This window comes from Gymnoscopelus microlampas, assembly GCF_963454915.1.
Source record: "Gymnoscopelus microlampas genome assembly, chromosome: 4".
Lineage (NCBI taxonomy): Eukaryota > Metazoa > Chordata > Actinopteri > Myctophiformes > Myctophidae > Gymnoscopelus > Gymnoscopelus microlampas.
The window spans coordinates 41,633,782-41,749,478 of NC_139941.1; the positions used below are offsets into that span (position 1 = coordinate 41,633,782).

The 115,697-nt window shown below is 39.8% G+C and overlaps 5 protein-coding genes across 6 annotated transcripts; 4 read left to right on the top strand and 1 right to left on the bottom strand.

Annotated features, from left to right (window-relative positions):
• Positions 1 to 2,137: 2,137 nt before the first annotated feature.
• On the top strand, positions 2,138 to 25,789 carry lrrc75ba (leucine rich repeat containing 75Ba). The gene is made up of 4 exons (XM_084055662.1): positions 2,138 to 3,099; positions 8,592 to 8,720; positions 11,142 to 11,263; positions 22,810 to 25,789. The coding sequence occupies exons 1-4, from the start codon at positions 2,803 to 2,805 to the stop codon at positions 23,414 to 23,416; spliced, it is 1,155 nt and encodes a 384-aa protein (XP_083911788.1). The 5' UTR covers positions 2,138 to 2,802; the 3' UTR covers positions 23,417 to 25,789.
• A 2,145-nt stretch (positions 25,790 to 27,934) lies between these two features.
• Positions 27,935 to 38,665, bottom strand: ggt5a (gamma-glutamyltransferase 5a). The gene is made up of 12 exons (XM_084053941.1): positions 38,259 to 38,665; positions 37,009 to 37,136; positions 36,809 to 36,895; positions 35,939 to 36,122; positions 34,610 to 34,770; positions 33,746 to 33,892; positions 33,176 to 33,306; positions 31,892 to 32,085; positions 31,469 to 31,560; positions 30,866 to 30,972; positions 30,531 to 30,641; positions 27,935 to 29,813 (listed from the first exon to the last, which is right to left on the bottom strand). The coding sequence occupies exons 1-12, from the start codon at positions 38,423 to 38,425 to the stop codon at positions 29,664 to 29,666; spliced, it is 1,659 nt and encodes a 552-aa protein (XP_083910067.1). The 5' UTR covers positions 38,426 to 38,665; the 3' UTR covers positions 27,935 to 29,663.
• Positions 38,666 to 39,993: 1,328 nt separating this feature from the next.
• On the top strand, positions 39,994 to 50,706 carry asphd2 (aspartate beta-hydroxylase domain containing 2). Its single transcript, XM_084056320.1, has 4 exons — positions 39,994 to 40,333; positions 42,448 to 43,665; positions 44,045 to 44,158; positions 48,186 to 50,706. Exons 2-4 carry the CDS (start codon positions 42,807 to 42,809, stop codon positions 48,293 to 48,295), a joined length of 1,083 nt encoding a protein of 360 aa, XP_083912446.1. The 5' UTR covers positions 39,994 to 40,333; positions 42,448 to 42,806; the 3' UTR covers positions 48,296 to 50,706.
• A 4,418-nt stretch (positions 50,707 to 55,124) lies between these two features.
• On the top strand, positions 55,125 to 69,187 carry cabp1a (calcium binding protein 1a; the record flags this gene model as incomplete). Its single annotated transcript, XM_084055499.1, has 7 exons — positions 55,125 to 55,862; positions 66,329 to 66,359; positions 66,715 to 66,858; positions 67,636 to 67,745; positions 67,840 to 67,914; positions 68,550 to 68,622; positions 68,768 to 69,187. The coding sequence occupies 7 exons, from the start codon at positions 55,125 to 55,127 to the stop codon at positions 68,791 to 68,793; spliced, it is 1,197 nt and encodes a 398-aa protein (XP_083911625.1). The 3' UTR covers positions 68,794 to 69,187.
• Positions 69,188 to 74,798: 5,611 nt separating this feature from the next.
• mlec (malectin) lies at positions 74,799 to 86,920 on the top strand. Of its 2 annotated transcripts, XR_014600664.1 has the most exons (7): positions 74,799 to 74,978; positions 75,761 to 76,062; positions 77,021 to 77,199; positions 77,458 to 77,634; positions 80,061 to 80,118; positions 80,514 to 82,116; positions 82,410 to 86,920. XR_014600664.1 is itself a non-coding variant. In XM_084055654.1 (6 exons), the coding sequence occupies exons 2-6, from the start codon at positions 75,822 to 75,824 to the stop codon at positions 80,756 to 80,758; spliced, it is 900 nt and encodes a 299-aa protein (XP_083911780.1). In that variant the 5' UTR covers positions 74,799 to 74,978; positions 75,761 to 75,821; the 3' UTR covers positions 80,759 to 86,920. The 2 variants fall into 2 exon arrangements, 1 of the variants encoding a protein (XP_083911780.1); XM_084055654.1 differs by having other exon boundaries at positions 80,514 to 86,920.
• Positions 86,921 to 115,697: the final 28,777 nt, after the last annotated feature.

Sequence of the window (115,697 nt, forward strand, 5' to 3'; positions counted from 1 at the left end):
TCTCTCCCTCTCCCTCCCTTCCTCCCTCTTCCTCTCCCTCTCTCTACTTCTCCCCTCCCTCTCTCTGTTTCTCTTGCTGAACTCTGGCCTGGCTGGCGTCACAAAGACCTCACCCACCACCCCCCTTCCTTCCCTCTGTTCCTCCACCTCACCATGTCTGTCTCTCTTTTTCTCTCTCTCCACTTTGTGATCAAGCTGTGGTCTGACGTCACACACAACAGAAACTGTTGCCTAACAACGCTGATTTGCATGACTTCAGTGCTATCTATGACGTCTGGCATATCCTATTTGGGCATAATCCACTAGCCTAGACTAATCTGTCAGAACAAAGTCATCGCAGATAGCACACGTTTGTGTTTTAGTCTGGCCAAGTGTCATCTGCCAGTGCTGTGACGTCAGGCATGTCCATATTTGGGAATAATCCGCCTGCCTGCCATAGACTTAAACTTTACAGAAGTCAATGGATATTCCTCTTTGGTGTCCATATGGAAACAACAGAGTTGTGTGTGTGTGTGTATATTATGCATGTATATTGCAGCGAATAGGCGCAAGCATGCACACACGCACACACACACACACACACACACACACACACACACACACACACACACACACACACACACACACACACACACACACACACATACATACATACATACATACATACATACATACATACATACATACATACATACATACATACATACATACATACATACATACATACATACATACATACATACATACATACATACATATTCACATGGTGCACCACCAGGACATTCAGCCATGTGTCATTACAGCCTTAGCCTTCCCTTGAACACACAACTAAGGAGGTAAATAAAGAACCCATGTAATGAGTCACGACACAAATAGCCTATGCACAACTTTAGGCTTAATAGGCTGTATGTTTTGACCAATTCAGATGACAATTAACCTACTAAAACCATCAAGATCAGGAGAAAGGCTAGCTCGTAGGTTAATGTTGTTGGACATAAAACTATCACATTTATTTACTGTTGTATAGTATTCTGTGCGCAGAAGAGAATAGTGAACCAATGGAGGAGACTCAGGAGAGGCGCAACGGCTCAGAATACTATGATTGGCCGTTTGCTCCACGAGCCGCTGTGCAACCAGTGTTGCCATATCCTTTTATTATAAGCGACTTTGGGCTTGTTTTTCTGTAAAGTTGCTTGTAAATATTGGTGGTTGCGGTTTTGTTCCAGGCAAATTTGTGTTGTTAGAATGTTTCCAAAATATTTCATATTTTTCGCTTTTTCTCCAAGATTTTTTTGAAAATAGCAGATCTCGTTGTGAGCTTGTAGATTGGTTATTTTCAAATAGCTGATGAATATAGATTTAAATTGCTCATGTGGCCCATAAAGCCGCTTCTTTTGGGCTTGTTTTCATGGACCTGGTTGATTATTTCTCTCACACAATCTGGCAACACTGCGTGTTGTTGCACAAACCTAAACATCAGCGTAGAGAAAGGGACGTTCAAATGATGACAACAACAAGAGCACAGCGTTGCCATGTCCGCTTATTAGAGCAACTTCGTGCTTGTTTTTCTCTAAAGTTGCTTGTAAATATTGGTGGTTGCGGTTTTTGGGGTTTCTGAAGTGAACCCCCCCCATCTAAAAGTCATTTGTGACCCCTGTATCAGATTGGTATTTTCTTTGATTTTTTGATTGAATACTTTATTAGCAGTTTGCAAAAAAAGCACAGGAAAGTATAGATCAATACAAGGTCGGCTACGAGGATTTTAAACCCAAGAAGGCCTATGGCTTGTTTCCATTGGGGTCCTTTGTACTCAATTCATCGAGACATTTAATGACAGACAGATATACACTACTATGCAAAACATCATAAAAACAGTTTGAAAGTTTGGTGCTGTTAAAATGTTCAAACATATTCAAAATGTTGGGAAAATTGCAGATCTACAAGCTCACAACGCGTTGCATCGTGACATATTGAGAGCTTGTAGATCGGCTATTTTGAAATATCCGACGCTCATATAGTGGCTTCTTTTGGGCTTGTTTTCATAGGCCTGGTTGCTTATTTCTCTCACAAAATCTGCCAACACTGCAAGACGCAAGAGCAGAGCATCCTCAGTCCACACCACCAGCCAGACGACACACTGACTCGCGCACGTTGCTAATGCTGGAGAATCAAACGGAACACGCGCACTAATACAGAACGATAATCTCAATAATTAGGCTGTCGGGGGATATATTAATATTGTGTGACTCTGCACTGGGGATGCTCGATTCGAAGACAGGGGACAGGGTAACCGGAAGACTCGCCCCAAAACACGCTCACCCCCATTTCTTTCGTGGACCGCTTACCAGTTCTGTGTATTTGTTTTTGACTGAGGATAAGGTTAGAAATAAGTTTAGGGTTACGCATAGTTTTACTGAGGTGAAGGTTAGAAATAAGGTTAGGTGTTGGCACCGTTTTACTGAGGTTACGTTTAAAACCGTTTAGGAATAAAGTTAGGTTTTAGTTATAGTTTACTGGGGTTACGTTTAGGAATACTAGGTGGCGACCGTTCCGAGGTCGCCGGATTTCGCCGGGGTGACTGTGTTTTGGGGCGAGCGTTTTGGCATTCGAAGACAGCGGTGCAGAAAAGGGGTTGTATTGCAGTCAGAGGCACCACAGCATTGTTTTCAGAAATCAATTGAGTCGCATTTGCTGCCTAGCTGCCAGGATCATATAGTTCACCTCACCATGGCTTTGTGCTATTGATACGGTGTGAGCTCAGCTGCAACAGAAAATCAGTCTGCCTTTCTTCTTGAGGAAAACATGGGCTCTAGACTCAGCAGACAGAGTAGCCTGGACAATGAGAATTTTTCTAAAAAGCGACGCAAGCATCTAGATGCCACATCAGGAGAGACCAGCGACAGCAGGGGAAATAACCGGGTCGGCGGCGACTTTCTGTTTGCACTGATGCTGAAATCAGACAAACTGCCCGGGATGCTGCGGAGGAGCAACAACCACAGCCCGTATGTGAGACGAGTTGCCTGGATCAAAGAGATGCAAAAGCTACTTCGTGATCGCAGGATGGAGCAGGCGACCGACGTGCTCAAATTATTAAGGAAGGCAAGCATTTAATACGTTGGGTTGCATTGCATCCTTGGCCTGGGCGAAGTGAGGTCTGATTACCCTTTAGCTGTTATTCAAATCTAGAAAATGTTATATATACTGCCTGGTTTTGTAACATTATATCTCAACCTGTGGGTCGGGACCCACAGGGGGGTCCCCACGTGATTTTTGGGGGGTCCTCAGATGACAGTGAAGTGACAATTTAAGGACTTTTAAGACCAAAAAAAAACAAGAAAAAGACTTACTGCATCAAAAATAATCAGTAATGTCAAATAGTATGAGAAAGAGGCAAAAAATGTGAAAATTGCAGATCTACAAGCTTACAGCACCTCATAACACGAGTCGTTGTGAGCTTGTTGCTATTTTGCTGCTATTTTCACAATTTATCTGAGTCAAACAAAATGTAATGCCTCAACTCCTACAATTCCAAGTGCTTGTCAGAGTGGATTAATTTTAAAGCCCGAGAACCACTGCTGTAGGATATATTATATGTAGCCCGCTATAGGCCAATTTACATCCCATAGCAACAATTTTAAAAAGCAAGAAATTTCAGTCAATGTACAGTATGGAGGACAAGACACAATTTTATGTAGGGCTTGTTTGTTTGCATGGTCTACTTTTTGTGCTTGTGTGGTCTACAGACCAGTAGCCTACTAGTCTGTATCCCCGAATCCCAGCTACAGGTGCCTTTGCTGTAGGCTCTGGGTGCTTATAGGAGCCAGGTGTCACTGACCTAAATCAGGCCCTTGTTCTCGCCTAACTCACCTTGTCCTGCTCATCAGGCCAGACCATTTACCCTTTGGCAACTCCTTTTTAGGCCGCGACCCCCCAAAATAATCATATTTGAACTGACAGCACTTGGAATTGTAGGAGTTGAGGCATTATATGTTGTTTGACTTGGTTCCACAGATAAATTGTGAAAATAGCAAATCTACAAGCTCCTTGCGTGAGCTTGCAGATCGGCCACTTTCAAAATGTTTGCCTTTTATACATTGGCCAATTTGGCCAATGTTTGACCAGTTTTTATTGTATAGTTACTTTTGATGCAGTAATGGTATTTTTTCTTTGTTATTAAAAAGGCCCTACGCGTCATCAGTGCCCATACCCTAGGTGGGGTTGGCGAAAGGGCCTCTGTGTGGAGTTTGCATGTTCTCCCAGTGTTGGGTGCCCTCACAAAAACAGTAATGCAGTAATCCTGGTCACTATACTGCCTCCCCCTGGCCAGCCGGGGCGCCTGATGGAGGGGAAGGGAACTGGTTGGAATAACGTGTTCCTTCCACGCGCTACGTCCAACCAGGGAAACTCTCCCCTGTCAGGTGACAAGAAGGTCAGTTGGCTCTCATGTATTGAAGGAGGCATGAGCTTGGCCCTGGCCTCCCTAGGTTGGCAGAGGGAAGGTAGTGCCCAGGATTACATAGACAATTGGCACTGGGTGTAAGAAATGGGGTTACAAAATCGTGGGATACAAAAATAAAGAAAGGCCTTAAAAGTCCTTAAATGGTCATCTGGGGACCCCTCCAAAATCATGTTTGAGAAGGTTGAGAATCACTGCCCTAATTGCAGCAAAAAATAAATCTCTCACCAAATATAAACTTCTCAGAAAGTATAGGCCATTTACGCCATATTGATCCAACAGCAGACTGTGACAAAGATGAGTTCACTACCTCTGCTTATAAAATCTATTTGATGACATTTAATTCAAATGCTCTCTGTCCACATACAGATTTTGTGTCCTGTGTGTTGTTCACTCTACATCCTTGTGTCCTGTGTGTTGTTCACTCTACATCCTCCCAGTTCAGTCTTTACTAAACTGCTGTGCCCCTCCCTTCTCCATGCAGCCTCCTCTCCTCCTGTCCTTTCATCCTCTGCTATTATGGTCAGGGCCGCATCTCACTCGCCCTTTAATATGTGTGATGCTTAAAGGACGACTTCACCCATTTTTAACCTACCTTCATATAATTGGTCCTCACTGATGCTCATTATAATATGGTACCATTTTTGTCTACCCCTGTCCGTGTCTCAGAGGAGGGCATGGGGACAGTTCAGAAACCCGCCTACCAGTGACATCATTGATTGGGAATCCTCCAAGCTAATTGAAACGGCACGATTTCTATTCCTGGAATGTTAGCATGCTATAATAGAAGCCAATATTCTCACATAAAAAAAGAACAAATAAAATCCTACTTAGTGCTTAATGATGATGTCACTGGTAGGTGGGTTTCTGAAGTGTCCACAGCCCTCATCTGAGACACAGACTGAGTAGAAAAAAATGATACCATTTTATAATGAGCATTAGTGAGGACCAATTATATGAAAGTAGGTTGAAAATGGGTGTAGTCGTCCTTTAAGGGTGATTTATACCTAGTGCGTGACACAACGCGCAACCCATCAGGCATTAGAGCGACCTGTCCACCACCCTTCTTTTAATCTCTTCTGCTAATTATCACCCCTGTGGTTTGTTTCCACCACAAGCTGCTTGTGTTCCTTCCAGCAGCATCAGTGAGACCCAGAACCCACGTAAAAAATATCCAGTTGCAGTGTCACTTTCAGGATTTCAGCAATAGGCAACATCTATAAAAATCGAAATATTAGGCTAGAATTTGATGGTGATATCTACAAAACTGAAAATCTCTGTGCCGTTTGTTTTAATTGTAACAGAACTGTTTTAAGTACTTGTTGTAAATTTGCAGTGTAGATATACAGCTAGCTTTTTGCCCAGATGTAACCACATGTATGTTTGGGCCCCAATTAGCCGACATCAGGGGTGGGCAACCTAATCTACCAGGTGATCAGATTCCTTGAGGTGATCAATTCATTTGATCAAAAACAACTATTCTTAAGCTCTATTTGATGTGCTGTATACAGATTTTCTCAATGTACAAGATCTTACCTTCATTATTCATTTTAAATTATTGACTCATTCTTTGTGAGGTTTTATACATTTATCATTAAATCATTCTTTGTGAGGTTTTATACCTGTATTATTAAATGCTAGTGTCATTCTAATTAGCAGCCTATAATGAGATGTAAAAGCAATGGTGGTTTTCCCTGTCTGGCACTGGGTGATCATGCCAGCCTTGTAAGTGATCATGTGCCTGAAAAGGTTGCCCACCCCTGGCCTACATATCGTCTCAATGTTATGTAATGTAATGTTTTATGTTTTGCTTATTCATCCACTTTGGATTTCAGCCCAAGAGGATTTTATTTTCTAAGCCTTTTCCAAAATATACTGAGATTTTTAAAATAAGAATGTATATTTCTAATTATAACATAAATAATATAGTTAGATTTTAATATTGTTACAGTAAGGTAGCTTAGTAGCGTGGATAACATATATTGAGCTCTATTCCCCCCCAAAAAATCCAGTATTTTATGTCAATTACGGACATTACCCTGATACCCTCTATCCTTTAGGGCGGCAATAGATTATACAGGTGTGTTAAACCTGTGACAGCAGCTGTGGCCCTGTTTGCTTTCTGGTTCTCAAGTTCCATTCCCTCTCCTTCAGCTGTCGGCAAATCCAATGTTAATTACTCTGAAGTCCTGACAGAGGAGGGAGCGGAACCTCCTTAATCAAGCCAAGCAGATAAAGTGGCGAGTCTGGGCCGCATGACAGCCACATCACTGGGGACCCGAGGCTCACTTCTTTTAAACAAGCCTGCTTATATTAAATAAGCCTGCTTATATTAACTAAGCCTAATTTTATCATCACTCTGGGCACTGCAAGTAGTCAGATGTCTGAGAAACTATTCAGGTATCCGTCTCAATTGAAAATAGTTTAGTTAATTTGTAGCCTATATAACAGTTTTGGCAAAGCACCTGAGATATGTAAAGGATTAAGTTAAGAGAGTTGTCACTTTGACATGCAAGCTGATCATGTCTTAACTTAGAAGACTGAGTTATTTTTATTCCTTGCGTCTCAGAAGGAGGGAAGCAGCCTGCCTTTCCCCTCGGCTTGTGTCAAGTCTGTGTTTACCAATGCCCTTGTTAAAATGGTAGCCTGTAATGTGTAGCTGCCAACCTCCCACTCCAACTTGTCTATTACAATCAATGCTGATTGTACTCAGCATGAGTGTGTGCGTGCATGCATATGCTTTTGCACGTTTGTGTCTGGGTCATACTCTCTGTGTGCGTGTATGTGTGAGTATTAAGTGTGTATATGCATGTGCGTGCACCTGCTTATGTACATACAGTACATGCATTTACTATACAGTAGGTTTCTCAAAGACTTGCTCACAGATTGATAGACAATGTGTTATTCAAATTGCCATTGCATAGTTGGCCTCATTGTAGAGACTTGGAGGCCTTTTAGACCAGAATCTCGCACACGCATATTCTTTGCTTAAAGATCCAGCCATATGACACCGGGAAAGGGACTATATTTGCTTCACACACACACAAACACACACTCACGCACGCACGCACGCTTGTATTACTATACTTGTGTCATCAACATTTATTACATTTAATACGGACGGTTATTTTATGAAAGCCATTTCATTTTTTTATTTTTTTTTACCCTGGCCCTGAAGCCAAAAATAGCCGAGCCACAACCTTGTAGAGTGGTTATTTTCGGTGCATGACACCGCCACGCAACTAAGTATGAATCAGGCATATAACTTTAACCCTAACGCCTAACCTCTAAATGTTTTGTAACCATAAAACAACTCTCATGAGGACCAGGACAATTGTCCTCACAATCCTTATCTCATGGACATTTATAAATACTAGTACACACACACACACACACACACACACACACACACACACCCCTACACACCTTAAATCGTTAATTTTCTCATTACATTCTTAAGGTCATTTGAAATCTTCCCTTTTTGCTGTTTGGTTTGATGTACATAGCAGAGCACATATCAACCCATTCCTTGATCTCCTTGTGACAAACTGTCATGTCAGCTGTCTATACTGACCCATTTATAAACATCTTGATTTGGAGTAAAGATGGTCTTAATCCCATTTATGGTAAATGTAACCTTTTTAAATATCACCGTGTGTGTGTGTGTGTGTGTGTGTTCGTTCTCTGCAGTGATCAAAATATCCAATTACGGTTACAGAAATGTTCTTTTGCAAATTGGAATACATCATGCAGCAGTAATGTTGCTGGTGCATAAGCGCTATGGCATTCTGGGTAATACTCCACAGCGCAAAGTAACAGAACTGTCATTATATATGCCAAAAGAGGTAGCCGCCTGGAGCAGTCAGCCTACATTTAGTGTCCCCATAGACATCACTTTCCTAGATAAAAGCCTCTTTGAATGAATATTTTAAACAAAAGTTTATTTTCTTTTTTTTAGCCGCTTCATTATGAGTCTCACTTTTCTAGTCACTGCAGGGACTGATTTTCTGATCTGTATTGTATTTTCTCCCCCTTTTAGAGGCCATTATTTGGTAGCTACATATTTATCGCATACTAGAAGTTGTTGTGGATGTTTCTTCCTACTATGACTAATCATATCTTCTCTGGTTTGCAGGACATGGGTTTGGAAGGTGCCTCTCTCAATGACATCCTGTATAAGAATGCAGCCTTCCTTAACTTGGTGGATCCCATTTCCCACGAGCTACTGCTCAGCCTGGCTCGGGAGATGCAGTGTCCGAAGAAGGTGAGCTCTCTAGTAGAGACGTCATTATCTGTATCTGTATCTGTATCTGTTCAACCAACAAAATGATCAGTCTCTGTATCTGCATCCGGATAGACAAGTGGTCCTGGTCTATAATGGAAGTCACATTAAATACGGCAAATGTATTTTCTAACCTAATATTCATTGGCAATGTAAGTATTGTGCCTTCAAAACATAATAGTGGCATATATATTATGAAATGTATCCTCATACTGTATTTCTATTCTATTTTATTCTCTCGTTTTTCTTTTTTTTCTTTAATTGATTATTTTTAAATTTCATTATTGGTGACAAAGAGGGGGTTGGTTGTGGCTGTACTGTATTAGCCCTTTCTAGGGGGCCTGGGCTAACACAGAATGTTGGAAATGCATATGGTTGTGCATTACATATGTTGATAGGTGTTTGCCTTTCACATCTCGGTCTCTGCTTATTGTGGCCGTGCACAATTTGCACATTACTTTAGTTTTATCAGTTGGGCTGATTGTAAAGTAGCCTGACACTGAATTTCCATTTAATTTCAATTCGTTTTTCAGTCTGAATGTGCTCCCATTGCAGCCGTTTTCTGAGATGGGCGTTGCTGAAGAAGGAGACCTCAACAATAAGCCGCTTTCAGAAAGTATCACAATAGTAAAGTGTTTGACATCATAGTCAAGTGACACTAACTGGTCAGCTAGCTTACAACGGACACAACTGGACCGATCGGTGTGAAACTTTGCATGCACTCTCCCAGTAGCCCAAGGAAGCACACCCCACCACAACATTTTTTAAATTGGCCTCATGGTGGTGCTATACCAGACCGCTTTGCATTTTGGCCATAACTCTTCCCTAGATTCCTTGGATCATGATGCAGTTCCCCAAATAGGCTATGCCCATTTCCGCCAAAACAATGTTGCTACTTCTCCTACAGATCTCAGTCCAGAATTCACACAAATCACATTATCTCTGGAGTCGTGTGATAAACATGTACTATAATTGCCTTCCAAAGTTTCCAGTAGGGGTCCGTTTGTCAGAAAAAGCCATAAATCCTCTGTCCAATCGACTCCAAATTTGAATCACACATTTTTTAATAGCCTCACACTTGGATTTCATTATGTTTCACTTAATTATTACTGGGAGTAATTTCAAAATAGCTTCAATAGCAACATACATTCTAGCAGTTTAATTCCATCATTGCATCCAAAGGACACTGATTGTCTTGGTCCAATAGAGAAAACTTGGGACAACAGCAACACCAGACCCTGAATCGTACTGTGAAGAATCTTTAAATGAACACAAATAGAGGCAGGCAATGGGATGTAGTAAGTGGAGTATGAGTTCATGGCGGGTTCTGGTTTGTGAACGCACAGGTTGGTTGCCTGTCTGGGTGGTATTCCATCAACGTTGCTAATGAAATCTGCGCTTAACTGAAAAAGCCCTTTTTGAATGAACTTGGAGTGAAGAGAAAACTTTATAGACATTTCCCCATATTGTATCTTATCGAATGATAAGTGAATACAGCAATAGTGTAAATGGCCGTCCATAAGATATTCTTTTGAGGCATTTCAGGCAATGCAATCTGATGATGTCATAGGACTGTAGTTTCACCGATTCATCATAACTCAAAAGTTATAAACCGCAGGGCAAAACATCTTGTGTGGAACTGTACTTGTGGAGAATACCAATAGAGGATTAGAAAGGGGCTGTCCTTTTTAAGTAAAGCCTCTGGGAGTGTGAACTAGCACTATTAGAAAAAAGTAATGTGTTATCAGCTGTTGTTTTACTTAATCTGTAATATGATTATGATTTGTTTTTGATGTGGTCACTGATTACAGAAATCAGCAACATACAAAACAAAACATAACTGTTAAAAGGAACCACCTGGATATAAATGTGTGTTAATTATGAGCAGCTATGTTTAACCCTTTAAGGCCGGGAAGGGAACTCATGTGTGTCATTTTAAGATTTCTTTGGCTATTCAAAAATAGCAGATCTACAAGCTCATAGCGCGGCACCGAGTGCCACGCTATGAGCTTGTAGATCTGCTATTTTTAGAAAAATCTTGAAAATTTGTGCAAATCATTTTTAACTCAAATCTTTGCTTCTGGGGGTCCCTGGAACAAAATATTTTTTAGATGGGAGGGAGTCCGCGGACAAATACATATTATTTTGGGGGTCCTTGACATGAATATAGCAACATAAGTAAAAAAAAAAAAAAAAGAACTTTAGGAGAAAAAAAACTGTTAATCTCACCTCTGTTCTTTACTTTTTTTTTAATGCATATGATTGGATTTTATTGCTCCATCAAGGCACCTAAATTGAGTTTTGTTAACCACGTTCAATCTGGCGTCCCTATTTTGGGCATGTCATTATTAGTGAAAATATTGTTTAGTTTCAGTAAATGTCCTTGCTGGATATTTTTCACAGGATACAGACACCATAAAGTCTTCTGACAAGATTTGCCGGCAGCTGATCTACCATCTGACGCCTCACTCCAAGTGGCTGAGACAGAGCATGTCCACATTGTCCAGACGCAAGTCTCAGGTTTGGTAAGTACCCTCTAAATCTGAGTATGAGTAAAATCCTAAGCGATAAAGGTGGTGGAAGTGTTTGTTGTTGTTAAATAAGTGTTAAAATAAATAGCTCTATATTCCAATAACAATCATTGCTATAGCGTGTTTGTTCAGTAACAGGGGCCTCCCTCTCTAGCTCTTTAATTACATAATAGACGGTGCACCGGCCACCTCAGGTACGATGTAAGTCGGGAACAATGCAAGTTGTGAATGCATGGAGTTCTCTGTATATGTCTGCCATTGTCCCTTTTATGCCCATATATGGAGATCCCTTGATGTCATCAGTAAATGGCCATATATGGGCATATCGGACAGATCAGCGGTTCTGGACAACTGGATCTCCATATATGCCTATATATGGATGGGCATATCGGTCGGAACGGCAATGCAAGTCGGGAACAGTGCATGTTGGGAATGCATGCCCCACCCAGTCAGGCAATACCCAACTACCTGTTGTACCCATCTGTCTGTCTGTGTCCCCAACTGGATCTCCATTATGCCTATTTAAGGGCATATCGGTCCGATCAGCGATTTTGGACAACCGCCTATCGGAACAACTCAACGTCGGGAACCGCACTCCGACAAGTATTCGGCGATGTGAGCGCCAAGTTTGAAGTTAGTCGGTCCCATATATGCGCATGACCATATATGGGCAACGTGGTCGGATCTGAGGTTCTGCACAACCGCACCTCCACATATGCCTATATTTGGACATATCAGTCTGATCGGCGGTTCAGGACAACCACCTTTCCGACCGACACGCGTGCCGTCGGTCGGTCGGACGGTTCTCGAGATACGTGCACTATATACGTACAGATATTCCGCGCATTTATTGTGTGATTAGTTAACAGAAATTACATTTTCAAAATGGGATGCATGTACCAATTTTATCCAGTCACATAGAGAACTCATACAGCATACAGGATAGGATAAACCAATTGAAATTGGAAGTGACGAAACAAAAAAGAGTAGACAAACTGGAAATGGAACACTGTAGAATTTAAGCTGATATATTTTGTGGGGTTCTCTCCTCCTGATTTAATAAAATTGATATCCTGATCTTAACATTTATTTTCTGTTCACTAAAGAGATGAGGAGACCCCTGTTACTAAAGAAAACACTATAGCAATGATCGCTTAATTATTTTTATTTATCTTTTACAAAATCATATAATTTGGTTACATTTGAACACTCAGAGTTACACATCGATACTTGTACGTCGCTCGTTGTCTGCTAAATGCCTAAATCGTGAGGCTTTGTCTTTGTGTACACAGCACATAAACACATACAGTACTGAATCAATCGTGACGTTCAGGGTTCAAATCCAGTTCATGACCTGTGTCACATGTCATGTCTCTCCACTGTTCTAATGAACTCAGCACAAATGCTTAAAAATAGTATTTAAAATGGGACGTGTCCTGATCATTTAGCCAGATTATGCGTCAAGGACTTGTCAGGACTTGCTTCGTGTCAATGAAACAATGTGTCTGCACTTTTATATACACACACACACTCACGGACGGGTAGACTTCAGGCCACCGGGATGGGAATGCCATGGTAACCAAAGCTGTCAATCATCTATCTGTCTGGTGCTCAGGTCTAGTGCGATGGATGCACACTGCTAGCTGTACACGTGGCTGTTGTCTTTTAAAAGTGCCAAAGCAACTTAAGCAAGCCGATACAATTTGTCCGTTGGGTGGTTGGTTGTGAGTGATAGAGGCACAATATGTTCATTTCATGTGTAATTCTGTGGGTTTTGATGAGAGCACAGTTGTATTGCTGTAATCATCATGTCTTTGCCGTACGTGAGTAATACAGAAATAGCATGCAAAGACAACAAACAGGCATTTGTGTGCCTGGATGTTGATTTAGTAGTTCTATTCATGAAAAGAAACGGGGTGTAATTATTGTGGTTGTTAATGTAAAAGCTTACTTTTAAATGGCTCTGTAAAATAACGCATGGATTTTGTGAGTATAATGATAACTGCTTGACTTATCTAGGACAATGTGAGCACAGTGAGACAAGACTGACTCACTGTCACTCTCATTAATCCAAACAGAAGGGTTGATACAGTCCAGACACTTTGCCATTTCAGCCACACTCAAGCAAGGCTTCAGCCTACTGAAACTCTTTTTTTCAGTGAGCAACACGGTCATATTCCAAAGTGTAAATTTGGCTTTAGACATGCCCATGTATGATGTTTGAATCAGCACAAAGGAGGAGAGATAAGTCACTGACAATTTCTGAAAATGTGCAGACATCTGCCTTTTAACAAATTCCTAGCTGAAGCCGTTTTCTTTTTACTTAGTCATGCTGTTGGCTCGGTAAAAGCCTGCAGAGACAAGACTGTCTGTCTGACACATTCTGTGACAGAAGGAGCTGCATTAATCACTAAAGCAAAAAAATAGGAAAAAAGAAAAATCCACCCTGAAACCGAATTCACAGTACTCTAGCATGTTCCTTCTACTGTCCAGTACAGCTGTAGTATCTCTGAGCATAGAGACAAAGTTCTGTCTTTCAGTGCCAGGAGCAAGACAGCAAAGCACAAAGATCACCAGCATGCACAAAATGTCCTTCAGGTACTCTTTATTAAGATAGCCACGGGCAGCATATAATGAGGATGTGTTTCGGCAGAGCCTTCCTCAGCCCAAACACACAGTCCACAGACAGACAGCACAAACAGACTGCCCATACTTTATTCTGGAAGGTCACAGTAGCAGTAGGATTTAGTGATCATAATTTGGTTGCATTATCTAGGAGTACTAAACTCCCTAAAGGAGGTAGCAGAGTTATTAACAAGAGATCCTACAAACACTTCAATAAGGAAGTATTTGTTGGTGAGGTAGAACAAGTGGACTGGTCTATAGTGTGCAAAGAGAACAACCCTGAAATAGCACTTAAGGTGTTTATGAATGTGCTCATGGAAATAGTAAATAGACATGCACCATTTAGACAATTTACTTAGGTCCGAAGGTGCGAAGGTGCTCCATGGCTAGATAAAGAAATCCTCGACTTAATGACTGCGAGGGATAATGCAGCAAATAAAGTAGGTTTGAAGATAGATAGACAAATTTACTGTCAATTAAGGAATAAAGTAACAAGGTTAAATAATAAGGGGAAAAAAAGAGTATTATAAACATAAGATTAGTGAAATAAAAAATGATGGAAAAAAACTATGGTCAACACTGAATGAAATAATGGGCAGGAAATCAAATACATCTATTTCATTCGTACAGTCTAAAGGGATCTTCATAACAAAATCTTACGATATTGCAAACTACTTCAATGATTTTTTTTTAAATAAAGTTGATAAATTAAGAGGAGGTCAACAAAGTAGTGATGGCTCACTATCACATACACTAATAAAGAAAGAGATAATGAAAGACAAAAATTGTCTCTTTAACTTTAATCAGATTGATAAAGAAACAGTTCAGAAATTAATTATGTCACAAGCAGATTCCTCTTCCTCTGGTATAGACAACTTAGACAGTAGAATACTCAAATTTGTGGTTAACTCTGTAGCTACTCCCATATGTCATATATTCAATCAGTGTTTAATCAGTGGGGTTCATCCAACAGTATGGAAGGACGCTAAAATCATCCCACTTCCGAAAGACAAAAATAAAACATTTAATGGTCAGTATTTTACCGTTGCTAAGCAAAATAATAGAAAAAATAGTATTTAAACAGGTCATGGACTACTTTTCCAATAACAATCTACTGTCTGACTTTCAGCATGCATACAGGGAAGGCCATTCCACAAGCACTGCACTTCAGCAAATGAGTGATGACTGGTTATCATGCATGGATAATAAAAATGTAGTAGGCGCTGTTATGTTGGACTTCAGTGCAGCATTTGATGTAATTGATCATACCTTGCTTGTAGATAAGTTACAGTGTTATGTTTTTACCTCCAATACATTGGCATGGTTCGTTCATTATCTCTCAGGATGACAACAGAGAGTCTTCTTTAATGGCAGCTATTCAAACTGGAACACTATTAACTGTGGGGTTCCGCAAGGTAGCTGCCTAGAGCCTTTGTTATACTCCATTTTCACAAATGATTTACCGTTGTGTGTAAAGAATGTTAAAACTATTTTGTATGCTGATGACACAACATTATACAGTGCCGCAACATCTGAGCAAGCTGTAACTGACTCTTTAACTCATTCACTGCCAGAATTATTTCTGGCCGCGTTTGCCCACTGCCAAGATTTTTCATTGAAAAAAAAAAGTACTCAGGAGCCGAGATACAGCATTTTTAAGTTAAGTTAAGGAAGTGGATGGGAGTCTAGATCTTCGAAAAATCATATCTCCGTGGTCTTTGGGTCAAAAAAAAAAAAAAAAGTAAAAAAAATATGTTTATTTTTTTATTTTTTAAAAAGTCGTTGTAGTCGTTCTAGGCAGGCATGGCTTATGGACAGAAGTCGTTTTAGTCGTTCTAGGTAGGGAATGAGTTAAGAAGTGCCTTAATAGACATCTATAAATGGATTGAATGCAACAAGATGGTGTTAAATATTTCTAAGACAAAGGCCATTGTGCTTGGATCTAGACACATGTTGGGCAAGAATCCTCTGTTAAAACTGTCAATTGGTAGCCTGGGATCCAGCCTGCTTCGCTACGTTCGGCGGACTTTTTTTTCTCTCTTCGCTTATCAGTCTGGAACGCCTCCTATTGACTCGATTTGCAGAACTACGCTGGAACTACATATGTTACGTTAGGCAACGTCGTTGCTGATTGGATGTTGTTCAAACGAATGACGAATCACAACGATCACACCGTTTTTTTTGTCCGCACCACAGACCAATCAGAAGCCACGGCACGATTCAAGCCGTATGCCATGTCCCGCCTCCCTTGGAGATAGGAGGCATTCCAGACTGAGAAGCGAAGAGAGAAAAAAAAGTCCTCCGAACGTAGCGAAGCAGGCTGGATCCCAGGCTAGTCAATTGGTACCACACAAATTGAACAAGTGAACACAATAAAACTTCTGGGAGTAACTATTGACAGCTCTTTATCTTGGTCTAAACATATAAACAATATTGTCATCAAAATGGGAAGAGGAATAGGGATGACTAGGAAGTGTTCTGGTTTCATCACTCCCTCTATAATGAAATCAGTTATTCATTCTTTAGTTCTGTCCAATTTAGAATATTGGCCTGTAATCTGGTCGTCAGCTACAAAATCTGATTTGAAAAAATTACAGGTTGCTCAGAATAAAGCGGCTCGTCTGGCACTAGGATGTTCATACAGGACAAGTATAAGCTATATGCATGAACATCTGGCATGGCTAATGGTTGAACAGAAATTATCGGTGAGTCTTCTAATGCTACTGCGGAACATTATTAGCACCAATAAGCCGCCTAGCTTGGCTAAACAGTTACACATGACTTCAGAACATGGGTACAACACCAGGGGAGCAGCTTCTGGTAATTTAAGAAAAACACCAAAAACACATTTTCTAAAACTCACTGGTATATACAGGTCAATAGAACTCTGGAATGCTCTGCCCAAAAATATCTTATGTACAATCCATAACAAAATTACTTAAAAAAAACAAATTAAGAGATACCTTGCAAGTAACTTGTCAAGTATGTAACTGTTATTTGTTTAATTTGACTGGATTGTTGGATTTGATTTTAAAATGTTAATTTGTCTTTTTGTATTAATTTTTATTTGTATTTATTTATATTTTTTATTTTACTATTATTTGTATTTTTAGTTATACATTTGTATTGTATTTGCTTTGTTCAGGACCCCAGGAAGACTAGAGACTCATTCATGTGACTCTAATGGGGATCCTTTAATAAACATAAACAAAACAATTCTGGATCTGGATACATGTCTCGTGCTGTGCTCATTAACCACTTAAGCCCTATATCCGTCATTGTATATGTGAGCTTGTAGTTAGGTTCTTTTCTGAGCAATTTGGAAGGTTTGGGAAATTTCGCTTATAATTACATTCTCAAAATAGGGGTGCCAGGGTTAATGTGAAGAAATATGAGAGTGACCTTTGTGGACACTGTGACAGTGCCAAGGAGGATCTTGTAGAGATGTTGATAATGTTCTGGTCCGGTGTTGTTGAACAGTATAAAGCAGTATTTCTCAAAGGGGGTTACTTGTACCCCTAGGGGTACATGGAGGTACTACAGGGGGTACATGAGAGAAAGTGGAAAATCTTTGAGATTGAGAACCACTGTAAAATAATAAAAAGTACATTTTGCAGCTAATGCTCAGTTTGTGCATCCCCATTGTCAACCATATCTATTTAGCCTAATCTCAATGGAGAATCAGATCCTCAAGCACGTTTTTTCTGATTACAGATTACTTGGTCCTGCGGATTAATTCAAAAAGATTAAAGCCATCTCAAATGATGAATTCTAGTTTTTGGGTGGAATTTAGCTTTTAGCCTCCATCCTTGTTCAGCTGATTATAGACTATAAATATGTCACAGTCTTTCGGTCTAAGGTTCCCAGAGTTCAGAGGAAGCTACAGTAAAATATCTGTCTAGTGCCTGTGGGTTAATCCTTGTCCCTTCATTATCCTGCATTAGTACTAACTGTGTCATGGACTGCTCTAAATTCTATACACACATTTTGTACCCAAATGCCTCTCTCTATTAATATCTAAATTGGTATAATCTCTCTAATCTAACTAATTTTCTTTCTTACTTTTCTTTCGGTTAGAATGTCATGGTGGAGCTTGCAGCCAGATATCATGGCTCCCTTCTTCAGAATTAACCAAACTACCATTTCGTAGGCCTTCTCTCAAGTTTTCACAAAAAGTCTCTCATTTATATTTCTGTTTCTTTTGTTAGACACCAGTTAATAGTAATGTAAATTAGAAAGTAATATAGATTCGAAAATAAATGCACTCTTAGCGCTACCTAATTTCACCTATTATGTCATCATCTGTCAGTCAACACATTATAATTGCCTTGTGTGTATGAAATGTGCTGTACATACAATATAGTATACTGTAAGAAACATTGGACATAACAACATTCTACAGAATATGATTGCTAATGTAAGGCTGAGGCCATGATGGCTCTTGTCATAGCACAACAAGACATGTTTGTGCTAAAGAAGAACCAGAACTCTTGAGAAAAAGTTCCCATAATCAATGTTTTTCTTGAGAAACGTCTGAAAAATGTAGGACAACAACACTGTGTTTTGTTCTGTTCCAATAGCAGATAAAAAACAGTAATTCAAACTTGCCACTCTGCTCTCTGCCTCAGTCATTTTGTGTGTTTTAGTTTATTTAGTGTAATTACATACCAACGTTACACAAAACATATTTGTGAATATACACTTCTTCTAAAGGAACATACAGAGGAGTTGGAAACAACAAAATGTACTCATTAACCACTAGGCTCTGAGCTTCTGAGCTAAAGTCTTTTAATTATTTTTTTATTCTTTGGAATGCTGCTATTTCCACTTTCTTGGGGGGGGGGCTTCTACTGATTTGGAAACAACCTCGGACAACAATGGCATAGCCATCATGTGAATGGGCACTCATGTTCAATACAAGGGTTGAATATCCTGGTGACCAAGGCACATAATAAGGATCACAGAGAAAACAATGGAGGTCTTGCCAAGACCGTTCCCATCTAGACAGAAATGTTTCTCCTACAGTTGTTCTTATTGTTGAAAGAGGCCGCTAGAAAGAGACCTCAATGTATTGTATCCCTCTTTTATTACAGTGTTTCCTTTATTTACGTCACGTGTCATTTTTATGTACAGTAATTGTGATAATATAGGTTTAAATTTAGCTTGGGACTATCTATCTGTCTTTCTATCTATTTTTAGTTGACATAGCTTTAAATAATACAACAGGGAGGGGAACTTCACTGACCAGCCTGGTTAGATTTGATATTCACCACCTGTTAATCTAATGCAGTTTTGCTTCACTCATGAGAGAGCTGATATGAATAATAGATCAAAGCTTAAGCATTAATGACTGTGCGAAAACAAAATGAAGCAGTGTGCAATAACCTAACCAAAGGGGGAATCGAGGAGAAAATTGACTCCTTGTGGGAACGTTCATGATATTTAAGTTTCTTAATGCAGGCTTTTTGTGTGCCTCTCTTACACAGACGAGCTATTTGTTGTGGTTCTGCTCAGATATGAATATTGATAATTTCATAGATGACTTGATCCTTAAATTGTTATTTCTGTTCTATTTTTCTTGTATTCATTTTCACTGTAACCTTATTCTCTTTCCTTCTATCTTAGTATCCAGTGTTAATATATTGTGTTATACATTTAACAACGTTTATTCCGTAAATATGTATCTGTACCACAACTCTAAATTACCTTACATTACTTCTCATATACTGTACATATATGGTAATCCAGACCATCAAGAGTCACACTAGTTGTAATAGACCACAGGGGCCACGAGAGAAAAGTCATGTCCGGGAACCACCAGGGATCCAAATGGACCCTATGAGTCTGTAACTCTGAGAGTTAAATAACACTCAGAGTTAAATAAACACTGAGGATTTTACCAATGCACGATTGGTGTCCCAGAGTTAAGAAATTGTATAAAACTAGAACTTCGACACCTACGTGCCATTGCCGGTGTGACAGATATGGCCATATATGGAGATCTGTGTGTGTGTCTGTCAGTCCATGTCCCTTTAATGGCCATATATGGAGAGCTCTGTATTTGTCAGTACTTGTCCCTTTTATTCCCATGTATGGAGATCCTTGATGTCATGAGTATATATGGTCAAAGTATTAACAGACTTGGGGTTATGAACCTGGCACGCACATGCTCAGTGTTGCCATGTCCGCTCATTATATGCAACTTTGGGCCATCAACACCGAAGCCAATTTTCATAGACCTGGTTGCTTGTTTCTCTCGCTAAACCTGGCAACTGTCGGATAACATCACTCACTCAGACAACAGACCGCACAGCGCGAAACATGTCAATTGTAATATAGGATGGAGGTACGTGGCCTATTGCATATCAAATTGGGCGCGCTTGAAATGAAAATGGATGAGAATAGCTGGTTTAGAAAATGGCTCAGCTTTTTCCTGCTTCCTGATCTCTAAAAGTACAGACCTGTCTGATCAAAAACCCATTCGCCCCTGCAGGGGAGCCTGGGATGGCTGTGACATTACAACTTTTGTGATGTCGGGAGAAGTTGAGGTTTTGGTCAAATGAAGGCAAACAGCGACAGATTTGAAGGAGGACAATAAGGAGACTGGCTTCACAAGACATCTATTAGAAAGTACTTTTCAATTTAGCAACACAGCGTTGTTGTGACTCTGCCTTTAGCCTGATGGATTTGGAGCTTTTGCAGCTGGTCTATTTTCTGCCAATCTTGGTTGTGCAATGGAATTGAAGGTCATCTTGTTGTTTTGTTATTATTGCTTTGTATCGTGTACATTTGGGTGGTCTAATATCTTACTTCAATAATCTAACACACATTTATAGTGAACATTTAGAGCAAGGACATTGTAATTCACGCTGACATTTAGCCAAACTTACATTATAGCCCACTAAAAGCAGGGGTGGAAAAGGCACTGGTAAATCACTAGAGAGGGACTAGAAACAACAAAGTAAAGTGCAAATAATAACAGATGATGAGTTGTATTCTAAAACGTGATTTTAGAGGACACTCAGGACAGCAATAAATGAAGTTTTATTGGCCATGTTGTACAATGTAGATACAATTAATGTTTAGATACACTCCAGACTAGGGCTGGGTGATATCAAATATCACAAAATGCTTGACCAAATACCTCAATATCAATATTGTGACGATATTGTGGGACTGAATGTTGGTTCTTTCACAAAATATTAACACAATTAGATATTGTGGACTACAGGACACTGCAGTCAACACACCTGTGACCCTATCTTCGGAAATCACACCAGCAACCTTTCAGCCCAATTAAATCTAGATGATTCCATGCTTTGAAAGTCTTGTTAACCATTTCTGGACTGACTGACAACCAAGGACTTATGCTTAATTTGTAAATGGTGTCGTGTGCTAAAAGTAGATTGTCTATTTTCGTTGCACTGACAACGTGCATCAGTATATCACAAAGTATAAATCAAGTTAATTGATATCAAAGTGCCATCATTTGAGTCAGTTCTGTTAGTATCAGATGAAGTTTGTTCACATTGTAGATATTGCATTTTGAAACAAGTCTTTAAACATGATTTGCATTAATATAAAGCTGCGATGTACTTCTGAATCAATGTGTTAAGCCTAATTTACACTTCACACAAACATGAAGCGACACGCTTTTCATTTGAAAATCTGTTATTTTCAGCGCACGTCAGAGTCGTGCACTGAACTATAAATTAGACTTTATAATCATGTCCATCAGGTACAGCTCATGAATGACAGCATTATGGCTATAATTCCCAGTTACATTCATAGAGATCCTCCGTCAGATGACAGAAATGTTACACCGTGTCACACCGTGAGGCTGTGAGATGAGACAGTTGGATGGACAGACAACACATATAGAATCTTGCTGAGAATCACCTAACCCAGCTGACACACATACATTATTAATGAAGTGCCTTCATAATGTGCCAGACCCAGCTGTTACTCATATCAGAATGTTTTTATTTAGACACCATTTTTTGACATCTTGGATGTCAAAAAACCTTTCTCTCTCCTCCTCTACGCTACTCTCCTCCAAACATCCTATTCAATTATCTTATATTTAATTAATGTATAAATATAAATGATTTACTTTTGATCAAATATTGCATTTGTCTTACCAATGAGGAGCTCAGAGGTTCTAGCCCTCAGAGCTTTATGCTCAAGCTGTGTGTGCTTGCTTGGATGTTTTGGCTCTTCTGTTTACACTAGCAAATCCCTATGCAGGAGGTTCTATGTCAGCCTTCCGCTCCAAGCCTTGCCAAGGCCCCCTCCTTTATGAAGCACAGGAAACAATATGACACCAGGGCCATGTTCCCAGGTCACAGACAGAGGTTACACTAGAACAGTAGAACTGAGACCTCAGAGAGCTTTCATCCCTGCCCCTTTGCATCTAAATCTCTAGCAGTTGTTGTTTGTTGTTTTCATGTTCATGTTTGATATAAGTAATCATATACAGTAGTAAGTAATCCTGGCAAGGCATCATATAGTAGTTAATATAAAAAAGTAAAGTAAATGTAAATGTATTAAATGTAAAATAACTTATAGGTAAATGTATTTCCATCTGAAAAATGCTTTTAGGACCAGTCATCATAGGAAACAACAACATCTTATGCACACCTGATCAGCTCAGAAAAGGGTGCGTAGGCAGGGATCAGACGTATAAAATGCAATGACCCGCACACCGTCTACACTTGCACAATAGGGACAACTTTATTTAAGCAACGTTTCGGGCAATAGACCTTCTTCAGGCATCAGAAGAAGTCATCATAAAATTAATAATAGCATGTGTAACTATACATCTACATGCAAGTTAATTTTCATTTCGAAAATATAAGCGTGGCAGTTTTTTTTAAGTAATCACCTTTTCTGTCCCTCCTCTCTTTACCTAACAGTCTCAAGACAACCCTGCAGAAGAAGTTGTCCAGCGACACGGTCGATCTATCCGGTATACCGCTGTCTGGCCGAGATGTCCGCCAAGTGGCATTCTACCTCCAGAACAACGGTGACACAATAGTGTCTGTGGACGTCAGCTTCACTGAACTCCACGACGAGAACCTGATGCTACTGCTGCCTTTGCTCGGCTCACTGCCTAAACTCGGCACTTTGGCTCTTAATGGCAACCGCCTCACCCTAGGCATCGTCAAGGACCTGACCGAGATGCTGAAAGACCCCAAGAAATTCTCCAACCTGTCATGGATCGACCTTGGCAACAATGTGGACATTTTCACCATGCCTCAGCCGCTGTTAGTCGCCCTGCGGCGACGTTGTAGCCTCAAGAGCAGCCTGCCCACTATCTACGAATACACTGAGGGCCAGCCCTACTGCTACCACATGGAGACCTCTATTGAGGAGCCCAGCCACTACGAGGAAGACGAAGAGGAAGACGAGGATGCGGAAGATGAGGACGACGAAATGGGAAATAAACTCGAGTTAGAGCCGTGGGGCTTAGGTGGGAAGCGTCTCTCCAAGGACTTCACCCTCCACTATTGTGAGAGGTGATGGGGTGATATTTTGTCTTAGCTTGGCCCGGCTGTGGTTGAGATGTTGTCCCACAGCTCTCTGTTACTTCCCTTTAACCCTGTTGCCCTCACACCATGCGTCCAACACCACCCTCTGAGGTACAAGCGGAGTTCAGCACCCACATTCTGAGCAAACAACAGCTATTATTCACCATCTATGAGTTAGCCCACAGAATATGATAGCAAAGTTGATAATCGCGATGGTGTGACTTACTGTGTTGGCAGATGGTGCTCCTGGGTACAAGGTGCGGTTTCATTGGAGGGGGACTGGAAGAATTTATGAACAGGTGCGCGCTCTCTCTCTCTGTGTCTCTCCCACCCCCCCCTCTCTCTCTCTGTCTTACTGTGGCAACTGAGGAGCCAAGTCCCAAGGAGCTAAGATCAGTTGGTTTGATGGAGGAGCGACATACCAACGGACGATGAAGTGGACGTGAAGTTTGGAAACAGTAGATCCCTCTGGTTTCTCTACCAGAACTGAGACTATCTCTGGCAGGCAGGGCCTAGCTCTACATTGTGTGTTCTCTGTTAATCTCTCAACAAAAGCTATGACACAAGTTCAACAGACTATACAGCCGACGACCCGTCACGTGATGCAAGCAAAACTGCTAGGTCAAGACTTTTTGCGTTTTCCCCCCCTTTCGAAATGTCCACTTGTGAATACCCACACATCACTTGTTGTAGATGTAAATGATGACACAAAACATGGCTCTGTTGTATTCCACAGGCTATTTCTGTGGACTATTGGTGAACAAAGCAATCTTAGAAGACAACAGGTAGGAGTCAACAATGGGAAGCTGTTCAATGTGTGTTTATTTATTTTTTACTTGTCTAGATTCTGAAACTCGCCTCTTCGTATATATGTTTGACTGCTTTAATCAGTATTATGTCAAGTACAATAAAATGCATATATGAAACTACGACCAACCCTCTGAGTCTGAGTAGCAAGGGTACCACTGATTGAAATCAGAGACGGGTCTTCCCTACTGCCAAACCTCTCTACAAATGCATTTATTTATACTCCTTTAAGCCTTTTTTGTTCTTGTACATTTTAAGGCACAGCCTTGACTGTTATGTATTTATTGTAATCAGACCTACAGACCGACTGAAGTGAAATGCTGGATGGTCATGTCCTTTGCAGTAGCACATAACTATTAAGTTACACTGACCAACACACTGCAGTGCACTTTAGCAGCTATTTCTTTGTATAATCATCACCTCATTATATTTACATCTCAGTAAACATATACACTGTTCTCAACAAATATTCAAAATGAACTCCCTCAAAGATAAGCAGAAAGTGTTGAGGTGCTAGGTAAAATGATCACCTAGAGGCTTATGGTTGTTAGAGGAGTAATGGAAAATCATCATTGTATAAAATCTATATATTATAAATGTGTAATGTCTGTTATGTGTCTTTGTAACTGTAAAACGTCCGCTCTCTGTTGTAATTATTTGTATCATCATTTTGGTGTTCTGTCTCTTGTTCGTTCAGATAATGATAATAATTACTCTAATCCGTAGGATACTGAGCGGCGCAATGACCTCATAAGTGGAAACAATCTGGGTTATTCCAATGGGATGTGTTTCATATTTATAACACCACCAGAAATTGTTCACCAACTGTACTGAGAATATTTAGCTGTTGTAGTCGACCATGTTCACATGGTGGCCATTTTGCTGTTACTTTATACTCAGGGATGGGGTAAGCAATATTTTTTCCCCTAGGATGGCAGGGGAAGACTTATGAATAATGAATGAGTCAAGTATCCTCGTGTTTGTAGTTATCCAATCATGTTCCTTTTGATTTTGCCCTTGTGTTTTGAGTCAACCATTCACGTTCCTTTTCATTTTAATGGAAGACGGAAACATTGACATGTTATGTTTCTGCAAACCATGGATATATTGAATGTCGACATTTCTGAACTTTTGTCAAGTACTATGTTCAATTTCGATATAGATTATAGCTGAAATTTACCACCTATTGGTATGCAATTTGGATGGCACGGACGCCACAGGGATCATTTGAGCTTCTGTCGGCGCGCCTACGTTGTTTGGGACGTGATTGGATTAGTCCTAACACAAGGACACTCATTCATTATTTATAATTCTTCCCCTGCCATCCTAGGGAAAATAATATATAAAGTTGAGTATAAAGTAAGAACAAAAAAGCTCAAACAGTGCAGACGAGTTTACGATACAAACTTCACATGAATGAGGGAGAACACTGTATACTTAATTCATGCTTCATGTTTTGTGTGTTCTCATCATGCTAATTATACTCTGTTGTTGTTGCCTCTGTGTATTTGTCTCATGCCATACACAGAGAATTGACTGCCAAAACAATTAAATAAAAATAAACAATCACACTAAACTTGGGAGTTTTGTTGTTTGTCTGTTTTTTGTCTGAAACACTCAAGTGAGAAAGAGTGCAACAAAGTGCCATTTGTTGCACACATCTGGGTCACTGAGTAGAACCTGCAGCTGCTCACTGGATTGGACAGGGACTTTATTAAACTGTAATTTATTATACATTCTACTGTAAAAAAAAAAAAAAAAAAAGGCAATTAAAGAAAGCAGCTCAGTGTGGTCTGGTTGAGTTCAGTTAGACTGACTGTAATGCCTCTGTGCCAGGAGGAGATCCTCTCACATCATCCCATCAGAAACAACAACGGAAAACGGAGTAGCCACTGAATGCCAGGGTGGCCAACAAAAGCCAGATTCATGCTTTGTCATATGACGGTGTCCTGTGCTGAAAATAGCCCATTTAGAAGCCCACACCGCTTCAAATCATGACACTGTCGCACAGCGGAGCATATATTAATTGAAATGCGGCCTCAACCCTTGGTATTCCTCCCCAGGCAACATTTTGTCCCTGGTGCCAGAGATGGTAATGTGGCATTTGCAACACGTGGCCCCAATAAGGTCATAGCTCAGTTTGATTGCCCCCCCCACCCCACCTCACAACACACCTAAGGTCCAAATAGGGGGCCTGCAGAGCCATAGAGGCAATCATGTGGACATTATTATCTGACCTTTTGTTACATCGACTCCCATGCCATCTACTTATTGCTACTCTGTGTGTGATTGGATGACTAGAGACAGGTGTGTGGAGACTAGTTTGGAGCCTCATCAGCTGCACAATCGAGTAGCCTCTATATAAACTCTGCCCTGCTCGTCTCTCTTTGTCACATCCTTGTAATGTGCTGTGCATTTTGAACCCAGAACCTGCGTGATTCCAGTCTTATTCGTCTGCTCTGTGTTTGATGGTTCACTGGACCTTTCCTCGCCTCGCCTGCCTAGCCAGTCTAAACCTCGGCCTTAAGTTTGAAAATAAATTTGAAATGTAAACGAGGTTTACATTTCAAATTTTGTTCTGCTTGGCTGGCATTAAAGACTTGGATTTTTTTTACTTATTCTTGCCTCTGTGTTTGAGTCTGCACTTGGGTTCCAGACTATTCAGCGTAAACAATACATCACAAACCTTTGACTCAGGGAAACGGTTCCATGTTTGTGTGAGTCATTTTCTGATCTGAATCATCAGTATCTTGCTCCAGCTGCTGCAAGCTCGAGCAAGAAATATTATGAAAAAAAGAACATAAGAAAAATCTGACACAGAACAAAATGCAGGTGCAGATTTACAGAGCTGATTGTAAAGAAAATAACCTTGGCCTGAAGGGATGGTTTAGGATTTGATAAGCCTATCTGATTTATTGCGAAATGGCAGTAATTGTGCTGTATCTTAAAATAACACTGTTGCACTGTTACTGCAGGTCAATTTTGTAAACATTTGTTAGCTGTGCCAGTGGGACTAAAAACTATTACTTTGAAAAATCACATACTGTATAGTACATTCCAAACCATTCTGCACAATATACTGTAGTTTACTATAGAGAAGCTAGAATACATTTTTGGAATGGTATATCATAAACAAATTTCCCAGGGGAGACAATAGTCTTGGAAAATCCAGCAGTGTTTATATGAAACAACATGTACAAACAGATAATGGACACAATATGAGACACAGCATATAAAATTACAATTATACAAGGAATGGGTGCATGAGTAATCAAAAACAAAGGTTTGCCATGTCCTCTGCTGGGAAATGTGCTTGTTTCCATGGAAATATACACATTTACTGGTCTATTGGGAAGTGTTTCCCGTGTTTCTATATTATGCATAACATATTGTACATACCAAAGATTCATCCATTCAGACATAAGTAGTTAAATTGGCTGTGGTTAATAGTCTGATTGTAGGGTTTTGTGTAGCTATCTGTAACAATTTTATCTGACATTGCTCTTCAACACAGTGTTTTTGGAGTTATGAATAAATAAACTACAAGTTTAAGTGAATTATGAAAAAAAGATAATAAACATTAAAAGGTGATTTATCACTCTAAAGAATATGTTCTCATCATATTTCACGCAGAGATTCATCACAGGTCTATGTAAGTGTTTTCATTCCAAGCAGTTCCAAAATAGCAGTCATTTACAATATGCAAGTTGAAAGATTGTATATTTAATTGTTGAGTATTAAAAATAGTAAAAACACATTTTGGAATACCAAATATATATTACAAAAATCTGTGTAAAGAAAAAAACATCACGTATGCAGCTATGCACTTCATTCCCTCCTGGTACAGGACTCATCTTGCAAGTGTCCAAAAACCAATAAAACACAAAAAAATACATTCTGCCATTTATAAAAAATACCATGTAAAAGTCTCAAATGGATTATAATACATTTGATATAACATAACGATGAATGTCAAAAATGCATGTGTGGAAAATGAAAGCTAAATGAATGCTTATATCACTGTCATCAACACAACCTGCTAAGCTACAGCAATAGTAAGGAAGACAATCAAAGTGATGAAGACATGAGACACTGAACTACAATAAACAATGGACAGTGAATAAAGAGGTAGGATAAAAACAGGTAAAACAAGGAGTTCTTTTTCTTCAGGAATGCTTGAAGGGGAGTGTCTTGCAACGTGTCATGTGACAATAATAACGTAGCTGAAAATAGTGTAGCTCAATGACACTTTGAGGCTGAAGCATAAATTTGCTTAATTTATAGGCTACTCCATCGCTACTCTTATCTCTTCCACAATCTTTGAATGTGCCAGAGACAGTCTGTAAGTCAGCCCTGTAAAATATAAGCAGAGGAAACTGACATTTTCTGGTGGAAGACAGTTTTTCCTTTTTTCTCCTCTGTAAATATAGCTATGTGTATTTTTGTATTGTATTGTATAATGTATTAATGTGTTAATATTTTATGCTCTCAATTAAATACATAGACCACAATGGGAACAGGTCCCCAGGACTTTTTTGTGTTATCCTTTTAGCCCAAGTGTACTTCCATGCTGTTTACATCTTTGACTAATAAAGTATTCAATCAATCCAAGTTACCCGTTAATGAATTTTGCAAAGTTCAGAAGGAGTATCTTTTGGAATGATGTGCCTTTCTGCTAAGCAGCAACCTAGTTTGGCTTTGACTAATTTGCAACTGCAATGATCTGATGTCCCGCCTTCAGAGAATTGCAGATAGGGAGGCGGAAGAATTTGAATATTATGGGAACTAACACATCTATCTTGAGAGACTAGGCAAAATGTAAACAAATGCTAAGTCTAAAAAAATATACATGAAAGGGAAAAGAGTTTATGCTTATGTATGATGATATATGATATGGTTGAAGTTGTGAACAGACAATTACATGTATTGACATTTATGTCTTAAAGGACCACTTCACCATTTTCAACTTTACTCGTCGTTAAAAACGTTTTTTTTTTGTAATGCAACAACAATGGCTTCTATTTCAGCAAGCAAATTTTCCAGGAAGACGAAGGCTGTAGTTTCTATCAGCTTGGAATCCCCATCGATGATCATCATAGGTAGACGGAAATTGTGCCATCTTATAATGAGCATTATTGAGGACCAATTCTAATGAAGATAAGGTTCAAATTGGTGAATTGCTCCTTTAAGTCATTATTGTTACATTCTGTTGACGGTCTATGCAGTTTACATTTTCACATTTTAGGACTTTTATCTGACACCCTTTTCAAAAGCAACGTACAAATCCGGATTCTCCATTGGACACACATCTTACAGACATAAGCTTTGACACATCTTGAAGGTATTGTATGTTGCAGGTATTGTACCTGTGACCTTCCAGTTACTGTACATGTCAGTCTCTCTTAAACGTCTACTGTCAGAGGCTATTCCTCTCAGTAACCAGCTGCTTGTCCTAGTTTCCTGACATCTGACACAGCATGGATGCAACCATCATCGTCTTTCTCCACAGCGTTAACTACATTGTAGAAGTATGTTGCATTTTTCTGTGTGTGTCCCAAGGCGTTCAACGCCTTTATCACAGACTTTGGGACAGAGAAAGATGCCAGTTACGTGTTAATTGTTTGTTTTAAACATTGTTGAAACTGTATAGATGCCATGTGCTAACTTATAGGCCCTGACACACTTAAAGCACCAAAACACGGTTGTAGCCACACTGGAGGCGGCAAGTGGGTGCGTTTGATACATCTTTCAGAGCTTGGTTCTGTTTTGGCACAGACCACACGAAATGAGTTCACAGAAACCCAGTAACACAGTAACCTCTTTATGTAAAACTTGTCTTGCAGCGTATTGTACTGCAGAGTATGTTTTTAACCCATTGAGACCTGAAGCCGATTCTACATGTCTCCTAAATCTCAACAGTATTCTGAAAAACTATGTTTCCCCCATGAAGACCCCCAGAAGCAAATATTTGAGTTAAAAATGTTCGCTTTAAGAATATATATATTAAAAGATTTGCACACATTTTCACAATTTTTCAAAAATAGCAGATCTACAAGCTCGTAGCGCGGCACTCGGTGCCGCGCTATGAGCTTGTATATCTGCTATTTTTGAATAGCCCAAAGTGTAAAATAATGCTTTTTAGCTCAAATATAAAAATGACACAGTTCCAGGTCTTAATGGGTTAAATGAAATAGACAACATGAACAGATGGACTCACGTGACGCGTGTCAGTAATGCTCACGTCAATGATGCTTTCAGTGTGTCAGGGCCTTATTGAATGAGTGTGTGCGGTGTGGTACCTTGTCAAATTTGGGCTCAAACTTCAGTGCATTTCCAGAGTCTACGAAAACAATAGGGGCAGCAATAGACTCCTCAAGAGTCTTTCCGAACCAGATATGATTCATTAGCGTCTAGAGAGGAAGAGAGGCAGAGAGGCAGAGAGATTAACCAAGAGTGAAGAAATGTTATTACCAGGAACAGGAAAGTGGAAATGGTGAACAGATGTGTAACACATATAGAGAAGAGAGTGCGAGGATTGCATTGGCTATTGCATTGAGAATTGCAATGGTGAGTTGTATTTATATTTAAATGTTTTTTGTTAAAATAATTCAGTGTGATTGTCATGGACACCTACCGAGGCCATGCCAGTCGTGATCATACTGCCACCTGAAGCCCCTATCACCAGCGTATCATATCTGGATTGCAACAGCGCAGGAGACATGGAGGAGGGAGGCTGCTCACCTAAAGTAAGATCACAGAAAATCCACAACTGACCAGTGCAACAACAATGCCACAGAATGTTCACAGAAAATCATTTGTAAGTATCAACACGTTCACTGAATGTGAAAAGCCAAGAGCTACTGTATGCAAAGATTGTTTGTATGAGGACAGAAGGAATCATGCTAAAAGAAATGAAGTGTTGGTTTGAATCACTCAACCAGTTAGGGACGTGAATGAGCCCCCCTCCCCTCTTTCAACAGCTGCCATCAAGGTGTTCTTGAGCAAGGCATTTGGTCCCCATCTACTAAGTGGACCTGCTCATCAGTCAATAGGCTAGTTGTACAGTGCATCCCAAGGCTTAATGTGCATAAACCAAAACCTGTATGCTTCCTTCACCCCTTACAACTACTCATCCTAGGCTGCTGCAAATACTTGACAGATTAGATAGAAATAAGCAGTTACAGCATGAATCTCAGACACAAGCAAAACATGACACTGCATGTATTCATCAGATTACCGGCAACAATGCGATCTGCTTTTCCACAGAAATCCGACAGTTGATTGTTGAGGATGACACCGGTGCGCGGAGAGAACACCTTCGAGCCAAATCTGGGAGGGAAAATACATTTGACACTCTTGATTCTATTGCATAGCGGACGTAACAGCTTATCAAAGTAGCCCCTATAAGCCCAGCACACTTGGAATCTTCCTACTGTCCACCACTCACCAAAGTGTTCCGCAATCATTTTATAAACTATTATGAGCAATAAATTAGTGATATATTTACGCACGCACGCACGCACGCACGCACGCACGCACGCACGCACGCACGCACGCACGCACACACGCACACACGCACACACGCACACACACACACACACACACACACACACACACACTGTATGTATACGTATAAATAATTTGTGGGGACAATATTCACATGTAATTGATGCTGCTTGTGGCAGAGACAGCAGATCCATCCTCAGCCAGCACAGACACATGCGTGGTACCCATGCTGTCTCGATGTGGTGTGATGTTATAATACTGGGCATCATGGCTCTTGTCATCGTTGATCAGACTCCTGATGTGATCAGCAAAGCTCTGCTCGGTGAAACTCTTCGCCTTTGAGAAAAGCTGAAATAAAATGGGGGGGGGGGGGGGGGGGGGCGCAATGGTGACACTTTACTTTAAAATCTCCTTATTCTAGTGTATTATCCTGTTTATTGATTGAATAAAATATCCTCAGATCAAACTACCTCACACTAAACGTACATATAAAAGTATTGACTCCAAGTCTATACTATTCAAAACCTGAATTCTAGGGAGCTCAACAGGCCACCATGACGTGCCCTGAATAATGATGGGCCCCACGGAAACAACAAACTAATTAGAATTCAAATATACAATTCTAACTAATAACACTAATAGAGTATGGCATTCAATCATGTAAGAAGTAATTCAATCAATTATATGTTTTCCCTTTTCTAAGATGATTCTTAAGATCTCTTTCTGTTTGATTTAGGAAAAAGCAGGAAAGGGCAGGCAGAGAATACTAATGATTTTTGGCAGTTCTTATGCCAGACTTGAACCCTGAATGGAAGTCACGTTTAAGTGGTATGTGAACAAAACAAATTCATTGTAGTGGGTTCCATTGGCACCTTGCACTGCACAGACATTTATACCTCCTTTCAAACACCTAGCTTTCAAATCGTGCTAAAATGACACAGATGTCACTGCTGTCAGTGGCTTTGTCTGTCTATTATGTTAATATCCTATACTTACTTAATTAATATTCTATAGGGGTTCCCAAACGTTTTCAGTTTGAGACCAAAAAAAGAAATTTGGTGACTCCATAGGACCCAAACGTACAAAAATACATTATGAATGAACTTAATCCTTATTTCAAACATGGTCAAAATAACAGATCTACAAGCTCACAAAAATGACGCAATGCAATGCGTTGTGAGCTTGTAGAGCTGCTATTTTCACTATTTGTGATTTCTGAAACTTTTGTGGAAATATCCTAAACATTTTTGAGGAAAGAAATTTAAAAGGAATTTGAAATTGAAAAAAAAATTGGAAAAAAAAAGAAAAGAATAAAGGATATTAATTGGAAAGATTTTTTTAAAAGATGAATTTTTACTTGCATGACCCATAAAAATGTAAATGGGTCACGACCCTATGTTTCTATAGCGGCCTGTTGTGTCTGTGTTGTGGAACTTACTTCTCCAGAGCTGAATTGTGGATCACGGATGTACTTCCTTAGGCTGTTTGCAAATTTGAAAGCCTCCACATAGCGGTGGTAGGTCAAAGTCCTTTGCTCACCCTCCAGTGACATTGAATTCAGACTGTATCCTGCAAATAATTATTTAACACAAACAGTTCATTACAAGTAATCCATGCATGTGTCATGTTTTGACAAATCCGTATATTTCCGGTGGTCATTGGTGGAAGAGGTACTCAGATTCTTTTTTATTTAAAAGTCACAATAACACATGTAACAACATGTAGAAATACTATTTTACAAGTAAAATCATGTATTTAAAATTGTACTTGAGTAAAAGTGCAAAGGTGTTGGCATGAAAAAATTATTGCAGTACCAAAGTAGGCCTACTGTAGGTATTGTTATAGTTCCAATAACAATCATTATTGGAATGTAATTAGTAATGAATTAATGTGTTTATTATCTTAATTTAAATAATAATGTATCAGTTAATGTATATTTGGTACACTGATGATTGTATGTACAAAACTGACAACAACCAGTGGATAGGCTGTGACTGCATCATATCACCTTTCATGATGTTGAGGATGACACTAAGGATGACGCCGCCTGCAGGAGGTGGGGGCACGTACAGCTGGTAGTCTCCCAGGGGGATGGTCAATGGATCTGTCACTGTAACATTGTATGATGCCAGGTCCTCCATGCTGAGGCTGCCTCCTGGGAGGGCAAGAAGTATGAGACAAAACGCTCTGCGAGCAAATGCATCTCAGCTCCAGATAATCAGCACGGGTCGCGCAGTGGTGGAAAAAGTACTCAAATTCTTTACTTAAGTAAAAGTACCAATACTGCAATATAAAAATACTCTGTTACAAGTAAAAGTCCAGAATAAAAAAAATACTTGAGTAAAAGTACAAAAGTATTGGCATCAAAATGTACTTAAAGTACCAAAAGTAAAAGTACTAAATATTTGAAAATAGCAGATCTACAAGCTCACAACGCGTCGCATTGTGAGCTTGTAGATCGGCTATTTTCAAATAGCCTAGGTATAAAACAGGGCTAAAGTGGTTAATGTATGTTTTATCATATCATAGTTCATATCTGAAAAGTAACTAGTAACTAAAGTTTTCAAATAATTGCAGTGGAGTAAAAGTACAATATTTGCCTCTGAGATGTAGTGGAGTAGAAGTAAAAGTATTGGAAATTGGAAATACTCAAGTAAAGTACAAATACCTCAACATTTTACTTAAGTACAGTACTTAAGTAAATGTACTTTCCACCACTGCGGGTCGGCCAATGCGCCACAGAGGCTCAGATAGATCACTGTGATACTTTATGGGCCGAATTGATGTATTCACTTGTAGATCACTACACAGGTTGGCAGAGATACTAAAATGGTTGGGAGTAGAGAACAATATGAAACCCATCAGGCAATACCTGCTTGCTGTATGTCATGGACTAAATCCTCTGCTATTTTTCCAGTGAAAAATGCCTTTGCCCCTTGGTTAGCAATGACTTCCAGTGTATCAGCCAGCTTCGGGAATTTCACAGTGTCACCAGCCTTTAGCATCTTCCCATTCTCATCTGAAAATAACTTGCTAGAAGACAATATGTTATGAGATCAGAATCCACATCGGTTCAATTGCTAGATGCAATAAAAGTGCTAGGATTTTTCCTTTTGGCATTTGGTTCAAACACGTATTGACAGTTTACAGACTTGCACTACGGTCCCCATGTACAGTAACAGTACAAAGGGACAATGTTACACAAACACTCCTTATTATATAATATATATACTAGATATACTTTCTTGAAGCATACTCTGATCCAGGGGTTTTCAACTGGTGGTCTGTGGACCACTGGTGGTCCGTGGCGGTATTGCATGTGGTCCCTGATCATGCATTCAGTAATGTAGGAAAGTAAAGAGTTGTCAGGCAGAATTACCAGAGCTTACAGTAAAAGCAAAATGTATTTTACCTTTTGTAACCACGTATCTCTGTGACAGTAGTATTTTCATGCTGGCATGGAATATGTAAGGTTCGGGCCAGAAAATGACATGAGACATGAGACCCCACTATAGCCAAGAAGAGATAGACATGGAGCACCCGTAATCATGCCATGAGAAACGGTTCACTCCATGACCTGGTGACCTAAGATGACGGGTCAATGTAGTTGACAGCAGTAAGGGGAAGTAGGAGGTCAAGAACTTTCACAGAAAAGGGAGGAGAAGGGGAAGTGTACCGGATTGCCTTAGTTATTATTATTAGGAAATGTGCCCGGTGTGTCTGCTCACTCACTCATACATAAGTTACAAATCAGTATATCAGTTAATATGAGTTTAATATAGAAGACTGGATAAAGTAAGAGAAATACTCAAAAACGCTCTGCTCACAAGCATAATATTTCAGTCATTATTTATAATCATACAGTGTTATAAGCTGATTATAATGCATTATGAACATGGGATGCATAGCAATTGTTACCAAAAAGGCTGATCTTAGCCCATATCCCCACCCAACACAACAGTGGTCCCCTGGTTGATTCTTAGGCAGGGTGGTGGTCCCTGGTTCACAATCAGTTGAAAACCCCTGCTCTGATCCAATAGATGAGTGCTTGTTAACTCCAAGCCTGGGGACTTTTCAACTAGGTAGGTAATTGCATTAATCTGCTGTACCATGTCCAATCAGTTGCTGATTAGAAAGCTAGAAATGAACATTAGCAGTATCTGGGTCCCTGGCGTTAACGATCACTACCATAAATACTTACCGTAGTGGCAGAGACTTGTCGTCAAGAAATGGGATAAAACGTCCTTGGAGTTCAGGTATTGGGAAACCATCCCTAGCTAGTTTAATGGTAGGCTGAAAGAGGCTAGCCCACGGTAGTCTCCCATAAAGCGTATGTGCCCGCTCATACCCTCGGATTTCCCCTGGGACCCCAATCCATTGGCTACCTAAGAATGAATGAATGAATGAATGATCGAATGAATGAACAAACAAACAAAGAAACAAACAAACAAACAAACAAACAAACAAACAAACAAACAAACAAAGAGTGAGTGAGTGAGTGAGTGAGTGAGTGAGTGAGTGAGTGAGTGAGTGAGTGAGTGAGTGAGTGAGTGAGTGAGTGAGTGAGTGAGTGAGTGAGTGAGTGAGTGAGTGAGTGAGTGAGTGAGTGAGTGAGTGAGTGAGTGAGTGAGTGAATGAGTTGCAGACAGATCATGGGTGGATGGATGGATGGATGGATGGATGGATGGATGGAGCAAAGAATGCACAGACAGACAGACAGACAGACAGACAGACAGACAGACAGACAGACAGACAGACAGACAGACAGACAGACAGACAGACAGACGTAGGTGTACAAGTATATGTCACAAGATTGATAGCTATCTGAGGCCTAGCGTTCCACTGTGTGTGGTCTTGGCTCAGAACATTTACAGTGCATGGCCCATTACCGTGGGGCCCCAGACTCAGGGCTTAGTGTATACAACCAGACATGAAGAAGGGCAGCTAAAGGACAGAAACAAATCAATCCACCAAGAAGACCAAGAAAGGCCTGAGTGTCTCCCCAGCCTAAGTGGGATAAATAACATTAACGTGCATGTGTGTGTTTAATATATTGGTAAGAGACCAGTACCTACTAAGGACTCTGAACACCCATTCAACAGGTTGGCTTTGAACCTCTTAGGGACAGTCTCTCTTGAGTTGATGATTCTCACGTCACCTTTAAGAAAAACATGTAAAGCCACATTTTATGATGTAACTGTTTTAAGGCTATTAAAAATGTATTCTACTGGCACAAAATGAATTGAATGATCATTCTAATCTAACCATTACCATTGCGATCCATCACGGTTAATATGGATCCGCCTCCAAGACCCATACTCTGTGGGTTGATGACTGAAGTGCACAGCAATGCAGCAATGGCGCCATCTACTGCTGAACCACCTATTTGAAGGATATCCCTAAATAACACCACAGGGGGAAATCAACGTATTAGTTTGTTAGTAATAAAGAACCGCTTTGTTGAAAACAGAAAATGTACATGAACTTTTTTTCCTTTATTGATAACAGTCAAGACATAAACACAAACAAAGAAGTTACATTTACAAACATTTACCACATCAGAGCCAGGGGAGTCCTCTAACAGAAAACATTAAAAAGTGAACACAAAAAAACTTAAAAAAAAAAAAGAAAGCTTGTGTTCACTTTTTAATGTTTTCTGTTAATAATATTAATGTTGAAGCCAAATCAGAGTCAAATTTTAAATGAAACCTCCCTCACTTTATTGGTATTAAAGAAGATATTTAAATGGAAGATTCCAAATAGTTGTTCAATTCAATAGGATACTAAGGTGTAGCCTACTAGTATATTTTCTGGAATAATGCACGTAGACCTATGTTTAAAGCAGGCTATACAGGAACTTTTCTGTGCCTAAGCCTCGGTGTCTGCATGCGTCACCTATTCTTAAAGGCGTAGCCTGAGAGGACAAAGCTGATTTCTTTTGTATACAATATCAGTTGCGCAATGTGTGTGCTGTAAGGAAATGGCATCATCACAGTAGAAAGTATGATCGGACTGGATTTTACTTAAAGTAAAGGTACTGGTTATGCACAATATCCCATTTCACAAGTTTCCAAATGTTTAAAAATTCTTTGAAAATAGCAGATCTAGCCTTGTGAGCTTGTAGATCTGCTATTTTCAATTAGCCTAAGTATGCATAGGGCTGAAGTGGTTAATGTAGGCTATGTTTCGTAATGATAATCAAAATAGCAACTAAACTTTTCAAATAATTGTAATGGAGTAAAAGAACAACATTTGCCTATGTAGTGGAGTAGAAGTAAAAGTAGCCTACTGAAAATTGGAAATACTCCAGTTAAGTAAAAAATCCTCAAAAGTTAGACAGTGCGCATTAGCTCAAGTAGAAGACATAGGTTAAAAACAATTCTTTCAGCATAAATATTATGTAGTCAAAATGGATATTGACAAGTTAAGACAAATGTAAAAATGTGTCAATTCGCTCAAGCAACCACCAAACAGACCAGTTAAGAAGAGCCTTTAGCAGCTCTATATGCCAACTAACTTACCGTCCAATTTTTGAACATGTTGCAGAGTCTGCCGCCACTGCTGCTCCTCTGAAAGCCTTCTCCGAACACGGTACATGTACCAGTACAGAAATGCACGCAATTATTGCAACTATGCAGAGTAAAATAAAAAGGAAGCCTGCGCATACTTTTGCCTGTGATCTCGCCATGGTAGTCTGCCAGTGCCTATAAGTTCACACACAAGTGTCTGTCTGACTGGTGGCCCTGTTCTGAATATACACTTGAGACAGGCTATATAACTCTAACTCCACCCCTTGTCTGAAGTTTACAACAGGAAGATTTTCAAAAGTCATCAACGACGGTACAGTTGTCAGTCATCATCATGTCTAGTCTATCTCAGGTATCCCAATGGCTTATCTTGTGAGAAATGTGCCATGTCAGGTACGCGTAGGCTATAATATCTGGTATGATCCGGGTACGTGTTAATCTAATTTAGAAAGTGCCCCGCCCACACCGGCACTGAGTCCCTCACTATCCTTACCGAGTAGACCTCTAGACCTACTGCACAGAGCCGCTACCTTTAATGTACTTACTTACTTACTTACGCCTATTACCCCTTCTGGGGCTTAGGCCGTCTACCAGAGTTCTCTGGTAGACGTGCTACCCAATAAACACATTTTAAATCTGAGGCTTTTTTGGGGTATAGCCTACTATTTAAATAGTTTTGAGGAAAAAAATGCTGCTATTTGTCCCAAAGTGACTGCAAAAGATTGCTGCTATTTGTTTCAAAAAGCTTTATACCCTCCCTGTATATAACGTATATAATGATACACAAATGCTGTAGGCCTACCCCCTCTAACTGTAGGCTACTATATACACTTTCCCCATTTTCAACAGTTTTGTATTATATTTTGACACTTGCTTTGTCAATTTAAACCTCAACAGTCAATTTAAGGCCCCTTTGAATTGAATTGAGTCTTTTTCGGTCACTTCGAGTTGCATGCCTTGCCTAACCTAGTAGTAACCTCATTCCCAGCCTTATCTCATCTGGTTTTGGCAATGTGGAACAGTGGAGCAGTGATAAAGAAGCCACAATGTTTGTGTTTAGATTATCTGCACACTTCACAATAACAGGAAGCTGTGGTTCGATAATATCTCCTCATCTACCTACCAGTAACCAGTACCACATGATTTGATTAGATCAACGTGTTCGAAATATTGCATTGCTGTGCGTAAAACACATTATTATGTTTTTTTTTGTGTTTCATTATTTTTTTTGTGTCATTTCAGCAGCTGTGAAATCGCCACTATTAAATATCACATTAAATATTAAATTTTTATTACAAATGTTACAAATATCACTATTAAATATATTATGTAATAATAATAAAAAAAAACGTAATATATTTAATGTGATAGTAGTCTCAACGTGTCGTTTATTTGTAGATGATAAATGAGACTATTAATAACCAAAGCAAGGACATTAAAAAAATATATATATTGATATAGGCTACTATGGCCGTGCGTCCAGACTGTCAATGTTTTTTTGTATTAACTTTAATTTAACTTTAAAAGACCTATAGTCTTCTACTTTAATGTTACTAATATATCACGACCTCACAGGAAAAAAACTGCCGAGTGGCCGCTGCTGCTTAATATGTGCGTGCACCATCGATATCGTCTTCGCGTTGCATCTTGGGAAATGTAGTACTTAGTAAAGCCAAACAACAGTCGATGGGCGAGTCACCAATAGCTCGTTGAGCCATTGGCAGCCATACGGAAGCAGGCTGCTTCGCTTGGTGCGGCTATATTTACAACAATATTCTTTAAACTACGGATTGGAAGCTTCTTTTCTGTACTTATAAGATGTTTTAAGCCGTTGACGAAACATATTTACGTTACGTTTTTATAGAATAAGACACGCGTCAATCTCATTTAGGATAGTCTAGCTTCTATTGTGTGTTTTGGACATATTTCATCATAGGATGTTGTTCGCGACTGATGTCCGTCAACCTTTTGCACTGCAGTGGTGCGCAGCGCTGAGCTGCCCAGGAGAAACACCTGTATGTGCGCCTGTACGCATCTGATCTCCTCCACTGGATACACAGTAACCATAGGTATGGATCATGCAACAACAATTTTACCATTTAAAGCCTTGGTTGTTATACTTACTTGCAGTTGCATGCCAGTGTCGCGCGCCGAAAGCAGCTTGGAGATCGGCGATTTACGGCGCACGACATCGGCGCGCAACAAAGTAGACTAAAGAATAAATGAAGCATTAGTTTAGCCACAAAAGACGAAACAATGACAGGCCCTTCCAATGCGAGCTGCTTGTTTAGCTACTTTGATCGAGGCACCGTTTGATCACGACATAATAGCCTACTGTCAGTTGTTTTTGATCACCATCTGTGGGATGATGCTGATGATGTGACATGTTGGCCTGGTGACTGCAGCGCATCACCCCATTGCATCATGGTAAACAGTTGGTTTCAGAGCTTGTTTTTTTTTCTCTTTTTTTGTTACTCAATCGAACGACGTACATACGGTGTCGCTTGCCGCTGGTGATTGTAAACGGCCTTTATAAACGTTGGCGACCAGCCGAGGCGTTGACTTGACACCAATCCATAGGCCAAAGGAAAAATTAGACGAATTGTGACCCATTTGGCTTTCCATAGTAAATCAGTGCTGATCGGAAAGCGACACCGTCGTAGTACGAAGTACAAATGAGGCGTAAGGGGACACCTAAACAGAGGAAAGAAGAAAGAGATGGGTTTTTCAGATGGATTTGTGCATCTGCATCGTAAATGTTCAACGTTCGGTCTCGCCTCGTTCGGAACTGTCCTGTTGAGGAGGGGTGTGCGTCTCACCTCATCTATAGATCGCCATCGTGCGAGGGTGTCGCTTGCCAAAAATAACTGTTCTTTTTGGGAAGCGACACCGGTGTACGTACTACGTAACGTAGCAAGCAGACTACGACTATTATGTTAGGCTTTTATGTCAAAATGAAAGGGAGTGTAATATTAGCTGTCCAAGCAGGCCGTGCTTTGTTAGATCAGTGGTTCTCAACCTTTTCAGCCCTTGACCCCCCAAAATAATCATATCTGAACTGGGGACCCCCCACCCTGATAAGCACTTGGAATTGTAGGAGTTGAGGGGCATTCAATTTTCGTTTCCACTGACAAATATTGTGAAAATAGCTCACTTACGAGGCGTTGTGAGCTTGTAGATCCGCTATTTTCACATTTTTTGTCTCTTTCTTATATTATTTGACAATTTGGCCAATGTTCTGCCAGTTTTTATAGTACATTTCGATGTAGTAATGGTCTTTTTCTTTTCTTTCTTTTTAAGGTCTTAAAAGTCCTTAAATTGTCACTTCATTGTCATCTGGGGACCCCCCAAAAATCATGTGGGGACCTTCTTGGGGGTCCTGACCCACAGGTTGAGAACCACTGAGTTAGATGTATGAGCAGCAGGGTTGGTTGTCAGACCATTTTTGGTGCGATCATACCAGAGCAGTGTGTGGAGCTCTTCTGCACACACACAATGATGACGCATTGCATAACATCTCCTCATGCTCTGTCATTATACAATCATGTATGCATTCACCTATTTGGTAGATTGATTATTAGCTACATAGTCAGTTGGCCGCGCCAGAGCCCCTGAGGACCCGTTTATGCAGTCCGCTCTCCACTGAGCAGGCTGCTGTGAAAGCATATCATCGTGTGGGTGGGTGGATATCAACTCTGTGTTTACGTTTACATAATTCGCCGTGCGTGTATGCGCACGCGTGTGGCCGGTGCACGCGTGTACAGCGCGGAGAAGAAGAGAGAGATAGATTTAGCCTATGTTAAATGCAGCAGCAATATGCCCGTGAGTGACTCATGGTTTTGTACAGCGCAGCACAGGCCAGGGGTGTTATGTGTGGAAGAGCTGAATTGCTTTCAAAATGTGTGTGCAGGAAAAGTACAGTGTGGGTTTGAGTTGCAGCAGGTGTTTTTATAGTTCACTAGGGAGGGGATATTTTCAGTTGAGTTGTAGTGGCAGAATTCAGAAATTATGTAATATCTGTGTGCAGTCGCTTTATCTCATTCTGCATGCTGAACACAAGCTAACACTACTATTCTGCAGCCTACACACATTGGATGTTATTAATTGCGTTCCTTCACCTCCCCCTCTCTCTCTCTTACTCTCTCTCTTAATCTCTCAATCTCTCTCCCTCTCTCTCCTCCAGACCACAGATACCCTGAGGTGTGGTGTCTGTCTGCATCTGTCTAAATGTACATGAGAGGGAGCAGCACAAATACCGCACAGCGAGACACCATACCGGCGGGGAGAACCTTCCCTCATCCCTGAGTGCTGAAATGTTAATACTGGAGACTGAGAGTGTCACATCACGTCACATCAAGCTGTTTACTGCAGGGGGGACTGATAAGAGCTGCCGGAGATCAGGTTCAACGGAACATCGTGCATGTGTTTAAGGCCTCCTCTCACTCAGAATCCAGACTGGCCTCTTAACTGATCCTTCATCAGATTCAGCACTTTTTTTCCCCAATCCCTCCATCCGACTCAGCGGCCTAGAGAAGAGCCAAAATGGAGTGGTCTTTGGAGAGGGTGAGGGAGATGGTGGCCGGGGGGATGCAGTCTATGAGGGAGTGTGAGTCCAGTGCCTTTGGCACCGCTATGTGTCTGCTGCTCCTCTTTGTGTGGTATTGTTACAGGGTGGGCCGCGAGCACAGATCCAGTCCCTTGCATGGGCGTTACAGCACAGAGTCCAGTCGTGTGGGAGGGGGTGAGTTGATCACTTCAGAGGGAGGTGGGAGGGCTAAAGGGAGGCAGGCGTCAACGGCGGAGGAGCAGAATGGGTTCGCTTACTGCCAGTCCTCAGAGTGCTTCCGTTGCACCAGCACTGGGGAGGGTCTGAACCAGAGGCTGTACCACAGCCTGCAGGATTACGCCAAACGCTACACCTGGTCAGGTATGGGAAGGGTGCATAAAGGGGTCCGTGACCAAAGTCGATATCTCACCAGCCGACCGACCATCCAGCGGCCAGAGGTGTTCTTCCTCCCTGACCTGCCCTCAGCCCCTTTCTTCTCACGGGACGCACAGAAACATGACGTAGAGTTGCTGGAGCGAAGCTTTCCCGCTCTCCTGGCCGAGTTTGAGAACATTTACCACCACCTTCCAGGGCGGGGGGTCTCGTCTCTCCCTCCCGGATGGAAAGCCAACAACACCCCTCATGGCCAGTGGTGGACCTACTACCTGGTCAACCAAGGCACTCCGCTGGCACTCAATGCCAGACGGTGTCCCCGGGCTTGGAGAGTGCTGGGCCAGCTGCGCACCTTCATCGCCAACAACGTGTTTGGAAATGCATGCTTCTCCGTGCTGACACCCGGGGCTTTGATCACTGAGCACTATGGGCCAACCAACGTCAGGCTACGCTGCCACCTTGGTAAAGGAATGAACTGTCTTGAAGGTTTCATCAGTTTTTTTTGTTGGTCAGTGCTTTCATACATGCACCTGAGCCAGGATGCCATTAAAAATAGTAATGTTGACTATTCTATGAGGCATTTTTCCTTTTCATTAGTATACGGTATGCTACAATGTTATGATAGGTGAAGAAGAGTGAAACACTCCTCTTGAAAAACACTGATCACTATCCTCAGAAATGTAACTATAACTCATTACCCTCATGACAACCCATGATGTTGCCTTCATGCCAGATGTAAATTATATTAAAATACAAATGATTTAGCCAGTTCTTGGAACAGTTACCTCAAATAATGGCTTATTTTGGATTGAAACATTTAATAAAGACCACTTTTTTCTAGGTCTTAAAGTGCCCAATGCCTGTGAGCTGGTGGTTGGAGGAGAACCACAGTGCTGGTCTGCGGGCAGCTGTCTGCTCTTTGATGACTCCTTCCTCCACAGGGCATTCCATGAGGGTGAGAATAATTTACAGTATTTGCAAACACCACCACTTCTTAGTGGTGGTGTTTTATCTATTTATCGTCTATTATTTATTAGCTCATTGTCTTATTGTTAAATGAAGAGTTGATTGATCATAGTTCATGGGAAGTTCATGGCATGTTCTAAAAAAAAAACTGTTGCATTTGTAAACATTGATTGATTGATGTACTTTATTTAGTAAGACATGAGAACAACAGTACATGGAAGTTCAAATTCACAATACAAGGTCTACTAAACTGGAAGACTCATAAAAGCACTGAGCTTGTTTCAAATGAGTTCCCCATGCACACAAATCATGATGACATATAAGAGACAGACAGATATACACAACTACTATAGAATGTCATACAATCAGTTTACAGGTTACTGGTATGAAGAGTGAGAAATATGTACAAAAGGAGAAGGAGAGAGGGTGGGGGGGTAGGGGGGTAGGTTAGGTTAGGACTTAGACAGGGGCCATTTTCCAATTGCAGCCTCCTGAAGGTGTATCTTTAGGGCTGTTTTGAAAGAGAGTAGGGTTTTACACTCCTTTACTCCTTTTGGTAGGGCGTTCCACATTTTTGATGAATAGCATGAGAACGAGTTACTTCCCTTTGTTGAGCCAAAAAAGGGTTGGACAAGGTTTGTGGAGCTGCCTCTGGTATTGTGATCATGGACATCATTAACATTTTGGAAGTATTTTGACAAATACAGGGGGATCCCAATGTTGTGATATATCTTGAAGACCAGGCCCATAGCAAGTTGCTGTACTCTGTCCGCAACCCTAAGCCATCCAATCCTATCAAAATGATCAGGGGTTAGATGGGTTTTGTAGTTGAGGCCAAGAAGTAGCCTTACAAGTTTGTTTTGGGATGTTTGGAGCCTTGTTTTTAAGGCCTTGGAGGTGTTGTGATACCATGAAGTACATGCATAATCGTAATGACCTTGTATGAGGGCCACTGCAAGAGTCTTCAGAGTCTTCTTACTGACTTTACGATCAATACTCCGCAAATAGCGTGTTTTTTTGTGGACCGTTTTGATCGTTTTTTCAGCATTTTTGTCACCAGAGAGGTCAGCCTCCAAGATAGAGCCCAGGTAGGTAATTTCGTTTTTTCTTTTGATGATATCATCACCCGCTTTGATCGTGAAGCTCTCTGCCTTTCTGAGGTTAGGAGTGGACCCAAAGAGGATGCATTCCGTTTTGCCCAGGTGTAATGAGAGCTTGTTGTCGGAGAGCCAGATGCAGATCTTGTTGAGTTCAGAGCTGAGAGTTTTCTCAACCTGCAGCCTGTCCCTGTCCGAGACTAGCAGGGCCGAGTCATCTGCGAACAGGAACAGGTTGCAGTCGCAGGCTGACGACATGTCATTCACATATATCAGGAACAGTAAGGGTCCTAGTATACTTCCTTGGGGAACACCACAAGTCACTGGGAGGGGGGGGGACTGGGTGCCGTTTACTTCCACCACTTGCTCCCTCCCTTCCAGGTAGGATCTCATCCAGTTCACTGACGTGTCATCAAAACCTATTGCTTTGAGCTTATTGATCATAATTGGGTGATTAACGGTGTCAAAAGCCTTCTGGAGGTCCAGCATGACCATGCCGCAATATTTGCCCTTTTCAATCTCTTGTTTGATAGAGTCGTTCAAATAGAGAAGGCATGTGTCAGTGGAGTGGTTTGTTCTGAAGCCAGATTGGAATTTGTAGATTAGATTTTTCTCGGCAAGATACTTGTCGACCTGTTCATAGACTATTTTTTCCATGACTTTCGAGATGGAGCTTAGAATAGAAATAGGGTGGTAGTTGCCAGGGTCTAATTGGGTTCCTTTTTTGAACAGAGGGGTCACCCTTGCTTTTTTGAAGTCGTTGGGGACCTGTCCCTGTGTGGTGGAGAGGTTTAATATGTGGGTAATGATTGGAGCAATGGAGGCGGCTGAGTCTTTTAGAAATTTGGGGGGGATATTGTCGAGGCCTGTGGCTCTGTGTTGATGAAGAGCACTCAATTTTTTAAACACCTCTTCTGTTTTCACAGGGGAGAGTTTAAAGTCATCTTTGCAAACACCCTGTTTTTCGTAAAATGAGACAACATACTCCTCACCATATCTCCCAGAGTGTGGAGGAAGTTTTTCAACCAAATCTGAGGCTACGGTCGTGAAGAATATGTTGAGGATTTTACTCACTTCGTGTTTGGATGAAATGAGAGTGTCATTCACCTTGAGGCTTAAGTTTGAAAGCCTGGTTTTCAATTTTTTGCTGCAGCCTAGGAGGTTCTTGAGTAGCTTCCAAAGCTCTCGTGTTTTTTTTTGATTTTCCTCAATCTTATCATCGAGGTAGCTTTTTTCTGCTAACAGGAGCATGCTATTTACCTTGTTTCTTAGCTTGTTTTTTTCCTTTTCCAGTTTAGCTACGTGGGATTCGAGACCTTTGTTAAAACATTTGGCTAGTTTGATCCTACTTTTATGAAGCTCAGAACACTTTTTGTCTCTGACTTTCATGGCAGTAAGGATGTCCGAATTCATCCATGGTACCGAGCGGGTTTTGACCCTGATGGTTTTCATGGGAGCCACACTGTCCAAAATTTGAATGAATTTGGTTTTGAAACTAAGCCAGGATTCGTCTACCTGTGTGCTGTTTAGAACGTCGGACCAATCACCAGTGTAACTTGCAACTTGTTTGCTGACGGACAGGGACGGACGGACGGACGGACGGACAGATAGGGTGCAAAACATAGTCTTGGCCACGCCTTTGGCCTGGTGGAGACAACTAAACTGAACCTAGAAAGGTGTGCTTATAGTAGAGCGCAAATCTATGCCAAGAAGCATGCCCTCCCTCTGTCCATCATTCTGTCTTGTCGTGATGACAATGCTTTTGGGTTGTGCACTGTATGAAAAGGCACAGGGCAAAGAGGAGAAGGGATATAATATGTGTCATTACATCATTATGGTGCAACCAGACCAGACAGGCCATAGCAGGCATACAAACTTGTAGCTTTCAGCCATACTCACCGTGTTGAATCAGAAATAGGTCATCTGCCTGATACGTGCTGATCCATTGAAAAAACTAATTGGGATGGGGGGTGACGAGTGAGAGCTTACTCAAAATGAAAGAGGGATACGGTTTGGATGTGGGTGAATCCACAGTCAACAAAAGGCAGCAGGTGCTTGAAGAAGAGGTGGAACCATTCAATTAGGGTATTAGGGATGTTAATGGTTAACAGTTTAACCAGTAACTGTTAAGACATTTTAACTGCTGTATGATCGCTGTCCATGGTCCTGCTTTACACAAGTAAACACAGGGAAAAGTAAAGAACCTTCAGGAAGTTGACAGGCTGAGCAAATTTCAAAACAATGTATTTTCACAGAATAACCGAGTTTTGCCATAAAATGATTTGAATCAATGTTTTAGCTTTTTATCTATCACAAATTGCATGTTTTGATGACACAATTACAAACTACGCACGACACGTGCAGCATGGCAGATGATGATCTACAGTAGTAGATTGTGACAGCAAACCTCTCACGCCTGTATGAATTAAATTGGTGGACAGAACATTAATTCACAAATATGACATAGTTGTTGCTCTCATGAAGGCTCTTAGCCGAAAAGCGTAAGTGTTCGTTCATTGGTGTGTGCCAATAAAAAAATGGAAATGTGAGTACTTTGTCCTCCATTGATTTGAAATTTGGGATGTGCTACCTTTTGGGGATTTTTTTCAATTCCTACTTTTAATATGACATAGTGCAATTCGGGAATTGAGGCTGCTGGCAGCATGCACAAGACATGATGCAGATCAGTTTAGTACTTTGTGAGACAGGCACACACACACACACACACACACACACACACACACACACACACACACACACACACACACACACACACACACACACACACACACACACACACACACACACACACACACACACACACAGCAAATGTAAGATCTCCACCTAGCAGAGATGATAAACAAAAATAAAATAAAATATGTGACTGTGTTGTTCTATCTTTCTTACCACTGTTTGCAGGCATTGCAGAGGACGGCCCCAGGGTGGTCTTCATGGTGGACCTCTGGCACCCAAATGTGGCTGCTGCTGAGAGACAGGCTTTAGACTACATTTTTACTCCTGGTCGCTGAGAAGAGAAGGAGAGAGAGAGAAAGATTGAGGAGTGAGTGTGAAACCATATCTAAGCAAGAGACAGACAAGTGATGAACAGTGTCTGTAGGATTGGGGAGCAACTCTTTTTCAGTCTCCAGACCAATGCTCACATTCACTGTGTACATATTCTCTGTCTCATTGTGACTCTTCCCAGCAGCTATGGACTGACCAAACAATGGGCCTCTCTTATCAATCTGATTGTATGTTGCTTGTTTAACTATACATGTATAGTATACATGTATACACATACATGAAATGTATGTGTGAAATGTGTGATTAGTTACAGTTTTTTAATTTCAGAATGGAACATTTCATCATCACATCCAACAATCAAACAAGTCTTTTTGCATCAAAGATCTTAGCCCAACTCTACTCAGAAAAAAAACCCTGCCACCATTTAAACAGAGCATCGACATTGATCCACTTTAAAAAATAAAAAAAACGGTGATACTGATTTAGTCATTTCAGAGTTCTCAATGTCAAAGATTGTGTTGCCAAATGAAAGACCATGTGACCTCCTATTTGTCCATAATGGTAAACATTTCTCTATCTTTAATTGCTGGTTAATAAAATAATTGACCTTCTCTCAAATTATTACAGAGAAGTTCTTTGTCATCCTGGAAAAATATTTCCTTTAACCATGTTAACTCTGGCGCCCCTATTGGGTATGTCATTATAGGTGAAGCGTTCCAAGAATGTTCAAAAATCTTCACAAATGTTCAAAAATAGCAGATCTATAAGCTCACGTGTCACAATGTGATGCATTGTGAGCTTGTCGATCTTCTATTTTTGAAAAAGGCCTTAAGTGTTTAACTGGATAACATCTTGTTGCATTTTGTTGGCATTTGGTGGCTGTAATCTGATAATGTGGAGTCTACTCCACAACTTCCTGAATGTATATTAGTAATCTTCATCAGACAGATTTTCATCATTGCTTTTTTCTTCTGGTTTTGTAAAAACAAATGTGGTCATGCTTGCATACGTAAGCCATCTCAACCAAATGTGATCATATTTATCAAACTGATGAATACGGCAACATAGTTATCAACAAGCTGATCATATCATAAATTGATAAGTGAGGCCCAGTGTCAAACATTAAAAGCGAATGTTTACAGAATCATTCCCCATATCTGCTCATTATCCCTATGCTGGTGGTGTGAATGTTAATTGTGCTCCCCTTTCACAAGAAATGGTTAGATAAGCACATTTTTAGATTTGAAAAAAATATTCTGAGTCAGCCTGTGCTGTAAAACAAAGAGAAGTGTTTTGGTAAATTAACAAAATTGTTGTAATTTGGTTGTATTTGATATCAGGTTTGTATTTCTGTACATAGAGTTGGAGAAAAGAAAAATGTTCAATTGGAGATGTTTTGAAATGATTGTCTTCAACCATGTAATATTTGTGTTGTCTTGATTTACAGGTAGACATATAGCATTCCATCTTCTATTACAAAAAAAAAAAAACTATTGTGACATCATTCCCAGATCTGATTTGTATATTCTTTCAATGTTTATCAAGTGATATTTATATTGTTCGGTGAGTTGTTGTTTTTGTTTTATTTATCCATCTGTAATATTGAAGAACCATATGGTGAAATGATCCATTCTTAAAGTCACAATCCTTAATTCCCAAAGAACAAATCGTGGATGAGTGTACAGTACTCAATTGGAAAATAGCTGTTTGCAACTTTCCATCACTTCATAATTCAAGATACAGATATTTTTATTCCTAATGTTTACAAGTAATATGGCACAAACTGTTTACAAAATAAAAAATAATCAGGCCTTAAAACAAGAGCACTGTCAATCAACCTAAAAAAAAAAGAAAAAGAACCTTCCCATAACTTAGCTTTATACGTATGGTGGGGCTACCATTTTGTTTACATTTGTATTAAGGATTGGGTCTTTAAGTTGTTCTTGTAAAAAAAATTGAAGAATATTTATGTGAATTTAATAAATGGTGAAGTATCTTCATTTAACCAGCAGTTGTCAGAAACATCACTGGCTCTGAATAGGATAGAAATTACAAGGACATTGTGCTGAGAGGAGCATACGATATGCTATGGTTTATAAATGTTATTAGATGATATGTGTACAGTGTGATATGTTGGGACACAGAATTCCATACTGTTCCCCTGATCAGGGGATCACGTATATAAATAGGTATTATTTTACAATGTAAGCTTTGGTTTGCACTGAATCACTCTGGCTTTAATCTAAGTCAACCTTTCAAGGGAAGTTGTACCCAGCATGCTGTCTGTTTGTTTCAGTGAATTAATCATAACATACTGTATATGTGCCAGTGGCTTCAGGAAGTGTTCAGACCTCTTCACCTTTTCCTGACTTCCACCAGGGTTGTGTTATAGACTTTAATTAGAATTGATGAATTAAAAATGCCATCAATCTACACATTAATCACACACCCCATAATGACAGTGAAATTCATTTTTTAGAAAGTTTTGCAAATCTATTAAGAATAAAAAACTGAAATTGTAATTGTATGTAATTTACATAAGTATTCAAGACCCTTTATTTAGTACTTCTTCAGCTTAGTACTTAAGCTTAGCTTTGGTACTTTTCCAGCTTTGAGCCTTCCTGGGACGCCTCTACAACTTTGCAGTAGGCTACCTGGATTTGGGCAGGTCCCTTTTCTTCTTGCAGATCTCAATGGTGATTTTTAGGTTTCTCCACAGATGTTCAAATGTGTTCATGTGAAAAAGAGTAGCAACGTAAGCCTGTAGCTATGACATCAGCACAGACCACAGGTAATGTTACAGGTGATAACAGATTGGATGTTACAATTGTCGTACAACGTCGTAATGCAACTTAAGTCATAGAGAGTCAGTTACCGTTGCCCTTTGCGTGCCTCGTTATACATTCTCATAGCAAACAGCACAAAGGGCTGGCAAAGCCCGTACAGCCTCATCCTTGGGTAGAGGAAGGAGTAAGTCCTTCCTGTCACTCACTCGCTCTTCAATCCCCATGTGGAGGTGGTGGGAGTGGTTGGCCCTGATGGCCTCCGGCTTCCTCTATACACGCACCTTCACCACATCCTCCACCTTGTCCAGTATAACCCCAACAACGACAGAGCCACTAGCCTTCCTCACAGCCTGTTTAGGCTTATTCGTGTCCACAGCCTTCATGTGAACCCCCCCCCCCCCCCCCCCCCCCCAGCAGGCAATCGCAAAGAAGAGGACACTGGCCATTATTACAGAGTAATAGAACATCTGCAGCATCTTGGATGGTCAGTATCATGTCAGTTTCATGGTCAGTATCAGGTCAGTATCATGGTTAGGCTTAGTGCTCTTGCCCCTCTATTATTATTATTATTATTATTATTGTCTCCGCCAGGAGAGTTTGTTTTCACTTTCCGTCAGCCAAGCAAACATTGGTCGAGCCTCACGTGACACTTGACAATACGGTGAAATAGTGTGATCTGATTGGCTAGTGACATATAACGGGCTATAAATACATGTGTCACTTTGAAAGAGTCTCTGCCTCTTTCAAAGTGAGGTAAGACAGGAATAATCACGAAATGGCTGAGAAATGGCGGATACTGTAACAATTGGATAGGACACTTACACAGACAGGACAGATAGGACACTTACACAGACAGGACGGATAGGACACTTACATAGACAGGACGGATAGGACACTTATACAGACAGGACGGATAGGACACTTATACAGACAGGACGGATAGGACAGTTATACAGTAACTCCAGGTGGGGATACTAGTTTTATCCAACTAAGGTTTGGATAAAACAGACGGATAGGACACGGATAGGACACTTGTGTCATGTTACTATGACACAGTAACATGTTCTAATTAGAACATAAGAATTAGAACATTCCCAACATTCCCAACACAAGTCTGCTGGCGGAGACTTGTGCTCCGAGGAGCACTTTTTCTAGTTATTATTATTATTGGTCTTTGGTTTCTGAGATACAGATTATTTGTGGATATAAGAGGGGTAATAATAATAATCCTACAAAAAACAATACAGGTTTCAGCACTTTGCTGAAACCTTGCCTGGTCACCTAATTAGAGGAAAGGGGGATCAGTGAGGTTGGAAATGTCATGGGGTTATAGCCATCTTCCTACAGCAGGCAACACAACAGCTTTCCTTCTTGTAGATGTAGTTTTATATTAGTGACACAGGGGGGCGTAGGGGTGCAATGAGACATTCAGAGCTGACTCCATTAACAGAGGTTATTTTCAGCCAGAACTACTGCACTGAGAATGTATGAAGCCAAAAGCACTTGATTGCTGACTGAGTGGAAAAAAAAACATTTTCATGAGTCCAGTACATTGGGAACAGATTTTAAAAAGAGCTACACCCTGTGCTATCTGTGCTGTCCTGCACATTCTGTAAGGCAAACCCAGGTCATCATTTGATGAAAAGCAGTTCAACACACCATTCCACAGTTTGGCTTGGAAAGGTAACACATGTTTCTCTTTTAAATGTTTTTTTTATCGACTTTCACATACACATACAGGCCCTTCAGCAGTGTACAAAACAGTATTAATTAACATTTGCAGTATCACACAACAAAATCCCTGACAAAAAAACCCAAAACAAAACAAAACATGGTACACAAGACAAAACAGAACAAGAGCACTAAAAACAACAACCACTTGACAGGTAACATATGCTTATGGCATGGCATATTGCATTGAGTGCTTTTTGTAACTTTAATTGTATCTCCTTTTCTCCTTAGGTCCTTTATAGCTGTGCCCCTAAAATGTTTATATTCACCAAAAACTATGGTATTTTCTATACTTCTGAAGTTGTATTGTTGCAATGTATTCTTCTTGTAAGTTGTAACGTTGTATAGATGACTTGTAAATAAGAGTATCTCTTCTTTAAGAGTGATGTGACAATATTGTTTGTTTGCTGTATGTTGTACACTTTTCTTGCAGGCCCTTGGGCCTCAACAGTGGTAATGGGCTGATTGATGGCACTCTGTGCCTTCGATTAGCTTCATTACCATTGGTTCCAGTTAATAGGCCTACTGCCTATTTATAGCAATCTGCATTCGGTGATAATGGTCTGAGGAGCAAAATGTCCACTCTCTGTGGTGTTTTTCACCATGTCACTTTTTGCACTTTTGTAAGTAAAGACTATACCTTTTGCATCCAAAGAGCCTCAATGTTCGTTTGTCAGTGAGTGAGCCTATTTTGTTGTTTATGATATTGCAGTGAGATAAATAGAGCTTTTGGATTTTCAGATAGGCCTAATGAGCTACAGTGTGAGGTTAACTAACCTACAGTTCAAGGAAAGTCTAACAAAAATGAAGACTGCGCAGAGTTTGTCTTTTTGTATTTGTTTGTCTAAAAATGACCCACCACTATGAAAACACTTAAATTATCTTTTTTTCAACTCGAAATTTGATTACTTTCCATTAGAAAAGGTGAAACACTTATTTCCACAAAAGCTGTACACCCCCAGGGTAATATTGTCTAGTAATCTGGTTAGTTATAACATTATTTGTGTACACACACACACACACACACACACACACACACACACACACACACACACACACACACACACACACACACACACACACACACACACACACACACACACACACACACACACACACACACACACACACACACACACACACACACACACACACACACACACACACAGAAAATATGAGATGTGTGCTGCACTCAGACAAAACTAAAACTTTCTTGTGCAGCACCCTCTGCAGTGCTTGTGATCAGGGGGCTGAATGTTGTCCTGATCTCCTGAAGCAAACGAGATGCCAATTCTACCTCCCAAAGATGGACTGTAATTTCTGTAAATCAAATACTTTGTGTTGCACAACTTGCACACATGTGAGAAACTGCTATGCACACAATGCATACTCTGCTTCATGTTTTGTTTTATTTGTAGGCCTATTTGTTGTTGAATTCCTCATTCTACATTAAACAATATATCATTGTGCTGAGAGGGGCATAAGATATGCTATGGTTTATAAATGTTATTAGATGATATGTGTACCATGTGATATGTTGGGACACAGAATTCCATACTGTTCCTCTGATCAGGGGATCAAAAAGGTTCTGATGTATCTGTCTGCATTAAAAACGACTTTCTACATATTTCTGCTACTTTCTTAGGCTATAATAGTGTTGTTTTCCTAAAAGATATATATATATATATATATATATATATATATATATATATATATATATATATATATATATATATATATATGATTACACTATACACATAGAATAACAACAAAAAGCGTCTATACTTTTAAAGAAAAAAATCAGGCCTATGCACCGATCAGCTAAATCTTTATTGTGAATGTGGACAACTCGGATGTGTGAATAGCTGGTGTTTCCCTCTTCATAATGCAAAGACTTGTGATGACAGGTTGTTTTCTTGTAAAATAGATTTGGGATTTCAATTAAGCTGCTTTATTTTAGGGGTTTGTTAATGGCACATTATATTTCAGCCACAAGAGGAGAAGAGCTAGAACATAATTTGTGCAGTAGCTTTTATTAACTCACAGTCACACTCCCACATACACCCACACTACACATATCTTTAAGATGTCAACGTTTGCATGTCATCAATCATGCAATGATGACGCACTGTGTGTGTGCGCGCAAGTGTGCGTGCGTGTTTATGTCTGGGCAATCAGAATCAGGTGGTGAAATTCAACTTTAAACGGGGAGGCTCTGGCACGACTCGGGCAGTCGTGTTCGAGAAATTATGAATCGACAACGGATAAAACGGACATTTTATCAATAAACCGCAGACACAATAAATAACAAACAAACATGAGCTCCTCATTCCCCAAATCCGAATCCACGACCTCCTCCTCGCTGAAATCGTCGGCGAGAGCGACACACCTCCCTGGACGCACGACAGAGAGTCGTCGGAGTCACCATCACCACCACCACCACCGCCCGGCCGCTGTTCCACACAGCAACGCCACGGAGGAGTCGTTCTGGTCGGCCGAGTGCGATGTCAGTGCGCGGAGACCCCTGTGCCATCCATCGCTTCTTCTCAGCCGGAATAATAACGCAGCAACGACACGGGGGGGCAAGAAGAACTGCTCTCGGCGCGACCCGCAGCATCAGGACCAAGTTTCAGGAGACCTGCTGCACCCACCTGAGGAGGGAGAAGATGGTGAAGTGGAGCGAGGTGTGAGGGAGCGCTCCAAGACCTCCAGAACCACACATCGACACCACCGTAGAAAACACAACCGAGAGGACCCTCAATCTCAACCACCACCACCAGACGACCATCGCAGTCACACGCACACTACTCGCACGTCAGTCCCCAGCAGCATCCCCTCTCTGACGGACAGCAACGACGACACGGCGCCTTTCTTTGAACGGAAGGACCACCGCAAGAGATGCAGTTTGTCGAACAGCATCGCGTCCCCGACCCCGTCCTCCTGTTCACTGGTCCCGCTGTCCAGCAGATCCTCCCGGCGGTCGAGGAGGTCCAGTGCGGCGTCGACCGCGTCCGATCTCAATTTGCGCACCATCCTGAATTCGCTGTTTGGACAGGTAAGGCCCATCACGCCCATGGGAGAGTCGACACAAAAGTTGTCGGCTATTATTGGAAATGGTCAGGTTCATATTTAGATTGTGTTCTGTTAATGTTCAACTGGATAAACATTACAGCTGCCTATAGGAGCTATTTCATTTTAACCACTCCAACTTTCACCCACTCAGAATAATTTGCGTGAATAAAACACACATTCATATTAAGCACTTTGCCATTTAGAGATGCAGCTCTGCTGATGGAAAGCCTGCATTCCAAGATTATCATTTACATGCATTGCCTACAACTGCACAAAGGTGTACATGTGCAGTTGTAGGCTACACCAGGGCCTGGTGTACCATGGCTTTAAATCAGTACAGGAAAAGTGGTGTAGTCTGTGATGCATACACACCTCCTATAGCCTATACAGCTCCTACTTCTTTGGACAGGTTGACCTGTCTTCACTAATTGCTTAATTGAAAAGGGGAAAAGGACTGCAGAGACCTATAGAACCGAGAACCCATAGTTTTATATATGTTGCAAAACACATTTTGTGTGCTCTTTCATGCATGGGCTAGTCTTATATTAAAATTGGCTAATGGGTGGCTGACACATCCATACGTAGGGCCACAGCCACATCACTATGACTCAAGACATAACCATAAACAAACCCCATACGCCCATAGGCATGTCACTCAGACATAACCATAAACAAACCCCATACGCCCATATATAGACATTGACCCAGATCCAACTGATATGCCCATATATGGGCATAAAATGGACACAGGTATACAGCCAGATACGGACTGGAGATCCCCGACACTATGGCTCAGACATATTGATCAGATCGGCGGTGCGATGTGGGGGTGAGGGCCCGAACTCTAGATCTGAGGGCAGCGTTGCAGCCCAAACCTCTAGTTTTATCAAAAAGGCTATGATGAAGGCTTTGAATATAATCACTTTCTTTGTCCCATGATATAAAAGATCATTATTGGGCTATGAGTCAATCATTCATGAATAGCCATAAATACATTTTCTTTACAACCAAGACCACCAAACCAACTATTAAGCTTGAATTATATAATTTATTTCTTCCTGGCACACAGACTACAGCAAGAATCCTCACAAAGGTTCATCTTGATGCTTTAAACCAGATCCTGTATAAACAACATATTTATTGTGGCACCTTGCCAGTCTCTTTTGCAGCATCTTTGGAGCTGACATTTGAAGGCTACTTGTTTTCGTACACAGAATGTTCATAATTTGAGATTGGATAGGGTGGATGGATGACTCACACCCCAGTTTTTCCAGCCGGGCATTGAACAGGCTCAGTGTGGAACAAGGCAGGTCAGCCAATGGGGTTTCAAGCAAGGGGTCGTCTTTCTTCTTGAAAGCATATTGTTCAAGTGTCCTGTGAGTCAATCTGTGAGTCGTGTTGTGAAAAAACATTGGCTCATCATGAATGACGTCTTAGGGAAAACAATTACCGGTATGTGGAAAAGAAAGAGAGGGAAAATGTGATTTGAGACATCCCCACACTATTCAGTTAGAATAATACAAAGAAAACAGATACTATTGCACTGCTTATGGGCTATTTATAGATGTCTCTGCTGGGAGAACTGGTAGTAGATAATAATTAGTGTGGTTGCCCAACAGGGCAACCAGACTATTGTTATTGATAGAATGTGCGGTCCAATACTTTGGACCGCTATTTCTCCCACAGTTTTTATCCCCCAATGTTGTGCCATATGTCAAAATGACCGTCTAAATCGGGAATCGTGCGCTTGTATTTTGCTAAGAGATTGGTTAAATAATTTAATTGATATTGATTTATTAGTGCATTAAATGTCCCCCATCCACTTTAATGTAAAAGTGACAAAACTCAAATTCAAGTATTTTTTTCTCAGAAACCTTAAGAGCTAGAGTTATCAGATTTGGAGGGATAATTCATAATTAAGTCCCAAATTATTTACAAAAATATCACACCATTCGGCCTCATGGTGGCGCTATAACAGCCCCCTTTACGTTTTGGCCCGTAACTCTTGAACCGTAGGTCCTAAAATCAAAATTTCTTTTCACCTGGATTCCTTGGGTCACGACGCATCTCCCCATATAGGCCACGCCCATTTGCGTCAGGATAGATTTTTTGATATTGATTTATTAGTGCATTAAATTTCCCCATCCACTTTAATGGGAATTGCAAAAACTCCCATTCAAGTATTTTTTTCTCGGAAACCGTAAGGGCTACAGTTACAAAACTTGGAGGGGAGGTTAATAGTTTTTTGAAAAATTATTAAGAAAATAAACACACCAGTCGGCCACATGGTGGCGCTATAACAGTCCCCTTTACCTTTTGGCCTCTAACTCTTGAACCGTAGGTCGTAAAATCAAAATTTATTTTTCCCTGGATTCCTTGGGTCACGACGCATCTTCCCATATAGGCCACGCCCATTTGCGTCAGGATAGATTTTCCGCCATTTTGAATTTTCTTCAAAACACACTTTTTGCTCCTTTTCCTTCATTTTTTTCCCAAATCTCACAAAAATCGGTTCACGTGATCTATGCACCCCTGCGATAAACCTATCCAAACGGCATTATGATAGTCCTTACCGTTCTTCCGTAAATTGTTTCCAAAGTTAGCGGGAGGGACCCGTTTCACCAAAAATGTCAAAAATCACGAACGAAACATCCAATCGATCCCAAATTTGAATCACATGTCGAGGGTGATTTACTCAACGACTCCCCTAAAGCATTTCCACTTTGACCCATAGGGGGCGCCACGAATGCGCAAAATGTCACCGTTTGATGCAAAACATGATTTTTGGGGGAGTCGGTCCCTTCAAAATGAAACGCAAGTGATCTCAGGAGTGACGTGACGATGTAATTGGCGCAGTCTCCGACGGTATTCCTCCCGGCGTATTACTGGAGTCCCGACCGGCGTCGGCGCAACCACACTTTGCAATTGCCAATTGCGACGCGTCTAGTTGATTTTGCAATAGATGGGACATAAGGTGGCGACATATCATCAACGGTTGAAGGTCCTTTTATGAGAAGGAAGATTGAAAAAGGATTGCCTTAATAGCAAATGTACACAATGTCACAGAATTTTCCCTTTCCATTTCTTATATTAATTTCAGATATTTTTACATCTTCATGCCCCCTGTAACTATTTCACCAGGACTAAAACCCATCAGTTATTCTTTCTGAATGTGCTTCCAAGAGGATTTCGATATCCTTCCTATATTATATTTATTATATTCTCTCTCACTTACTCCTTGTCTGTCTTATCCTTTTTTTCCATTGTGCGTCCGCTAGCTCACTGTGACCTTGTGCTTGTCTGCTGAAGGTAGTGGAAGATGGGAGATAGTGGGTGGGGGCAGGGAAGGAACAGGTCTGTGTCATGCACAGCAGAGTAGTGCATGACTGTTGACTTGTTTATTTTTGGAGCGTGAATATATATTCTTAGAATTTGAATGTAATCCTGTACGTGCGTGCGTGCGTGCGTGCGTGCGTGCGTGCGTGCGTGCGTGCGTGTGTGTGTGTGTGTGTGTGTGTGTCGTGTACTTAAAGATAACAGAAAGCTAATTTAGATTTCTGCATTAGATTTCTGAAGTCTGTCTTGCATAAGGAATGCTCCTTTTCCTCTCTGTGTCACAGTCCGAGGTGGAAAGTCTGGTGACGCGAGGTTAGTCACAGTGCAGCTGAATACCCTTGTGAGGGAAAGTGCAGGTGAGGAATATGCTGGGCTGGAGCTTGCTGTAAATAAGAATGAACCCTACAGGTTAAATAAGTTAATCTTTTTTTATTTTTTATTTTTTGGGCTCGTCAGAGATTTTCACACGTTAGAAAAAAGAGCATAAGTACTTACTTAGAACAATACATGATGTGTGTAATGCACCTGCTGTGATGCACCTGAAGCAAAAGTTATCTTGTCAGACACAGATTTATAGTAAAGTTTGCAATATGCATATGCTGATGCTTCTAAAAGTGTCCCATTTCTTGCATATCTTTTAAAGTACTTTTCTCCTATACCTACAGTATAGCATATTTGATTTTGGTCCCTATAAAACTGTGTTGTTGTTCCACATTGTTTTTGATAAAAAATGTAAGACATTTAGCAGACATTCTTATTCAGAGCAACTCACAAAGTTCAAGGTCGGCTAAGAGGTCAAGTATTTTCAGAAAAAGGTGGGTACCGTAGTCATCAATAAGAAATAATAAAGTCCACACACTTTAAATTTAAAAGAAGCTCCCAGTCAAGGCTTTATTAACGTTTCAACACAAAGGTCTTTTTCAGCATAGCCATCAAACCTGTTATTTACAAGGTGTGAGTGTTGAGCCTCGAGTGTTATGAGGTAGTCAAACATTTTCAACAAAATCATATCAGCTGCTGTCACAGCTGCTGGAACAGCAGCACCAGCAGCAGCGATGGCAGCTCCGGATGGTGGCTCCAGGCGTCTGCGCCGTAGAGGGCGCCTGGTGCAACAGTAGCTGCAACTTTGGCTGACCCTGACAGCGGCGATGAGGGCGACCGTCCATTTGTTGCAGCGGCAGGCCCTCCACCCCTGATCCTCACGACCAACCAAGTGAGGCTTCAGCTCACCATGACAAACGTGAGAAGGGCAGTGGGTCTGTAGCTCCGGACAACATCAACCCCCGGGGAATAAAGGTGTGCACTGAGCAGCTAGCAACCCTGCTCCGGGATCCTTTCTGCGATGTCTCAGTTCCAAAGAAGGGACATCCCACAGCCCTTAACGAGTACAGGATGGTTGCTCTGACATCGCGTGCCCTGAAGACCTTTGAGCGACTGGTCCTGCAGCACCTGAAACCGCAGGCAGGTCGCGTACCAGGAGAACATTGCGGTAGAGTGTGCTATCATGTACCTGCTAAATACAGCCTATAACAATCTGGACTCAGGGGGCAACGCCGTAAGAATTATGTTTTCCAGTGTCTTCAATACCGTCCAGCCACAGTCTATGGTCCAGCCACACTGGCTAATAAAGAACCCCTATGTGATGCAGGTGGACCATGGCTTGGTGACCTGGATCCGGGACTACCTAACCTGTAGACCGCAATAGGTCAGACTGCAGGGCTACCTGTCAGATGTGCTGGTGAGCAGCACATGTGCTCCCCAGGTCACCCTTTATACAGCCAACGTCCACTTAAACTCCAATGTTTCACCTCCAGAAGTTCTCAGATTACACCGTCATTGTCAGCTGTATTCAAAATGACAACACGGACGAACACAACGCTGTGGTGGAGATCCATGGGGAGTCAGTGTGGTTTGTGGACACCTACAAGTTCCTGGGCATGCACCTGAACAACAATATGAAGTGGACCGATGATGCTGAGGCCCTCCACCAGAAGGGCCAGTGCAAAGTGACCACTGTGAATCTTGCTCATGCTATGACTTTCTTTTTTTGCCCTCCTTTTAAAAAAAAATCTCCTTAGCTATTTTTTTCTTATCTGCTGTGTTCTTTATTATCTGTGCTTGTGTTTTTATGACTGTAATAATTGCCATGGCGACTGAATTTCCCTCATGGGATCAATAAAGGTATGTGTCTGTGTGTGTCTGTGTGTGGGTGGGGGGGGTCTCAAAGGATAAAAGGTTGAGAGCCACTGATCAAAACAACATACGTACATAGTATCTGTGAATGAGTAGACAACATACAACTATCTATTAGCATCTATAGCACCTACATGTAAATAGTAAATAGGCAATAAATCCGACTTATTGAATAACTGTGACAGACAGATTGGTGAAAATAACAAGTAGATACTGGTTCAGCCACTCTTCCTATCTATAGAGATCACTCTGTTTCTGCTCCTGACTCTACTTCCCTCCCTCCACTCATTTATACCCCAAGTCTTTTTTATCACTCTATCTTCCTCCTCCTTCCCTTCACTCTTCTCCCTAATGTCTCTCTCTCTCTCTCTCTCTCTCTCTCTCTCTCTCTCTCTCTCTCTCTCTCTCTCTCTCAGTTCTTATTACTCTTCCCATTGTTAGTTTCATTCATACCAGATAGTTTTACCATGCAGTGCACTTCTTCTTAAACAAGCCATATGAACAGATGAGCACATTTTTCCCACATGGGTCTCTGTGAAACTAGAGTCTGCTCTTTTATCTATCAAGCCATAGACTTTACAGGAGAAAGATCCTCATGTTTTTTGTAGAGACAGTATTTTCCTTTGCTATGGGAAACTGCTTAGTATATCCTGTTAGAAAGGTAAGGTACGGTTGTTGTCTGTATAATGCACAATGTCAACATGTCTTCCTTTGCTATCACTGCTGTGTGTACTAAATGGATTCTGTGGTGTGCACTGATTCTGACTTGAAGTAATTAGCCTACTTTGTTGTACATCAATGGACTTAAATGGCAATATACTTTATTCGTTTGGGTGTTGGAATTGGAACAGTTGTGATATTCCCACTATTGCATGCATGGAAATGTTTAATTGTGCACCTCTTTAAAGCATGTTTATTTGCAGTGTTATACAGTGTTATAATTTAGTTGCACGTGGACCATTATATTTCCCTACTGAGAGATCTCTTTAACTGTTTTGTGTTTGTTTTGCATTATGTCCAAACATGGCGTGACTTGTGAGACATGGCCCAACAGAAAGCAGTTCTGACAAAAGTCAGCTTTTTTAGGTTTAATTTTTGGCGGTAGGATTTAATGTAGCCCGCTTTCTGTAACATCGGTCGCTCGTACGTGTTGAAATGAAGATATTTCCAAATATAAATTCTGTAAGCCAGCGTTTCACTGTGTCATTCTAAGTCATGCTGGAATGAGCACAAGTAAATAAACTGTCAAACCTCACAGCAGCGAGCAGAGTTTGGCAGAGATTTGGTGCTCAACGTGAATTGTTTTCTAACGAGTACAGAAGGAAATACCTCACAATGTCCTCTACAGCAGTGATTCTCAACCTGTGTGTCGGGACCCCCTACATGATTTTGGAGGGGTCCCCAGATGACAGTGAAGTGACAATTTAAGGACTTTAAGGACCTTTTTAATAGAAAAAAGAAAGAAAAGAAAAAAAACACCATTACTGCATCAAAAGTAATCAACAAACTATAAAAACTGGTCAAACATTGGCCAAATTGTCAAATATTATTATATAGCCGATCTACAAGCTTGTAATAAAAATGTAATACCTCAACTCTTACAAATCAAAAAAGAAAAAAGAAAAATGGGGGGTCACGGCCTGAAAAGGTTGAGAACCATTGCTGTACAGGGGCAGAAAAATTAAAGAGCTGGAGAGACAGGGAGACCCCTGCTACTTAACAAACACTCTATAGCAATGAGTACTATCAGAATATTGTGCAAATTCAGTGGATGAGAAGTGGAGGGATTTCGAGGTGGTGAAGTTTCTTAATCACTGTATAGTGATTCAAATCCTCGAGAAGCATTGTGTTCAGCACATGTATAGCCTGCTCTTTTGTGCACTAGCTGTTCGCCCCTTTTGCCTCTACAGTACGCGTGTTTACTGTCCCTGTGACAGTGTATAGGCGTGGAGTGCCAGTCTACACAATGTGGCAAGTAAACTGTTATGATGAATGAGTGGAAAGTTGGCCACTTGCAGTTTCATTGATGTGGACGGATCGTCTTTCTCACCTTGTAGTTCTGTTTCACACCCTCTGTCTCTCACATACAGACATAATTCTTTTTCATAGAATCTGGAGCACTCTTACAGGGAGCATTCATTAATAGCACTGAAGAATGAAGAATGCGTTCACTGACATGGATCGACTCCTTCACACATTCCCTTCACCACCTTTTGTTTATGTCCTTTCTGTCCTGAAGCTACTACAGTATGCGTCTCTAACACTGTCTCTGCCCCCTTGCCTACACCTCTCTGGAAAGATGCTCCAGGATGCTGAGCAAAGGTACAGAGGGGTGCTTTCCTGTGAGGAGAGGGGCCAGGGAGGTGGTCTTGGGCCCTATCGGGACTCTCTTGTGTCCATGACACAAAACTACACATTCATGAGCAACATACTGGGGTCAACCTGCATCTACCTGAGTAAAGCCATGGCCAAGGGCAGGCAGCCTGTACGTAAGTGTGGACACGCACAAACGCACATTTTATATTTTGTATATAAAATGATAATATTTAAAGAGACCCGTGTAGGATTCTGACTTTAGCAGTGCAATCAGTACAGCCATCAGAACACAGTAAAATCCTGAGTGTTAAAGCTGCAATCCGTAAGTTTTAAATCCTACCTGAGATTTGAACCCCAGTCTCCCACAGGAGACCAAACATCAGCAGGACAGAAACCCTGCTTGGCCAGAGAAGATATTGCGCATATGAGCTAGCAACCGCAAGGTGTCAGGGTCAGGGTTGCCATGTCCACTTATTAAAAGCGACTTTGGGCTAGTTTTTCTGTAAAGTCACTTGAAAATAATGGTAGTTGTTGGCATTTTTTTGGGCTTGTTTTTATGTTGTTTAAACCAGTGGTTCTGAAACATTTTTTCATGTCAAGGACCCCAAATGTATTTGTCCGCGGATCCCCCATCTGAAAATGTTTTGTGCCAGGGACACCCATTTGTGTTGTTAAAATGTTTCAAAAAATGTATCACTTGTAGATCGGCTATTTTCAAATATCCGATGCATATATGTTTAAAGTGCTCATATGGCCTAGCCCTAGTCCCTTCTTTTGGGCTTGTTCTCATAGACCTGGTTGCTTATTTCTCTCGCAAACACTCTGGCAACACTGGTCAGGGTGGCTGTTCCATGGGGTGTGGATTGGAAGTATATATAAATTGGGAGAAAAGGCTTTTCTTTTTCTCCCAATTTATATTGGGAGAAAAACTAAAAAAACTTAAAACGAAAAAACGAAAAAAAAACTTTAAAATCTATTTGGTTACATTTTTACATGCTCAGATTTACAAATAGATGAATTAACACTATTTCAGTCGTTCACAAACATTTTCATGTCAAGGACCCCTGGGAGTTTCCGGATTCCTCAGTGAGAACCACTGCATCAAAACTTCACAAAGTTTAATCCGCTCCCTAACAAAAAAACGTATGACGTATGAGATTTAGCCCGATCTGAGCCCCAGTGACTTCCATATTGAAATTAAAGTTAACGGTTTGCGAGATTGGACACACACAGCCTTTGGAAAGCCACGCCGTGAAAACGCTGCGCAATACTGCAATACAAAGTTCACTATGCTTCAATTCTGACATTTGAAACTTTTGATCTTCATCTGACAAAGGATAATTAATACGTAACAATGTGCTTTTTGGCTTTGAGTAAAATGTGCTGCACAATGCAAAATATCAATAGAAAGATGTAATCTGTCAATATGTTTGCTGTTGCATTAGAATGTCTGTTTTTGTATATTGATGAAGAGTGTAGAACATACCTGTTGCACAGTGTGCATGCAATTGAGTTGTGAAATTTACTATAACAAGTCTCTGGTGTTCCGATGGACCAATGACATTGGCCTATATTGGTTGGTATCACCATGTATTTGTCCAGTAATGCACAAATGGAACTGGCAATAACAGAGGAGCTTTGCATAATACAATTTCACAACTTACATCCAACATGAAATTGTACTTTTTTAATTAATATCAGACTTCAGAATTCAAATCAGGACATGACCATTTGGCCTCTGCTTGGGTGACAACATTTTGTTTTGACAAGTCGAAATGTTTTAGCCAGTGGCTGAAGGATTGATAGAGCTGCTAAAGATGTTGTGCTCATCACGTCATCTGATTACGCTTCCATCAGTCCATGTGCCTCCTGTGTTTTCTATGTCAGTGTTTCAGTGATCAGGCAGTTCTTGGGCTTGACATCAAGACTGAGTGTTGTGTTTACACTTCTCACTGCTCCCGCTGTTAACCCCTGAGGGCTCTGGGATATGTCTCTCCCTCGCTGTGCCCTTTAAAGGTTGCATTCATTGTGAGCATGAGGTGAAAAAAGAAAACGGCAACATTCTTCAGTGTGAGGATGCGTTTCCCAGCCACACTTGATCATTATCGTAGGATTGAGGGGTTTAGCTTATTTCATCAAGAGTGTGAGAATGGCACTTTTCAGTGATGCCATCCTGTACGATTAGGTGCCATTTTCACTTGAGATTCACCAAGTAGATAGAAGATTGATATGGAGCAATTTGCTGATTCTGGCTTAGGAGTTAAAACGGTCACAGACTTGTCACCGGTATGTGTGAATTTAGATTACCTTTGTAAGCTGAGGAGTGTGGTGTTAACGATGTGGGGGTTATTTAACTTTATTTTAAGTATTCTTAGTCTGTGTTTGCTATGATGGTGTTAATGATGTGGTGTGATTGTACAACTTAAGTATTCAATGTGTTTCTTCTGATGGTTTTAATGACGTGGTGGAATTTTAAACCTTTATGTAAAGTATTCTAAGTGTGAGTTTTTCTGATGGTGTTACTGTAATTATTTGGGGTGATTGCAAACTTTTTATTGAAAGGATGTCTGTGTTGTTCTAATGCCAAATCTTGTTTCCTTACAGGACAGAGAGCTGAGGCCAGAGGAAATGGATGGTGAGTTGTTTTTACTTTCTCTTCCTCTCAAGATATGTCAAATCAGGTCAGCTGTGTTTATTAGATATTGCTCACATTAAGTAGTTTACAGAGCATGAAACCGAATACAATATATTTGATATATTAGATACAAGGCGTGTGTGTGTGTGTGTGTGTGTGTGTGTGTGTGTGTGTGTGTGTGTGTGTGTGTGTGTGTGTGTGTGTGTGTGTGTGTGTGTGTGTGTGTGTGTGTGTGTGTGTGTGTGTGTGTGTGTGTGTGTGTGTGTGTGTGTGTGTGTGCATTTGGTGTTAATCTGCATGTGTGCAAAATAGTATCTGAACACAAATATTAACCTATTTTTCATTTCTCAATCAGAGCTGAGGGATGCATTTAAGGAGTTTGACAAAGACAAAGATGGTTTCATTAGCTGTAAAGACCTAGGAAACTGTATGAGAACTATGGGATACATGCCTACCGAAATGGAGCTCATAGAAATGAGCCAGCAGATCAACATGAACTGTAAGTTGTTTTGTTTTTTAAACTATATTACTATATGAACATTAGACATTACACTGTAAACTCCTGAGTGTCATAATTTAAGTCTTAAATGGAACAAAATGGATCCTTATGGGTCTACAGTGTGCACTCTCGAGTTAAATTAAAGCGATTTGGATTGTGTCATCACCTTGCCATGATGTAACTCCAAATATTGCTGAAATATATTCAATAGTTGCTGTCATAGTGATATTTGTTGGTTAAAACTAAATATTTATTGTTAAAAGGTTAAAGCTCAATATTCTGGTAGTAATCATTGCTACTGTATACTGTAGATACAGTAGAGTGTTCGATCAGTAACGGCTCTCCCCTTTTCTCCTGATATTTAGTGGGTTACACATTTCATCCAATCAGGGTAGAGAACACCACAAAGATCATGTATCAGCTTGTGTTACAATTTTATCTGATCATTTATTTGTTTCATCACTTCCAATTTCACTTTATCCTGTATCCTCTGGGAGTTTTCTCTCTTGATTTTATGAAATTGTTATCCCTTCTGTTTAATAAAGAGCTGGAGACCCCTGTTATTGAACAGACACTAGCAATGATTCCTAGGGATAAATGCATAGAGCTATTTAACACTTATTTTAACAAAACATTATCACTTTCAGCACCTTTAACACTCAAGATTTTACTGTGTAGACATTATACTCATGATAGTGTATGCACAGTATTTCATGGTTTGTAATACTGTTATTATATTCAACTTGTATTACATTTTTACCGTCTCTTTTTCCAAAGTGGGAGGTCAAGTTGACTTTGAGGATTTTGTCGATTTAATGGGCCCAAAACTCCTGGCAGAAACTGCAGACATGATTGGTATAAAAGAATTAAAAGAGGCCTTCAGAGAGGTGAGAATCTATTGGTGGACATTTAGAAAGCAAGACATCTTTTCATCCTTTGCTAATTTTGTTCTTTTTGCTTTGACCTCTGGCCTTGTCTCAGTTTGACACCAATGGGGATGGAGCAATAAGCACATCTGAGCTCAGAGAGGCTATGAGAAAGCTCTTAGGGCAACAGGTATGAAAACATTAGATCATTTCTCTTACTGTATGTTGTAGGGGTGTCATGAAAGAACTTCATGACACCCCTACCTCCACACACCCCGCGCTCGTGTATGTGTGGAGGCGATGCTTCCTGTACCCATGATCTGTATCCTGAAATACTTGTTGTTGAGCTTTGCCAAGTTTGTGCATCTACAGTACTACTGTTTGTGGTCAAGAATGTCTTATTAAAATGTGAACGCAAATAAAGATGTTAAATGTGCGTGCGTGCGTGTGTCTCTGTCTGTCTGTCTGTCTGTCTGTGCAAGCCTGTGTGTCTACAGGTATGTGCATGTGTCGGTATGTCTTTATGTGGGCATGTGTATGGGTGTGTCTGTGTACATGCACGCACAATGATGTTTTTATCCTGCCCCTTGTAAAGTGTGCAGCAACTCTTCTAGGTGATATTGCACTATGAGTAAACTGAAATTGAACTGTGTGTGTGTGTGTGTGTGTGTGTGTGTGTGTGTGTGTGTGTGTGTGTGTGTGTGTGTGTGTGTGTGTGTGTGTGTGTGTGTGTGTGTGTGTGTGTGTGTGCGTGCGTGCGTGCGTGCGTGCGTGCGTGCGTGCGTGCGTGCGTGCGTGCGTGCGTGCGTGCGTGCGCGTACACAGGTTGGTCATAAGGATATTGAGGATATCCTGAGGGACGTGGACTTGAATGGAGATGGGCTTGTTGATTTTGAAGGCAAGCTAACCTTTTTTGCATAATTATGCACATGTATATCCTCATTATACTGTGGTTTATTGTGTTATTTGTATGCATACATGCACATCCTGTGTAGCACAAGTAAGTACAAGTAAACTTCTGTCATTGTTATTTCTTTTCACAGAGTTTGTACGAATGATGTCTCGCTAGGACAAAGAAGCTGATCAGAACATTAATAGCACTGAATGTCATCCTGTGAGCAGCTCTGTATACTTGTCTGTTGAATGCATCCTAATTTATACTCTGTAGTACCATGGTGTCGCTTGCCAAAAAGAGCTGATCTACTTGTTGATCAGTTATTTTCGGCAGGCGGCACCCAGTGGTGGAAAGTAACTAAGTACATTTACTGAAGTACTGTACTTAAGTAACATTTTTAGGTATTTGTACTTTACTTGAGTATTTCCAATTTCCAATACTTTTACTTCTACTCCACTACATCTCAGAGGCAAACATTTTACTTTTACTCCACTACCATTATTTGAAAACTTTAGTTACTAGTTACTTTTCAGATATAAATTATTATTATAAAACATACATTAACCACTTTAGCCCTATTTTATACATAGGCTATTTGAAAATAGCCGAATAGCTCACAACGCGTCGCATCGTGACGCGTTGTGAGCTTGTAGATCTGCTATTTTCAAATATTTTAGTACTTTTGGTACTTTAAGTACATTTTGATGCCAATACTTTTGTACTTTTACTCAAGTAAATTTTGAATTCTGGACTTGTACTTGTAACAGAGTATTTCTATATTGCAGTATTGGTACTTTTACTTAAGTAAAGAGTTTGAGTACTTTTTCCACCACTGGCGACACCATCTTGCGATGGAGTATAATGAAGCTTACAGGGGACATGCTTGGAGCTCTGAGCCATCCCAACCTGAATGATACTGGAATTGACATTCCTTGACCTCTCTGGAGAAAGGGATGACCTCACACTTTCTGTTTAATAAGTGTTCTTCCTGAAAATGCCTTCAAACTGAGGCAAAGGTTTTGCTGTAGCCTAACAGGTGATTGTCGATGTTATGGGTTTCGCACTTTAATTCTCATAAATTATATAACTTGCTGTATGTACAGACTGTTGTTATTTTTTGTCTGACAACTACATGGCATTATTATGTGTCTAGTAGAATGTTCTCCACTTGATGTACATGAAATGGAGACCAAGTGTGTTAAGGTTTATAGATAATATGTAAAAGATGAGTGCTGTGTTGAGTGTTTTGAGTCTTTTCCCACTTTTTATGTGCAAACTAGTGCCAACCTAGTCCGCTGGTCATGTTCAAAAGTGTCACAGTTTTATCGGAATGTCCTTCGTGTGATGTTGGTGCTCCAGTGTCAGATCTACATACAGTATATTGTGACTATGTGACCCTCTGTGAATTGTCACTGTGCTTTTCTAGTCCCACAGAAGAAAGCAACACAATCTATGGCCTCCTAGGCTATGAAATGAGCTCCCTGAATGTAAACTCCACTCTAAAACATTGTTCTCATGAGTTATTCCTGTTTTTCCTAGGATACATGACAGTTCCATCAATGTTTACAAGCATTGAAATCTCTCTTCCAAAGCGACCAAAGCACTTATTTACACAAACTTGGTTGTGAGATTGATACAATTTGATTACAGAAAAACTATCAAAGTTATGTATTCATTCATCACCACCACTATCATAGACATAATATATATATATATACGTAATATATTCCAGGGCCTGTGTGCTAAATTATAAAAATAATTACAGTTACAGGTTCTTGCATTGATTTTGTTTCTTCTTTATTATTCTGTATCATCATTAGCAGGAGGTGGTCTAGTTGATAGCACTGGTTCACTAACAGTCTAACAACCACCACATTGTGATTTTTACCAGATATATCTAACTGTAGGTTACACCCTTCCAGAATCAGGATGATGCCAGTGAACACACATAGATTAATCTCATGATGCAAAAGCCCTTTATCTCTGTGATGTAATCAGCAGACATGTTCTTATGCATTGTGCATTAATGAAAGACTGAAAGACACCAAAATAAGCTGTATGTCTCTGTATTGCTTTTCTGATCAAGGACAAGTAATGCAAATAATAATAATCACTCTGAACATTGTAATGCATTCCACAAATTGAGAGCAGCTCCAAAAACCATTGAGTCTTTGGACACTTGCTTCTAGAGACTAATGTTTGCATCATGTTCTCTCCAAGGTTAGACGAAAGACATGTGAATTCTGTCTTAGAGTGGATGTGTATGTGATAAAGTTGTACCTGTTCTGTATGTGTCAACATGGTGTTCGCACAGTTCGACAAATCTGTGTTGTCCAAGTGTATTTTTATGCATGCCAAAGATAAAGAATTCTAAAATACATTATGCACATTCGCATATGTGTTTTATGAAGTAAACAGGAACTCTTGCCAAGTTAACTGTAGAAAAACAAAACATGTTTACACAGGAGCCCCATTTTCTGTGATATCTGAAAATGTTGAAAACACATAAAAAATGTGCACAATAAATACCAGAAAAAATAATCTTTGTGTTTATTCTAAAAACAATAAAGATGCACACACAGTAAGACATTAGCCTTAAAGGGGTTACATAGTACTGATATAGCCTACATCATAGTTTCTGAATTGTTTCATGTGACATGATACTGACATGGTACTGACCATGATACTGACATCATCAGTATTGTGTCAGTATCGTGGTCAGTATCATGTTAGTATCCTGGTCAGTATCATAAGTATCCTGGTCAGTATCATGTCAGTATCATGGTCAGTGTCATGGTCAGTATCATGTCACATGAAACAATTCAGAAACTATGATGTAGGCTATATTGTCTACATCAGTGGTAAAGGACCTCGAGATTAATATGCATTTGGCCACAGACCCCCATCTCAAAAATAAAACAATTTAAAATAGCCGATCTACAAGCTCACAACATGATGCATTGTGAGCTTGTAGATCGGCAATTTTCAAATGCTTGATGTACAGTATATAGGGTGTAAAGTGCTTAAAGTGATTTTGATACTATATTATCTAATTTTGCTGGGGACCCCCTGGAACCCTACCAAGGACCCCTGGGGGTCCCCGGACCCCACTTTGAGAACCACTGGTCTACATACTGGCATCTTTCCAGAAACTCTATCAGTTTATTGTGCCAGCCATTGTGTCCCCAGTTGTAAACAGGGTAAGGCAAGAATACCATAAATAATTTAGTTAAATCTTTTGACAGAATGTTACTGTCCTCTTCATTGCTATTGTGAGCCCATTGCCCTTTTCTATGCTAATCATAAGACTACAGTACATGTGAAAGTTATGCAAACACTTTGACCTCTTCTAAGAAAACATTACCATTGTTGTTGTGGCCATATAGGCATCTAGTTTTCAATGAGAGGCTGAGTATAGGAATCAAAAAGAAGTTCAGGAAATGTCAGTATTTTTTTCTCCCAGCTCAGGCCTAAAGACACCTGTGATCATGATAACCACCTGCTGGTTCATCATTAACTAGTGTTCTGTTCTGGGGCAACCATGCAACAGATGTTCACAATCACAAGTTAAACAGGCCTATCAGTTTGTGGCAAAATTGCAATAGTTTGCTGTAGAATGATTTACGATATATGATGGGAAATGTGCATCTTTTATAAACAGGCAGGCAGGGTATTTGTGACATAATAAACCCAATACTTAACCCATTAAAAGCGGGAACACAGAGTGCCCCTCTATGATCTTGTAGATCTGCTTTTTTTATCGTGAAAATTTGTGCAATCTTTGAATATATATATATATATATATTTTTAGAAGAAATGTTTAACTCAAATCTTTGCTTCTGGGGGGTCCCTGGAACAACATATTTTGAGATGGGGGTTCGTGGCCAAATACATATAATTTTGGGAGGTCCTTGACAATAAAAAGTCTGAAAACCACTGATATTAATAGCAACATTCTAGGATTTAGAAGACATTTTGTAGAATAGGCCTCAGGTCATAATAAGGAACTACCATGGCATCATGGCCAAACTCTCTCTTCCTCTCCCTCAAGGACTCACGTTTCCGAGAGAGTATTATGTTGCTGTTACCATGGAAACAATCTTCATTCATTCTTTTTCTCCAAACCCAGAGTGCATCGCGCTGTGCGCTGTGTTGGACTCCTGTGATTGGACCGAGGTTTAGAACGTACCAAACTGGCGAGGGGAGAAAGGGGGTTTATTTTTTGATTGCACACATTATCGATTGACTGTAAAAGTGAAAGCAGTGAAGTGAAAGAAGCAGAAAAATGTCATTAAACTACCAATATGGCTCTATCATGGAAGTTGTACAAAATAGGCTACACTTATATTATTATAGGCCTAGATCTATCTATCAATCTATCTATATATATATATATATATATATATATATATATATATATATATATATATATATATATATATATATATATATATATATATATATATATCTGTGTGTGTGTGTGTGCGTGTGTGTGTGTGTGTGTGTGTGTGCGCGCGCGCGCGCGCGCGCGCGTACATGCGTGCGTGTGTGTGACACTAATGTGAGAGAATAGCTGCAGTTATTTGAATGTTTCGGTGTTTTTTGTTTGTTTGTTTGTTTTTATTTTTTAACTCTATGATCTATCCTGTGGACCAGAGTGTAGAATAGAGAGTAACGTCACGCTTTGATCTCGCCGCAAAGCGGGCTGATATGGGCTATAGTTCCAAACATTGGAACTATCTCATTGAGATAGACAGAGCCCTTCCGCATTCCATTCTTACAAGGGGAGTCAACGCTAGTGTCATAACTATCTTATACGGCTCTGCTGTGGACTTGCAATCACAGCCCAACAGCAACACAGGGCTGTGATTGGGTAGGCATTCTGTCACTCGGTAACTGAACATCATGTTAGGTTGTACCTGTCCCCTGCAAACCAAACCAAACTCAAACCAAAGATGGGTCTAGATCCCATAGCCCGGATGGACGGTCGCGCTATGATTGGGTAGTTGGTTGTCAGCCTGACAGAAATACGAACAGATCTATGAATACGTCAATCATTTCGCGGAAGAGACATGTCCAAATGGTTTAAAAACAAAAAATAAAATACAAATATTGTTGTTGTTTTTATGCCCAAATGTTAGCAGCAACTACATTGACAGTGGATGGCCATGGTACGCTGTTCGAGACAGGATTTTTCTGTGTGAATTATTTTGAATATAAAATTAATTATCAACTATAATCATGAGTTAAAATATAGGCCTATTCTGAAGATCTACTTCTATGGTTCGAAATTAAACATCTCCAAAGCTAAAAACAAACAAAGAAAAACATTAAAACAACAACTAATTATATATTATATTATTTTTTTATATATTTTTTTCCCCTGGCCAAAAATCGGATTTTGCACAAAATGTATGGTTCTGAGAGTCTTCCCACAGTGGAGAATAAGCTTTCAACACCTTGCATAAATACATTTCGTCAACTAAAAAAACTATAACCAAAAATGTTCGTAGACTACCTTTTTTCACTGACGAAAACTAAATAAAAACTAAGCTATGATGACTAAAACTGAGACTAAATATTTACAATTTCGTCAACAAATAAACACTAGACTAAAATGTTAGGGAGGAACTAGTGGAGAAGAGATCCAGTAGAACTAAAAGACAAGTTATTTTATGTTCGGTTGCGCTGCAGGTGTTGCGCTCTGAAAATAGCAGATATCTATAAGCTCTGCCTGATCTATTTTCAGCATACAACCAATTGTAAAATCTGCCATTACAACACCATCAATCCCTGCCAAAATATTTTTTGTCGACAAAATCAACAGTAGATTTTATTTAGTCAAATAAAATAAAATAAATATTTTGTGATATTTAGACGACTAAAACTTTTCAGATGACTAAAATATGATTAAAACTAAATGAGAGTTTATTCAAAAGACTATGACTAAAACTAAATCAAAATGCTGTCAAAATTAACACTGGAAGACACCCTACTACAGCTAGGGTCAATGAGAAAAATTCACGCACGGGCGCAAAGTAAACCACGCAAAGAGCTGCTGGGCAACCGACTATCCAATCACAGCGCGAGCCAACCGAACGTCTCTCCGGACTATGGGACACGTAACACCTAGCCGCTGCTAGCAGCTAGCCAACATTTAGCTTGAGCCACTCATTGAATGAAAGTCAACGTCAGTCTATCACAGCAGAGAGGAGGCTATTATAGGAGTCAAGGAGATTGTGTAGTTAAAACGTTAGCGTAGATTGTAGGTAGCTGCTAGTTAGACCATAGAATAAGGAAGAAAACGTTGCACACAGCAAAAGAAGATAGGTTGAAGCAAATTGCCGCAAAAAAATCAGGTAAGAGAATGTGACATTAATTTTGCGTGCTTGTTTTAGCCGGGTGCTTGCTTTCATTGACCAAGTATTTCTGGTCAGACAGGTATCATTAGCTAGCAGGTAGCCTTTCTTAGCTAACTTAACAAGGCTGCTTATTTGTACCTGTAACTTTTGCGAGAAGTATACAGAATATGCATGCAAACACCAAGCATGTGAACGTGTTCACCGGTCCAACTTCTGGGTTTATGTGGTTGAGGGTTAACCAGCAGTCACGTTAACGTTAGCTAGGTAGCTACTGGTATGTTGTATCCAGTCATCATTTAGACAAGCTTGCTAGCCACTATAACGCCAGCTAACCTTTCCATCTGGATGCATGTGGGAGGGGGCTTCCATCCATTCCCTTGTGGACCCTTGTAAGGGTTCGTTATTAACCCCCCCCCCCCCAGACCAGAGTTAAACTAACACTCCAGATTGTGCTGTATACTTGCAGCAATGATGACCTGAAACGCCAGTAGTGAGTGTACACCAGTGGTTCTCAAAGTGGATTATAGGGACTATATGGGTTACTTTGCGGGGGGGGGGGTGTCTAAATTGACCCCTTACAAGTATGTAACCCTGACAGTATACGAATTGAAATCCTAATGTTTCATGCAGTTGTAACGTTGAGACTCTCAAAAACACTGAGGATTTCATTTCACTCTGAGAGTGTGCAACACAGAACCTAAATGGACATGTTGGTCCCCCTCCGAGCTAAATGACCACTTGCGGATGTTTAAGAACAGACGCTTGTTTCTTTCCCACAGTGGAGGACCAGGGACCAGGGGCTGTGTGTGTGTGTGTGTGTGTGTGTGTGTGTGTGTGTGGATGGCAATGCTGCGGGTCACGGGTGCACCACCACGGCTCCTCGGCTGGCTGGTCGCAGCGGCGCTGGTGTCGCTGCTGCTGCTGGCAGGACAGTGTTGGGGGGCGGACGGCTCGGCGGGGGGCCCGGCCAGTCTCCTCGCAGAACGAGTTATCTGGGCCGTGAACGCCGGAGGGGAGGCTCACACGGACACGCACGGTATTCATTTCAGGAAAGATCCGCTGGAAGGAAAGCTGGGGAAAGGTGAGTCTGGTGTCATGACACACACACGACACGCCGCCAGCGGCACTTGTTTGTTAACCCGTGGAAGTATTAAACACAAGTTGGCTCGACTTTGCGGTTTTGTGTGCTGGTGACTGGTGATGATGTTGTCGTGTTAAAGAAGCGTTCTCCTCCCGCAAACACAATCATAGAAATGTAGAGTTCCGATTCATTTCGAGAGCGTGGTTTTGACTTCCTTGAGTTCCTTCCTTCCGCTTGTAAACACTACCCAATAATGGGTGAGCACGTAGAGCTGGAGCTCCTCCCCTTTACACTGCCTGTAGTGTAGAAGAAAGTATTTGATGTCATTATGTGCCAAGTCAGGTGTCTTCAACGTTTAGGGTCCTTAGGCTGAACCTAAGGACCCTACAGCAGCTATAGGGTATAGATATATACAGCTATAGATGAAGCAGGGTCAGCAGATCTACAAGCTCACAACACCTCGCAGCACGAGGCGGTGTGAGCTTGTAGATATGCTATTTTCGGCTAATGTTCCCACCAGAATAGGGATTCTAGGGTTCAAGTGGTTAACGCAAAAGAAAAAAGTTCCTATCACACAAAGATTGGACCCCCCTGTAGAAACTCTGAGGATCCCCTAGGAGTCACAGACCCCCTGTTGAAGACCCCTGTTCTAATTTGACCATAGAGAGGTTGTAGACCCTAATTATAATCATGGATAGAAGAAATTGCAAAGTGGAGAAACTTGGATGAATGGTGTAAAAGCACCATATCATTTGAGAGAGGTCACTGTATTGTATTCCATGATTTGAAAGTACAGAGGAAGGACATTACATCACCATGTGACTTTAATAGCAACACTCAAAACTTTATCAGTTTACCTTTAACGCAGATGTCAAGGCTTTGTGTAACCTCTTTTAATAGATGAGTTTGGAGAATTAGCATATTGCACGTTGATCTTGACACTGTCCTCTTGTTCTAGCATCTGATTATGGGGTGCGCCTTCCTATACTGCGCTCTAGTCCAGAGGACCAGATTCTCTACCAAACCGAGCGTTACAATGAGGACACTTTTGGATATGAAGTGCCCATTCGCGAAGAAGGAGAGTATATACTGGTCATGAAGTATGCAGAGGTCTACTTTGCTCAGTCTCAGCAAAAGGTGTGTTACCTTGTTAAAGATATTCCATCTGACTTTGCTAGCTGTTCAAAATAGAACATCATTCTTTGTTATATTTAATGCTTATTGCTTATCTATTTGATATTGTATGGCACATGGGCTTTGTTAACACCCACTGGGAACAACATTTGAGGATCACACCTGACACCTTGAATAATGCAAGGTTCTGCACAGCACAAGCTGGTAATGACTGCTGAAAGCTACGTTATTGAGTCTTATGTTGTCTTACTTTGTCATCAGGTGTTTGATGTGCGTCTTAATGGCCATGTGGTGGTGAAAGACCTGGATATCTTTGAGCGGGTGGGTCACAGCACTGCTCATGATGAGATAGTCCCCTTCTCCATTCGCCGTGGCAAGCTGAGCGTGCAGGGAGAGGTGTCCACCTTCAATGGCAAGCTCACCATAGAGTTTGTCAAGGTGAGTTGTTTAAAGCATTTACTCTGCGAGACATAATGTTGTCCATAACAGAAAAACCTCTACTTGATTGGTTTTTCAGGGTGCCATTTTTAAACAGGGACGTGAACATCCAGAGGTTGACCCAAGGTCTAGTGGACAGAAACAATCTTAGAAAGTTAATTATATTGTGTGAAATAGTGTCGCTGCGGGTGCTGCCTGTTGGTTTGGCTGTCGTTTTTTTTAATTTATTTTTTATAAAGATTTCATTTTTTATTTTTATGCCTTTATTAAAGTAGGCTGACAGGAAATGGGGAGAGAGATGGGGGGGGGGCGGTGACACGCAGCAAAGGTCGTCAGGAACGGGAGTCGAACCCGCGACACGCTGTCAGGCTGGCATTGCAGCCTAGGGTGCCTGGACCGCCACACTGCGGCCCAGGCCGTCGTTTTTCTTTTTGACTTTTATCGTCATTGAGATGGCATTCCTGCCATGATGCCATCTATTGTGTCACTGTCAGTCAATAAGGTGTGGGTTTGAATACTACTATTTACAAATGCCGTTTGGAAGTACATAGTGATGTGCAATTTCAGTCTCCTAAATGGACATGGCAGTTTTAGCCTTTACATACCATTCCATAGCACCAGAGAATAGCAATAACAGGTTTTCAGCTTTTGGAAATTAGCAAATAGTGACTCATTTGCCTCAGGCTTGTAGTATTAACCATGGGTGTAGGTTTCACTTCTACATTGATGGGACACTGTGTTCTACATTGATGGGACACTGTACGGTACCACAGAAAACCAATCCCAATCCCTGGCAATGTTTCACAAACAAAAATGACAACCCACGATTATATTAATCTAAGAAACTTAAATAATAGACGAATGTCTGACTGCTACAAATAATTGTAAATTGTAGCCGAAAAAGTATTGTTTGGTTTGATTTCCTCAAATTCTCCTTATACAAATAAATAAATAGGGCCTGGTGGCTCAACCATTTAGTGCTCTCGCTATATGCTCCTTGTGAGTTGCAAGGACCCGAGTTTGAATCCAACTCCCGTCACGCAGACGGCAGCATGTTTTGTCTTTTTTTTTTTTTATGGATCATGGGTGTCTTTTCAGTCATGTCAGGTCTGCAGAAGAAACGGGAACTACCAGCATCAAACTGACCACTGCACTTGTGTCGTCATTCCTTTAATAATGTCAGTAGCCTCAGTACAAGAGTTGAATGAGTACTTGGCAACTCAGTTAATTTGTTTCTTTTTATTTCTTTACTTGTTTGAGATTTATTCTGCTTAACATTTTGGTACTACTAGATTGCTCCTTTGAGATAGTCTTTGAGGCTGTATTATAGGTTAACTTGTCAGGTGGCATACTGGCATAGTCCCCATTTCTCTCTCAGGTTTAATTCCTGACTGTCTCTTTCTCCGCAGTGACCCCTTTTACGTCCTAACCTTCTCTAAAAAGAGAAATAGGACAGATTGCCTTCTCTCCTTGATAAAGAAGGAGACACAATTATTTAACATTTTGCTTATGAAATGGCAAGGCAATTAATAATACAATGTTTTATTTTACACTGCATGGTTTTATCAAATTGCTTCACTATAATGCTGGTTAGAAATGTAATTATGTTTTTGCGTTTTATGCTACAAACAAAAGTGAAAAATGTAAAGAGAGAAAAGTACGACTTGAACTCCATGTCCTCATCTGTCCCCAACTTGACCCATCGTCCCTACATGTTCTTGTATGTGACAATAACGCATTGTCTGTCCGTCTTGGTCGCATGGTCATACACAGTGGCAGTGTTTAAATTAGTAACACTTGAACTTGATCCTGCCTCGACCTTCTTTTCAAGAGTTGGATAGATTTATAGCGTCCTGTGCTCTACACTATTCAAATCATAATCACCATACTAAGCTCCTCTTATTACCATGTCGCGCTCTTGATTATTATACTTTTATTACAGAAATGGTAGATGGTCACTAGACAGAAACATTGTTCTCTTCCACACCATCAGGTTACATAATTTGATTCAGCGTTTGAATTGTACACATTAACTAAAAGGCAAAATAATATCTGCCTAATTTATATGTAACTTAAAAAAATATTTTTTCCTTTTTACCCATTTTTTCCTCCCCATTATGCAAATTGATTCCTCCCCACACACACACATTTCTATGTTGTCACTGCTGTTGTATCATACTGACTCACCTACCAGTGAGGAGTCCCCACCGGGAGGACGTAGGGCCTTCGTCCTACTCCTCCCGCCCAACACTCCCTGCTGACAGGTGCTGCACCAGCCCGTGTAGGATTATGTGCAGTGACAATTATCGATTGAACATAATAACTAGATGAAAATGTATTTAGTTTCAGGGGTGGATTTGAACTTAAGCGTGACATGACACATCCTCTGCTGTGTAATGATAACCTGTCCTTGTGATTGTTTTCAGGGTTATTACGACAACCCCAAGGTCTGCGCCCTTTACGTAATGAAGGGGACATTAGAGGGTGAGCCTCCTGAGACTTTATTCACCTCATTTTTCTTGGTTGTACGTCAAATAGCGAAAATAGCCGATCTACAAGCTTGCATTGCATGTACTGTACATAGGTCTTAAATCTTTAGCTGAATGTTTTTTCTGAATTTTGGCTTATGGAATAAGGGTGAGGGTTCATGTGATTAAACTGCACATTGTTTTAAAATGCCTCCTCTGGTTAAACTGCCTTGCCTATAAAGAAGATATAGGCAATAATATGAGTATTTGTTATGTGTGTATAAGCCTTCGTTATTACCTTTCTAAATCTCCACATTGCACAAGATAATCAAACATCCATGTTTTATCCCCAAAAAATCCCTTGGTTTTAATCCAGTCCTTCTGTTTTTCTTGTTTTGTTGGGCTTCCCAGATGTACCAAAACTCCAGCCTCACCCTGGCCTGGAGAAGCGTGAAGAAGAGGAGGAGGAAGAGGAGGACACTGAAGTGGGAGAGGACGGTGTGAAGAAGAGTGCCTCGACAGCTCCCAAGTACAGGGTCCAGTCAGGACCCCGAACACCAAACCCATACGCTGCTGACAACAGCAGCCTTATGTTCCCCATCCTGGTGGCATTCGGGGTGTTCATCCCCACGCTCTTCTGCCTTTGTCGGCTGTGAGAACTCCAATTAGGGAGGAGACAACCGGGGGACAAGATGGACAAGAGACTGACGAGAGATCAAGCGTAAGAGACAGAGCGATGGGGGTGAGGGTGAAGGGGGTGGGGGGATCATGTGAAAGCAGCAGCAGCACAGTTAAAAGCATACAGGCAGGACAGAGCTTGAGGCATGGACAGAATCGATGTGATAAGCAGACAAAAGAGACGATTTTCTTGGGGGAAATCAGAACCAACTGCAAGATAGGAGTCTTCATGTTGTTGATTTTTGAAAGGTTATGGTATGAAAACGGGGCTGTAGAGAGTGTATGCCGTGTGCCTCTGTGTGAATGTGTTTCACAATCCATCTTGGCTGTTCCAATCGAATGACACGTCATTCATTTCCTGTCACAGAGATTTGAGACAAGATATTCAGTGCAGACACCACTCCTACATGTTCGTAACCACATCGCAGTAGCTCAGTAGTGAAATGCGTGGGGGCCCGTTTTTACAATTTCAAAACGCATTCTTTTGAACTGGGCTCAGCTAGAAATCAAACTCTGTTTTTAACACCTTTGGTCTTGTGTGTGCACAAAAAAATTAGTTACCTTGAAATTTGATGTATTTCCATGGAAATTCGCTGTTTTTGGAGGTGGAATTGTAAAGTAAGTTAAATAAGATTGATAGAAAGCATGAGACAAACTGGGTGATGGAAATACTTGGTTGCCATTTGATAGGTTTGCATTTTTCTTTAAGTCATCAACTTTGCATTTCTCCACTCCAGCATAGTCCGCAAGTTAAGGGCTTGATGTACTTTGTTGTGTGGTAGGGCTGCACAATATTGGGTAAACGATATTGCGATATGCAACATCGTTGTTGAATATTGCAATGATGATTTTATTTGCGATAAGTAAACAAATATTGGAATATAGTTTTAATGTATTTCTGTTTTAGGTTCGCTGCTAACTTAGACCCCATACAATTAATAGCCTATGCACAGGAGGAAAAAAATAAATGCATTATTTCCATTCCAACAACATGCAATACAATTTGCACATGGCTACAGCCCTAACTGATAATGAATACAGTATATACCACCAACTTAGTGGCAATACAGTTTCTCACTGCTCCCTTTAAAACTTGTTATACTCTAAACAAAAACATCAATTACTACCTGGATTGTTTCAATAAAAAAAAAACCTGGAAACAAGTTAAATAATTAATATAAACATAATTTTAATCCAACTGCAATGTCTTTATACAAACATAATTTTAATCCAACTGCAATGTCTATACAAACTTATGTTTCCAGCTCTAACATTATGTCCATCATTAAATGCATATTCTGGGGAGTGGGGAGAAGACGAGACACAAGACAAACATGTATTATTATTTAAAACCTCTGTAAAAACACAATAACGGCAAAACTATAATTTTTCACAGTTTTCCTACTGCAATAATTAAAAACGAACTATTACAGCATTTGATAAAGACTACCATCACCTACCTACTATATAGCACCCTAACGTGTCCTTAAAATAGGTTATAAAGCAACATGCTCTACTCGCCTCTCTCAACTGAGTCACAAGTTTAGGTGACAAAATGGGCATATTATGAATTAAGCCTATTCAAGTGGAAAACCTACAATGCTTAACTAATGTTACAGTGACACGCAGATCACTTTATTCCCCCAGTCACTTACTGATAGAAAGATGCAGCCTATGTGGCCAAAACACTGATGTCTACCCGTAGAGCTTCGGTGGCCTTCACAACGTTAGCTCCATTAGACTGTTAATATAGAGTCTAATATATACAGGCTGTCCCTCAGCTAGACCACAGATCTGTAGTACTTGCGTAGTCTACTTAACTTGACTCTGTTCTATCTCCCTTGTATCTCAAGTATTCCCAAATAACAGACGTGCTGTTCTTTTTAGCCACAGACGTCCATGTTTCCTCCGTGCTCATCTCTCTCCATTCAGCCATCATGATGCTCACGTTGACATGCTCTACCCTTCCGTCCCCCCATGCGCTTTAACTCATTTACTCCCAGTCGCATACACACGGGCGTAAGGCTGTATAGGGCTCGACATGATCGGCAAAATGAATTGATATGCCGAGTGTGAATACATGGCACGTAAATATACCATTTATCGCAGTTCAAGCAGTATTTTTAATACGTATATCACGCATGTTGATCTCTTGATGAAGGTACAATTTGGATATATTGTGCAGCCCTAGTGCGCAGCGTTGCATGCCAAAAACAGCCAATCTACAAGCTCACAACGCATTGCAGCGTGACACATGGTGAACTTGTATGTGGCCGTAGCTGAATGGATAGAGAGACCGCCTGGGAAACGGAAGGTAATTTAACCCCTAACTGCCCCCCAGAGCGCTCAAAGGGACCATCTGAGCTGCTATCAGCTGGGTGAAAACAGAATTTCCCCTGCAGGATTAACCTGGTGGTCTCTAGATCGCTACTTTTGGTGTGTAACACTGGCCTGCAACTAAGCATAAATCTGTCTTTATGTGCAAGGAAGCACATGCCATGATTTTCAATTATTGTTCTTTAATCTTATTGCAATGGCCTTATACTGGCAAGGCTTACATGTTTTCTGCTGTCTTGTTTTAGATTAATATTTGCATTCATACAAATGCAAGTTGGGTTTCACGAATATGTTGTGTATGGAAAATTTGTAAATGCAACAAGTAAGGAAACAAGTTTGACACCCCTGGAGTAACCAGTGTATTCAGCTGTGTTCCTAAATTCAACTGCAATTTGTCAGCACTTGTTGCAGCTTTTCATATTACAGATATTAAGTTATTAGGAATTGTATGGCAAAAGTGTTGACATTTTTTAGGGCTTACCCATGTTTCTTTTAGGAAAAGGTACACATTCTTAACAATGGCCTCTTTACTTAACGCTGTTGAGTTTGAAGTATGTTGCCAACACTCAAATGAGTTTGGGTCTTTACAGAACGGTCATAAGCCATGAGTTCTCTGCCTTTCCCACTCATTTTATAATTACGCATGCCTGCCTTTGTTTCATTTCACCAAAGAGTGTATTTTATAGAAGATCTCTTCTTGGTAGCCTGATCTATTAACCTCACAAACACAGATGATGTCTCTAATGGTCAGCAATGAAATGGGGCAAACATCTATTTGTGTAAGGGATAAGAAACACATAATTTATATTCCCAGTTACAAAATATGGATATTGGCAGCATTTGAAATCAGTCTGACTCCGTTTTAATGGTATTTATCTAATAGAAATGGTAAGAACAATTCCACAATATTATTCAGTTGTGGTTGCAAGGGTTATGCGTGGAAAACTTGAATTGTAATTTGTAATTTCTGTCCTTGTTTCCATACTTATCTTACCTCAAATTTGAGGTCCGCTCATAGCAGTTAAGTTTAAGATGGTGAACATCAAGACAAGGTCAGTTTTTACTTTGGCCTGATTTTACATTCAGACCAGTGTCCCCTGTACCGTTGCATTTTAATCTGTGGAATGATGTGGAGCTACAAAACGTGAGTCTAATTTGACAATGTGTTTAATTTCCACCTTAGGAGGACATGCATTGCACACGTAAAGTATGACGAGGAAACGCAAAATGCAGACAAAGGGCATACTTTAAGCCACAGGCTTTCATCTGTGTATTGTGTTGAATTTCCCTTTTTTTTTCAAGTCAATGTGAAGTTTAATGGGATATGGTTGTGCTCCATTGATTTCAGAGATGGTTTAAAGCCAAGAGTTCCAAGGTCCTTGGCAGGGTAGGAATATTTTCCTCGTCTAGCCAGCACTAGACTTTAACTATGTAGCCAGCCAAATGTGATGTGATTCTTTTTCTTTTTTAATATATAATGTATTCAAACCTCAAAGCAGGGCTGGTATACCTGTCAAGCTGGCAGGGTGGGTCAAAGGACTTGGCAGCCACAGTCAAACTGTACAGCTTCTGGCAGATTGCTAGTGTCAATTCCCCACCCTGATTTTTGCTGGGCAGTGCTTGTAGTGGAGGTCTTGAAACAGGCTGTGTGAACTGGAGAAAGAAGCTTATCCTGTGCACCTTTTCCCTGCTACATTAATGCCTTCTTTCTTTACCCTGGCCGTGCCCACATATCCTCTGCCCCTCGGCGTTGATGTATCCTGTTGCTTCAGGTATTTATTTACTGAAAAGCAACTTTGTTCCTTGCTTCAGTAGGGGTGTCTTGCGAATTCTTCTATTTATGTATCAAATTACCTCCCTTAGTCCCTTTTACTGCTAAGCTACCAAGGACAATTTTGTAATGTTGCCTGATTTACTGACTTGTCTTAAATATCACCCAACCCCGCTCTGCTTGTCTTACTGTTGTCATTCAGTTATGTATCCCTCCTCACTCCCTGGATTCTCCCTTTCCATGTTTATCGCTGATGGGCAAGAAATAATTGAAGATGAGATTTGCTTCTCAATCAATGACGGTTTTGGGGTTTGCTAATTTGTAAAGAAATCACGCATATGTAAAATAGATGTAAGCACCTTTGTACTATAGAAAGATGCAAAAACTTAAACTTCAATAGTTCATTAAATAAGACATTTAAATTCAGCACCAGAGTCACCACAATTATGTCAAAATTCTACACAGTTGCGTGTGTATATATAAGGTACAAGATTACCCTCTTTGTGTGTGACAGCGGTTTTCATCAGTTTTGTTTTCTAGTTGGGCTTTTAATTTGTTTTCTTGTTTGAAGACACTGTGGCCTTTCCGCTGGGATTTGGATGGTTGTTGGTACACAGAGCTATAAGAGAAATGATCTAATGGGCAGCCAGACATACTGACTGTCAGGATGTCAAATAAATGAACTGAGTCAGAAAATGTGGGATCTTCCATTTTGTTATGTATAATTTAAATCAGAGTGGGGCTAATCTGGAGATATTTTATAGTGCATTTGTATCTTTGAATTATTTTCCTCAGGATCTATTTTTGTTTGCTTTTTATCGTGATATTTTATTGGTGTGAAGTTTTGCACTGCCTCATTTATTTTAAAATCTTGTCATTTTTTGTATTTGTCTGAGTCTTTGTTGCCTTGATTTTTTTGAATACATTGTACTTCACCGTGATTTGTTTTGAGTTACATGTTTTTTGTTGCGCTTATATTACATTCAGTGGTCATTTTATGATTCTTTAAATTACAAGTTACAGGCTACATTTTCATTCCACTCTTAACAGCCCTTGGCCCTTAATTCAGATTAATTGGTTTTATGAATTTGTCTCATCGATTAAGTATTGAAATAACAAGTTGTCATGCGACATTTGGCTTCCTGTGTTAACTGGGCTGAAACAAACCAACCTTTCTAGGAGCAAAGTCGGTGAAAAAACTACAGATTTAAGTCCAAAGCAAGTAAACTATTGTACATGCCCAGCACCAGTTTGAAACTATCTGCCATGTTGTTTGCTGACTATTTACTTTTTGCTGGACATCAGTCTTGATGAAGATTGTGAGTGAAACTTTTAAAACATCTTTTTGGAAATGAAGTTGAATGAAAGTCGTGCTCTTGAAAATTCCTGGCTTTTGTATCACTGAGAACCAAAGAATTGCTATCATTCCATCTCAAATCTTGGATTTAATTTCATGAACTAACGGTTCCTCATTTCCTTACTCTTATTTCCCTTGCCTTGGAAAGCAGTGAATAAACAAGGAGAAGCATTTGTTTGTCATGTTTTGTTAAATTGTGGCCCACCCCCTGTTGTTTTGCACCCATAAACCCTAACCTACAATCAGAATATGTTTTGATTGCCACAAGATTACTTTTGAGATGAATTTGAAATGGGAGTGCAGACAGTGTACTGGTTGATGTGATTTCTCCTTGTCTATAGCTGTTTTCAAAGCAACTGAACATGTAAGGTGAGTAAAGTAAAAACAAAATTACCAGCATCTCCAACTGTCCAAACAACATAACCATTATTCAAACAAGTTACACATTATGAATATACTGTATGTGAGAGAATGTATGCTCAATTTGAATAAGGTACTACTATATAGATAGATAACAGGCAGAAGCAGGTGAACTGATAATTGTATTTGAGATCCCCAACCTTTCTCAGTTGTGGCATATATCTGCAAATGATAAATGCTGTTTTTAATAAATGTGCTATTTTATCTAAATGTGTTTGTTATTATTTGATTAAATGCACATGTCTCTATCCATCACTATCATTTACTGTATTTTCAAGTTTGTCGTTTCAATTACTCCACTGAATATTGCTCACAGAAACCTTGATCATAACCCTAAGACTTCATAAAATGTCTGTTTCCCTGTTAATGATATTCAACAGGACTGGTTCTAGACTGCTTTGATTGTGGATTATTTTGAGTAAGAAATGTTGATTGGTCAATGGTCTCCAACTGTCCAACCTGGACATTAGCGTGTCAGAGAGAGAGAGAGAGAATGAGTGACCCCGAATCCTAGCATTACACATCCCTCAAAAGCCAAAAGATCAACATAGAATAGAGTCCTCACCAGGAGACTCCTGTTATTTGACACATTGCTGAGGCTTGGGCTGGAACCAGGCAGGCTCTCTAACCATTCAGCTATGGCTACATCACCAGCAGAGATTCTAACGCAGTACTACTCTGTAACAGTAAATGGGTTCGGCCATAGTGTTCAAATCGCAAGCAGAACGTTTCAGAAACTATCAAACGTTTTAGCAATCTTTCTGGGAACACTCACACACACATGGACTTCACTACGTCCTGAGAGTATAATCTTATATCTTTACTCACACACACATTCACTACGTCCTGAGAGTATAATCTTATATCTTTACTCACACACACATAGACTTCACTACGTCCTGAGAGTATAATCTTATATCTTTACTCACACACACATAGACTTCACTACGTCCTGAGAGTATAATCTTATATCTTTACTCACACACACATTCACTACGTCCTGAGAGTATAATCTTATATCTTTACTCACACATCACATGGACTTCACTACTTGCTGTGGTTCTCAAACTCTTTTCATGTCAAGGACCCCCAGAATGGTAATGAATTTGGCCATGGACCCCCATCTCTAAATGTTTTGTTCCAGGGACCCCCCATAAGCAAAAGATTTGAGTAAAAAAAAATAGCTAAAATATATATATATATATATATATATATATATATATATATATATATAAAAAAAAAAATAGCTAAAATATATATATATATATATATATATATATATATATATATATATATATATATATATATATATATATATATATATATATATATATATATATATATATTCAATGATTTGCACACATTTAAAAAAATAGCAGATCTACACCGCGCTATGAGCTTGTAGATCTGCTATTTTTGAATAGCCAAATAAATGTAAAATGTCACTCAGATGCGTTCCCGGCCTTAATGGGTTAAGTATCCTGAAGACCACAACAAACTCTTACAACAAAACACGTGAACCTTTCTGTGTTTAAAACACGAGAACCAAAATTATATATGTGTGTGTGTGTGTGTGTGTGTGTGTGTGTGTGTGTGTGTGTGTGTGTGTGTGTGTGTGTGTGTGTGTGTGTGTGTGTGTGTGTGTGTGTGTGTGTGTGTGTATGTATGTATGTATGTATGTATGTGTGTGTGTGTGTGTGTGTGTGTGTGTGTGTACTGTATATATATATATATATATATATATATATGTATATATACGTCCCAGTTGCATCCATGTGATGTTTTTCTTTATTAGTTATTCTATTTATAGTGGCTCATAGGAATAGACTATGTGACAACAAAAATGTAGACGGCACCCAGGAGCAGTATGGGTTAGTATATATACATATATGGAGCAGTATGGGTTAGCGCCCCAGGCTGTGTCTTCCGTGAGGAAGAAGCCCAACAAACACACGGTGAGGCCTTTAGGAGGGCCATTCAAGCAAACCGCAAGTGGAGCCTGCAGTACCACTACGGCCCAAGGAACCATCACGCCAGAAGGAAATGTTTGGATCGGGGTGGTGCACCTGATCTGGCGCAGCGCTCAGGTTCTGGACCTAGTGAGACGAAGGAGGAGCCCGGCCAGGAGACAACCCACAGAGCCTAGTCCCTCCACGTGCCAGAGCCTCCCCGAGTCCCGGCAGAGTACTTCCGGAGAAGCGGACTGAGTGGCCCTGTCTTTCCCTAAGAGGACTGACCGTGGGTAACTACTGGGACGTAAGTCGGGGCTTGATCAACCCCGGCTGGGTCACCTGGGCGAGGGTGTATGTTGCGAGACCCGAAACACCCGATGACCCCAGGCTACAACACTGATGATACGTCCCAGTTGCATCCATGTGATGTTTTTCTTTATTACACACATATATATATATATATATATATATATGTGTGTAAACTTTCCTGTCTTGGCTGTTTAAAATGTCTTTAAGTTGTTTGTTGGTTATTATCTACAAGTCTTGAGTCAATTACATATACATAATCTGTTATTAAAACATGAATATATTGATACATGTTGAATATTGGAATGTCTTTTTATTCTCTCTATATGTTGTATTGTATTTTTTATAAATCTATTTTATCTCCATATCTCCACCTTCAATTCATAAAAAGCAACTCTGTCTACATCAGTGGTCCTCAAACTATTTAATGTCAAGTACCCTCAAAATGATATGTATTTGGCCGTGGACCCCCATCTCAAATATTTTGCTCCAGGGACCCCCAGAAGGAAAGATTTGAGCTACAAATGTTCGCGTAAAAAGAAAAAATATATATATATTCAAAGGTTTGCACAAATTTTCACGATTTTTCAAAAGGTCATAATTATTGTGATGCTATATTAACACATTTTGCTGGGTACCCCCTAGAACCCCCCCCAAGGACCCCTGGGGGTCCCCGGACCCCACTTTGAGAACCAATTGTCTACATGATCTGAAGGTTGTGCATTCAAATCCTCCTGCTTTACTCTGAAGCATGTTTTGAACACAAACCTCCAGAAAACACACTTAAAATCACTAATAGAAACATGTGTAATGTGTGGAGGAGACACAGGGCAGAGGATAGTTGGTGGACACCTCTGTGGGCTTTGGCACAGAAAGCCACACGGCGACCAGGGGCCACAGGTTCGATTCCCATCTCTGCAAGCAAGGCCACAGGTTCAAGTCCAGCCTAGCACCGGCACCGAAGCCAATACTCATGGATGTACTCAGTACAGTGGGGGCGTTGTTTCCACACAGTAAAAGTGGGGGTTATGGCAAAAATAAATAACTTTTATGTAACCAAAAGGTAACGATGACAATCAGGTGAGGTCACTTCCTCCCTCCTCACTGTTTGATGTCTGTGTGCCAGTGGTGGGAAAAGTACCCACATTTCTTACATGGGTAAAAGTATTAATACTACATTGTGGAAATACTCCGTTACAAGTAAAAGTCCGGAATTAAAAATGGTCTTGAGTAAAAGTACAAAAGTATTGGTATCAAAATGTACTTAAAGTACCCAAAACATTGACAATAGCCTATATAAAATAGGGTTTTAAAATATAATAATTTATATCTGCAAAGTAACTATAGAAACTAAAGTTTTCAAATAATTGTAGTTGAGTAAAAGTACAGTATTTGCCTCTGAGATGTAGTGGAGTAGAAGTGAAAGTAGAGACAATTGGAAATACTCCAGTAAAGTAAAAGAAATACCTCAAAATTGTACTTAAGTACAGTACTTGAGTAAATGTTCTTACTTGCTTAGTAACAAAACAAGATATGACAAGTCATAATATCCCCGCTTGCGGCAGGCTTTTTTTGCCCCAATCTGCAGCACAAAATGTAAAAGTGGTCTTTAAAATGAAATGTCAGCCATTCCAATGCAACCGAAAGGACTCCACAGAGAGGTTCATCGGTTGGCTACCAATATAAACTGTGTGTGTGTGTGTGTGTGTGTGTGTGTGTGTGTGTGTGTGTGTGTGTGTGTGTGTGTGTGTGTGTGTGTGTGTGTGTGTGTGTGTGTTGTGTGTGTGTGTGTGTGTGTGTGTGTGTGTGTGTGTGTGTGTGTGTGTGTGTGTGTGTGTGTGTGTGTGTGTGTGTGTGTGTGTGTGTGTGCGCGCGCGCGCGCACGTGTGTGTGTGTGTGTGTGTGTGTGTGTGTGTGTGTGTGTGTGTTAACGAAAAGTGCAGTAGAACCTTTACCAAACCATAGTGAAGTCTGTGGGTTTCAGATACCACATAGCCTTTATAAAAGTGAAGCTCACAACGTGTCTTTTAATTTCATGCAAGTTTGCCCTTTCCACTACTGGCTTACATGAACAAAATACCCAAATGGGTCCATTTGGTTTCATTAATGTCTTTTCTAATTCAAGTATTCAATAAAAAATGAAAAAGAGCAGATCTACAAGCACACAAGGCGGCGACGCGTTGTGAGCTTGTAGATCTGCTATTTTAATGAAGCATGAAACACGCGTCAGTTTTGATGTTAAAAGCATCATCAATCTTGGAATGGTTTGCATCATTTTAATCACAAGGCACGTACTTTTAAAATGGTATATAGATTGACAATGTAGGTGACACACGCGCAAGTGTAAATGTGTTTGTTTGGGAAAAAAACGCTTGTTTCGGCGCTTGTTTTTCATTCACACACACACACACACACACACACACACACACACACACACACACACACACACACACACACACACACACACAGTGTTGCCATGTGTACTAATTTTAAGCGACCTCGTGTTCTGTAAAGTTGCTTGTAAATATTGGTAGTTGCTTTTTATTTGTTATTATTTTGTTGTGAGCTTGTAGATCGGCTACTTCCAAATAGTCTATTTTCAAATAGCCGATGCATATAGGTTTAAAGTGCTCATGTAGCCTAATAGTCACTTAAATATTTGGCTTGTTTTCATTGACCTGGTTGCTTATTTCTCTCTCATAAATCTGGCAACCGTGTCTTTGTTTAGACCAGCGAAGAAGAAAATGCGGAAGTGATGTTTTTTTCCCGTGTGAAAGACAGTATTATGTTGCGAAAATATAAAGACATTACAGCACCATAACATGGTTAATACATTTTATTGTGGGATGTACAATACATGAAAATTACGGGTGTAATAACGCGACTTGCGTCGAGAACTAATGGAGAGCGGACATGACCGCGTTTGGCTAAAAACTGTTAGTTAGTTGCTGTTACTATTAGCCAAAATCGGCTAGCGCTGGAAGCAATCCACTTCACATTAACACATTTATATCATATTTACATGCCGAGTTAAGCTCTGACATTTAAGTGATATGTAGCCTGATATTACCAGATTGCTATAGTGGGTTTAGAATATTTTAGACGTTTTTTTTCATTTGCTCATTGCTCATTTCAGCTCTTCTGGAAAATCAGCCAGCCCTAGAAGACTGTCTTCATGGGCAGTCAGAGGCGTGTCTAGTCCCATAGCTTGGGAGGACGAGGCTGGCCGTTCAGAGTATGGGAACGTATCCCATTGGCTTAAACGACAGCCAATCACGCAAAAAAAAGTGTCCAATACATGTCGGAAATATGTCGGGTCAGAGTCAGAGTGAATATAGACCCGCCAGCTTTCAGCAAGCGGGTAAAAACAGTGACTTGTCATGGACAGAGTGGAAAACTGCTGTTTGGCCATCTAGTGGCCATCAGCAGACACTACATGTGTCTGGAGATTATTATGGATCTATAAATCAGTTCTCAAACTTTTTCATGTCAAGGTAAAGGACCCCCTACATTAATGTATGCATTTAGCCACGGACCCCCATCTGTAAATATGTTGTGCCAGGGACCCCCAGAAGAGAAGATTCATGTTAAGAAATGCAACATTATTCAAACTTTTCCAAACATTTTCGAGATTTTTCGAAAACATTAAAAACATATCAGATCTACAAGCTCACCACCGCACACCACGAAGTGACGCGTGGTGAGCTTGTAGATCTTATCTTTTTGAAAAGGCAAAGTATAAAATGTGGAGCTTTCTGACTCCACACAGGCAGTGGTGGAAAGTAACTTAGTACATTTACTTAAGTACTGTACTTAAGTACAGTTTTGAGTTATTTGTACTTTACTTGAGTGTTTCCAATTTCCAATACTTTTACTTCTACTCCACTACATCTCAGGGGCAAATATTGTACTTTTACTCCACTACAATTACTTGAAAACTTTAGTTACTAGTTACTTTTCAAATATGAATTATGATATAATGAAACATACATTAACCACTTTAACCCTATTTTATACCTAGGCTATTTGAAAATAGCAGATCTACAAGCTCACAACGCGTGGCATCGCGACACGTTGTGATCTTGTAGATCTGCCATTTTAAAATATTTAGTACTTTTACTTTTGGTACTTTAAGTACATTTTGATGCCAATACTTTTGTACTTTTACTTGTAACAGAGTATTTTGATATTGCAGTATTGGTACTTTTACTTAAGTAAAGAATTTGAGTACTTTTTCCATCACTGCACACAGGTGTAGATGGTTTAGTGTTGATGACTTGAAAGCAGTCTGGGGATCGATTCACTCTGCAGGTTGAACATCCGGTTCGTAAACGGAAACGGAAATGCTGTGTCCGTGTAAGGTGAACTTTCTCAACACACCGGATCCAGTAGGCGGGGCTTTGGACCGGATGTGAATACGGGTTTAAATCTAGTCTCGCGTGGCCAGACTGTTGCCTCCCACAATTTACAAATGTTTCCAATAGCAATAGCATTCAGAGATTGTGGAATAGTAGTCTGGTGACGCGAGACAAGTTTAAATCGGACGCAGGCGCACGACGCTCGTTTGCTTTGAAATGTTTGGTGTGGGTGCAGAACGGCCCTGTGTAGAAGGTATTTATATCAACATGAAACGTTTTTATCCACCAACATTTAACACCATTATTATTTAAGCTTTCAAGGTGTTCTAGGACTGTGAATAATTATGACACCAACATGGACAAATATGTGAAATATTATGTTTTATAACTGAGGGAGAAAATGCATCAAACTAGACTAGTCATTTCTATAGTCTGACTTGAAATGAAATGTCTAAATCGATCAAATACATCTCTGATAGTCTTTATCCAAGGCTATAACAAACATTTGTTCCAAATGATCACTGAACTAAATTGTCACCTAAAGTTTAAACCTTAAACCACACTCACTGTGAGGAGGTTTGTAGATCTAATCCCGCCATATATACATTAATGTGCGTTTTGTAATCTATTTAAGCCTTGGATCAAGACGGTCAGGGATTTTATTTATGGTGATCGAGTCTGATGTTTGTTGGTCGTTTTAAACGACTCATAAATCCCCATAAATGAACCCAAACCAACACATAAAGTGTTTAAACCCAAAGCCACGCATGTTACCCGTCCACACGGGTCAGTTGTGTTCCGTAATATTGCGTAAAGTTGAATAAATAAGTGTTTTAATCCCGTGTGTGTCGGAACGCCGTTCTATTTCCACATTTACATGGAGTGTAATACTGTGTTTAAGGCGCGTGCGTCTACATTTATGTATGCATTGTAAATATAAAGTGATTATCTTAAAGCCACAGATGTTATCCGTACATACGGGGTGTTAGTGTTCAGTTAATGTTCATTATAGTTTAATAAAAAAGTGATTTAATCCCGTCTGTGGATGAACGTCATTGTATTTCCTGGATTACATGGGGTGTAATACCGGTGCTCACCTGCTGCAACCCATCACATGGTGTGTGTGTGTGTGTGTGTGTGTGTGTGTGTGTGTGTGTGTGTGTGTGTGTGTGTGTGTGTGTGTGTGTGTGTGTGTGTGTGTGTGTGTGTGTGTGTGTGTGTGTGTGTGTGTGTGTGTGTGTGTGTGTGTGTGTGTGTGTGTGTGTGTGTGTGTGTGTGTGTGTGTGTGGTGATGATCAGACAGACCAGATTTAACCATTTATTCATTGGATAATGTGGAATATTACTGAACATAAAGGGTCCGTATGGTGGGATAACATCTGTGGCTTTGGGATAAACACTTTACATTTAGAGCAGGGGTGATGCAACTTTGATGATGGAGAGGGCCACTATATTTCCACACTCACTCCAGAGGGCCACATTGCTTATACTGTATACTGTCGGGCAGACACCTCCGTATTTTTCTTAAATGAATGCTGTACTTACTTCGCCATTCTTTGTCGCACAAAAATAGCCGATCTACAAGCTCAAAACGCGTCGCAGCGCGACGCGTTTTGAGCTTTTAGATCGGCTATTTTTGATTTGGAATCCAATTTATTTTTTTTGCTATTTTTGAATTCGAATTCTGAAAAGTATTACATTTTAATTTAATTTCAAATGCATTTAGTTATACTTATGTTAGCTTTATGAACTTAAATACGAATACATTGGACATAAAAAAGTCTATAGAATTTAAATACTAGTCATTAAGCTACTAATATAGACTGAAGTAATTAAAGCGGGTCATGTTTGCATGTTAGGAATCATAACAGCTGAAATCAATAATATATCACTATTCCAATATTAACCTGCGGGCCGCATTAAGTGAAGGTGGGGGCCGCATGTGGCCCCCGGGCCGCCAGTTGCCCATGTATGATTTAGAGTAATACATTTATCAAGATGTTTGAGACTTTAACATGGAACTAACTACAAACACTATTTTTGGAGAGTGTTCAAGAATGTCATAGATGAGATCATAATAATAATAATAATAATAATAATAATAATAATGACATTTTATTTGTACAGCACTTTACACATAAAATATTCGTAAAATATCTAGAACAAAACAAATGTAAAAGCCTAAGGATAGGAGAGATAACGGAGCTATAAATTGTAACATAAGATAAATGAAACTCAGGCAGGAGAATAATTAATCTAAACTAAGTATTGATATCAAAATCAATAAGAAGAAATGTGAGTCTTGATCTAATGCTAAGATGAAACTATAATAATCTCCATGAATTCAAGGCTTCATGGGGTGTGTAATTGATAGAAAATAAGTCATTTTTTGGGTGAACTACTCCTTTAATGACTTTATGTCCAATGTATTTGTATTTAAGTTCATAAAGTTATCTTAAGTATAAGTAAATCCATTTGAAATTAAATATAAAAAAACTTCAGGATTCCAATTAAAAAATACCCAAAAAGAATTCAGGATTCCAATTCCAAAATAGCAGATCTACAAGCTCAAAGCGCGTCGCGGTGCGCTTTGAGCTTGTAAATCAGCTATTTTTGCTACTTTTGTGTGACATACCAGATAGTCCAGGGGCCAAGCAATATTTTGGTACCACCTAAGGTGACCGTAAAGTTTTTGTATTTTTGTCTTCCTACATGTCTCTAGTTTATATTTTGGTATGATAACCCTTCCAATCTTGTAGCTTAATGGCAGTTATCACTACCTACCGGCTAATGTATCCGGTAGGAGACACAAAGTAGAATCTTTGTGTCTCCTACCGGAAATACAACCGGGCATCAAATTATTGTGACAAAAAACAAAATATATTCATGTATTCAAGGCTTCATGGGGTGTGCAATTGATAGAAAATATTTTTTTTTTTGGGTGAACTCCTCCTTTAAGTTTCCCAGGGGGATTCTCTACCCATTCAGCTATGACCACCCTAGACAGAAGGAGGGTCAACTTTACAAGCTTATGGAAAGCAGTCTTTTTGCAAACACAAAAAATCTGAGAAGTTATCAATTGCACACCCCATGAAGCCTTGAATACATGGATATATTTTGTTTTTTGGTCGCAATAATTTGATGCCCGGTTGTATTTCCGGTAGGAGACTCTCCTACCGGATACATTAGCCGGTAGGTAGTGATAACTGCCATTAAGCTACAAGATTGGAAGGGTTATCATACCAAAATATAAACTAGAGACATATAGGAAGACAAAAATACAAAAACTTTACGGTCACCTTAGGTGGTACCAATTTGTGAAAATATCAGTGTTGGCCCCTGGACTAAGAATGACGAATTTAATTTACAAAAAAAAGTTAAAATAAGGAGATGAGAGGTTTCTGCCCGACAACAACAATATGCAGTGTGTTCCTCTGCAGTGAGTGTGGAAATAGAGTGGCTCTATTTTCTATTATTGTTTTTATTATTATTCTACAATATATTAAATGTAATGTTGGTGTATATCTGTGTCTTGCAGGTTAATCATGAGGTGACCTTCAGCAGAGTGGACTAAATCTACTTCATACAGTGAGTTAAAAATGCTGAGTCATGGCTCCTAGCTATGACTCAGCGTTTGACTCGCTGTATGAACGCTTCAGGGAAGGTTCAAAGGATGGATGGAGTCATCAGGAGATAGCTGGTAATAGAGTGTCTGTAACTCAGGACAAGGGGCTTGAAGATGGAACCTCGATGGAGTCGACGCAGCAGCCAGCCCTGAGAGCTGAAACGTATAACGGTGCCAACGAACGCTCTCCGTCGAGATACGAGGCGTACGGTGCTCGGGACGTGGTGCCATACAACCTACGCGGCTCTATTAATACCAGCTATCTTCAACCACGCGGCGGGAGACCCCACGCGGTACGTACCTGGATCACACCTGAACACTATAAACTATAGGGCTGTGTCACCATTAAGACCGGGAACGCATCTGTGTCAAATGGCAGATCTACAAGCTCATAGTGCCGCGCTATGAGCTTGTAGATCTGCTATTTATTGGAAAAATCTTGAATTTGTGCAAATCATTGAATTTATATATTTTCTAACTAACATTCTTACTAAAATCTTTGCTTCTGGAACAAAATATGTTGAGATGGGGTTCTGCGGGGGTCTGAGGATTTCTACATTTGTAGAATCCCCCCAGAAGCAAAGATTTGAGTTACAAATGTTTGCTTAAAAATATATATATATTCAAAGATTTGCACACATTTTCACGATTTCTTTCGAAAAAATTGCAGATCTACAAGCGAGTGCCGCGCTATGAGCTTGTAGATCTGCATTTTTTTTTATAGCCTATTAAGAAATCTAAAAATGACACGGATACGTTCCCGGTCTTAAAGGGTTAAAGGAGAATTCCAGTCATTTTAGATGTTTTCTTTGATGCGTCGCTAATCACTCACCAACATACAAAGGGCCGTTGAATTTTTCCAGAGAAGCCCCTGTTGTCCATTGTGGAGACCCCTTCCCCTGGCTTAATGGAGTAATGTGTATAAATGAAAATCGCCGATTTTAGCAGCTCCAAAGTTGTTGTTTTTTCCACTAATCCTCATTATGCAGTGTACTGATACTCAAACATGCACTGAATGTCCCTTATGAGCTGCCGTTCATGCAGAACGACGTGAAGCTTGTCCTCGGTGTTGCCAGATTCTGTGAGAGAAACAAGCAACCAGCTTGTTTGATAAGGGAGCCGTGTCAAGGGCGCGTGTCTGATAAAATGAATATCAAATGTCTAAATACTGAATCAAGCAACTTAAAAACGGTCTGGGGGTCTCACAAAAGCCTGAGTATTTATATAATTTATATATTTTTGTTTCTCAAATGTTAAACAAATTAAGAATTTGCTAAATGGTCTTAAGTGATGTGATCATGTGTACTGTACATCATTATCAGACCTAAACGTAACCTTCAACGTATTGTTTTATGCCCACAGTGGCTGTATTAGGCCTTATTCACATCGGGTCACGTGACGTCTATTTACTTCCTGGTTTCCATTAGGAGGGGATCAGTCTATTTTCTCCATTGACTTACATGCATTCTGCTCATCAGACACAGCCAACTAACGTCTTATTTCGAAAGGTAAAGTTATTCTAATACTGTGTGCTGTATTATTATCTTGTTTTCTTGATGATGTTATTGTTCTTTTACATCTTACCATTTGGAAATTGACTTTAATAGATAGATTGAGAATGCTAGCAATGTTACCTGCCTGTGTAGAACACAAAGGCTTATTTTAGCATTTCCTTTTTATACCAATATATATACTCACCATACAGTGGTGTAAAGTAACCAAGTACATTTACTCAAGTACTGTACTTATGTACGATTTCTTAGGTATTTTTACTTTACTGGAGTATTTACAATTTCCAGTACTTTTACTTCTACTCCACTGCATCTCAGAGGTATATTGTACTTTTCACTCAACTATTGCATTGTGAGCTTGTAGATCTGCTATTTTCATAAAAAATGTTTATACATTTGAAAACTGGGACATTCTACATATGTACATAATGCGTACTTTCTACTTTGGTACCTTAAGTAGCCTACATTAACATTTTGATACCAATACCTTTTACGCAAGTCATTTCTGACTTTCACTTGTAGCATATGTGTGTATGAATGTATGTATGGTCAGAAATTCAGAATGTACTTGAGTAAAAGGTATTGGTATCAAAATGTTAATGTAGGCTACTTAAAGGGACATTTCACCCCTGGAAGAAACTGACCCAATGGTAATGAAGTTTAGGACTCAATTATTATTATTTTTGTGAATGATCTGTGTTTTGAGATATATAGTAATCTTCGAACATCTCGTGACGTTATTTACGTCACGAGATGTTACATCATTCCTTTCCGCACTACATGTTGTCTTGACGCGTCATGCAGCCAGCGGACAGCCCCCCACCCCCCTCCTGCCAGAGATTTTAGACACAACAGAACACAGAAAACAGCCCAAACTGCGCATTTGTTCGCGGACCTTTTGTTACATTTGAAGAGTGACGCATTACTTTACCTGAGTTACATCTTCTGATAGTTGTACTTGAATGTTGACATGAAATAATAATCCTGTGTAGTGTTTCACAAGCGCAAGCGTGAAAGAATCCAAATACAACGTGGAGATGGTAAACAAACTGACTTCCAGTGTTGCCAGATATTGTGAAAGAAATAAGAAACCAGGTCTATGAAAACAAGCCCAAAAGAAGATAACTAAGCCAAGAGCACTTTAACATGGGATATTATATATTTGAAAAATGCCGATCTACAAGCTCACAACACGTTGCGATGTTACCCATTGTGAGCTTGTAGATCTGCTATTTTCCAAAAAATCTTGAGGGGAAAAAAGTGCAAAATGTGGAGTATTTTTTAATCGTTTAACCACACATATTTGGTTGGGGCTTCCTGGCACAAAATATAATTTCAGATCGGGGTCCGTGGAAAAATACATGAACATCTTTGAGAACCACTGGTTTAAACAACAATCAAAACATTTGGATACAAGCCCAAATATCAACTACATTTTAGAAAGAAGCCGCTTATAATAAGCAGACATGGCAACACTGCCATGCTGTTTCAACGTTGTTGTTGGAGATCCCACCCACACCGCACCTCCCCTGCCACAAGGAGGGGCAGTGCACCAAAAGCATTATGGTCATTGTAGTAATAAGCAGTCCAGTCAAAACCTAGTCAAACACACAGATTTCATTATTTTTCTGGCCATAGGGTGCAAATTTTAAATTGTGCTACTGTTATCTACTACAAATACTATTACCATTGAGTGATTGCAGTTTCTTCCAGGGGTGAAATGCTCCTTTAAGGTACCAAAGTAGAATGTAATTATTATGTAGAATGTCCCAGTTTTCAAATGTATAAAAAATCTTATGAAAATATCAGATCTACAAGCTCACAATGCAATAGTGGAGTGAAAAGTACAATATTTGCCTCTGAGATGCAGTGGAGTAGAAGTAAAAGTACTGGAAATTGTAAATACTCCAGTAAAGAAAAACTTGAGTAAATGTACTTGGTTACTTTACACCACTGTATGGTGATGTGTTCTACACAGGCAGGTAACATTGCTAGCATTCGCAATCTATCTATTAAAGTCAATTTCCAAATGGTAAGATGTAAAAGAACAATAACATCATCAAGAAAACAAGATAATAATACAGCACACAGTATTAGAATAACTTTACCTTTCGAAATAAGACGTTAGTTGGCTTGTGTCTGATGAGCAGAATGCATGCAAGTCAATGGAGAAAATAGACTGATCCCCTCCTAATGGAAACCAGGACGTAAACAGACGTCACGTGACCCGAATGTGAGGAAAATAAATGGCCAATTACACATTGAAGTGCCCACTTTTCCCAGGTGCCCACTCTTCCGGTTACATAATCGCAAATTATTTGAGGTAATTGCAATTATTTTGCATAAAATCGTCATAGTTTCCACTTCATAAAATGGAGGAAATGGCCGATCTACAAACACAAACAAACACAATTAAATCATTAATTGCAATTATTTGTGACAATTAATGAAGTAAAATGTCATAATGGTGACACAGCCTGTCAGTGACTAGGTTATGACATGTCACTATGGCTTCCAAAATGTCACCCTGTAGGGCCGGCACAACTCAACCTTTTGTTTTCTTGTGTCTTTACAGAACATGAAGTTGACAAGAAGAAGACGTCTGTAGATGGCAGGAAGGTAGGAACCTTTTGATTTCTGCTGCTGCTTGTTAAGGGGGCTACATGCTACATGCTACCATACCATGTATGTCGTCATTCGCTTCGTCTATCGTATAGTTTCACGTCATTTGCGTTGCCACAAATGTCTGTCCACATCACATTTATGTGATTTATTTATCGTTTCACGTAATTGTTCGGCTAAAGCTTTGGTCACATCGGTCCACATCACATACGACCATATGTGGTCGTAACTTCTCCTCTTTTTCTCTATTCTTTGCTTTAATAAAGCAATAAAAAAATTATTTGTTTTTATTCACTTTTGTGTCTGAGTTATTTGATCGATTTTTTATTTTTGTCTTTCTTTCTTTTCACAAACACATTTATTTCTTCTTGCCTGTCTATTGTACTAGTTCTTCACTAGTGGTTTGTGTGTACAAATGTATGTGATGTGGAGGTATGTGATTTATGTCTGGTATCATTATGGTAGCATGTAGCCCCATTAACACTGTGTTTACAGTCATCTGTGCTGTAGGTCTGTGCAAACTAAAAGAGAAAGCAAATGATGTGCGTCGTGTCATTTGCTTCTTTCTTAGTGTTTTTTAATTTAATTTGCTGTTTGAGTCGTGGCTGCTGTTCAAGGTAAGTGATAGTAGTGACACGGTCTATCATTGGTTGTCGGGCAGAAACCTTGTACCTCCATATTTAAACATTATTTTTTGTAAATACATTTATTTACTTGGTCATACTACAGTGTCACACACTAAAGCAGTACAAACAGCCGATCTACAAGCTCACAAAGCAAAGATCATGATAATTACATTGGCTCCATTGGAACACAGTTTATTTTTTGTGTCCATTTTAAAAAGTAACAGTTTTGGACATAAAAGGTTTCTACCTGACCGCCATACTTTAACTTTCCCTCTTTTCTCTTTATTATTTGCTTTAATAAAGTTATTAATTTTTTTCCCCCTAGTGTGTCTTTGTGTGGTTTTTGTGTGTACAAATGGAACCAAATGGACCCGTCATTGGTCCATTTGGTCCCATTTGTAGTACTGACAGCATACGTATACTAGGCTGTTTATGTAATGACAGGGTACCGTATATGTAGGCCTACGCTAAGCTGTATAATATAGTGACAGGGTACAGTATATGTATACTAGGTTGTATAATATAGTGACAGGGTATAGTATATGTGGCTCTTGGTCACATAGCAAACTCACATAATTAAACCTATTTGCGCTTTATCTATTTTTGATAAAGTTAAAAATATAGCTTTTTTTTGCCCTGTCATAGTATCAACCTTTTGTAGTTTTAACTGTAAAATTTGCACTATCAGCGTCATTCGCTTAGCGCCGCTTGCGTTGCGTCATTTAACGGGTGGCGGGCCAGCGGTTTGCGTCGTTTGCGTTCAATGCCCGTCATTCGTGAAGAATAAGTAAGAAGGGACTGGACCAGTGTTTTTTTATTATTGGGTCACGGCTAGCGATTTGATTTGCGTCGCGTCTCAGGATTTCACGTAACATCCGTGCAGGTAAGTCATCACGTCAGCCCACATCACATAAGTCCATGGTGTAGTGTAGTGTAGTGTAGTATGTGATGTGGATTGATGTGATGTATGTGTTGTCATTTCACAACACATGCGGGTAAAAATTACATTTGATTTCACGTCGCTTCCGTCATATGCAGGTAAGTCTTCATCACGTCAGCCCACATCACATATGACCGTACAGGGGGGCCGTATGTGATGTGCATTGATGTGATGTATGTGTTGTGTTGTGTCATTTCACAACATATGCGGGTAAAACATCATCACGTTAGTCCACGTCACATATGAACATATGTGGAGGTATGTGATGCATGTCGTCCTTTACGTCGTGTGTCGTTTAACGTAATATGATTGGCGTTGTACCGTTTAAGGTTATTTGCGAGTAAATCACGTCAGGCCACATCACATTACTGGTCAGTTAATGTGATGTGGATTTATGTGATTTTGTGATTATTTCACGACATTTGCGGATAGCTCGTCATTCACATCGGTCGGCATTTTTTTTCTTTTAGGCGAGGTACACGCCGTTGTTTACAGTAGGTCAGAACAGGAAGAGATGTAGGGCCATCATTCATATCATATGCATTTAATGACTTTGGTTATTCCTGTTGCTTGTGTTTTATGTTGTGTATTAATGTTATTCATAGTGTTGTATGTTGTTTACTAATGTCATTCATAGTGTTGTATGTTGTGTACTAATGTCATTCATGCTGTTGCTGTATTGCTGACAAATATTGGCACAATTGATTTTGCGTTGCGTCATTTGCGTTAAAGCTTAATCACGCCAATCCACATCACATATGACCAGTATGTGATGTGAAGGTGTGTGACGGATGTCGGCATGTGCATCACGTGTAGTTACTCGTTATTTGTGCCGTCATTTGCGAGTAAAGCTTCATCACGTCAATCCACATCACATAATAATAATATAAACGATACATACAACCATATGACTAGTATGTGATGCGGACTTCGTTTCACGTTGTTTGCCTACAATGCTCGTCATTTGGCAGGAGAATAATTAAGAAAATGGACTGATGCTGGACTGAGACTGATGCAGAGAACATGAAGCAAAGAATGCTGCTGCCATTGCGTCATATGCGCCTCGTATAATTTATGTCAATCGTACACAAATGATGTAAATTATACGAGTCTCTCTATCTCTCTCTCTGTCTCTATCCCTCATCTCTATCTCTCCCCTGGTAAGTATGTTGGTGAATGTAATGCACATTACAAAGTGCTTTGGTTAAAGGTACTATAGATAAATGCACCATTTAAATTGTAAACTTTGAATTGAACTCATAGGCATCAGCTAGCAGCCACTGTGACACTGTAAGAGGCAGTTCAGTCACTGTAGACTGTATTACTCCTGGAAAATAAAATAAACATTAGTCATAACTGTGTGATTGCATTCTAAACATTACAGTCATAACTGATGTCATTCAAAATGTGTAAGCTCTATATTTAACAGCTACCAGGCATTGTGCCACTGCAGAGGTTCCCAAACCTTTTAGCTCAGGACCCAAACTAGTGAAGATAATAGATTTGCAAGCTCACAACGAGCATGTAAATATATTTTCACAACCTCTTTTTTTGTTTGTTTCTAATTTATTGCTTAGATTTGTTGTTTTCACGAAATAGCACATGTTCTATTTTGCTTGCTTCTTATATGTGCTTTTAATTCATTTTAATTTTACTATTTGAAAGTTTGAAAAATAGTCACTGTTTGAATCTGGATCTGAAATTATCAATAAACAAGCAATGGCAAAAACACACTGTAATGTAAACATTTCAGTGTAAATATTTTCATAACGTTTTAGCTCGAGACCCAAAAGAGAAATGTGATGTCTCCCTGGGACCTACAGTAGTGAGAATAGCAGATCTACAAGCTCGGCTTGTAGATCTGCTATTTTCATTACTCTTATTTTAATATTTTAAATGGAATTTCTTTGATTTTTGTTTTTAAATGTATCGGGTTCTTTTGAAACATAAGGACGTTTTACTACTCTAAATATTTTATTTTATTCATGTAAAACAAATGTAGGATACTAAAAGGAAAGAGGAATATTTACTGACTGATCTCAAAAACAAATGAAAACTGGCAGAGATAAAGACTCACTCCATAAAAACCTTAAGGAAAACTCCTCAGACAGAGACTAAGAACATATATTTTTATTTTATTTTTTCTATGTTCATCATGTGCTCCAAGTGCTCAAAATGAAAAGTGCAGCAACACACATTTAGGTCGTAGGACCATCGTCAGTGCTATATCATCAGATGTAATCATTTGCAATTAAAGCTTCATCACGTCAGTCCACATCACATAATGACCGTAGTGTAGTGTAGTGTAGTGTAGTGTAGTATGTGATGTGGATTTATGTGTTGTCATTTGTGGGTAAAGCTTCATTATTCATGCCGGTCAATAGGCGAGGCACTGACGATGGTCCTTTGACCCAAACGTTTGCTGCTGCACTTTTCACTTTTAGCACTTGGAGCTCTTTATGAGCATGAACAAATAAAACACTAATATATTTTTTTAGTCTCTGTCTAAGGGGTTTTTCTTAAGGTTTTTGTGGAGTGAGTCTTTTCTTCAACCGGTTTTCCTTTTGTATAAAGATGTTAACACAGCTTCACATTTATGGTCTGTAAATGATTAAATTATTACAAATTTCTAAATGTTTTTGTTTGGAAGAGTCAAGATTGTATTTCACACTTGTAAGTTCTGTGGATATTTTTGCTTTGTTTTTTTGGTACAAATATGATGTATTGTTTACCCGATGATTAAATACATTATCAGGTTGTCATTTAAATTAAAAAAAAAATGTGGGGCGGCCATAGCTGAATGGTTAGTGAGCCCGCCTAGGGAGCCAGAGGCCCTGGTTGCCCCAGGTTTGATTCCAGGCCATGCCAGCATATGTGTCGATGAAATGAAATTTGTCCGAGCAAGACTCTTAACCCCTAATTGCTCACAGGTTCTCATTGGAAACAAGACCGCAAGGACTTTCATGAACGACCTGTTAAAAGGAATTATCCTTATCCACAGAGCTTTAAAAAGTGTTGAATAAAATAACCCTTTAAACCCTTTAAAAACAATCTTAATTGTGAAACTTAACTACATTTTGCTCATGTACTAAGCGTTAATCGATAGGGTTATGTTTTGATGTTGTAGATCTTTGAAATGTGTAAATCAGGGGGTGTTATTTACTCATGACCCAAGAAAATGTGTCTACAATTGAGTCCCGACCCATAACTTGGGAAACAGCTGACCAGGGTCCATTTGTTGCCTTAAATCTATGAGGTTCTTTTGAAATATGAGAACTTTTTATTTCTGTAAATGTTTTTATTTTAAAAATTGTAGGAAACTAAAAGGAAAAAGAGGAAGATTTATAGACAGAGATTAAGAAAATCTATTTTTGTTTCATGATCATAAAGTGATCCAAGTGCTCAAAGTGAAAAGTGCAGCAACACACATTTAGGTCATAGGACCATCGTCAGTGCTATATCATCAGATCTAATCATTTGCGGTTAAAGCTTCATTACGTCAGTCCACATCACATATGACCATAGTGTATGTCTGGTGTAGTGTAGTGTAGTATGTGATGTGGACTTATGTCTTGTATCAATAATTTGATTTGCGTCTCGTCTTATCATTTCACGTCACTTATAATTCATTTGCAGGTAAGTCTTCATCACGTCAGTCCACATCACATATGACCATAGGCACTGTATGTGATGTGGATTTATGTGTTGTCATTTGTGGGTAAAGCTTGATTATTCACGGCGGTCAGTAGGCGATGCACTGACGATGGTCCTTTGACCCAAACGTTTGCTGCTGCACTTTTCACTTTTAGCACTTGGAGCTCTTTATGAGCATGAAAAATTAAAACACTAATATATTTACTTAGTCTTTGTCTAAGGAGTTTTCCATAAGGTTTTTGAGGAGTGAGTCTTTTCTTCAACCGGTTTTTATTTTTTATAAAGATGTTAACATGCCTATCCATTTATGGTCTGTAAATTATTACATTATTACAATTTTCAAAAATATAAAATTGGTTGGAGGAGTCGAGATTTTATTTCACACTTGTAAGTTTTGTGGACATTTTTGTTTTTTGATAACAAATATGATCTATATGTCTTTTACCCGATTAAAAGCATTATCAGGTTTTTATTAAAACAATGTCCACAGAGCTTTACAAAAGTGTTAAAATAAAGTTCCTCTAAAAATGTCAATCTTAATTGTGAAACTTAATTACATGTTGCTCATGTACTTAATCCATAGGGTTAGGTTTTCATCTGCCGTAGTTGTAGATCTTTATTTAAATGTTCATTTCTGCTGTAGTTGTAGATCTTTGAAATGTGTAAATCAGTGGTTCTCAACCTTATTCTGGATCTGACCACTTAACATGGCAGCCGTGTTAAGTGGACAGATGGGTGGGCCTTTTCAGAGCATGCTTTAAAGACCAATCAATCCATTGGTACTAACTTAGTATAAAGTCTTTATTTAGTATAACTTTTTTTATATTAAATCTTAATGTTTTTGCCAAATATTTAGGAGGAGAACCACTGGTTCTAATTTCAACTAAATGTAAGTTGTTTGTTAAACAAATGATTCCCCTACTTTATGGAATTGCTTTTCTTTTTTTAATTTACTTTATGAAATTATTTTGAGCTTGTAGATCTTCACTCTTGTAGATTTTCATTATTTTCTTTTCTTTATGGAATTTCTTATTTAGCATTTTCTTAAATTACATTATTTTGAATGTTTTTCTTTATTTTGTGACATTGATCTTGTAGATCGGCTATTTTCACTTTTTATGTTTTTTGGACATCAACAATATTCCAATATGTCATATCTGCTCCATTCAGAACAAACCAATGTCATTTTCAAATGTATTTAATACATTACAATGTTCAATGAACCGTAATCCACAGGCCAATCACCTGCTGGAAGCTTTGATTGAATACTTAATACTATACTGAATACTGAATACTTAATACTTAATTAACAGGTTGGGGGAGGGGGGGGGGGGTTATTTACTCATGACCCAAGAAAATGTGTCCACGACCCTTTATTGAGTCCCGACCCATAACTTGGGAAAAAGTGGACAAGGGTCCATTTGGTTCCATGTGTTTCCTTAAATATATGAAGTTCCTTTGAAAAATAACGTTTTATTTCTGTACATTTCTTTCTTTTTTTTTATTGTAGGAAACTAAAAGGAAAAAGAGGAATATTTACTCACTGTAGCTGGTCTCAAAAACAAAGCAAAACTGGCAGAAAAAAAGACTCCCTCCACAAACTCCTTAGACGGAGACAAAGAAAAGCTATTTTTATTTTATTCGTTTCATGATCATAAAGTGCTCCAAGGGATCAAAGTGAAAAGTGCAGCAGCAAACATTTAGGTCATAGGACCATCGTCAGTGCTATATCATCAGATCTAATCATTTGCGGTTAAAGCTTCATTACGTCAGTCCACATCACATATGACCATAGTGTATGTCTGGTGTAGTGTAGTATGTGATGTGGACTTATGTCTCGTTTCATTTTGCGTAATTTGATTTGCGTCTCGTCTTATCATTTCACGTCACTTCAGTCATGTGCAGGTAAGTCTTCATCACGTCAGTCCACATCACATATGACCGTAGGCGCTGTATGTGATGTGGATTTATGTGTTGTCATTTGCGGGTAAAGCTTCATTATTCACGGCGGTCAGTAGGCGAGGCACTGACGATGGTCCTTTGACCCAAAAGTTTGCTGCTGCACTTTTCACTTAGCTCTTGGAGCACTTTATGAGCATGAACAAATAAAATGCAAATATATTTTCTTAATCTCTGTCTAAGGAGTTTTCCTTAAAGTTTGTGTGGAGTGAAAACATGGCTACCTATTTATGGCCTGTCCATGAATTTTCCATGGCCAGTCATTTTGGATCAATAAAAGTAGGAAAAAAGGCTGTTAATCTAGTCCGGACTTGTCCTTTAACATGGCAGCCTTGTTAAGTGGATAAACTAAATTGGTAAATGGATGAACTGTGACGGGATAGATGAGGGAGGTCAGCAAGAGTTTTTTTTTGTGCAAATATCAATTTGAATATCTGTTAGTTTATTGTATCTTATCTGTATTTTGTTTTAGTTTTTCTCCTTTTTTATTGTTGTAATTGACATGTATTTTGGGTTGTTTTCCTGTTTTCTTCTTGGTCGTCATGACTTCATAGGCTTGTCAAAATGACATAATAGCATTAGTCTTTGATGGATAATATCATTGGAAATTATGTAATATTTGCACAAAAAATATTTCAGTTGAAATGTATGTTTTGTTTTAACTTCCATTTACTGTATTTGAATGTGATGTTTTTTTTGTAATTTTATTTATTTGTTTATTTATTGCTTTCTTTTTATAAAGGCGCTATATCACTAAACATTACCGTATCTGATCTCAATAGGCTCATTATCTGTAACTGTACAGCTGTGCTGCTTCAGGAATTCTGTGACAAACAGCGTAGCTCATCATTGTTGTAATGTGAAGAGACTCATCTTCAGACTCCACCTCATCCTGTAGCACTTTGTTTCACTGCATTTTGAGCTTGTAGATCTGCTATTTTCAAATGGCCAAAGTTTAAATAGGTTAATGTTTGTATGTTTTGTAGTAATAATCAAAATCTACAAAGTAACTAAAGGTTTCAAATAATTGTAGTGGAGTAAAAGTACAATATTTGCCTCTGAGGTGTGGTGGAGTATAAGTAAAAGTACTGAAATTTGGAAATACTCCAGTAAAGTAAAAAATACCTCAGATGCTGGGTTTATTTGTTGACCTGGCATCCTATAGTTTCTATGTACAGATTATGAATTTATTATACCGTTTAGACTGATGCTAGGTTCTTGGTTTACCTGTGATCCTAGTTTACTGAGACACTACACTGTCTCTGTATTCTATGTATGTGTTTACCTTGGTTTATTGTGAGTCACTCTGGACAAAGAGTATAGATGAATATCTACATTGAAAATTGTGAAGTGACTTTACTGTTGAAATGTAAATGAGTGAAATGTAAATGAGTGAATGTTACCATGTGATTTGTAAATAACAACATAAAAACAAAGGCTCTGGTGTGGTTCTCCTGGTTTACCGGGATGGGGTTCAATTCCCTGCAGTGCCCTACTCATAGTGTTGTATTTACCATTTTATATGGTCTGTTTTATTTATGTTCATAGTGTTGTATTTACTAGGCATGTAACGATTTATCGTATATCGATTTAAATCGATTCAAAGTGGTGACGATTTAAATCGATGCAATAAAATATGACATCGCGATGCAACCAGCAGAGGGCGCAATCGAGTCAGACTCCCTACCTTGTTCTCCGCCTACTATTTTGTCCCCTAAGGGCCACCATAGCTGCCTGCGTTCGTCTCTTCTTCACTCACTGAACAGCAGGCTATGAACGGCAGAGTGGGGTTCACGTCCTCTCAGGCTATGAAATCTAAACAACTAGGCGATCGCACTGCATAAAGAGGGAAATGTGCGTCGCATGTAAACATGTTTATTTGATTGATGAATTGCCCAAACTATACCGTTTACCCCCTCCCCCGTCTGACGACGTTGTTAGCTGTCTGATTTAAACTCTGTAGGAAACATACAACTGATAAGGCTTAATGAAAACGGCTAATTCTGGAGCTCCTCGGTGCGGCTGCAGAGTACAATGAATAATAATCTAATTTAATAATTTAACAATTGTATCAGACCGCTGACAACACCAAACTCCTTTCAACACTGTCTTTCAGATACATAGCGAATTTCATTGATATTAATCAATTAATTCTTATCTAATCTCATTTGGAGCAGTTTAAAACAGTTTCCCTTATTACTGTACATAAATGTGTTGTTTTATACAGAATGCTGAGAATGTGGCATAGATAAAAAATAACTTGTAAATCCCAAGGCTAAGCCTTAGTTTGTTTATTTGAAGGTTTTCTTTATAATTCATTTCATCTGGGATATATGTTTTAAAATTCATTTATTTCATAAGACTTATATATTTAAAGTTATTATTTTACAAATAAAAAAGTATATGTCTTAATGTGACAGTTAATGCATGTACCTTGTGAATAAAAAGGCTTTATTTAATTTCATGTATTAAAAAGAGGATAAGAGAAAATATAGTTTTTTAAAAATACATGATTTTTGTAAAATAAATAATCAAGGTTTTCAGTTATTTGTCTGGAAAATAAATGTGCTAAAAAAAAATCGTAAAAAAATCGTGAAGAATCGTATCGTGAACCTCGAATTGTGATTCGAATCGTATCGTGAGTTGAGTGAATCGTTACATGCCTAGTATTTACCCTTTATGGTTTTATGTTTTATTCTTTATGTTCATTGTGTTGTATTTACCCTTACATGGTTTGTTTAATTCTTTGTTCATAGTGTTGTATTTCCCCTTATGTGGTTTATTTTATCTTTACGTTCATAATGTTGTATTTACCCTTACATGGTTTGTTTTATTCTTTATGTTCATTGTGTAGTAGGGGTGTGCCGATATATCGTCCCGCGATATATCGCGATACGTTTTCGCGACGATATGTATCGTTTTGGATACATATTTTACAATCATAATAATCAGGCATGCAAACGGCCCCGAAGTGAAAAGAGTGACAACATGTTTTTTTTTCGGGTCAGGTGTCATACTATTTGGATTCAAAACGGCTATTGTAGCTGAAAAGCTACAAGTTTGCATGTCTGAATAATGCAAAAACAGAATTATTTGTTTGCATTTTCTTTTTTTCTCCTCCATATATTTTCATAATAAAAAAAGTGCGTATCGTATCGTATCGAAATCGTATCGAAGTTGTGAGCCAAATATCGTATCGTATCGTTTCGTGAAATTAGTGTATCGGCACACCCCTATTGTGTAGGGTTGGGATCCTTCATTATCATTATAATTGTTGATGACCAAATGGACCATTACAGGTCTGTAACTATTTAGCGTACAAATGGAACCAAATGGACCCGTTATGGTGGTCCTTGAAATGTAAAAGTTTGAGGACCACTGGTATTGTAATGGTTTATCAGACGTGAAGTCCACACACCAGCTCTGACAGTGTGATGGATACGGTTCCAAATGCTAACGCAGCTACAAGCTCTTAGCCTGTCTCAAAGTGGGGTCCGGGGACCCCCAGGGGTCCTTGGGGGGATTTCAGGGGGTTCCCAGCTAAAGTAGTTAAGGTAGCATCATAAACATTTTAACCACTTTATCCATTTACAAGACCACAGCCGCTGCGCGGGGCTTTGCGTTCGCTGGTGCCTACGTGTGCCTGTCTTTGTTTGTGTCGCTGTAGCACAGAGTGGGCATTAAGATGGGATGTATGCTCCTTTAAGGGAGGTGGATCGTGGGATTCTGTTGTTTGCAAAGAGGCGTTGTGAATATTGGCTCATTGCAGACTCACCTTATTGCCACCTGATCGTGTGAGTGAGTGTTGTGTGTACGTAGGGCGGAATAGCTTGCGGGGTTGTGTGCTTTTTTGTTTGCTACTGGGCCTTGCATAGGAATGGATATTTTGAAAAGATGTGTTGTGATGACATGTGAAAAGGAAGTGCAATAATGTGAGATAAATTACATAGACGGAATTGCATGTGACGAAGTGAGGAGTTTATTTGCATGAAAGGGAATGAAGATTTTGTATTTGTAGAAAATTATGTACGAGTGAGCAGGTGTTGCAGACAGTGGCAACGTGCTGAGGACGACAGCTTGTCATGGCTGGGCCTGCGGAATGGGAGAGGAGGAGAAGGCAGGAGTCAAGCACGCAGTCTGGCATGTCCATCAGGGAACAGGTGAAACGTAAGCTAGTGGTGTATTAGTGAAGTGGTGAGAAGCATTGTCTGCATCGGTGAATGAGATATGGTACAGGTGACAATGCAACAGATGTACCTAATTTGTGAAGGAGCACTTCCCCATGAAGGAATGTTGTGAGGGATGCAGTTTCCATCGATGGCATTCATGGCAGAGCCTGCAGAATGGGAGAAAGACAGAAGGCGGGAAGAAGGACATAATGTGGATGGCCAGCATAGAGTATGTAACGGTAAAGGCAGCGTCTTTTGTGTGAAGTGGTAGGCCTTGACAATTATGTAGTGCAAGCATAAATGACACATGGAAGAATGCAACAGATGTACCTCAATGGGGAAGAAGCAGATGTCCATGATGTAAGGAAGTTTGCACGTCATCAGGTTCCAGAGATTGGCAACGCAGGGCCTGCAGAATGGGAGTGAAAGAGCAGCCAGGAATCAACCACACAATGTGACATGTTGAAGAGGGATTATGTAAAAGGAAAGGCAGTGATATGTGTGAAAAAAAATTACTAAGTCCAGAGCTCGATGAATGTTAGGGACCAAAAAAAAAGTCACTACCAATCAACTTTAAATTGCCTGAAACATACTCCTAACAGGTTTTTGGGGGAAAATTTTTTTTCCGTTTCGGTAGTGACACCATTGTGTCACTACCGAAAAGGAAAAAAAATTACTAAGTCCAGAGCTCGATGAATGTTAGGGACCAAAAAAAAAGTCACTACCAATCAACTTTAAATTGCCTGAAACGTACTCCTAACACGTTTTTGGGGGAACATTTTTTTTTTTCGTTTCGGTAGTGACACCATTGTGTCACTACCGAAACGGAAAAAAAATTGGTAGCACTTTACAATAATGACCCGTTATAAAGCATTTATAAACGTTTATAAGTAGTTTGTAGGCTATTAACAAATCATTAACAACCTGTTTGTTGACATTCGTAAATGATTACTAAAACCTTTATAACTACAGTTACAAATCATTTATAAAGTATTAGTAAGTAGCGAACTATTCATGAATAAGCCATTTATATACATCTGTAAAAGATTATTAAATCATTTGTAACGACCCTTTTAAAGCATCTATAAACGTTTATAAGCAGTTTGTAGACTATTAACAAATCATTAACAACCTGTTTATTGACATTCGTAAATGATTACTAAAACCTTTATAACTACGGTTACAAATCATCTATAAAGGTATTTTATGACTATTCATGAATAAGACATGTATAATACATCTGTAAATGATTATTAAATCATTTGTAACTGATGTTACATAATATATACAAGCTATTGGTAGCTTGTTCATGTTTAACATATGCTTTGTTAAACATTCCTAAAGTATCTATAAATCCTTAATACATGTTATTATGTGCCCTATAGTAAAGTGAAGACAGTTCATCATTTACAACTGTCTGTTAATGTGTTTGTTCATGTTTAACATGCTTTGTAAAACATTCCTAAAATATCTAAGACTATGCATTATTATACTCTACCAGGAAGGCTGTACTTGTCAGCCATCTGTTAGCTCAATGGGTTGAGACGCAGTATTCATGATCCAGAGGCCATGAGTTCAAATCCCATTGGTGTCTTTCCTATGATTCTTTCCTTTGCAGACTGGCTTCCAGAAGATTAACTGAAAACTACCAGGAAGGCTTTACTTGTCAGCCATCTGTTAGCTCAATGGGTTGAGACGCAGTATTCATGATCCAGAGGCCATGAGTTCAAATCCCATTGATGTCTTTCCTATGATTCTTTCCTTTGCAGACTGGCTTCCAGAAGATCAACTGAAAACTACCAGGAAGGCTGTACTTGTCAGCCATCTGTTAGCTCAATGGGTTGAGACGCAGTATACATGATCCAGAGGCCATGAGTTCAAATCCCACTGGTGTCTTTACTGTGATGCTTTCCTTTGCAGACTAACTTCTAGAAAAACAAGTTAAAACCACCAGGAAACCTGTAACTCTCAGCCAACAGCTTAGCTCAACTGGTAGAGTGTCTGTCCAATAACATGACTTGACTTGACTTGAGTGGGTTTGATTCCGACTCGAGTCAAGTGTCCCCGGTAACTTGGGGCAACGGATAAATTGACTGATATCCTTAGTGATGCTTCCCTTTGCAGACTAACTTCTAGAAAAACAAGTTAAAACCACCAGGAAACCTGTAACTCTCAGCCAACAGCATAGCTCGACTGGTAGAGCGTCTGTCCAATAACTTGACTTGACTTGAGTGGGTTCGATTCCCACTCGAGTCAAGTGTCCCCGGTAACTTGGGGCAACGGATAAATTGACTGATATCCTTAGTGATGCTTCCCTTTGCAGACTAACTTCTAGAAAAACAAGTTAAAACCACCAGGAAACCTGTAACTCTCAGCCTACAGCATAGCTCAACTGGTAGATATAACATGACTTGACTTGACATTAGTGGGTTCGATTCCCACTCGAGTCAAGTCAAGTCATGTTATTGGACAGACACTCTACCAGTTGAGCTATGCTGTTGGCTGAGAGTTACAGGTTTCCTGGTGGTTTTAACTTGTTTTTCTAGAAGTTAGTCTGCAAAGGGAAGCATCACTAAGGATATCAGTCAATTTATCCATTGCCCCAAGTTACCGGGGACACTTGACTCGAGCGGGAATCGAACCCACTAAAGTCAAGTCAAGTCATGTTATTGGACAGACGCTCTACCAGTTGAACTATGCTGTTGGCTGAGAGTTACAGGTTTCCTGGTGGTTTTAACTTGTTTTTCTAGAAGTTAGTATGCAAAGGGAAGCATCACTAAGGATATCAGTCAATTTATCTGTTGCCCCAAGTTACCGGGGACACTTGACTCGAGTGGGAATCCAACCCACTCAAGTCAAGTCATGTTATTGGACAAACGCTCTACCAGTTGAGCTAAGCTGTTGGCTGAGAGTTACAGGTTTCCTGGTGGTTTTAACTTTCGTTTCGGTAAAATGAATTTTACCGAAACGAAACATTTTCCTGATTTTTTTGGGTAGGCTAGAAAATTGGAAAAATGGCAAAGACATTCTTTGATTTTTATTCTGGGATGAAAGATTTGAAAAAAAAAAAACTATTTTGAGCTTTTTTCAGTGTCAGTCCCAAATCAAAAGAAGCCAAAATACTAAGCAGAATATCAGAAAAATGGATTATTTTCCTGATTTTTTGGTGGGATAGAAAATTGAAAAAATGAAGCAATACGATACGATACGATACGATACAACTTTATTGTCAGCTTTCACCGAAATTTGCTTTGTGTCCATGACGTCACCGTTCAAGATACAGGCAGGACATACACAATACATTACACAA

Coding starts and splice junctions, on each gene's coding strand:
- lrrc75ba (XM_084055662.1), top strand. CDS start 2,803: ATGGGCTCTAGACTCAGCAGACAGAGTAGCCTGGACAATGAGAATTTT. Junction 3,100..8,591: donor TGCTCAAATTATTAAGGAAG/GCAAGCATTTAA, acceptor TCTGGTTTGCAG/GACATGGGTTTGGAAGGTGC. Junction 8,721..11,141: donor AGATGCAGTGTCCGAAGAAG/GTGAGCTCTCTA, acceptor TATTTTTCACAG/GATACAGACACCATAAAGTC.
- ggt5a (XM_084053941.1), bottom strand. CDS start 38,425: ATGGCGAGATCACAGGCAAAAGTATGCGCAGGCTTCCTTTTTATTTTA. Junction 37,137..38,258: donor ACATGTTCAAAAATTGGACG/GTAAGTTAGTTG, acceptor GGTGTTATTTAG/GGATATCCTTCAAATAGGTG. Junction 34,771..35,938: donor GACAAGTCTCTGCCACTACG/GTAAGTATTTAT, acceptor ATTGTCTTCTAG/CAAGTTATTTTCAGATGAGA.
- asphd2 (XM_084056320.1), top strand. CDS start 42,807: ATGGAGTGGTCTTTGGAGAGGGTGAGGGAGATGGTGGCCGGGGGGATG. Junction 43,666..44,044: donor CAGGCTACGCTGCCACCTTG/GTAAAGGAATGA, acceptor ACTTTTTTCTAG/GTCTTAAAGTGCCCAATGCC. Junction 44,159..48,185: donor CCACAGGGCATTCCATGAGG/GTGAGAATAATT, acceptor CACTGTTTGCAG/GCATTGCAGAGGACGGCCCC.
- mlec (XM_084055654.1), top strand. CDS start 75,822: ATGGCAATGCTGCGGGTCACGGGTGCACCACCACGGCTCCTCGGCTGG. Junction 76,063..77,020: donor GGAAGGAAAGCTGGGGAAAG/GTGAGTCTGGTG, acceptor CTCTTGTTCTAG/CATCTGATTATGGGGTGCGC. Junction 80,119..80,513: donor AATGAAGGGGACATTAGAGG/GTGAGCCTCCTG, acceptor TGGGCTTCCCAG/ATGTACCAAAACTCCAGCCT.